This window comes from Phyllostomus discolor, chromosome 5, assembly GCF_004126475.2.
Source record: "Phyllostomus discolor isolate MPI-MPIP mPhyDis1 chromosome 5, mPhyDis1.pri.v3, whole genome shotgun sequence".
Taxonomy (NCBI): domain Eukaryota; kingdom Metazoa; phylum Chordata; class Mammalia; order Chiroptera; family Phyllostomidae; genus Phyllostomus; species Phyllostomus discolor.
The window spans coordinates 40,071,699-40,214,117 of record NC_040907.2 but is presented as its reverse complement, the minus strand read 5'-3'; the positions used below and the strand labels follow the sequence as shown (position 1 = coordinate 40,214,117).

General features: G+C 42.1%; 1 protein-coding gene across 1 annotated transcript; it reads left to right on the top strand.

Moving 5' to 3' along the window:
* Nucleotides 1–48,078: 48,078 nt before the first annotated feature.
* PLPP3 (phospholipid phosphatase 3) lies at nucleotides 48,079–127,690 on the top strand. Its single transcript, XM_028511250.2, has 6 exons — nucleotides 48,079–48,865; nucleotides 87,720–87,877; nucleotides 101,702–101,982; nucleotides 102,394–102,451; nucleotides 113,136–113,312; nucleotides 125,742–127,690. The coding sequence occupies exons 1-6, from the start codon at nucleotides 48,727–48,729 to the stop codon at nucleotides 125,859–125,861; spliced, it is 933 nt and encodes a 310-aa protein (XP_028367051.1). The 5' UTR covers nucleotides 48,079–48,726; the 3' UTR covers nucleotides 125,862–127,690.
* The last annotated feature ends 14,729 nt before the right edge of the window (nucleotides 127,691–142,419 follow it).

Genomic DNA, 142,419 nt, shown 5'->3' with positions numbered 1-142,419 from the left:
GGTTTACACTATGTGCTCTTTAAAGGCTCTTAACTCTGGGGTTCTGATTCTATGAAATTAAGTGTGTTAATACATTTTAAAAAAATATTGATTAATAAACTTTTCACTCTTGAGTTTTAAAATATTGAAATATTTTTAGAAGTTGTATAAAACTAACTATTCCACCAATTAAACATTCCCAGATTTTCTCTCTCTCTCTCTCTCTCTCTCTCAATGTATTGTTCCTTGTTCTAAATATATTCATTCACTAACAAAGATGTATTGAATGCCTGCTGAGTACTAGGCACGAGCTTAGGCACTGGAGATACGTACAGCATGTCCAGGACAATCATGGCAGTTACTATGTCTTGTTTATCACTGATGTTAACATGTGTTGAAGAAAAAAATTTAACATGACACTTGTTAAAGTAGGTAAGGTGTACCTTATGAAGGACTCCTGCAATAGGTATAGCAACTACTGCAATGAAGATTTGCAGTAGTGTGAAAGATCGATCTTAATTCCAAGTCAACAAAGGAAAGGAGAGATTTATAGCCCAGGAGCAGGGTGGGAGGGTCAGTGGGCGGAAAATCAGTGAAAGGATAGGGTAATTCTTTGCTAAACTGACCTAACAGGATCCTTGCTGAAGGCAGGCCAAGTATTAGAATAAGGAATTTTGCTGGATATCAAGAATGATTATTTTGGCTATACCAACTTAGCAGGATACTTGTTAAAACCTGGCCCTTGAAGGCATACCCAAAGATGGACCCCAGCTGGGTTAGCAGAGACTGATAAGAGTAGGTCAAGGAGAGAGTCTTTGTCACATTTTATTGGATGAACCAGACAATAAACAATCGATCAAATATGTAGTTGTCCCCACCTTATCCATGGAGGATATCTTCTAAGACCCCCAATAGATGTCTGAACCCATGGACAGTACCAAACCCTATATATACAATGTTTTTTCCTATGATAAATACATACCAATGATAAAGTTTAATTTTTAATTTAAGCACAGTAAGAGATGAACAATAACTAATAATAAAGTAAAACAATACACTGTAGTAAAAGTTATGTAAATATGATTACTTTCTCTCAAAATATCTGATAACTGACCTGATGCCCTAGATACTAAGTAACTACTGGGTGGACAGGATATACAGCTTGAGTACATAGACAAAAGGATGATTCATGTCTGGGACAAGAAAGGGCAGGAAAATGCAAGATTTCATCAGGCTACTCAGAACGGTGTGCAATTTAAAACTTCCTAATGGTAAATTTCCAGAATATTTCATTTAATATTTTTGAACCATGGTTGACTCACCAGGGTAACTGAAGCCACAGAAAGTGAAACCACTGATAAGGGGGGGACTACTCAATAATATAATGTAATGTTAATAGCAAGTGCTATAAAGAAAAATAAGCAGAACAAGTGGATACAGAGATGAAAATGGGAGGAAGGGTAAAACAGGTGTTTTATATAGGCTATCAAAGAAAGTCTCTCTGAGAATGTAGTAATTGAGACCTGAAATCATGTGAAAGAAGGAGCCATTGAGATATCTGGGGGGAAGAGCATTCCAGAGAGAAGGAAGAGTAAGTGCAAAGCCAGACACAATAACAATAGCATATTGGAGGAATAGCAAGAAAGCCAGCGTGTCCAGAGGGGTGAGTACAAGAATGAGAATGCAGGTAGACTGCCTAGAGCCAGATCATACTGGATAGACTAAATTTAAAACTTTGGGTTTTTTAAATATTGTGATTACATGTTTTTTGGAGGGCTTTTGAACAGGAGGGATGTGATGTGAATTATAAACTCAAAGGATTTGTCTAGATGGCTGAGTGGAGAAGAGTCTTAAGATGATAAGAATAGTAGACCATTTGAGTGCTGATAGTAGCTTATGCTAGAGTAGTAGCAGTAAAGATGGTGAGAGGCATTCAGATTTGGCATATATTTTTATGCTAGTACCAAGAGGATTTGCCAGTGCTTGGATGGGAGGTGTGAGAAGAATCACAAAGGAGGAATCAAAGGCTCAGATTTTTGACCCATACAACTAGATGAACAGGGATGCCATAGGCTGAAATACAAAAGACTTCATGAGAAATAAGTTGGGAGAAAGGGAAGCAGAAGGAGGGACAAAATTCTGCTTGCCTTTGGTAAGTTTGAGATGTTTAATAGAAATTCAAAAGGACATATCAAGTAGGTAGTTGACCACAAAAGTGTGAACTTCAGGGAAGGGGTTCAGACTGAAAATGTAGGTTTTAAAATCATCAGCATATGTATCATGCAACTGAAGATCTCTTAGGAAGTGAGCTTAAACAACAAAAGAAAGAGCTTCTCAGAATGAGATAGCCCAGATTTAGAAATCTGTAAAAAGCAGGGGTGTTAGCAAAATATACTGAAAAGAAATATCTACTAAAGTAGAAGGAAATTTAAAGAAGTATTATCTGATGGAAGGAGACAACTTGGGGTGGGGAACAGACAATACAATATACAGAGGATGTAGTATAGAATTGTACACCTGAAACCCACGTAAGTCTATTAGTCAATGTCACCCCAATAAATTCAATAAAAAATAAAAACAAAATAGAAAGTATCAGTATTTCAAGACACTATTATCAGCCATGTCTATTGCTATCAATAGTGAAGTGAGATGTGAATGAAGAGTTGACCATTGGATTTGATGCCGTAGACCACGGGGGTTAAATTCATTTTTACCAGGGACCACATCAGCCTCATGGTTGCCTTCAAAGGGCCGAATGTAATTGTAGGACTCTATAAATGTAACAACTCCTTGACTAGGGGCAAGGAGCTCAGCACTGCTGCCGAGTAGAAATAAGGTGCTGGGCCGGATAAAACATGGTGGAGGGCCAGATTCGGCCTTGTGTTTGCCACCCGTGGAATGATGGAGATAAAATTTGGAGTGGAGCAGGTTTAGGAGAAAATTACAGTGAAGAAATGGACAAGGTGATTCTGTACAATTCCTTTAAATTTTGCTATGAAAGGGAGCAGAGAAGTTTTTGAGTTTTGCGATGAACGGGGATGTGGGGACGGGGGGCATGTTTTAGGATAAGGAAAAATACAACATGCTTTCATGCTGATGGGAATGGTCTAGTAGAAAAGGACAAAGTGACGGTGTTAGATGGAGGAAATAACCACAGCACGTTTGGCAGTGAATCCTGATTTGACAATCCTTCAGGAAATCCCATACCTGTTTTCAAGGGATTTATTCTCTAATGGAAAACATATACACTTAGATTAATAAATTTCAAAATGGTACAATAAAGTGTTATGAAAACATTGTGGATAGGACAGAAAACTGTGGAGTGGTAAGTTAGAAGGCTCTTGTATTTTACAAGGGGAAAAATGATGAGGACCCAAACCACTGGCAGTTCCAGTATGAAAGAAAGGGAAGGGATACATTTGAGAGCTACATAAGGAAAAAAAATGAGTAGGGTTTAATAACTGCTTATTTATCAAATAGGAGAGAAATGGAGTGATTTTGCATGACTTCCAGATTTCTGGCATGGTAGGGTGGAAGAATCTTTCTTAGCCTATTACTTCCTTCCTTAAAAATGTTCAAAGACTAGCCCTGGCTAGCATGGCTCAGTGGATTGAGCACGGGCTGCGAACCAAAGCATCACAGGTTGGATTCCCAGTCAGAGCACATGCCTGGGTTGTGGGCCAGGCCCCCAGTGGGGGCCACATGAGAAGCAACCACACATTGATGTTTCTCTCTCTCTCTTTCTCCCTCCCTTCCCCTCTCTAAAAATAAATAAATAAAATCTTTAAAAAAAATGTTCAAAGACTTGCTATAGCTGACGTGGCTCAGTGGACTGAGTGTCAGCCTGCAAACCAAAGGGTCACTGGTTTGATTCTCAGTCAGGGCACATGGCTGGGTTGCAGGCCAGGTCCCCAGTGGGGGGGCACATGAGAGGTAACCACACATTGATGTTTCTCTCCCTCTCTCTCTGCACCTTTGTCTAAAAATAAATTTAAAAAACCCTAAAAAATGTTCAAAGACTTTACATTGCCTAAATATTAATGTTTAACATTCTGGAACCCCTAAAATCACTTTTTTTGGCATTACCTTCCTGAGATACTTCCTTGGAACCAATTACTTAGTGTAATCCAATTTGAAAACACTGGTTTACAGAATCATAAAGTCTGCATTCAAGACCCTTTATAATCTGGCCCCTGGTTACCAACCTAATTTCTTGCCTCGTTTTCCTTCCCCAATACTCTAACCATGTCAAATGTATTTCTAGTCTGTGTCTGCACCCAGCTCTGACAGGCTGCTGTACTTTTTTCCCCCATTGTTCTCACTGTCTAGAGCTTCTTTATTCCTTGGTACCTTCAATCACAGTCTGCCAAAAAATCCCCCCATGTTTCAAAATTCACCTCCTCTATGCTGCCCTTCCTTAACTTCCCAGATACATTTGACCATCCCGTCTTTAATAACGCTGTGTGCATTATACTTACTTAAATCCATCATTTTATTTATTTATAGTTCTGGCCCACCATTTGACTATTAATACTTTGGGCAAGCATTGTGAACACAGTAAGTATTTAATACATGTTAGTTGCATGAGTAACAAATAAATGAAATCCCAGTTCAGGCATAATTTTATCTTCATTTAATTATTTTCTCCCAGGCAGCACTAAAGGCTTCTTTCTGTTTATTCCTGTAATGCCCTATATCACTTCTGTTCTAGCACCATAACATTGTATTTGCTTTGGGGCATTGTCCCCGCCCCCCTTTTGTGATATATATATCCCCTGCCTGAAATATTCAAGGGCTTGGATTTTATCCTGTTCATCCTTGTATCCCAAGCACTTAGGTTCTCAATAAATGTTTTAAGCATGTATTGTTTAATAATTAAAGTGCTATCTTACCTTTTAAAGTCTTATATCATGTAATCATGCCCATCTTTTTCCACCTTCGCAATGTATTCCCTAATTACCCTTGGTTACAATTCATCTTTCATTCTGGCATTCTATTAAGCTGTAGCTATTTTGTAATTACCACTTTCTAGGACAGTTATTGATATAGAGTGACTGTAAAAGCCTAAGAATAAGAAAACTTTTATTCTTCATTATATTCCCATACTGTATGATTCTCAACTCTTCTTCTTCTTCTTCTTCTTCTTTTTTTGTGTGTGTGTGCACTGCTATACTTGAGTAATGCACACACCTACCAATTCCAGAGCACTTGGCATAATTCTGCCTTTTCCATTGGCGAGTCATAAAAGCAACACTCGAATTTGATATGACTTATTTTGTCAAAATAAACAATTAATCATCTACTGAATTTATAATATCATTATTAACTTTTTCTAACAACTCTTGCCCCACTGAGCCTTATATATTACAGGCATTCTTTAAATACTTGATGAATGAATAACAGAAGGAAGGAATACTATTTCACTGCCAAGTTCAAAAGGAATTCAGACTTTTGTACAAAATTAGTCAACTCATTTCATTGATTACTATTTAGAGCCAGAAATAATTTATTTCTATAGGTAGAGGAAAATGATATTGTCCTTCACAAACTGAAATCCAGCTAAGATAGTAGTTTTACTTTACAAAAAAAAGTAATAAGTTTCTTTCCCCACCCATGCTAGCTTTGGCAACAAATAGAAGTGTTACAGGAACTAAGTTTCCCTGAGGTGTTATCAAGTTCTGACTTCTCCATTCTCTGTGGAAACAAAGTGACGCATACTCTTTTCCATTTCCCAGGTTCCTCAGCGCTGCTTGTCCATGCAGTGCCATCTGTAGGCACTGTGATCTTCCAAATTTAGGAGGGAGGGGGGGGTTTGGCTTATTTTCTTCTCCCAGTGACAACTACTCTTTAACAATTGAAAAGGTGATTGTGTTCTTTTAGATTATAGGCTCCTTACAAAGCAGAACTTGAAACAAAATTCTCAGGAAAAGGACTGAGCAGCATGTGGACATCACACAAATAGTTATCCCTGCAAACCATAACTGAGTAGCCCGATTCTAGAGCACCGGTCTGGAGGCTTTCATCTACCACTTGGCCAAGTCTTACCTTCTCTGGGAACGTCTTCCACATTCCCAGAGATTGGAGGCAGCTTTTATTTCCCCACTTTGTTTTTCCTCTTTGTGTCATCATCCCTGTGCCCCAGAAAGCTTCTCCTACTGGGAAAGGGAGGAGGGAGAACAAAGCATGTGGGGAGGAAGTCTCCATGCAAATTTGACACCTTGGAGCCCTTGCCAGAATCTGGAAAGTGAGCATGTGGTTGGCATCTCACTATGATCCTGCTCTTACACGCTTTCATTATGGGATCCACCTGCTGTCTCACATAGATTATGTAATAAGTTGTACAGAATTTCAGGCTTACTTGGCTACAGACATAGGTTAGGGAATGACCAAAATTATAATGTGTAATGAAAAATTTATCACAGCATCGTCTATGAGTTAAGCAGGAAAAAAAGTGGGGTGGGGGCAGTTCAAAGCCATCTTCAACTATATTCTTGGAAATGGAGCTTCAGAATTTTCCTCATGAGGAATAAAAAGAAATCACCTTAAATATCTTGCTTTATTTTTTTAAGTTATATTCCAAGTCTCTTGTAATCTATTTCAAATGCTGTTTTGGGGAACAATAAAGAGAAATAAATTAAAGGCACTCTTTTTTTTTATTAACTGATTCTAATCCACTTTTCATAAAACTTGCAACTACTTATATTATAACTCTTTTCAGATTATTATTTGGCTTACTATAAAGTGCAATCATTAGAGAAATTGTTTTGTAAGTCAAATGCTAATTTTTCAGAATGCAATTCAAGCCTCAAGAATTTTTATTGCCTACCACACCAGATACAAAGAAGTATCTCATGAACAATGCCCGAAGCTCTGACCTTCTCAAGGAGAAGACTTGCACCCATGAAACCATGTAGAAACAAATCGCTTCAAAAAATTTTTAATTGATTTTAGAAAGAGAGAAAGAGATATTGATTTTGTTGTTCCACTTATTTATGCATTAATTCATTGCTTCTTTATATGTGCCCTGACTGGATTTTGAACCTGCAACCTTGGTGTATTGGGACAACACTCTCACCAACTGAGCTACCCGACCAGGGCACAAGTTACTTACTTTTTACTGCATGGATTAAAATGGCACTTCATTATATATTTCTGTCACCAACCTCTTAGAAAAGAACTTACTTAATTTTTCTTATTTATTGTTATTGCTTATGACATGAATATCCTCACAAACATAGACTTGTAAAAAAAAAGTACAATTATGTATCCTTTCTACCAGTTTTTTATTCCTTCATTCTAAAATCTAATGGTATTTTTATGATGCCCATGGGGCAAAAGCTAAATTGAATGTTGATTGTTTAATGAAAAAAAAAACCTTTAAGGCAAGGAAAAAAATTGAGACAGAATTAATCAAACCTATTTTAAATAAATCTAAGTCCCAACATTGGCTATGTCCCTTGAATCCAAAACTCAGCTTCAACCCTAATTTATTTCTGGAAAGCCTCTCTGTTGGTTGTATAGACACCTGTTGTTAACTCTCACCAGCTGTTCCTTACTCTGCTTCTTAGTTTGCTGGTTAAGTTTGTTCTACATTATAGATATCTACCCCTGTTTTTCCATTTCTGCTCCAAAGACTAAAAGTCTCAACAATCCCTTGCTTATTCCCACCAGTCCAAATTCAGTCTACAAAATCTGGACACACTCTAACAAACTCCAAGCTTTCACCAGGAAAAGGTTGCCATAGTATCAATTAAACCAGAAATCTACAAGTTTTTTTGTCACACCAACTAACCCTGAAGTTATCAACTAGATTATCAACATTGAAAAGGTATTGCTTTTTCCTCTTCTTCATGAAAGAGGGTGCCATAAACACTTATTATTGAGCTTTATTTAAAAAGTTAAGGCTTTTGAGAGGTATCAGGTGAGGAAATATTTGGATCGATAGTAGAAGGAATGAGCAGCTTTTGTAAATTGGAGAAGTGAATTCTAAGTTTAGTTAAAAGAACATCCTACACCTATTCCCTGTTCAATAAATGAAGCATTTTCGTGGAAATAAGCCGAAGATTTTTATGGACAGCTCCTTACTTTTTCCCATGAATTAGAAACATTTTTTTTCTAATATAAATTAAAAAATAAATTCTTACAAGAATTTGTGTGTTCTCACTCCTTTGCTGTTTGGAGCTCTACATCATAGCTTTATGTCATGAGTTTTAGTGAGTTTGTATCTGATAGAATGCTTAGGATAGAGTCAAGTATCAGAGAAAAACAACTTATCTAATTGTATGGCAAATATTTCTCAGCATTAAGGAAAGAATTTTGAGATTTCAAATGTTAACTCTTTTTAACTACTTTATTTCTGCCATGATATGTCTAAGTTCCTAAATTCAAATATTCTAAATATTAATTACAAATCTAGTATTTCATGAGGCAAGTTGGTTGTGCTGTGTGATTTAGATAATTCATTTAGTCTCTAAACCTTTCCACATTTTAACCTATATTTAAAAAGCTTGACTTCCTGTCTGCATAGGCAGACATGACTTGCCTCTTTGCACAACCACAACAAAATTATAACTAAGGTATGGAACAATCATCACTCATGACTGACAGAGTCGAGTGGAAGTCTGACAACTACAGAATTAAAGAAACCACATCTATCCAGACTGGTAGGAGAGGGTGCAGATGTGGAATGGGCTGGTCCCACAACCACCTGTGGTAGATAAAAATTTGGGAGGGAGATCTCAGGAGCAAGGAGTCCCAGCCCCACACCAGGTTCCCCAGCCCAGGCTGCCAGCACCAGGAAGATAAGTCACCACAACTTCTGGCTGCAAAAACCAGCAGAGATTGAGTTGGTGGAAGAAACTACTGAAGCCCCAAGTAGTTCCTCTTAACGAACCCATACACAGACTCACCTACTCAGACTCACTCCCTCTGGGCTCTAGCAATGGGGTGGCAGTGGCAGTTTGAGGGGCACCAGTAGCATGCAGGAGAGTCTGAGGCATCTGGCATCAAGGCAAACAGAAGCCATTGTCCCTTTTCTTGGTCATTCCCCCACAGAGCCAGCAGACTGGCACTGTATCTAAGATTCCGTCAACCTGGCTGGCACTATTAAACCTGCCTTGGAGATTCCACAGAGACTCTGCTCTACCCAATTTACAGGCCCACCCAAAGTGCTTTTCTATATGAATGGCTTTGGCTCATGCTTCACAGCTTCTTAAATCCTTTCAAACAAGCAGCAGCTGGCCTCAGTGAATCCCAGGCCCAGAACTAGCAGCCTAGAAAAGCCTAGATTGGCTTTTCCTGGGAATCCCCAAGCCCGGCACAAGTAGCAGCCATCTCAGATTGCTTTATAACTCAGGCATGGTGGCACTGGGAAAAACACAGGTGAGGGTTGACCTTGACCTGCACCACCTGGGGAACCCCAGGGGCCAGCATACCCAGTGGATAACTACAGACCACATTGGAGCACCACCATCTTGCCCCTGCACAGCTGATAATCCATGGAGAGCAGAGGTTGGTGGTCAGTGGTCACAGCCAGTTCTTGCAGCTGACTGGCCTGGGTAAATCCCTCCTATTGATCTGCCAGTAGCAACCAAGACTCAACTACAAGAAGAGGGTGTACTCAGCCTACATGAGGGGTGCACTTCAAGTACCCAGCTTGGGTGATAGCAGATGTTGTGCCACTGGATCCTACAGGACACCTACTACATTAGGCCACACTACCAAGACATGGAGTCAAAGCAGCTCTACCTAATACATAGAAACAAACAGAGGGAGGCTGCCAAAAGGAGGAGACAAAGAAACATAACCCAAATGAAAGAACAGATCAAAACTCCAGAAAAGGAGATCAACAAAATGGAGAGAAGCAATCTATCAGATCCAGGGTTCAAAACAGTGATTACAAGGATGCTCAAGGAACTTAGTGAGGATCTCAACAACACAAAAATGATCCAGTCAGAAATGAAGGATATCCTAATTGAAATAAAGAACAATTTACAGGGAAAGAGCAGGAGAGTGGATGAAGCTGAGAAGCAAATCGATGATTTGAAACATAAGGAAACAAAAAACAACCAATCAGAACAAGAAGAAGAAAAGAGAATTTTAAAAAAATGAGGGTAGTATAAGTAGCCTATGAGACAACTTTAAGCAATCCAACATTTGTTCATTGGAGTTCCAGAAGGAGAAGAGAAAGAGCAAGAAATTGGAAATCTATTTGAAAAAATAAATCTATTTGAAAGAAAACATCCTTAATTTGGAGAAGGAAATAGATATGCAAATCCAGGAAGCACAGAGACTCCCTAACAAGATGGACACAAAGAGGCCCACCTCAAGACACATCATAATTAAAATGCTAAAGGTTAAAGATAAAAAGATGGGAGGGTAGATGTGCAAGAATGGGTGAGAGGTGAGGGGATTAAGAAAAACAAATAGGTAATTACAGAATAGCCTCGGGGATGTACAGTACAGTATAGGAAAGGGAGCAGTTGAAGGACTTACACCCATGACACATGCACATGAACAAGGGTGGGGGGACTGCCTGAAGGAGTGAGTGGTGCTGGGTGGAGGGGGGCAGAGGGGGGGAAGTCAGGACAACTATAATGGCATAGCTAACAAAATATAATTTAAAAAAACAAAAAGCCAAGTTCACTTGAACTAAGCAATCATATTCATTTGAGTCCTCAAAAGTTTTGTCATGAATGATTAAGGTCCCATAATAGGAAAAATATATATGTAAAAATTATGTATAAATTTTGTTTCCTTTTGTGCAGCTACATTAAAATAATATTTTCTATTCTTGTCACATAATCTATCTAAAACCAGCTACAGAATTGGAAAGTTGTGGTTTGGGAAAGCAGGAGAAGTTGCACAGATATTATTTCTGGATGACTTGCAAAGATACAATTTTGTATGAACTTTAAAAATATTTCATGACTTCTGTGTGACATTCAAATCATGATAATACACAACTGAGCCAAGTGAGTTTAACAAAAATTGTATAGAAATTGAAGTGTTTATCATATATGTTAAATAGTAATAGAAACCAGTTTGCACTACACTTATTTCCATTTATTTTTTGAGTTATTAACTTTTTCATTGCTTTAGATTGTGGGCTGCTATTTACTATGAAGGCATTATATTATACAATCTATCTGAAGTCTTTTTAACTGTGCTGGTATGCTAATAATCCTCCTGACAGGCTCATAACTACACAATGTGAATCTCTGAAGGTTTTGCCAGTAAGCAAATCACAAAATAAAGTGTGGAAAGAACCTGGTTCAAGAACTGATTTTTATCTATAGTATAAAATGAATAGTGAATACCCTATAGTTATCTCCAAAATATATAAAAACTATTTGCATAGATCTCTCTCTCCCCCTCTCTTACACATACACATAGGCACACATGTGCACAAAGTTTACCTGTGAGAAAACATTTGAGTTATATCAAACCAAGTATGTTCAACTTATTTTATTTAAAATAAAATAACCTCACTGTGGAAAGGAAAAATGAAAGGTCCCAGATAAAGGAAAATACACAAAGGCAAAAATAAAGTTAGTTATCCCATGTTATAAAATAGAAATAACTTCAGGAAAAAGAGAAGCAATAAGAACAACATACAGTAGTCCCTCTTCATCTGTGGGGGATTCATTCCAAGACCCTCAAGGGGCACCTGAAACCACAAATAGCACTGAATCCTATATATATACATGTTTTTTTCCTATACATACATACCAATTATAAAGTTTAGTTTATAAATTATGCCCAGTAAGAGATTAACAATGGTAACTAATAATAAAATAGAACAAATAATTGTAGCAATATACTGTAATAAAAGTCATGTGAATGGCTTTGGGACCATTATTAAATAAAAGCATCACTAGCCATCAGAAAGATGCAAATTAAAAGCACAATGAGATATCTCACATCTGTCAGAATGGCTGTCATCAATAAATCAACAAACAACAAGGGCTGGCGAGGATGTGGAGAAAAGGGAACCCTAGTGCACTGTTGGTGGGAATACAGACTGGTGCGGCCACTGTGGAAAACAGTATTGAATTTCCTCAGAAAACTAAAAATGGAACTGCCTTTTGACCCAGCAATTCCCCTGTTGGGATTATACCTTAAGAACCCTGAATCACCAATTCAAAAGAACCTATGCACCCCAATGTTCATAGCAGCACTATTTACAATAGCCAAGTACTAGAAACAGCCAAATGCCCATCAGAAATGAGAGGATCAAAAAACTGTGGTACATTTACACAATGGAATACTACGCAGCAGAAAGAAAGAACTCCTACTTTTTTGCAACAGCATGGATGGAACTGGAGGATATTATGCTAAGCGAAATAAGCCAATCAGTGAAATACAAATATCATATAATCTCACCTATAAGAGGAATCCAATGAACAAAATGGAACCACAGGGGTGGAAACATGGAACAGGCTGAAAGTGACCAGAGGGGAGGGGGACAATGGTGGAAAGAAGGGGAAGGGACTAGACAAAGAACATGTATGAATGACCCATGGACATGGACAGCAGTGTGGGAATTGACTGTGGGAGCAGGGGCATGGGATGAGCAGAGGAGGGCAAAGGAGGGAAAATTGGGACAACTGTAATAGAATAACAATTTTTAAATGACTAAAAAATTAAACATTAAAAAAAGAAAGCATAGTAATAAGAAACATGTTTGAGACAAGCATGAGTGCTACAAGAGCCCTGAAGAGGGATGGATATGTTTTGCTTTGTGCTTTCTTGAATTTAGTCACTATAGCAAATTTCCTCCTCTCAGCTTTCACTCTGGCTCCCATACAATCAAGTCCTTTGTAAGTACTTGTCCAAAGGAGTACTAAAATTTTAATAAATTTGCAATAATAGTTTAGCATTTAACTCTTTTTGTAACTCAGGGATATACTTGGGTTTTTAGTCTGTAGTCACAGTAGATTGTATTATTTCTCAACTACTTTTTTATTCTCCTATTCCTCCCTCTCACTGCATTCATAAGAGAAGTAGCCATATGACTTGCTTTGGCCAATGAAATGTGAGCAGATGTGACGTGCGCCCATCCTTGCAGAGGTGTTGAATACCTTGCATGGGTGGACTTGGGCTCTGCGTTTCTTCTGGTTTCTGCCAAAAGAAGAGCTTTCCTCAGATAGTCCTACGGTGGAGAAAAAACAAACACATAGAGCTCATCAGAGTTGTAGGCAACTCACAGGCCTGAAAGTATGAAATAAATCTTTATTAGGATGAGCCAATGAAATTTTGGGGTTGTTTGTTACTTCAGCAAAAAAGGATTAACCCAAGAGTCAACCTTGTAAGTACACTTGTGCAAAAACTGTAAGCAATATAAATGAAAGGCAGGATATTTGAAGTGACTTTCAAAACAAACAAGATGCAAACATTATATGCAGATTATGGAATATGCTTCGTTTGTATCATCCTTAATACAATGTCTGCCTTGTGGTACCAAGTGCATGTACAGAATGCCGATATTTAGAAGCCAGGCAATAACCTGCAGGCATGCCTATGTGTCTGTGTGTTTATATTACTAATTAACAGTCATGTGTCTGTCATGACTCCATTTATACTCTAAAGTTTAGAAGGACAGCAACTCATTTTTACAATAAAATTTGTTGGCATTATCTACTTCAATGCAGAAAGTTACATAAGGAAAAAAAGTTCCATCCTAATTAAACAGAGGTTTAGACTTATTAATTACTTCAGTTTTTACTATACACCAATGACCAGAGGAAACAAAACAAAGAAAAGAAACTATGTTCTATGGCAACAATGATATATAACTACACACTCAGATATATAAATAATATATTAAATTATATGTATATAATTACATATATCAATATAAAATAATAATAACACCAAACAGTAATCTCCTCATTTGAACAAGGTTCTAGTTCTAACACGAAGAAAGATTTCCAGTTCAATGTAACACATTGGTGGTAGATCACAAAATTTTTAAATCATCTATGACTAACACTCATCTTTTTATTCTCACTACACAATATTTGCATATCATCATTAAATGGCTATCTCAAAGCCACCTCTGTGTTCTAAAACTAATTACAATGCTGTAGATCCCTATGTGTGAGTAAAAAGATTGTAACCATGTAAAACATAATAATATTATGCCATTTCCAACAGGAGTACTTTTGTATACTCTAAAAACATGCAAGAAAGCATATTTTTATAAATTGAAAATGTTTTAGAAGCCCATGTGGAACATACACTTCCTTCACAAAGACACGTGTTGGCTCATTCCGGGACTATCTGGTATTTTTCATCTAAATGAAAATTATTTTTACAACTGATTTTTGCAGCAGATTTTCACTGTACCCTGCAGATGTATTAATGTGTTTTTATCATGTCAACATATGATTATAAACAAAACCATTTTATGTTAAACTTATGGTGTTTCTCTCATATTTATATTAAGAGGAAGTGAGGACTCATTTGAACCAAAATAAGTATGTGTAATGCTTCTTCCAGGAGGAGATACAATCATCTAAAATATAAGCAAAAGTGTTTTCTCAAACTTCCTTAAATCAGAAACAAGAAAAAAAATATTTGGGCTATACTAGACAGATTCATTTGAATTTCCTTGTCTATTCCAAGAGAACCAACAGCCAAACAAATGAAGCTTGTCATGGTACAACTAGAGACTTACTACTTTTTCATTTTATACAAATAAAACTTCAGCTGGGCCCTTGCTAACGTGGCTCAGTGCTTTGGGCATTGTCCTGTGAACCAAAAGGTCACCGTTTCCATTCCTGATCAGGGCCAATGGCAGGGTTGTGTCCCAGGTCCCTGGTTGGGGGTGTGGGAGAGGCAAATGGTAAATGTTTCTCTTGCATATTAATGTTTCTCCCTCTCTTTCTCCCTCCCTTTCCCTCTCTCTAAAAATAAATAAAATCCTTTTTAAAAAACTGCTGGTGATTGTGTATCAGTCGGTCTGAATTTGTACGTGTAGCAAACAGGTAATGAATTACTTTCTCCAGGTACTGAATAGAAGCATTTATCGTGAATCTACCGTGTACTGAATGTAGGAGACTAGCTATGACAGCTGAAAATAACTTTTTGAAAGGTCATTTTACCCATTCATTCCTTGATTTGTTCCTTTGTCCTTTACTTCACTTAGTTATTCATCTAACAATAAATATTTATTGAGCACTTCCTGTGAAGTTGGCACTGTGTGAAGTTCTGAGAATACAATGGTAAATAAATAAACACAGGGGGAGCTCAAAAGACAATTCCAGATCCTTCTCAAATGCACTCACCCATTTATTCACGTTCATTTCCAAACCACAGTACAATGAGAAGAGTCCAACATGGGTTTAATTTGCACTTAACAGCTGGGTGATCTCTGGCAAGCTCTTTTAAGTTCCCAGAACTTCTGCTTGCATATCTACTATCTACGTCAAACAATGCTAGAGTGGATTGCAGACATAATAGAGAAAAATACCTGACATTTCATTCTCACCTCATCCACACCGGATCTCACCTGTTTCCCGCATGACAGGTCCTAGGCAGACAAAATGGATGGATGCATTTCCTAGCACTGTGCTTAATTGTAGCCAAGAATATAAAAAAATGTTAAATGTGGTCCCTGCCTTCCAGAAAATTAAACTTAAAATAATAATGATTAACACCTAATATATACCAAGCATTGTTCCAAGCACTCTACATGAATGAAATCGCTTTTCTTTACAATATTCTATGAGATAGAAATTATACCTATATCCTGTTTTCTGAGTGAGAAAATGGGGGCACAGAAAAATTAGGTAACTTGGTCACCAGTCACATAGCTAGTGAGCAGCAAAGGAGCCTTCAAACCCAGGCTGCCTGTCTCTGGAATCTAGGTTCTCAACCACTATGTTGTATTGTCACCCAAGGTGAGGCTAATAATACAAGAAAATGGATAGTAACTGCCCTAGGAGTGGTTTAAACAGTTAGGTCAGTGAAGGGAGAGAACTTGGGGACTTTGGGTATAAATTTAATAACATTTCCAGGCCTGGCTGGGTAGCTTATTTGGTTAGAGAGTTGTCCTGATACCCCAAGGTTGCAGGTTTGACCCCCAGTCAGGGCACATACAAGAATCAACCAATGAATGCAAAAATAAGAGGAAAAATAAATCAATATTTCTCTCTCCTACTCTCTTCCTCTTTCTTCCTCTCTCTCTCTCTACAAAATCAATAAAGAAAAATTAAAAAGAAAGAAAAACCAATAAAATTAAGTAACATTTTAGTTGAAAGAAATGTGAATGATGATGAAGAAAGATATGGGGAGCTTCAGGAAGGTTTTATTTTATCTCTGTAGGAAATGATTCTTCTGTATAGCTAATACAAATATACTGTGCTGAAATGTAAACCATTCTATTTAGTGAAGATGGAAAAATTTAAAAATTTTATTGTTTCTGATTTATAAAAGTCATGCACGCTAATCATAGAAACACTAATCCAATACCAAATATAAAAAAAGGACTTTAAATTTCACTCTTAATTTCATCAATTAAAAAATCACTTTAATCTTTATCAGTATTCCCTTTGATTCTGTTTTCTATGTGTATTGTGTTACATGTACTTTTATGTAATAATAGACAATGTACTTACATGCAGTTTTCAGTCCTGCTCTTTTCACTTAATATTTTATCCTGAGCAACAAATATTGTATTTTTTCACTGATGTGCCAACAGTCCCTATTATCCGTCCCTGCACTGCTCTCTTTATAACACTCATCACCATTTACATACTATATTGTTTTACTTTACTTTTTTTTTATTTCCCATTCCTCTCCACCCCCCCACTTCCACAAGAAAGTAATCTTCATGAGTGCAAGAATACGTATATTTATTCTGCTCTCGACTGTGTCCCCAGCGACTATCAGTGTGCCTGGCACACAGTGGGTGCTCTACTTGTTGAATGAATAGTGTCAAAGAGGAAGATAATAACTGCAGCGTACAGGAAGTGCTTAGTCGATCACTCTTACCCTTTACATCAAGCACCCATTTCTACTTTTGGGGGCTAACAGACATAGGTAACAGAAGGGACAATTTCTCATGAATAATTGAATAAGTGGTTGCAACTTGCATGTAGTTGTGTTCTCATAAGGAGTTCTCAACCCTCTCTTCTCCCCAGGCTTTCCTCTTATGCCATCTTTGTCCTGTCTTTTTATTGTGTCTGATGCATTCCCTATAATCCTGTGTTCCTAATTCCACGACTTTCTAAAATTTGGGGTTTGTTTTCATTGAAAGCAATTTGTCATGCACGTATATTTTTTGTTTGAAACTAATTTCACTTTGATTGATGTTTTGTTGGTTTGTTCAGCTAGTCAGATCTTGTAATATGTATCTATACCTTCAATTAAATCAATCAGCTCCCTATATTACCTGGATGTTAGGTGTTCAGGCCTGAACTCCCACCTTCCTGCCTAATTAAAATCTGGGTTATTGGATATGTTTATATTTGATAGTCCCTTCTCTCATTTTTATCAGTAATGTTTGTTTTTTCCTCAACTTTTACATATGTACATAAGAGACATACAACATTTACACTTTTAACTAAACACTATAAAAATTATTAAAATAAGATCATGTATATGGAAGTGCTTGATAAGCTTTCCAACACTGTACAGACATTTTCCCAAGGCAATCACCATGAACTCATGACATCTCAGACTATACCACATGTCACATGCACACATCAGTCTCTGCATGAAAACCCTTCATACACTAGAAGGCCATCATCAAACCCCCATTCTAATTTCTAGGCTGAATAGCATAGTTTGTTTAAAATTTCCTTTTGTACTCTTTCTCACACTGGTAACGATCGTTGTGTTTTGTGACTCTTCTCTGATGTATCATCTATTCTATCTTTGTTACCATTCTTACAAGTGAATCTCACTTTATGAACCACAGCTATGTAAAAATAGAATTTTTTTAATAAATTGTGTCATATGACAAATACACTCAGAGTGCTATCACATTAATTAAAGGTCCTCCATTCAGAAACAGGATTTAGAGAAGGACTTGTATATTGAATACTTACTCATGGCTTATCTGTAAGGTGACCTAGTTCCGCATCTTCTCTAAGCTCTAGTTCCTCATCTGTAAACTAGGGGCTTAACCATCAACTGCTCCTGCAATGGTCCTCAATGGTCAAGGTGCTGGGGCACATTTGAAAATGTCAGTGTTTTCAGTCCTCTGGGGGTAGCAATTGCTATGCAGTAGAGTGAGGTGGGGGGTAGAGACATAAATATCCCGAGCACCTGGGGCAGTACTGCATAACTAGAAACTGTCCTGTCACAAAATGTTGGTAGTGCCACCATTGAGACACAGGCAGAGCCACCCCTTACACATTGCCCTCCAATAAACTTGTGAACACTAGATGGCAGGACAGGAGTGCTTTGTGATCAAGACCAAAAAGTCAGCATTCAAAATCCATGGCTCTCTTCTGCTCTGTTAAAATAACTTAAAAATTTTTTCCTGCATAGTAAGTCCGCCCAAAGCAAATCTCAACTTCTCCTGCTATACAAAAAGCATCTTAAAACCTCTGATCAGCTCACCACTAGTGGGTTAGAAACAGCTGATTGATTTTTCCATTTTTGCCTGTGTTTCTAAAGTTTTTCTTGTCTTTGGTCAAATCAAATAAGCTATATTCCACACTGTAAATTGTATCAGATACATCTTTGGATGTATCGGTCACTCATTCCAGCTGCTGCTGGGCCAGCCAGCTCTGTAAGGGCTCTAAACTCACACAAACCTAAGTTGAAAGCACTTCACCTCTTAACTCCACCTTGCATATCTCTCTTCCCACCCCAGAGCTTCCTACTAGATGTCTGTATTCACCCACGTATTTACAACCTGGAAATTCAGATCATAGCCAATGGATAAAATCTTCTTTTCTACCCCCTTCCTTCCTAAGTGGGCAGTCCTGAGATACAGCACATCCTAATTCTTAAGAGCACAAACTTTCAAATCCAGCAACCATTTGCACTTTGCAACAACTAACATAACTTTCTCAATTTCCTTGCTATGCCCTCCTTGCCCTTCAGTCTTCTTCCCTGGAATTGAACTCTTTAGTAAAATAAAGGCCACAGAAGCCCTCTGCTTCAGGCTCTGTTATGGGAGATCCAGGCTAAGACATAAGTGGAGAATAGAAACCATTTTCTGGTTAATTCAGACCAAACTCTTGTAGAAATCAATTTGGATTAATTCGCAAGACAGGATGGTAAATACAGAAGAACAGGAATATTCTCAGTTGACAAGTAAAATGAGCTGTCAACACTGTCCAACCACCACGTCTTATGAGCTCCCTTTTGCATTCTCTGAGATATCTGTTTCAAAGGCTCTCCAACCTCTTACTTCCTAGCCCCAGCGCTATCACCTTCAACTGGCAACCTCACTTCAAATTTAATTGGGAAAACAGAAACCATCAGATGGGTACTCTTTCATTATCTTATCACTAGATCAACAAACCCATCTCTGCCTGCCCTCACCTCCTCCTTCTTCCCTATTTTACCTAATGAGGTGGCCTTTCTACTGTCAGCCAGTTCCTCTATAAATCTGAGTCCCACCTGGCCATATCAGGGGCTTGCCTCCTCATTTCCCTCTCCTTCGTGCAGCAATAATCTCTCTATTGTATCGATTCCATCAGCATTCAAAATGCCCTCCCATCTGTAAAAGTCCTCTCTTCACTGAGCATTGTCATCCAGCTCTGTTCCCACTTCTGTACTTCCTCTCCCAGACAAACATCTCTAAAGGGAAAGCTGTCTCAACTTTTTTTTTTCTTCTAGTCACTCCTCAGGTCACTTTAAATTGGCTTCCATCTCCACTACTTCACTGAGACTGCACTTATAGAAGTTTCCAATGACTTCTCTGTTGCTCAGTCTAATGATAATTTTTTTATGGCTTCATTTTAACTCAACCTCAAACAGCAATCTATACAAGTAAGCATTTTCTCCTTGATACGTTCTCTTTTCCCTGCTTCCTTTTAACCCTGCTCACATGTTGTGATTTCTTTCCTATATTGGCGTGCTACTTTTCCTCTTCTGGCTATTAGTGTCAGTCCTTAAGACTTGGTCTAGGCCTCTCCCCTCCTCATTACACACTGAGGCATTCTCATATACACCCATGATGTCATTTGCAGATGACTCATACATGTATAACAGGAACCCAGTCCTTTCCTCTGACCTTGATTTCCATCAGGTGCTTACTATCTAACCTTAGAATCTCAACTGCAGCTCAGTGTTAACCTATTCAAAAAAATACCCCAACTCATTGTTTCCATCCTACCTTCCTATTTGCCCAGTCTAGCTGTCTTTCAGTGGTTGGTATCACTGTCCATCAAGACATAGAAGCAGAAACAACATGAAGAGAAACACTTCCTTAACAGTCCATCACTAGGCCCTATTTGTAGAGATTTTAAAAGATCTTAATTAATTTAATTTATATTAAATATTTAAAAAATATTTCTTGAATCTGTCCACTGTGCTACCCCCCTCTGCTGCTAAGGTGCCTCAGTATCTTCTACTTGGAGTACTTCAGTATCTGATCACCCAGCAGCCAGAAGGACTATGCTGGCGCCCTGATCTTGAACTTCCGGTCTCCAAAACTGTGAGAAGTACATTTCAATCCCCCAATCTGATCATGTTACCCTGTTGTTTAAAATCTTTACATGGTCTATATATATATATATATTTTTTTTTTAGAATAAAATAGAAAATTCCTAATCTAGCCCACAAACCTGCATGTTTTGGCCTCAACCTACCTCTCCAGTTTATTTTCTTTCACTCATTATGCTTCTAATTCATTGGATTTCTTTCCATTCTTCCTATGCTTTGTTCATCCTCTTGCCACAGTACCTTAACACACTTTCCCTTTGCTTACAATGCCCTTTCTCTGGTAAATGACTGTCTGGTTCTCAGGTATAAATTTAGGAATTTTTTTTTATACAAGCCTTCCCTGACCTTCCAACCAAGTCAGATCGTCTTATGTACTCTGTCCTATGTACCAAGGCACCAAGAGTTCACAAAGGTTTAAATTAAAGCAGTAGCTTCAGGGATTAAAAGTCAGAACTCAATTTGAAACATCCCTAGAAGGCAAATTATTTTAATTTTGTGTCTACTTTGATGGTGGCAGGGAATAAAAGAAATGTTGAAAGAAATTTCAACTGTCTGTCCTGTTTGATTGGAAAGAGATGGGCTCCTTGAAGGGAGGTAGCAAATTAAAGAGAAGAAATGGGTTTAATGGCAAATTAGTGAATGCCACTTAATATCTAGTAAAATTATGTATTTATTTGTTCTTTGACTTAGCAATTATATACTTCTCAAATTCTATCCTAAAGATAAACTGATAATGTACTCTGAAAGCAACCCTACATCATCAATAGAGGGTTAGAAGAACATTCTATACCCATTCAAATAATAAAATATCAAGCAGATGTAAAAAAGGAAGAAAGATTTCTTTTTATTACTATGGAGTTATTTTTAAGATACAGTGTTAAGTATAAAAAGCAAGAAGGAGAAAGCATGTATAGTATGTTACCATTTATCTAAAAAAGGGAGAGAAGGATTCATATATATATTATATATAAACACACATTTATTAGTATTTGCATGTATTTTTTAAAAAGACAAGCCATACATATTTTGATTGGTTACCAACAAAGGGAGGGCATAGGGCTGCAAATGCAAATCTGACAAAACACCAGAGACTAGGTAACTTATAAACTCTGACAGAAATTTAATTCTCACAGGTCTGGAGACTGGAAGTCCAAGATCAGGGTGCTAGCATGATTGAGTGAGAACCCTATTCTGGGTCCCAGAACTCATGCCATGTCCTCCTTTGGTGAAAAGGACTGTGGAACTCTGTGGGGTCTCTTATGGGAACACTAATCCCATTTGTGAGGACTCTACCCTCATAAGCTAAGAAGCCCTTCTTCCTGACCGAAGCCCCACCTACTAATACTATCACATTGGGCATCAGTATTTTAACATATGAATTGGGGGACACAGCTTTCAGTCTATAACATACATCCACTCTCTGTAGCCATTGGCTTGGGGTTGCCTGAAAGAGTAAGGTCTCAGTTCAAAATCCAGAATGAATCCTGAAGGCCTCGAAAATGGTTGCTGTCTTTGCAACTGTAGCTGGACAGTGAAGCCTCCCTTGCCATGGCTAAGCTGAGTGGTGCACCTCTAAGTGGCTACTTCAGTCCACCTGTGTGCCATGTAGTCCATTTCTGCCTAAGGAGTAGATACTTAGCCACAAGAAGGGTTATTTGAGGATTTCAAATACCTGATTATGCAGTTTACTCATGCCCTTTGGTTCTTGTTATGCTTGACTCCAGAGGTAGCATTTTTATCTTGAGTGCCATGCTGAGTGCATTGCTAATGGGAAATGGGATATTAGTAGCCCATGCATGCAATGGCTTCACAATTACTCAGGCTATGGTTGATCGTGATAAAGTGCCAGCAGAAGCCTGTTCCTTGGAAGCTTAAGCGGCTACTGTGTTTGACCTTTATGGAGTCAGGTTGCCTATAAGGGTATGGTATGGGATGAATTCTTTTGAGATCACTCCACTACTTACAGCAAAATAGATGACAAACTCAGGCCCATTAACTCTCAGCTCCCTTATCCACGGAAGTCTCTTTCTCCTACACTCTGTGCCCAACCACTGGTTGTGGCTTACCTGTGCCCCAGATGGTACTTCCTGCTTGCCCAGCAACTATGGACTAGCTCTGGCCTAAAAAAATCAGAGAATTTTTCACCATCTACTGGACTTCTATACCTTCTGCAATGAGCTCTCAACTCTTGACTATGTTCACCCTTCCCTGATTATTCTCCTCAACCCCAAAGTACATTTATCCCTTATACTTACTTTTTTTAATGGTAGCTGGATAATGTTTTATATTGGATTTCACTTTTTAAACCACAGTGTTATTTCTGTCTCCTGACTGGACCCCAACTGAAAGAGATGGAATCCAGGTTTGGTATTTGGCACAGGCCCAGAAACTAAGCAAACAATCATAAACTTTTATTGAGGCAACTGTTCTCAGTCCCTTGTTTACCCGTTCTTGCTTTGTTTGGATTAGAGATGGAGCAGTACCTCTTTTATTTTTGACTACTTATCTATTTTTCCCCTGGAGACATGGTGTTCCAGCAACCATCTTCACAACTCTGTGGGTCAAGTCCTCTTGGATGGCACATCAATTTTGTTCATTACAATTGTGAACCCTTGGCTTCTTGTGGTTAAGCCATACCACTTGGCCACATCCCCCTTCCTCTCAATAAACCAAGTTCTCCTACTTGGCCTACTGTCAGCCCTGGCTTTTAGAAGAGAGCTACCACCAAACTTCCTAGTGATGCTAATGTCTCTCTCACTGATATACACCTGAAGACCTTAGTCAGTTGTGTGATTTTCGGAACCTTCATGAAATGAAATCCTCTTATGGGTCTTTGAGTCTCACACGGTATGCCTGCTCCAGCATACCCATTGCCTGAGCATTTTGTTTTCTCTGTCCACTGACACGGACACTGGCAAGCAGTGTCTGCTGCACTGTGGATGAGATACGAGACAAATTCACATGGACTGCCAAGTCCTGTGGAGGAAAAGGGATGGCACAGACCCTCTCTCAAGGGAAGAGCACCTCTGAATGCCTCAGCCACCCCCTCAAAAGGAGAGTGCCCTGACCCTTGCCTTGACATGCTTTTATTGGGTTCAGTTTGCACAGGAATAAAGCTCATCAATCATTGTCAGGCAAAAATGATTAAACAATAGATAACATTCAAAGAACTCTGAGGGCTTATTCTGAGTCAGGGTCAGATAGTTAAAGGACCATAAAACTTTGGGGAACGAACTCACTTCCTGCTTGGTCCTTTATTATTTAAATTGAGAGTACTAGCAAAATAGGCTTCACAGGATTTTATGCATTCTTTCTTTGGCCTGATGGCCCTAGGGAACCTGCCCTTTCAAGCACAGGACTGCACCCACCACTGGCATTGTTTCAGGCTTAAGTCATTGTTTCAAGCTTAAGTCAGGCAGGGGAAGTAAGGCAGTCAAGAGATTAGGAGACTTCGTGCAGACAGAATAAGGACTCAGGCTATGTCAAAGCCGAGGGGTGAGGGTCCATCACCCCTTTTCTGTAGCCCCCTAAGTCCTTCCCTGAGGCTCCCTGTGATCATGCCTGTCTTAGATCGTCCCTCCCTTGAGGAATCTTACCAGTCATTGGCTAACTGATCAAGTATTGGGGGCCAGGCAGGGTGAAGTAAAAGGAGCAGAAGCGGTGCTCCTGCCAGGGAGATAAGCTTTGTCTCCTTAGTGGCTTATGGTACAAAGGTCACTCACTCAGCCTTAGCCATGTGGGGGCTACAGCTTCAGAAACCAGGCAGGGCAGTTCCCAACAGTCCACCATATGCCACAGAAATTCAAGGATTTCCACGAAGCTCAGCATACACCATTGGTTTCTTCAGTCAGCCTTGCAGTGAGTTTCCACTGTCCCCTCAGTTTCTTGGGAGGGAGCTAAGTCCAACATCTCAAGCGAGTTCCCCCAAATCAATAAACTCTCTCTTCCTCAATCTTATGTTCCAGCCCCTTTGATAAAATGCTCTCAAAATTCAGTCCCCCTTGACTCCATCTGGAACATGCTGGCTAATTCTCACAGCTCATTTAGAGTACAGACCCTAACCTACCTTACCAGGTCCAAAATGAACCTGGCTGGGTTATGCTGTCGCTCTACACAGCTTTTGACTTGGCAACTCAGACTGAGCTGAATGATGGTGGACAGGTCTCTGGAGTGCTAGCTCTTAGTGAGGAGGGGTAGGCCACCTCTGCAGGCTCCAATAAGTCTGGGGGGGCGGAATTATTTAGGAGAATCTACGCAATTCTCTCCATCCCATGTATCAGGATCCCAAATATTCCCAACCAGGGCTTTCATAGTGGCATAATAGACTGTCTTTATTTGTGTATTCGATGGTCTTTGAAGCTAGGAACTCCATTTAATTCTGACTTTGGTTTTTAGCTTTCTCAGTACAGGAGATAAGGGCATCTTTCTAAGATAGCAGAGGCTCTCTGGCCTTCACAATTAATTTTCTGTTGTTAACCATTTTTAGCTTTTCATTATCCCTCTGCAAGACAGAGGATCTGTAAGATACAACTTAGTAGCAACTAGCCAGTTCCATCATCCTTGTAAGCATTCCTCTCACTCTCATGGTTGGGCCATTACACCTAAGAAGTCATTCCCTTCACTAAAATATTTAAATCACCACCTGAACATTTTAGCAACTGGATCACCACCATGTATCAGAAACAATCTATGCCTCAATTTCCATTGCTATGATTATCTTTTAGCCTGAAGGATTTCTTTTATCACTTCTTGCAGTGCAGGTCTATTGGAAATATACTCATGCAGTTTTTGTGTGAAGGAAACTATATTTAACCTCATTTTTAAGGGATATATTTCCTGAATATATAATTCCAGATTGACTTTCTCCCCCAACTCTTTCAATACTTTAAATATTGTGATACATTTTTATTTTTCTGGCTAGCATATTTTTCTGACAATGTCCCCTCTGTGTAATATGTCTATTTTCCTCTAGGTGTATTTAGATAGTTTTTTAAATATTTTATGTATTTGTTTTTAGAGAGAGGGTAAGGGGAACAAAAAGAGGGGGAGAAACATTGATCAATTGCCTCTTACATAACCCCAACCAGGGACCAAACCCATAAACTAGGCATGTGCCCTGACCGGGAGTAGAACTGGCAACCTTTCAGTTTGCAGGATGACACCCAATCCACAGAGCCACCCCAGCCAGGGGTATATTATTTTTAACACTGGTGTTAAGTAATTTATTATGTTCCTCAGTTTATTGTTTGTGTGCATGCTAGTGTTTATTTCACTTGGTATTTGTTGAATTTCTTGGGTCTGTGGGTTTACAGTTTTCATCAAATTTGGACAATTTTCAGTCATTATTTTCCCTCTCCTCTGGGAATTGAAATACATGTATACTGCATGACTTGGTATTATCCCACAAGTTATTGTAACCATTTATTCTTTTTCAGTTTTTTTCTTCTCTATGTTTCACTTTGGGTATATTTCAGTTTACTACATCTTCAAATTCACTGATCCTTCCTTCTGTACTATCTAATTTGCTAAACCCATTTAGTGATTTTTTTTATTCGGGACACTATTTTTTAACTGTATAACTTCTATCTTATTTTTTAACCTTTGGTTTTCTCTGTATTATGCTTACATTTTTCTTTAAATCCTCGAACTCATTTAGAGTTCCTGCTACATCTGTCATTTGTGGGTCATTAGTATTAACTTATTTTTCTCTTGGTTATGAACCACATTTTCCTTCTTCTCATGTGTAGAAAATTTTCATTGGAAGTTAGACCTGGTGATGTTATGGTGTCAGGTATCAATTCTGACGTCTTTTTAAAAAAAGAGTGGTAAATTAATTTAATACTTTTGAGACTGGATTTTAAATTTTATTAGGGTTGACCCAGAGTAACCCTTATTCTAGAACTAGTTTAGTTCTACTACTTTGGTATGATTTTTTTTCAGGTTTCTACTGTATGCTGTAGATGCTCAATAATGTCTCTTTTCTCTAACTTGTTGGAACTTGAATACCTCCCCAATGTCTTGCGAGTTCTGAGAATTATTCAGCATGCAGTCCTTCATCATTCTTTGTCCAGCCCCATGAAGTTTTACTCTATGTATTTACAGCTTAGTATTCATCAAGTCTCAGTAGGCTTCTATGCAGCTTACTGGAGATGTTTTTCTGTTTAGCTCCCACTGCTCTGGTCCTCTGCTCTGTAAATCCAGCCATCTCAGCTTCCTTGACCTCTGATCTCTTTTTCTTCTCATTTCAGTGAGACTGCTGTGCTATTTATGCTTTCTCCCTGCACCATATTCTGCAGAGGGACTTCAAGAACAAAGATGGACAATCATAGAGATTTTCACTTGTTTCTCTTTTTTTCAGTAATCAGAGCTTTGTTATGCCTATCGGTCAAATCCTGAAAACAATCATTTCACATATTTGTTCATTTTTCTAGTTGTTTTAGGACAGGAGGACATCGATTACAAGTTATTCCATTATGATGAAAGTAAAAATTTTTTATGTTTTTTTTTATAAATGTGAGCACACAGTATACCCAAACACACAGGTGTTATAGTATCCTCTCAAAAAAGCTTTTCCGATAATGTGCTAAATGTTCTATTTTTGGCTATCTCTAAAAGAGAATCCAAAAATAGAAGGGTCAAACTATGTTTCACAAATGGTACTAGGTTGAACAGAGGCAGAGAGGGATTCTAGAACTGTCAAACCTGAGTAAGACTTGCAGGGAGCAGGGGAGAGGAATATACGCTACAGAAAAGAAACAATTTGTCTACCTGGTACTGGCAGAGCCCAACAGTAGACACAGAAAACTGCAGTGGAAAAATACTTGCTATTTTATTGTGAATGGTCCCATCCAGGAGAACAGGAATCTAATGCTAAATGCTTCAACTCTCCAATGACATGTAGGTTACAGATTCTATGGAGCAAACTCACAAGACACTGTGATTTAGGGGTTGGGGGTCAGGCTGGGAGCTGATTAGTCAGGAGTGGGGTGAGGATAATAAATAACTTTTTCAGGTCTTGAGGATAGCTCAGAGGTCTTTTTCAGTGTCCTTTTGTCTAGTTTCACAGAGAAGTAGTCAGGGGTTATTCCACCTTAGGGATGAAGAGCTGAAACATAATTTAGGTCAAGATGCTATGTTTAGCCTGCCAGGGCCACTGTCTTCTGCTGCCCTGGGGGTTGTTGATGATAGCAGGGGAAGGGTTAGGCCTCTGGTAAACATGGCCTGATTCCAGACCTAGGATTTAAAGCCAAATTTAATCAAAGTCATAAGGACCCTCAGTTTCATATATAAGAGGTTATTTAGGAGAGGATAAATAGTAAATATTCTTCTCATGCATGTAATGAATGAAGAAGACCAAAAAATGATGTTTGATAAAATTATGGTATAGCCACTAATTTGCATACTATAGTTTCTTTAAAAATAACGGTTATGAAGACTATATAGCAGTGAGGGGTTGTTTATAATGTGTTAAATGAAAATTAAAAACATAAAGTTGCATTTGTGTACATATTATTACATTTTTAAAAGCCAGACGCATAGACAATGATATTAGGAGGGAATATATAAAAATGTGAAAAGTGATTGTATTAATGTAGTAAGATATGGTTAATGGTTTTTCACTTTTTATGCTCCAAATATTTTGTAATTTGGTGTTATATACATATCACATATGATATGCATATATATCCATATCATATACATATATGCATATATATGATATACATACAGGCAAGTTTTTCCTTTAGTGCCTTGGTTCTCTACTCTGTAAAACAAACATTTTATATTACTTATCTTACTAATTTATTGTGCAAATTAAATGGAATATAATATATTTTAGTATTTAGCAGCGCGATGCCTGAAACATGGGTCAGTGCATCATTTTTTTCTATCAGGACCACTATTGCACTTGTGTGTGACAATTTATTGTGCTGAATTCTGCAGCACTTCTGAGTCCCACACACTATACATATGTATGGGGTTGCATATAGCCACCTCCAAGTCATAGAGACTACCAAAAAAAAATCATCCCATGTTTCCAAATACCTCTGGTTGAAAGTCATATATGTAAAAATTATGGATTGGGGGCACAGGAGTAGACATACTGTTAGCAGCAAATGGCACCAGAATGTTATCGGACCTCAGTACAGCAACCTCAGTACCTGAGTTTGGCAAAGAAAGAATTCAGAGTGAAGAAACTCAAATTGTAATAGAAAGTTTATCTAGAAGGTCACAGAGTTAGGAAAAGTGAGCCAGTGGGACTGAGTGGACCTAGAAGACAAGTTACAGAGGCAAAAGAAGGGCCCTTGGAGCTTAGGAAAAAGAAAGGCAAAGAGAACGTACCTAGGGGAACGAAACAGGAAGGTGCAGCGTGCTCCAGAGACCTCAGGGGAAGATCTCAATAGAAACAGAATAGTCTTTCGCTTTCCAGGTGTGTCCTGTCAGGCCTCTCCTAACTGGTCGGCACCAGTGCGGGGTCTTTCACTGTGCAGGTCCTGATATCAGCCAAGGCGTCAACATTCCTGGATCACTGCTTTTCTGGCCCTGGAGCTGAAACACGGCTGAGCCTAGGTGCTATATCTCTAGGGCTTAATGTTTAAGGGAGTGGTTGTGCAAGGAAGTCCTATGAGACGGTTCTCCGGCCCCCTTGTTCCTCCTCTAAGGGGCCTACCACAGGACTAATTATGTGAAAGATCAGGGGCGTCTAAACTGCATGACCAGTGGTGATATGACAGGTTAGTGATATTACCCGGAGGGAAGGTCCCAGGCTACAATTGTCCTTTGCTAGGCACTGGAGGCTTTCTGTTCTGGAGACCTTCTGTACCTGACGTGTTGTTCCTACTCAGCTCATGTCTGTCTAACTGCCTACTACAACGTAACATAAAGGCTCTTTCTTTACCCTGATTCTTTGTTGGAACATTATTCCTTCACATGCAACCCCCCCCCCCCTTCCAACACTCAAAGCAAAGCAGAAACAGAAACAATGTGCAGTAGAAAGTACATGGGACAAGGGATGAGAAGATCTTGAATCTTGGGTTTTGGGTTTTTTTTTTTCCCCAGCTTTTCTGTTATAAGCAAGCCCCTTAGTCTCTGCAAGATGATGTTTAGTATAAAATGAAATCCAAGCTACAATTCAGAGAGCTTTTGGCTCTAACATTTAGAGATTTTAATGCATTCAAGAAGTAATTTGCCTTGCCTGGCATAGCTCAGTGGATTGAGCGCGGGCCTGGGAACCAACCAATGTGTTGCCAGTTCGATTCCCGGTCAGGGCACATGCCTGGGTCAGGTCCCCAGTGGGGGGTGCACAAGAGGCAACCACACACTGATGTTTCTCTCCCTTTCTTTCTCCTTCCCTTCTCCTCTCTCTAAAAATAAATAAAATTTTGAAAAAAAAGAAAAATAATTCTGCTGAGGTTCCTTCTTTCTGTAGCAAAGATGGATACACAGACCAGTTTCGCAACCTGTAAATTACAGAGGGCAGTGGTTTAGAGTCTATCACCCCGTCTTCTTTTTAGGTGCTGTAATCTACAGGTCAAATTACAAAGCCAAGGAAGAACTGAAAGTCTCCCAGGCTTTTTCAGATTAAACGTTTTATTGGCCTACCAGAGTGTGAGCTCTTAGTCTTGTGTTTTTGTCTTCAGCCGTTTCTGTTTAGATGCCTCTCTTCCTGGTACAGAATACAACACTTGTTTCCTTATTTGTCTGTACATTTTAGAAATGTGCACATTTCACTTAGTTACCAAACCTGAAGTATTAATTAATCCTTCAGAAAAAAATGTAGTTTCTAAGGAGTAGTCCCATTATGTCACTGAATTATAAAAAGTACCATGAGTTGAGCATTTTATTTAACACTTTATGTACAATATTTAGTTAGTCTGCATGGGAACACAGATGTAATTCATTTTACGGATCAGAAAAGTCAAGAAATAGCTTGCCCATGGCCACCCATGCTAGTAAGAGGTGCAGCCTATCTGAATCCACACCATCACAATAAATCAACTGTATCATTTATGTAATTTAAGGAAAACATCTACTTTTCTCCAAAATTAAACATTCAGAAACATACCTATTAAGGGTTAAAAAATTTCCTCAAACATTAGCCCTAATATTTTCTCCCATGTTCCCTCTCCTAAGAGAGTATCTATAGCAAATCCTGCAACCTGAATAACTACCAATTATCCCCAGAGAATGACCTAGAAAAATTGTTCAAGGACATACATAAGATTACCTTGGGATAGTTTTTCTGATCCCCACTCCAAGCCACAGGTTGGGGCATTAGACAAAATACTTTGCCCAGATTCCACTGTAAAATAATGTCTTCTTTATCACTATAGTACAAACTGGTTAAAAAATGGGGAAAATGAGTTTAAATAATATTGTAGAAAAGAAGTCCCATGTTATTTTTTTAGGATAAATAGGTTTATCATTCTTGTAGGACACTGAGGGACAACAAAGGGGTTCCCTTTGTGAAACCCTTTATTCTTGCTACCAAGGCACTCCCTTTAGTATTATTAAACTTTCCTAGTAAAGTCACCAGGATCCCAAGTCCCCAAGTGTCAGCCTTTTCTGCTGGGGTCTTGGATGAAGTTTTCTTCCTGGTGTTACTTCTGCTCCAGGTGTCCCCTGCTGCTTGGGCACCGGCTGGCCTCCTTCCAACGCTGCTGCTTCTGCCTTTACTGGTATCACAGGTCGTGCCTGGGAATGAAAGAATGTCTTCCCCTTCCCGCATTTGCATTTGGCCCACAAAGAGCTTTGTAAATTCTTCCCCATTGGCTGGAATGACACATTTGATAGTGAGTCAATGTCCTACTTGACTCAGTTCCTTTTGTCAAAGGATCATCTTGAACTCCAGTCTGACTCATGTGTCTTAATTCTTTCCTACCAAGCTGATTTTACCCCTTGGTAATTAGGGATGATCTTTACATCCCACCCCGCCCCCCTTTTCATGAGGCTTAACCACAAATACCAGATTCCACACACATCACATTTTAAGTTTACTTCATGGTTTTTCAGGAGCTCTAGGACCCACAATGTGTATCTGTGAGCATCTTGAGGGCAGTTTTTTGTTCTTAGGACTTAATAAGAGTCAATGTTCAATTATATTTATTGAATAAATGGACAATTTGTTGAAACATAGCTAAGTAGGCATAAGAATGTTACCTAAGAAAAGTTGTATAGTGTAACATTTATGCATTTAAAGATACCTATGTAATATATTTGCATATATTTTTAGACATTAAGATTTAGTTATTGAGATATATCATTTTTAACTAAGTGTAACTGTACCTCTGTGTGAAAATACTTCTCATTGGAGAATAGTACCCAGACCTACATTAATAGAACAATGGGAAGCACTTCTGCCAAAGAATTTACCAGCATATCTCCACCTATATCTCTATCTAGTTTGTTATACCTCTTCAGTTTAATGTCTGTTAATATTTGTCTCATAGCTTTTTCTTCATGTTTTTAGTACTAGTAATAATACACACTGACACACACAGTTGAAAAATGTATTATAAATATGTCTTCTAAAACACTCACAGAATTTATTAGGGGTTTGTGCTAAGTCCCCCATTCTTTTTGTAACTGCACGGCTGACTACCCAGACCCTCTGCTGCGCAAGGCTGGGCCCCGGGGGATGCGCCTGAGTGGAAACCCTGGGACTGTGCAGCCACATGTGATGGCCTGGGTGACATAAGTTCGAAAACTTCTTTGAACAGAATTCTGTCCACAAATAAGATATAATTATATAAGGTATGTAAGCATATTACATTTATATATTCATGTTAATAATAAATATAATTTGAAAATCATAGAGCATGTCTCTCAAGTCAAATATCTATAGAATCTTAGCATTAAAGTAGGAGTTTATTGAAGTATTATATTGAAGAATTTTCATCACTGTAACAGTAAAAGTAATGTGATAACAGTATATTTTCTCAGAACTCATTTTTTGAAAGATAATTTTTAACTAAGTCCTTTCAGCCTAGCAACCATCCCCACACTCACTCTCTCACCATATTCCTGTGTGAACCCAGTGTGCGAGATGTGTTCTCACTACCTTGTGGGGACTGAGCTTCGGGAAGAGACGGTAACCTGCCCAGAGTCACACAGCTGTTTGGCAGCAGACTTGGGGTTCAAACTGCTGATTTTATTTGCAATAATATTTTCACTGTGCTACTTAAAAAAAATCAGAAATACCTTTTATGTGCCAGAGAGAATTCCATGACCTCATTCAGAGGTGGGTATAAAATCAAAGGTGGTGTAATGATACTACATAAAGGCTCTGAAGAGCAGAGAAACCACCCGCAGGCATTAGAAGGGTCCTTCTGGAAATTTTTATTTTATTGTAAATTAGATTTTAAAAACATATTTTAGTACAGATAGTTTACTGACTTGCTTATGAATTCAGTACACATTTTGGGGGTGTCTGTTACTGACAGGGCACTGAGCTAAATAAACACTATGAGAACTGTAAAAATTAGTATAACACAGTCACTGGTCTCATGAAATGTATGATCTCCGAGCACACAAACAACTGTAATAGCAAGCAGAACATTGTAAATGCTGCACCAGATGTGTAAATATAGTGTTATGAGACATTAGCATAGAAAAAGGTGAGACAACATAACTTTTATTTTTACCCACATTGAAATAGTATTAGTCTAATAATAATAATAATAATAATAATAAGACCCATTTGTTTGTTTATTTTTTAGAGACCAGAGATTGTTAAGTTCATGGAAGAGAAACAAAGGCATAGAAGTGGCCCTGGAGAGTCAGAAATGTACAGACCAACTTTCTCTTTGCCCAGTGAATTGACAGAAGGAAATTTCTTCCCCAGCAAAGTTCCAAACAAATGATGTTAACTGGCTTTCAATTAATATAAGCAAGTGGAAGGATTTTGGGGGCTCTGTGTATGTGGGAGTGGGGGTAGTGATCTTGACTATCATCTTGTAGAACCCTCCATTCTGAAGTTGAAGAAACTGAGGCACACAAGAGTGACGATACTGCCCAAGATGACAAAACCAGCTGGAAGAGAAACATAACTAATATTCATGTCTCCTGACCCCACATTCTGCTCACTGATTATTGGCAGCATGTACAATACTGTCTCAGGCATACTCAGAGTTAGACTATCTTTATTGGATATTGACAACTATGCCTTATACATAATAGGCATCTACTAATTCTTTCCTGAGTGAATAAAAGATTAAACTGTTGTACAAGTTATTTGGTGTTAGAAGGACAAATAAAATTATATCTATACTATATGTCTATCTGTCTACTTGACACCCTGAATAACTAATAGGTATTTCAAATTTCCCATGTCCAAAACTTAACTGCTGATCTTCCCTCCCAAGACATCTCCAGCCTTTCTCATCTCTATAGATTGCAACTCCATTCTTCTGGTTACACAGACAAAAAACCTGGAAGTCATCTTTCTTGTCTCTCTTTTTCTCCTACCACATATCCATTTTGTCAACAAGTCCTCTTGGTTTTACCTTTAAAATATCTCTGGAATGTGACCTCTCTCACCACCTTCTCAAACATTACCACCTTAAATCAATCCACAACTGTCTCTCTGAACTAGACTCCCTGCTTCTACCTTTGCCTACCCCCAGACTATTCTCAAAACAGCCAGAATATTCTTTCAAAACATAAGTCATCACTCCTCTGACCCTTGCTCTAAAATAGACTTTTACTTTGGGGAGAGGAGTATAAGGTGACTACATGGTAATGGAAAAAATACAATAAAGATCAAATAAAAAAACAGAATTTTATTTCACTCTGAATAAAAGCTAAAGTTTTCTAAAGGGCACAAATGTTTATAGCAGCATTATTCATAATAACAATCCAAATGTCACCAAGTGGATGTGTAATACTTGGTGAGAAAAAAAGTTAAGTATTAGTATGTACTACAATGTGGATTAAGCTTGAAAACATTATTCTAAGTGAAAGAAACCAGTCACAAAAGACAACATATTGCATGACTCCATTTATATGACATGTCAAGAACAAGCAAATCCATAGAGACAGAAAGTAGGTTAGTGACTACCTAGGGCTGGAGGGATTGGAGAAAATAGGGAGTGGCTGCTGATGTGTACAAGTTTATTTTGGAAATGATAAAAATCTTCTAGAATTGATTTTGGTTATGGTTGCTCATCTCGGTGGATGTGTTAAAACCACTTCAAATGAATGTATTTTATGGTATGTGAATCACATCTCTATACAGCTGTTCTTTAAAAATTGAAGATAAAAGAAGAGAGGGAAAGAACATAATAAAAGGAATAATATATGCAAACACCACATATTGGGAAAGAACTTAATGTCTATGAAGAACAGCAGGAAAGCATGTCCCTGAAGTATATGATCAAGGTGAGAAATTAGCTGGAGAGTTAAATAACAACCACATTATGAAGGCTATTTAATTTTATTATAAACCTCAAAATTGTAAAGGGAATTAAGCAGGTACATGACATACACAAATTTCCATTTAAAAAATTCTGGCTGGTCTGTGGAGAATTAAAAGTGGACAAATGTAGAAACAGTAAGTAAAAGGTTATTGCAGTAGATGAAGAAGAAAAGGTGGTTGAATTGAACACAAAAACAAATTAATTTGGGGGGTATACTTTAGAGGGAGAATCAATTAAAGTTGGCCACTGATGGGATGTAGGACGTGAAGGATGGAGTAGATAAGTAGGTGGGGATTCCATTTACTTAGCAGAGACCCCCAAGGGGAAGAGTAGTTTTCGGTGGTGTACTTCTGGATATGCTAAGTTTGAGATGTATTTGAAAACAGCCAAGTAGATACGCACTTGGGTGGTATGATACATAATTTACACTGGGTTCAAATATTGGCTCTGCCATTTACTTGCTATTTGACACTGAGAAAAGTTGTTTTTTCTGATTCTTTCATTCCTCTTTTTAAATATGTTTTATTGATTATACTATCATAGTTGTCTCCCCTTTATTCTCTTCCTGCCTGCACACTCCCTCCTATGCTCATTTCCCATCCCCCTTAGTTCATGTCCATGGATTATACATATAAGTTTTTGGCTTCTCCATTTCCTACACTATTCTTAACCTCCCCCTGTCTATTTTCTACCTACCATTTATGCAACTTATTCCCTGTACCTTTTCCCCTATTCCTCTTCTCCCTTTCCCCACTGATTATCCTCCATGTCATCTCCATTTCTGTGATTCTGTTCCTGTTTGCTTAGTTTGTTTTTGTTTTTGTATAGGTTCGGTTGTTGATAGTTGTATTTGTTGTCATTTTACTGTTCATATTTTTTATCTTATTCTTTTTCTTAGATAAGTCCCTTTAACATTTCATGTAATAAGGGTTTGATGATGATGAACTTCTTCAACTTGACCTTATCTGGGAAGCACTTTATCTGCCCTTCCATTCTAAATGATAGCTTTGCTGGATAGAGTAATCTTGGATGTAGGTCCTTGTCTTTCCAGCCCCTTCTTGCCTGCAAGATTTCTTTTGAGAAATCAGCTGATAGTCCTATGGGAACTCCTTTGTAGGTAGCTCTCCTTTTCTCTTGATGCCTTTAAGATTCTCTACTTATCTTTAATCTTAGGTAATGTAATTATGATGTGCCTTGGTGTGTGCTTCCTTGGGTCCAACTCCTTTGGGACTCTCTGGGCTTCCCGGACTTCCTGGAAGTCTGTTTCCTTTGTCAGATTGGGAAGTTCTCTTTCATTGTTTTTTCAAATAAGTTTTCAATTTCTTGCTCTTCTTCTTCTCTTTCTGGCACCCCTATGATTCAGATGTTGGAACATTTAAAGTTGTCCTGGAGATTCCTAAGCCTCTCCTCATTTTTTTGAATTCTTGTTTCTTCATTCTGTTCCTGTTGAATGTTTACTTCTCTCTTCTATTCCAAATCTTTGTTTTGAGTCTCAGTTTCTTTCCCATTACTGTTAGTTCCCTGTACATTTTCCTTTATTTCACTTTTCATAGCTTTCACTTTTTCCTCTATTTTGCAACCATATTCAACCATTTCTGCGAGCATTCTGATTACCACTGTTTTGAACTGTGCATCTGATAGGCTGGCTATCTCTTCTTTGCTCAGCTGTATTTTTTTCTGGAGTTTTGATCTGTTCTTTCATTTGGGCCCTTTTTTTTCTTTGTCTCTGTGCCTGTTATGTAGTAAGGGGTGGATCCTTAGGTATTTGCCAGGATGGGGCAACCCACGTTGCTGTGTTGTGGCGCTGTATGTGGGGGAGGGGTCAGAGAGGGAACAATGCCGCTTGTTCAGCTCTCTGCCTGCTGATTCTTTCATTTCTTAATGAAGCTAACAATAACTTTTAATAGGCTAATAATAACCTACTGGGTTATTACAGCTTGTTGGTTAAGAGCACAAATGTTGGACGCCAGCTGCCTGATTTGGATCCTGGCTCCACCATGACTACAGTTGTGTGACCTTGGGAAAGTTACTTAACCTCTTTGAATCTCATTTTCTTTAACTACCAAATGAGAATAATGGTAATACCTAAGTCATAGGGTTGTTAAATAGTGTATGCATTAAATAATACATGCAAAGTGCTTTGGGCTTGGCATATAGTAAGCACAATTTAAGTGGTAGCTATTACTATTATCTCACAGGGTTAACATGAAGAGATGACATAATACGAATGAAAGGAAGCAGTGTGTGGTAGACATTCAAAGAATGTTACTGAAGTTTCCTTTCTTATTTTTCCACTTGAACTCTTGTTGATGAAACTTTTAACTTTTATCCAAGTTAGATTAACCTGAGACACTCGCTCAATATGGGAACACCCACGAAACTGCTCAACAGTTTAAGATGGGAGATAAAGGCCAGTTAACATTGCCCAAGGAGAGGACGGTGGAGACAGGGCTGTCTAAGAGGAGAGGGGCAGGCCAAGTTGGGGAGACAATGCAATCAGCAAGTATGGAATTAAGCTTAGACAGTAAAATTCCTGAGAAATGTGAATTTGGTACAGGACTTTGGCTGCTGGGAGATGAAACCCCAGAGTTGCGTCTTTTAGCTGATGAATAACAGTGAAGTAGGCTTCCTCAGGTGAGGACTCTGATTCAGTATCTAAAATTATCAGGAACTCTTCCTGAGACCTTTGTGTGTGTCTTCCCAGACATTCATGCATTCATTCATTTACTCGTTTATTCAACAAATATTTGCTAAGTGCCAGGCATTTCGACTAAAGGGCACAAAAGACAAAACTTATTATTCCAATGGAGGTTTGAAGTCTAGTGAGGAAGACAGGAAAAAACAAGTAAAGCGAGGATGTGTGAAGAAAAATAAAGCCAGGATGTCAGGAGAGATGTGGATGTGGTGAAGAAAGCAAAGGTCTGAAGAACGTTCCAGTGGAGGGGACATTTTGTGCAAAAGCTGTGTCTTCCTGCACCTGTGTTTCTGTATTCCAATTCCTCATCCTCTAATGTTTAAAGGAAAAAAAGTTTCTGTTGAGCTGAAGAAGATAATATACTCAGTAACTCAATATATGAGTTTCCTAGAGCTGCTTTAAGCAATTAGTACAAGCTGGGAGGCTTAAAACAATAAAAATATGTTCTCTCATAGTTCTGGAGGTTGGAAGTCCAAAATCCACAGTCCTGCAGGAGGGCACTCCGTCTGGGGCTTTAGAAGAGAATCCGTTCCTCGCCTATTCTGCCTCCTGGTGGGTGGTACCCCAGGGTTTTTGGCAGCAGCACTGCAGTCTCTGCCTCCGTCTTCATGTGGTCTCCTTTATGTGTGCATGTGGCTTTTCTTCTATCTCTTACTGGGACATTTTTACTACATTCACGTGCCATCTAGGTAATCGAAGATGATCCTGTCCCAAGATCCTTAACAATTATATCTGCAAAGACCCTTTTTCAAAATGAGGTTATATTCACAGTTTTTGGTGCTCAGGACAGAAACATATCTCTTGAGCTTTAGCTGAGTGGCTCAGTAGGTGGGGGCATCCCCATCACTGACACCAAGAAGCTGTGGGTTGGATTCCCAGTCAGGGCACATACCTGGGTTGCAGATTCGATCCCCCACCTGGGCGCGTGTGAGTGGCGACTGATCAGTGTTTCTCTTTCACATCTCTCTCTCTCTCTCCCCGCACCCTCCTCTCTTTCTAAAATCAATACATATTCTCAGATGAGGAGTCAAAAAATAAAGCAATGTATCTTTTCAGGGGTGGTAACTATTTAATTCATTACATTCAGTAAAAGCATTTTACTTCTCCTTTGCCTTTGATATGGAATTTCTCACATTCCCCATATTTTTCTCTCTAAGCTGAAATGTTGTCTTTGAGAAATGGTTTTTTGTTTTTTGTTTTTGGAGGGGGCGTTGTCTATGCAGAACTAAGTGTGGTAGATAGCTAAGAATTATCTGTGGTCGAGATGCTCACATGGCAATAGCCATTAACGTGGGCCAAGAGCAAGGTGCGGCTGGCATTTATTTTGCAGTTGGGACAGTGAACTAGGTTCAGGTTCCAGAATAATTATTAACTTGATTGGCCAAACATCAAATGAATAAATTTAATCAATTTAACAATCTGGAAAATTGAAAAAAATCACCCATTTTCCCCTTTTCTCATTTATACCATGCATAATTGTTTTCTTCCTCATTTATACTTTTGCTACTTTATTATGGCTTAAGCCTTTAATGTGATGTAACATACATGCAGTAAAATGTAAAATCTTTATGTTCACATATTATTTTCATGCCATTATATTTCACATATGTATACACATGTGTAAGCACCACCCAGGTCAAGCACGCAGAAGACTTCCTCTTGCTCATGCCCAGTTAATAATCTGTGCCCCAGAGGTGACCACTATTCTGCATTCTATCATTACAGGTTAATTAATTCTTTTTCTATTTCTTGTAAAGCAATATAGTATGCATTCTGGTGCCAACTTCTTTTTTCAGTGTTATGTCTGAAAGATTCAACTGTGCTCCTCTGTATATATGTAGTTCATTCTTTTTCATTTTTGCATAGTATTCCACCATGTGAGATATCATTTATTTAACCATTCTCCTTTTGATGGGAATTTGTGTTGCTTCTGTTTGTGAGCTATCATGAGTAAAGCAGCTGTACTTGTCCTTTGGTGAACAATGCCCTCACCTTTGTGGGGCATAGCCTGAGAGTGGAATTGTTGGGCCATAGGACATGCATGTGTTTAGCTTTAGAAGGTATTGCCAAAAAAATTTCAATGTAGCTATACCAATTTTTACTCTAGCTGGTCCACATTTCACCAACACTTGATAGTGTCAAGATTTTTAATTTTAGCCATTTAGATAGCTATATAGTAATATTTCATTGTGGTTTTATTTTGCATTTCACTAACAACTAATAATGTTGAGCAGCTTGTCCTATGCTTATTGGCCATTTGTGTATTCTAACATGTGAAATACCTATTCAAGACTCCCTCCTTTGCCCTCTTAAAGTTGTCAAGAGGTTGTCTGTATTTTTCTGATTGATTTGTAGTTCTTTATATATTCTGAATGTAAGTCCTCTTTGTGGATGCATGTATTTTCCTAATCCGACCTAATTGCCTTTTCAGTTTCTTACTTGTGTATTTTAGCCATAAGCAAACATTTTCTGTAAAAGGCCAGATAGTAGGTATTTTAGACTTTGTGGGCCATGTGATCTCTGTTTCAACGACTCGACTCTGCCACTGTGGCACACAGCAGCTGCGGCAGCCCCGTGCTAGATGAACAGGCATATGTGTGTTGCAACAAGACTTTATTTATGCACAAGAACATTTCGTATTTCACTTGCATTTCACATATTGCAGGATATTATTCTTCTTTTGATTTTTTCAACCGTATTAACATGTAAAAACTATATTGAGCTCATGTAGCAGGCTGAATTTAGCCCACAGGCCATAGTTTGTTCCCTGGAATGTATTTTGTAAATATAAATTCTTAATTTTAATGAATTCCAACTTGCATCCCTTCTTTTCATTGATGTTTTCTATTCCTGTATAAGAAATTTTTGCCCCAAGGGCATAACTATGTCCTTGTTTTTTCATTCTAAAAGCTGTATTTTATTGTTCACATTTATAACAATAATCTCTCTGGGATTAAGTTTGTACGTTGTGAAGTAGAAGTTTCACACTTTTGTTTGTGTGTATTCAAATGATCATACACCTGTGACAACTGTATTAAGCCGTTATGACTTATCTGCAAACTTTCCTGACTGCCCTGTGTGGAACTTGGCACTCCCTGCTAGTTGTTCACTCAGCAGTTACCTTTGGGAGGCTTATCATGTACCACGCTAGACACGAAGACCTGTATTTTGTCCGGAGGAGATTACAGTCTTTCCAAGAAAACAATTAAGTCTTTACAGTAAAATGTGATATGTGCCATGATAATATGGCAAGTAATTTGTGTACGTTTTTCTCCTACTAAAAATGACTCATTTGAAGAAAGGGATCACAAACCTTAGTCTGATTATCTCTAGCATGGAGCGTGAATTCTAGTATAGAATAGGTGCTAATGAAATTTGATGAGTGAAGAAATACAAGCATAAATATACAGTAAATATGGATACAGATTATGTATATATATGAATTCAGTGACTAACATACATAAATGTATATATCTATACACACACACACACACCCCTATCCTTCCTCCCAGGCACACACAGCTAAAGTACCATTTGGAAAAACCACTAATCTTTCACTTGTGTACTTTAGACAGAGGATAAAGTTTATTCAGTGTAGATCAGTGATTTCCAACTTTTTTCATCTCACGACACACATAAGCTACTTACTAAAATTCTGCAACACACCAAAAAGTATATTTTTTTGCCAATCTGACCAAAAAATAGGTATAATTTTTGATTCATTCACACTGGATGGCTATTGTTTTGTTGGCTGTTGTCAATTTTTTTATTTGACAGCCTAAGGGGAAAGAGGTCAGGGCTCTGACTAAATAGCTGGGTACTGCCTGTTTTGAAATTTCTTGCAGCACACTGGCTGAAAATCGCTGGTCTAGATAAATGATTAAAGTCTTGGTAACTTTCATTTTATTTTTAAAATATATTTTATTGATTATGCTATTACAGTTGTCCCATCTTCCCCCCTTCATTCCCCTCCACCCTGCACAACCTCTCCCACCCACATGCCCCCCTTTAGTTCATGTCCATGTGTCATAATTTCTTTAGCTTCTACATTTCCCATACTATTCTTACCCTCTCCCTGTCTATTTTCTGCCTACCATCTATGCTACTTATTCTCTGTACCTTTTCCCTCTCTCTCCTCCTCCCACTCCCCTGTTGCTAACCCTCCATGTGATCTCCATTTCTGTGGTTCTGTTCCTGTTCTAGTTGTTTGCTTAGTTTGTTTTTGTTTTAGGTGTGGTCGTTAATGATTGTGAGTTTGCTGTCATTTTACTATACATGTTTTTTATCTTCTTTTTCTTAGATAAGTCCCTTTAACATTTCATATAATAAGGGCTTGGTGATGATGAACTCCTTGAACTTGACCTTATCTGAGAAACACTTTACACTTAGTAGCTACATAATCTCAGACCAGTTACTCAACTTCCCTGTGTCCCAGTAACCTCATTTATAACATGGGAAAGCCTTCCTTGTAGAGTTGTTTAGAATATTAAATGAATTCATACATATAAAATTATTAGAGCCCTAAAGCCTTGATGAAAAGAGGGGCTTCTGCCTGCTCTGTTTATTGCCATATTCCTAGTGTTACCAGACAGGGACTGGGCCCAGAGTGGGTCTGCCTTGGGCCAGCCACTTGTGTGTGGGTTTTTGACTTTTGCAAAAAAGAGTTCACAGCAAGAATCCAGGTGACTTTGTGAGTATGTTTATTAAAGCTGGGGACAGTGAAACAAGGAGGGCCTAGGATAGAAGCAGCAACAGGAGAGAGCCTAGGCGGGGCTACTCTGGCTCTCCAGAAACGTTACAGGAAGAAAAGGAGCTTGGGTGGGGCTATTGTCAGCTCACTGGAGAGTCAGAGAAAAGGGCCCCCAGGTTGCAAGTGTCATGGGGTCCTTCAGAATTTAGGAGATACATGCCTGAGGGGGAAGAAGAGTGGGGAGGGAGAGGTGCAGGCATGCTCCCCCGCCAGGGAGGGAGAGGGAGCTGGGGTCCTTGTCTTGATGGTTTTAAAGGCTGTGAGCTTAGGGGCTGTCTTAGGGAAGGATCCCAATAGAATATTCACCAGCTTTTCCAGGTGTAGCCTTTCAGCAGGGGGTCATTAGCCATCACAGCAGGTCCTGGCTTCATCAGCCTGGTTTTGCTGCTTTTCTGGGCCTTGAGTGAAATACAACCAAGGCCTAGATGTTATCTCTAGGAAAGAAAGGTCAGGGGGGTCTAAACCACCTGAGCAGAGATGTCCCAGGGGAGGAAGGTCACCGTGGGGGCGAGGTTCGGAGTCAGTTTGCCCATTGCTAGGCACCTGGGACTTTTCTCCCTGGTGACCTTCTGTATCTGGCACTAAATTGCTCCACCAGTTTGTTCAGCTTTTGTCTCAGTTTCTCTATTTCACTTGCCAAAGAATTTCCTAGCCTCTTACTGTCCTGCCTCACCAGCTCCTAGACGAGTGCTTGGTACGTACCAGGTGTGAGTAAACATCTATCATAGGAATGAAAAATACCTGGAGGAGGACAATCTTGACAGCTGTTGGCCATTATTATTTCATGTAGGATATAGAAGTTTCAAATTCTTATTCTAACCATTCCCCTACCCTGACTGTGAGCCTTCATTTCGGAAGCCATAGCATTTTTTTACAATGACACAAGGTGGCAGCATTGCTCTCCTTTTGAGTTTTCAGCTCTGCTCTAGGTAGACACCCTCTAGAGAGAACACTGCAACATCTCCACAAGCAAATTCACCAGTCTGGACTCTGTTTTTTAAATGAACAAGATTAACCGTTTGAATTATCATAAGGTTATCTCTTAACTGCCCCAATTTCTAGCTAAAGAAAGGCTAGCAGAAAAGTGAAAATATTCACACAGACAGAAGCTGTTTTACACCGACACCACGGTTTTGTGTTCTTAAACGACCCCTTTGGTAACAAATCACTACTTGGCAAATAATGAGCCCAAATCTTCCCTTTCAGTGACACAAGATGCAACAATATTGTTTCTTTACAAGTCTATGAAAGGAGTCAAAACAAAATAGAACTTCTTTTCCTCTGTTGTTTAAATCCACTTGAGGCTGATTCTGTGGTCCCTCTAAATTACTCTGTGAAACCACTGTTGAGAAGCAGGAATGTCGGAGCACCTTTGAGGGTGAGACCGACCTTGTGGTGTAAAGAAAAGAATCTTGGTTTAGAAATTGAGAGAATTGGAATTCTAGTGGTGCTTTAGGAATCCCCTTACCTCCAACTTTAAACACATCTCTTATCTTTTCAACATTCAGTATCTTTATTTCTAAAACTCGGACAAAAATCTGCCTTACCTACTTGAAATGAATTCAGTGAATGTGAATACCTTTCTAATCTGTAAAGGACTCTAGTTTATTCAGAGTGAACTAATGCAAGAATCATTTCCATTTTACCTAGGGGAAAACCAGTTCTAGCCAGGTACATGGGCTTGCCTCAGTTTTCTCATCTATAAAATAGGCTAATGAGAGCAACCCCACTTACTTCAGTGAGTTGTAAGGATAAAATAAGATAATAGGGCTGAAAGCGCCTTTAAAATGGAAGTGCTCTCACTTGCACAATGTTATTAGTTTAAACAAATGGCTTTTCTTGAGTTTCACAAACGAAAGAAGAAAACAGTATGGAACTAAGTTGTCTAAAGCACAGCATGTCTGATTTACTACCTACAGAAATCTCAGAAAATTGCACATTTAAAAGAAGATGGGAATAGAGATGCTAAATGTGTTGTTGTACTTAGTGAAAGATGAACAAAATTAAATGTTTTGAGTTTTTTGGAGTATGCAGAGTTAGCAGTTGACAAACAATTTTTGAATATGTGTATTTCAATTAGGTGTATTGTGTGCTTCTGCAGCACATATACTAAATTAGGTGTATGGGAAGTAAAGTGTTCATTCAAAATATTAACATTCAACTAACATTTCTCAACTGCTTGTTGTGCACCAGCTATTTTCCAGTGTATTACTTCATTTTTAATGTTTTAGTTCCCAGAAGCAGAGAAAAAAATGTCAGCCCCATTTAAGAGTCAAGGAAACTGAGATTCAGAGAAGTTGCTCATCTTGCCTCAGGTCAAACAGCAGATCTAAAATAGTCAGACCTCAAATCCTCTGCTCCTTCCTGTCTTTTGTCAGAAGTGTTACTGTGGATGCCTCTATTCTGTCCTGTGGGAGCACTCAGGAGAGAGTCCAACAATAGTAGCAAGTCAGCAATGTTTGTTTAGTAAAAACCAGAAGTGGGCCTGGCTGCTGTGCTTCAGTCAGTTGCAGTGCTGTCTGGTGATCGAAAGGTTGCGGGTTCGATTCCCGGTCAGGGCACATACCTAGGTTGCACATTTGATACCCATTCCAAATGACAGTCCCTGGTCTGGGCGTGTATGGGAGGCAACCAACCAATGCTTCTCACTGGCGTCGTTTCTCTCTTTTCCTTCCTCTCTCTCTAAAAGCAATGGGTAAAACAAAACAAAAACAAACAAACAAAAAACCAGAGATGGAATATAAATGGAAAACTAGAGGTTTTAAAGGACCTGGATAAATGGGTACTTAGTAGCCCAGACTCATCTGTTTTTTTAACCATATGTCAATGGCTTGGGAAATTTGGTCTCTGACCTTTGGACTACATGCCTTTATGTAAAGGGGACTCAGTTCTCTCTCTCTCTCAAATATTTCCAGAGCCAATTCATGCCTTTTTGAAAAAATTTAAAAAATGATTAATTATTGAATGTTAGGGGTTAAAAAGAGAGAAATAAAATATGAGGTAACAAGATCTTAGAAATGAGGCCACTTATATCTCTTGGGACGTGTCAGTCATTTGAGAATGATGTGCCGCTGTTGCCGCACATGATAAGTCCATCTTCAGGCATTCATCCCTGCCGTTGCTGTGGTTTTCATACAGGTGAGTTCAGTGATCTGGATGCCACTTTAGGTGTGAATTTTGGTAAGCTATGTTTATCAGGGATTCTAATCATTTAATTACTTCGAAATAACACCATTCTCAACTATCAAGTCAGTTCTGTGGCATTTTACTTGCTAATTAGATTGTTCAATTTTAGGGTTTAAAGCAAATGTTTGTTCACATGTATGTATCTGGTAGGCTGTTTTATTTTTTATCATCTAAAGAATGATATTGACACTATATTTATGACTTATTCACGTCACTTTTAATGAGTCTCTGTAGTGTCCTGTTCTCTTGAAGAATTATCCAAATATACTTGCTTGCATACAACTACATAAATCAATTAACACTATGATCTTTTTGTTATGAAAAAAAATATAGCCCATACACCCTTGTAAATGGAAATGTAAAACTCTCATTTAAACATTCATTGATTTTCCCTTATATTCACCCCTGGAATAACTGATCTTTATCCGTCTTAATGATTAGTTGAGTTTAGTCCAGAGAACCTTAAGAGCAAAATGGGTTCCTAGTGTTCGATCCAGTGCCAGCTAAAATGATAATCTTACCCTGTACTTTTGAAGAGCCCAACAATGATTGCTGAGTTATAATACCATTGAACTATGGCAAAAGTCTGGCTTTTAAAAATGTTTATTCTTGAATTAATAAACGTCATTTCAAAGATAAAAGGAAGGGAGGTAACTAAAATTCAGACAATAGAACAGAGTAGTAGATGGTGGAATATAAGTGACCTTCTGAGGGGCACAGATGCCCAAGGACTTTTTGAACTCCAAGAAGGAAAAGGTCAGAGTAGGGTGCAGTTTCAGGATGACTAGCACTTTTAGGTTGAAATTTCAAAGATAGTTTTGGTGAGTTGGAACTTGAGGATGATTATAATTGTGAAGAGGGTTGGATGGTCAAGGGAGAGACACTGGAATCCCTGAATTCCTTTTAAAATGTCAAGAAAGATGAAATTGGCCTTGCATTGTTTCTGTCATGTTAACATTTCAAGAGAAGGTATTTCTCACTGAAAATCTACCTAAGGAATCTGTTCTGTTAGTTGCCCTGGCTTGTACTTGTTGCTATTCTTTCTTTCTTCTGTGCTGTGTCCCAGCTTCAGCACTGTCTTGGGGATTCATTTACTCTTGCTCCCCCTTACCGTCTGGACTTGAGCTTAATTCAGCAGCCACTCAGCCCTGTGCCAGGTACTGAAGAGATGCTGTGAAGCTGAGAGAGTGGACTAGTCTTTACTAACTATAAAACCTAATCATACTGTGATGTGTGCTACCACACTGTTATAAACAAAGTGTCGAAGGTGAAGTTAATTCTGTCCAGGGGTCAAGAAAGGGCGCAGAGAGAAGGTGGCACTTCAGAGGATGGGCCCTAACAAGAGAGAAGCGTTCTGGAAGCTAGAGAAGGGATGGATTTGCACTGTAGGCAGAGGGAGTAGGAGGGCAAGGGGGAGTGTGAAAAAACTGTTTGAGAAAGGGTCAGTGGCTGATGGTGACTGGATATAGGGTTATGAATCCCATAACAAGTCAGTATAAATGTATTAAAAAGCTACTGGACGCCTAAAAAGAGACATCTGGAAGAAATGTTCACTGTGTGTTTAGCTCCCTGCTAGGCACTAGAACATATAAGGAAGGCCCTTGCCCTGGGAATGTTTACCTGGAAGAAATATTAAGTAACTAAGTTGCACAAAATAATTTGAAAATAATGTGACAGTCTAAGGCAAAATATTAGACTACCCAACAACTCAAGCTAAAGACAACACCTCCAGTGAGTACTCCTGCCCCTGGGCTTCCCCTCCACACCTCCAGAGGGGCCCAGGCAGGCTGAGTCCCACTGAGCTAGCCCAGGGCTTTGAGGGCTTGAGACTCCTTCACTCAGAAACAGGGGTAAATGTCATGAAACCCACATAGAGCACTTCTTGTGTACCTGGCATTTTTCTAGGTGCTTATATGGGTAAACTGATTAAATTTCTATAATTACTCTATTTGGGAGAAAGCATCATCTCCAGTTTACATGTGGGGAAACTGTGGCAAAGACCCACAGCCAGGAATTGAGTCCACGGAGTCTAGCTCCAGAGTCCTGCAGTCTTTTTTTTTCTTTTCTTTTCATGTTACTATTCTCAGAATATAGCACAGTATAGGTGTTGGGTATTAAGATCTTAAAAAAAAAAACCGAAGACAGTTTTCCTTGAGCATTTTCAGGATAATGCGATTCAAATTAAAGACGGGGAAAACAGACTTTAAAACCTCAAATTTGTGAGGAGAAATGCATTTTAGCTACACAGCCTTAACTTGCTGGCCCAAGGCCAGCAAGAATTTTTTTTTTTTTCAAATTTATATATATTTTTCCTTTTGTGACAATCTGATGTTTCTGAACGCTAGGGGCTCCCTGATTCTCTGGCTTGAGAGTAACTTTTTCTTTTAGATTTTTTTTAAAGGGGGTGGGGGAAAATGTGGCCTTAATTATGCTACGTCTTAGGCAGCTTAAGGAAGGGGCTGTGCTTTCTGAATCCCTTCAGAGCCAAGTGAGGAGGGCCCTCTTGTTCCCCCTCTCTCTCTCTTTTTAAAGGACCTCGTGAAATAAAAGTGCAGAAAACAAACCCGAGGCGATCACAACTGCAGCCGCGGCGGCGGCAGCACAGCAACAGGAGGAGGAAAAGTTGGAGTTGGGGCCGGCGCTCCGGAGAGGCTGGGCTGCGCGCAGCTCTCATTCATTAAGTCACCTAGCTGCGGAGGAAGGTGGTGGAGCGCCCGCGCTGCCCACTAGCTCGCTCGAGCTCACAGACTCGCGCCAACCCAGCGCCTCTCGAGCAGCGCAGCTCTGCAAAAGTTTTTGCTCGGGATTTGGCTTTCTTCCCCCTGGACTTTCGAACGATTTGGGGCTGAGAAAGGAAAGAAAACGGAGGCACTCAAGGGGAGCAGAAAACACCACCATCTGCGTTGAGAGCAGGCAGCGAAGCCGCACTCTCGCCTCCGAGCCCCAAACCCGGGCCGACCCGCCAACCCTCCCGAGCAGCCTCGGCCAAGAAGCGACCCCAGCGTCTGGGTGTGTGGCTGCTGTTGCGGGGCGTCTTCGCGGGGCGGGAGGCTCGCGCCGCAGCCAGCGCCATGCAAAACTACAAGTACGACAAGGCGATCGTTCCGGAGAGCAAGAACGGCGGCAGCCCTTCGCTCAACAACAACCCGAGGAAGGGCGGCAGCAAGCGGGCGCTGCTCATCTGCCTCGACCTCTTTTGCCTCTTTATGGGTGAGCCCAGCCCCGCTGTCCCTTGGCCCCTGGGCCCCTCGGCTCTCGGCGCGGGTCCCAGCCCGGCGGGGTGCCTGCGCGCCGGGGTCCGCACTTCCTCGCTGGCGCGGGGCCGCCGGCCGGCCGCGTCTCCGGACGCTGCCGCGCTGTCAGTCCCTGGAGGCCCCCACAGCCTTCTTGGGGAGACTTCGGTCTCCTTTTGGCCCCCTGGCCCGCGCCCTCCCCGATCCCACGGACTTCCCGGCCTGAACATGAACGTTTGGGCGTGCTTAGCCTTTCGCGGGCAACTGTAAACCCACTTCTTAAAAGCCGTCACCGCTTGGAAGCCCAGGCGGAATCCCACGGGAAATGTGGGTTCATCCCTTTAGTTAGGGGAAGTTGGTTGAACCATGATCTAGAGCCAGCGCATAGCTTGTTGCCCTCCATCCAAGTAAAATGGATCTGCTGGAGCGCCGGGCTCCTGCCTGGAGCCGAGCTGCCTTCCCCTGACTGTATGTAAACATCCAACCCCTTCCGCCGTTGCTGCCCCGGCCCGGCCAGATCTGAAAGCTGGCCTTTCCACTTGCTCCTCTCTTCAGCGACCCCCCAGGGCTTTAGAAGGTGCTCTCTAGGGAACTGATGGGTGGTACCCATTCTGTAGTGACTACTTTTTAAGCGCCTACTGTGTGCCAGGGGGTAATTTTAACTAGCTCCCTGACTCGGTGCTGTTCGGGTGAAGAGCCCCATTTCACCGATGAGGAAACTGAGGCACTGGGAAAACAAGCCACAGTCAAGTTTTCGGACCACAATTAATGCACATCAGAAAGTTGAGACGATAATCCACTGTTGTTTATCAAACTAGTTGAGAGGGCTGTGGGAGTAAAAGGAATTGGAGTGGGAGAGTAAGGATTTATGAACTTGGTGCAGGGAGGGAAAAGCTATTGACACGAATCTGCAGAAGTTCCAAGGTTGAAGTCAGCGTAGTTTTTTTTGTTTGTTCGTTTTGTTTTGTTTTTCAAAGCGAATCGTGGTGTAATGGAAAGAGCACAGGACTTGTCATCAGAACCCAGCCCCTCTGCCACTTCTCTGGTGTGCCACCTAACTGCCTTATTGGCCTTAGTTTCCTCATCAGTTGAGTGAGTGGGCTGAACTTGATGCTCTACAAGGCCCCTTCCTGCATTAAGAACTCGGATTTGGTCCAGGAGCTGCTCTGCCAACTCTGCTAACTGAGAAACATCTGTGTTCCCTATTCAGTTCCCTTAAAATAGAACTCCTGCACCGAGACTTAACGTCCCCTTTGAAATGGATTTGTCCAGGCAGATTGTGCAAGCCAGGGATCCCTTGGGCTGGACTCACACTACCTCTGTTTATGACTCTCTGCAGCAGGGTCCTTTGGCTTGCCGACCCATAGTAAATTCTGAGAGTCAAAGAAAGATGGGACTCTAAAGGATTTAAAAATTGTGCTGTGTGCATAGGAGGAAGGTGACTGAAAATTCCATCCCCACCTCTTCTTGGAAATTCAACATTAAGATGCTATGTAAGGAATTGTCACTGGGGGGCCCACCTTCCTGAAAGTGACTGGCTTATTATCATGCACAGTGGGAAGATGAATACTTTCTTTGCCAAACTATTGAATTTTTAAAAGACCCTCTCTGGTTCTGGGGAGAATCAGGAAATGCTAAACATATTGAATCTGTTCACTGTAAACTTGCCTGGAGCTTCCAGTGTTTACTGGTGTGCTGGGTTGGTGGTAGGGTGAGCGAGTGCTTCCTTGCCAGCCGGTGCAGTGTGCCTCCCACTAACCTACTTTGTGATTAGGAAAGCCCAGCTGGCATATGCTTGACAGCCTTTGTGGCCTTATTGCTCTTCTCCAGTCCCAAAAGATGGTGTATTATTATTATTGAACGAGAAAGACTGTGAAGGAATTTGCAAAAAGACACACTATCAGTGATGCATTAGGCAGGGACACAGAAACCCCAAGCTGCTCTGCTGGGCATGGAAAGTGTACGGAAGGTCTATGTTTCACCTGCCCCAACTCTCCCTGCCCCCAGCCCCATCACCCACAGCTAATATTCTAAACCTAGTTATTATGTTTACTCACTGTTGGCCTGTTTAAGTAAGTGATTTTGTTTACCTCTAAAAAGTAATGGTAACAGAACCTTGTATTTTATTACCAGACACACATAGCTATCCATTTAATGTATGTGCCTTGCCATTAAAGCCATGACAACTAAGTCATTTTCAAAGTGACTTATCAGTGCCCCCCCATGCGTAGGCCTAATTACAATACCACTAATTTAATACCTCTAACAACATTAGTGGGAAAACCTGTAAGGCAAATATTTACTTGAGAAATTTATGCAAGAGAACTCTATTTGGCTCCCAAAAGAAAATTAATAACACAACATGTGATTTTAATATTCCACACACCAAAGTCCTGAAAAAAAATTGTTTCTACTTGCTTCACTTTTTGCCTAAGACTGTCAGTATGGTTTAATTTTTATGTAGTTTATTGATCATATGGTCTGGATTACAGGGCACTAATATATTAAAAAGAGAGAAATAGTTTTCTGTTTATTCTCTCATAGGAATATACACCAAGCTTCATCTTCTTGTATCTGGAAAAAATAAAAGCCCATGTGCTGTGCAACTGGAAATATGCAAGCAGTTTAACTTGTTCCATATACCTTTATAGAATGTTAAATCATTGGTGAAAAAAACAGAAGTCCACTCGTTTGAAGGCCAAGAGTCCAGTGTCAGAGAACACCAGTGGGAGTTTACCTTCCAGCGAACAGCTATTTTTACCTTTGCCGACTAATTGTTTTTATAAATACAGTTATGAATCTTTGCATGCTAGTTATTCTGAAATGGGTTTTGTTTTGCTTGCAATTAAGTAATATATACACACCTCCTGTTTTCTGTGCCTTGATTCTGGTGTGTGAGGTTACAGGAGAGCAGCAGAGAGTATTCTCAGGCAAGAAGGAAGGTGCATCTACTACTGTTAGCTTATTTTTAATATGAACTAGTTTATGTACTCTTCACTAACACCCTCATGGAGAGATTATCTCCACTTTATAGGCGAGAAAACCAAGTATCAGAGAAAGGAAGGACATACTGAAGTTGATTTGGGTTGGTGTTGAATTCTCAGTGAGGGACTGGAGTCCATCCCCCTTCCCGTTCCTATCTCAGGAATCTTGAAAGTCAGATTCTCATCAGTAAATCCTGAAACTCAGTTTGCAGAAAATCCTGCTTTTCCACATTTCTTCCTAGTTACCCATTTGCACCTAAGCAGATAGATAAAGGCTGTTCAACTCTGCTGGTTGGTTGTATGGCCTTGTTTGGATTTGGGGCTAGTTCTAGTACTAAGTAATTCCTGGATTTGGAGGCACCTTTTACCCCATGAGACAGTGGTTTCAAAGAAGGAACACAAGGCAACATGTGGCTGTTCCACAATGCAGAGTTTTGGGAAATCCATGTTGAACGTCCATTTCTGTGCCTTGTCTTCCCTCTTCCCTATCCCCCTCCCTAGATATGGATAGAGGTCCTTCTTCCAACCCATACACTTGGCTGGGTTGGCAGTTTAGACAGGTCCAGCTTTTTGCCCTGTGGGCCTTGTTCAAGGTTCTTCATCTTCTGAGTTCAGTTAGCTCATTTACAAATGATAATCAGAAGGGGCACTAACTACATTGCTGTGAGGATCAGAAGAAACATTGGGTATGAAATTTATCTTGTCACCTCTCAAGAGGTGGACAGATGCAAGGGATGAATAATCTGGAGCCCCGGATGAAGTTTTTGTGGTTGTCTTCTTATCCTGTGTCCTACTGGTAGATTAGATCGTGAGGTACATACTCAGTAACGATGTTATAGTGAAGAACACAAACCATTCACTGCACATAGCAGAAAGGCATATTTGCCCAGTAAATTGAGGATGAGTGATTTCCATTCATTGTTCATCTAAACTTTATCAGAATTCTTGAGCCCTAGATTACCATCTAATCCTCTTAGAGAAAGTTCTTTTGATCAGAAAGACTGTTCTTCATTTATTTGGCTTTTGATACCAGGAAGTAAGTTAGCTGAGTACCAGGATGGGATGTTTAAGGAATCGGGTGGTGGTCCGGTTAGTCCGAAGGTCCTGATTCCTGTTCCATTTCCCACCAGAAGGCAAAGTCACTGGGTAGAGAGTCATGAGGCAAGGAGAAAGAGGTTCAAACAGGCAGATGTTGAATTTGGACAGTCAGTACCTTGCTATATAATTTATTTATTCCAAAATGTTTCTGGACATTTCCCAGTTTGCCATTAAATGGTTAAGATGTAATTCTAGCACCAGTGCCATATATGGGATACTTAAAATCATCATCTGTTATTAAACTATTCACTTTTAATAGTGAGAGGGAGTCAGTGTTGTATAGTGAAGAGAGAATGGGCGATTTGGAAGCTCCAGATCCCTGTCCATCCACTGCCACCTTCTAGTTGTGAGGTTGTGGATAAGTAAGCTTTCAATGGATCTCAGTTCTTTTCCCCCATTGGTAAAATGGCTGGTCGGGCGAGATCATGTCTATTATCTAAGGCTGCCATGCAACATTCAGTGACCAATTTCAAGAAAAGAAGAATGACATTCACATGTGTTGACTTTCTCCCTCATGCACACCGTCTATTTAGCTCTTCATTGTACATAACCTCACTGAGTCCTCGCAACGATGAGGAGCCTACAGAAGCACGTTCTGGTCCTGTGCTGCTACTACCTGGCTGTGTGACTTGGTAGAAATTCACTTGACTTTCCTGGGCCTTTGTTTCTTTATCATTGCAACAAAAGGAAAGGACTAGATAATCTTTCAGACCCCTTCTAGCTCTAACAATTTTATTGGTTTGTGCTGGTAGGTATTGTGACGTAGAAACTCAGTAATTACTTCTCTTTTAACAATGTGTTAACATGTTTCACCAAAGAATTGGTGCTGACAATTTGCTTACCTTGGTGATTATTCTGGAGAGATAGTAAGCACTTTTTCTGGAGTTAACCCAATGTACGGAAGAATGGGCTAGACTTCTCCTTGGGGGGATGTGCGCTTTCATCTGCCTGCTGAAATTTATACTAATCACAAGCAAACAAACAAATAAGGCGACCTTCCTGCTTTCTGTTGCTCTGTTATTATGTTCACTAAGTATAGGTTTTTAATAACTCAATAGGTTTTGGTAGCTTAATCTACTATGTGAAGCACAGAATATAGGAACAGATCTTCATTAATCAATTGGTGAACCATCTAGTTGAGCATCCTTCATGGACTGAAATAAAGAAGGGAACTTCTATTCAGTAGGTAGGCCCAGCTGACTCTCCCAGGATAGCTGAAAACCTCTATTTTCTCTTGTCCAGAATGGCTTTTTTTCTTTGCTCCTTTTCCCTTAATTTTCTCATATACTTAATAGATATACCATGGGGGTGTAGCTGCCTTTGGGGGAGACTACTAAAACCAGAGTGGGTGGCCTTTTCCACTATTAGCCCTTTGGATTTCCTGTCCATTTTGGAGTCTTCCTCCCCCCGCTTCCTGCACTGTTGTTCTGGCTGCCAAGCCCCTTGGTCACCCCATGATGCTAACGAGACCATAGGAAGGACTTTTTCCCAGCGTAGGCAGTTATATTTATGGAGAAACTCTACCCTGTGTGCCAGCCAGTTCAATTCAGTACACATTGTTTGAGTAGTCATGATCTATTTTGGGGATGGCCTCTAATTGTCAATATTACACAAATTCACTTAATAAGGAGACCCACTTGGTGTGAAATACAGATTCTCAGACCCCTTCCTGGGACAGGACAATTCAGTAGGCTTTGGGCCAGTGCCTGGGATTTTTGTATTTTATCAAAGCTTCTGGTGATTCTTATCAGGCCATTTGAGAATTACTATGGTGTTTAGTAGCTGATGTTTTAAAGGCAATTGATTTATGCAAAGGGCTTTTTGTCCCTGTACTGAATGCTCTGGCACTTGCCACATTGTTAGATGTCTGTACTTTTTTTTTCATTTGTGGCCAGTGTACCTGTCTTTTTCAGTAAAGACAATCCAGCTTGTTATAGTTCTTCCAAGGGAAAAAAATTACTTCTGGGTGCCACCCTGAGGTCTGCTGTGATTTTTAGTGCAAGGACTTGGGAGTGTTTCCTAATTGTGGAGAGGCTGGGATTTGTTCTTATTCTGGGTTCCAAACTGAGTTCTAGGTAATTGATGTTGGCAGCTAACTGGCCACTTTGTATAAATGAGGTGTTAACGCTATAAATATTTTCTTTTGAGATACTGAAGTTTGTGTGTGAGTAAAAAATGAATGGAATAAATTAGATTCCCCAACAGAGCCTTTAAAAGATCAAAATTAGCTTGGCAAAGTATTGTAGAAATAATACAAGATTTGGATTCATGTACAGATGGACTTGAATCTTGACGTAACGCTAAGATAGGTGTGACCTGGGCAAAAATTATTTAACCTTTTCAGGCTTCAGTTTTCTGATCTGTAAAGGAAATAAACAAACTAGTGACACCCCTGTGTGATGATACTCAGATGACATAGTGGATCTGCAAGCACTTTGAAAAGTTAAAAAGCATGTACAATTAGGTATTATGTTGGTCATGTTATTCATAGTAACAGTGGTAATTTCCTTTCCTTCCCTGTGCCCTCAGTCCCAGTGGTTCTGTGGAATCCTCTTTCATTTTTTGACACCAGTGTTGCCTAAAATATATGAGTAGAAAAAATTGTGAGGAGAATCATAAGCAAAAACCAGGCAGAAGGAACATAAATGTTTCTCATTAGCTGAAGAAGAGCAGTGGCAGGTTTCCTGGTCTGGGAAAGTTACAGTGTAGGAGCCTCAGCTGCCTTTGGTGGCTGTGTCCTCCCCCTTCCCCTCCCCCTTCAGGAAGATGGCCATATCATCTTAAGAGAAAGACAAATGCCCCGCAGGAGAATGGAAGGAGATTTGGACAAATGGTCTCATTTAGCATCAACTCTTCTCTGTCTTTTGTCAGCCCAGGGCAAAACCTAACTAAATAACATTGCTGTGATTGAAAATTATCAAAAATGCTTGTTTATCCAGGGTACTCCACATATTTGTTGAAGAAAGGAGTAACTGTTCTGATGATCATCTTTATTATTCATGCTAACATGTGATATAGATATTAGATCCCTTTTACAGATGAGGCAACTGCAGCCCAGAGAAGTTAGGTAACTCACACAAGGACACCCAGCTCCTAGGCAGTCATCAGAGCTCTTGTCAGCTTAGCTTGCTGCCCACTTTTCAGTGCAATTAATGCAAAGAAGACTCGCTCTTTTCCATTTCATTCCATTTTATTTATTTCAATTGTATTGTCAGAATATGTACAGAAGGTTCTGTAGGACTCAGTAAAGGACACAGATGTGAGTCTTAACTCAAGGATCAGTTTGAATAGTGGACGAGACAGAGTTTTACGTAAATAATTGTGAAATAGCTTAGAGTGTGCTGAATGAGCCTCTCGGTGGACATAATAAAATACCATCAGAACAATTCTTCATTGTCTAGATTCATGGAACTTGAAAGTACCTTAGAGATAGCATTATCAACAATGCCAAGGTCATTTTTTATCTTGGTCACAAAAGCAGGTCTCTTTGAACAGGGGAAGGTTGGAGGTCTGAGGGGTAAAGCACAGGCTTTAGCGTCAGACAGATGGGAGGTTACTTACTGTATAAGCTTAGGCAAGTTACTGGAGGTCGCTGAGGCCTCAGCTATCTCATTTGTAAGATGGGATAATATATGCACGTGAAGTTGTGAGGATATGCCTGGCATAGAGCATGGTGCATGCACACCCCACTCAACAGGTGGTCGCTGCTCTCATCACTGTAACTATGGAGTCCTACTCCGTGGCCTGGATTCATGTGTGGTGAGCCCGAGGCCTGGACTGGTTAGTAATTAATTGTTCAGTTATAGTGAAAGAGCAGGGCCTAGAACCAAGGTCTTGGCTTTCAACCATTTTACTTTTCTGGTGTTTACTTGTCAGTTTGAAATTTGATGCCATGTGTGAGGCAGAGTTCTCCAGAGAGCTTAGGCTTTTCTTTCTCTTGCCTGCATCTATTAAGAGAGGAACAAGACAAACAGGTTTAACTTCTAATCCAGATCAGTTGGTGGTAACTGAGTGAGGCCAGAGATACATGGGACCAATTTGAAGGACTAGACCATTTTTGATATATTACTTTTCTTCAAACAGGTGCATGTTTCAGAAAATGCTTATTACCAAAGACAGCTGCTGACTGATTCGAGCTTAAACAGGCACCATCTTTTTCAAATGATGCATTCAAAGGCGAGAAGAAAGAGAACCCATATTTTCCAAGTTTTGCTTTTTAAAAACTTCTCCACCATCTCTTGAGGTAGAAATTATTCTAATTTGACTGAGGAGGAAACTGAGTCTCAGATTAAATAAGTTTGTCAAGGTCATGCATTAATCGGTGGACATTCAAAAGAAGTCTAGGTCAAGTTCTTGAACATCCTTGTGAAACTATTCTTCCTTTAGATCCTGATTAAATTATAAATTATAATCTGCATTAAAATCCCCAAATTTAAAACAAGCCAAACAAAATAACACACATAAGACCCAGTTGGAAACTTTTGAAAGAAAGTTGATTTCTGTGTGCTTTGAAAGTATACGTTGCAATCAGAGTATTGGTGGTAAGTGTGTTTTTGAGGTTTGTCATAAATGAACTAAATTATATGCCTAGAGAGTTGTGCAGAGAAATGCAAATCAGTGTAAGCGCCTTGTCATAATGAGCAGTATGCTTTGGTTCCTGTTTATGCATCCCTAAAACATGTAATACACGTGATTATATTGACACAAAGCAAGCTGTTCTCATTGATGGTTTCTGTATATCTGGCCCCCAAACTAGTCTGTGGTATCAATCATGTAATTTCTAGAGAGTCCGCTTAGTTAAGTCTATGTTTGTATCTGTCTTTTCAAGTACACATCTTCTGCACGTGTTTCTTGAGCACCTACTAGATCTAGGGGATTCCTTGCCTTCTAAGAATTCCTAGGCTGTTCATGTGTGTGTGCATACACACACACACACTGATGCTGACTTTGTAGTGGTACGGAAGAGGCAAGTTTGGTGACAGTGATGAAATTTGCTTAAGGGCATGGACCTGGAAATACCTTTAGCCATGCAGGGGTAGAGGGTATTGTGGCTAGGGTCACAGCAGGTGCTAAGGCTCTTGGGAAGGGTGAGGAGTGCAAGTATGGTGTGTTTGCACTGAGTGGGGCAATGACGGTCTAGGAGATGGGACTAGAGAAATAGGTTGGAGCCAGATTATAAAAATAAAAGCAGGCTGCAAATGGCAGGCAGCTAGGGAACTTGAACTTTATTTGGGAGGACCAGCAGAGCAAATAAAGTTTTATTTTTGTTTTCGTTTTCCTTTCATTATGGAACATTTCATATAGAAACTAAACACAATCTAGAGCGAGGGGTGGAATTGCTGGGTCATAGGGTTAACTTAATGTTTAACTTTCTGAGGAACTGCCAAACTGTTTTGCCAACGTGGCTGCACCATTTTAGAAATAACACAAGGAAAAATATTAAGAACAAGATATAGAAGTTTTACAGACAACACTTAGACTGACATATTTGTGAAAAAAAGTAAGAGGAGATTAATCTAAGTTGATTCATGTTGATTGCTGGGCTTGAGGGGAGGAAAATTGGAGGTGGAGAGGGGAGACCAGTTGGGAAGCACAGGAGAGTGGTACCTAAGGCATGGACGGGGGAGGAGGATGGGCAAGAGACAGGTAACAGGTAGCTCCTGATCCTCTGGTTGGGAACTTCTGAACTGTGAGGATGCCGCTCCCTCCACTTCAGATGCAGTGTTTATAGAAAACTTACAAAATCCTTATTATAGGATTAGTAAATGCTTATGTTCATAGCCTTATTGGAAAGATGAGGCTGTAAGTTATCTTTCTTTTTTTTGGCTTGGAATTTTTAAACTTCTCAAATGCCCCTTAAAATAAACAGGCCATTAGAAATCTTTTTGGTTTATAGAGACAGTTGTTCTTGGGTAACAATGATATTTAAAAAACAGTTTTATTAAGATATAATTAATCATGCCATACAATTCATCCATATAAAGTGTATAGTTTACTGGCTTTTAGTGTATTCAAAGAGTTGGGCAACCATCACCATTATCAACTTTAGCACATTGTCATCATTATTCCAATAAGAAGCCTGTTCTCATATTAGTCACTCCAGGTCTGCCCTCCTGCCCCTGAGACCCCCCTGCCCTCATCCCAGGGCAGCCACTAATCAACGTTCTGTTTCTATAGATTTGCCTGTCTGGACATTTCATGTGTAAGTGGAATCATATATTGTGGTCTTTTATGACTGGCTTCTTTCACTGAGCATAAATTTTTTAAGGTTTATCCGTCAGGACTACATGTACTTTTATTACCAAGTAATATTCCACTGTGTGCACATAACAGCTCTAATTTATACACTTGTCAGTCAGTGGGTTCCCTGGGCTATTTCCGTTTTTGCTGGGGGGGGCTGTCAGGAACAGTGCTGCTAGAAACGTTCGGTGCAGATGTCTGTGTGGACATGTGTTTCCAGTTCTCTCAGTGTATCTGCTCCGAAGTGGAATGGCTGGATCATATGGTAACTCTATGTTGACCTTTTTGAGGAACTGCCAAGTTATTTTTCATAGTGGCTGTGCCATCTTAGGAACATATTAGGATTAATTAAATATCTATAAGGAAAAAACACAAAAGTTTTACCAAAGACTTTCGGAATTAACATATTCATGAAACCACTATAATGTCGCTTTGTTCTTAGGGGCATGTTTTCACAAAGAAACCGTTTTTAATCAAGTAGTGTCACTGGATTTAAGATGAGCGCGCAGAGAACAATAACGCTGACTGCAAACAGGTGCTGGGTTGTCGGCCAGACCCGCTGGGCTGCTGAGTGACACACTTCCTCAGACCAGGGTGTGACAAGCCGATTCCTGCCTCCACAAAGGACAAAAGCCTTGAATCTTCAGAGCTCCTTGGAGACAGTTAAAAGTCTAAATATTAATATTGAAACCTATATATTACTAGGATCTGCTTTACAAGATTTTTAAAATCATGAACTGGAACTGTAGTTCCTGATAAAGATGATTATTCATACCCCCCCACACACACATAATTATCACCTCAAGAATTAGATTGCCATGTATCTTTTAGACTTGTGTGTTGGATGCTTGGAGGTGTTCAAGAATATAAGGCACAAGTAAGTACAGACCTTTAGGAATTAGTTGGAACATCAAGTTGTCAATGGCACTTACAAGTGCGTGAGAAATTAAACCGCAGATATTACAAGAGGTGAGGAAAAGGCACTCACCTTTATTACTGGGAGCTTTAGATGGTATCTCACTTAATCTTTTCAATAACAGCAGAAGGAAGAGGTCAGTAACCTGGTTTGCAACCCAGGGAGGTAAACGATTTGCCCACATCCACGTGGCTAACACAGTGTTGGGGCTGGTGTGTGGGCTCAGGCCTGACTAACTCATGGCAGTTGCTAATGTTTATCTGGTGCTGGCTTTGTACTTCCCGCCAGCTTAAGCACTGTGCGTCCATTCCCTTATTTAATCCTCCTCATTACTGCTATCTTCCGTTTTACAGAACTCAGGTACAGAGAGGTTAAAAATATCTACCAAAGGCTATGCAACAAGTGAGTTGGGGAGCTGGGGACAGACCGTCTTGTGAGGCCAATCTTAACCACTAGACTCGATTGCTTATGTTTTCTGAAGCCCTGATTTTTCCCAACCCCAGCTGGCTTTCACATTAGCAACACGATGCATTGTCCAAAGTGAGCGAGTCCTGTGATTCTCACCCTGGGTTCTTTGGACCTACAGAGATCCAGTAGGGCAGCCATGAAGCATCATGGTCTTTTCAGCATTTCAAAAATATCTAATGTGTATTGCAGGCTTCCCAGTGATTAACTTGCTCACACTGACTCAGAGGTGAGCCTCTGCCTAGACTACTCAGAGCATCTGCATTTTGCTGGTCGTTTGGATCTAGAATGGCACCTGTCAGCTCTCTCTAGGCTTACCATTCATTTTCATAAACGAGGAGATGGTATTGGCACTTTGTACACTTTGATTAATAAAATCAGAGGAATGATTTTAAACAGTTAATTTGCTAGATAAAGATGCCTTCCGGACATCACAGAGGCTCAAGAAAGAACTGCAAGGGTTCTTTAGTAGTGAAAAGGTGGAACATCCAAGAAGGGACAAGCAGCAATGCATATGTAGAAGAGAAAAGGACCATCAGATGCTGGGGAGGTTCCCTAAAGGGGGGACCCCTAGTTCAAGTACTTGAACTAGGCCTTTGTGCCTATGGGCCTGATCTTCTGTCCTTGTGGCTTGGTGTAACCTTTGGTTCACATTGAGAAATTTTGAGCTTCTCTGCGCATGTCTGTGGATGCTGCAGAAATTTTGAGCTTCTTTGAGCATGTCTGTGGATGCTGCACATTCATTAAATGCAGTAAATAGACCTTCCACCAGTAGCCTCTTCCCCACAAATGACCCACATTGTTGTAAAGTTAGCAACCACTGACAGGAAATGGCAAAAATGTTCCTCAGCCACACAGTAATTTCATTAGACACTTGCCTTTATAGTTGTTTCGGTCAATTCAGCCTATGTAAGTTTCTGAGGATGAATGGCCTAATACACTGTTTCTCATCACTGCATTTGTCTTATTTGTCATCTTGGCTCTAATAGATATTTTGATTAAATAAATGCATAGTGTCTTCTTTGGGTGCATCTGCACATACTGTCAATCATAGGGAGGAACTTCTGGCAGGCTGAGATTTTAAACATGTTTCCAAGTTGTTACCAATTCACTTGAGTCTTCAGTTAGTAGGTTTCTCATGTAAATCTGTTTGAAAAGTGGGGCTCCAATGATATGGCAGGAGGGATGATGGGCTGCACTCACCCCTGTAAACCATTGCTCTGCAAGGTCTGTAGCTCAGCCATTGTGTAGACGCAGAAGTCCTGGGAGCTGCCTGGGAAATTAAAATGTAGTTCTTGGGTCAAAACATTCACAATACAGGGGAAAATCAACCATCTTTTCCTAAAGCCATTGATTAATTATAGCTTTATCTTAAATGGGTTATTTATAGTCGTTCTGGCCTCAGCGGAGGAATTCAAGCGTTTATTATTAATTAATAATCTCTTCCACTGAATAGCTCTACCAAATGATAAATGCATGCATCTAAAATTTGGATGTAAATATCCTTTGTTGCCTCAATTGATTTTTCTCTTCTAGATCTCCTGTTCTCCAGCCCTGAAAAACCAACAAAACAAAACACCAAAACTACCACACCCAAAATATTATTATTTCCAAATATCAGCTGGAAAAAGAACATTTTTGAACCTTGATAGTTAGGCATATTCATGTATCTTATAAAATTGCACAATCCTGAAGGGGAGATACTGCTCTAACTGATTTTCGAGGTGAGGCAGTTGCCTTTTGGAGAGGTTGAGGGGCTTGCTGGGGATCCTGCAACTGGAAAATGGTTGACCGTGTGGGATAAGAACCAACCAACACCTATGTGCTTTCTTCTAGCAACAAAACTAGCATTGGAATTGGCACTGAATACAATTTTCAATAATATGCATATGAACACAGCAAGCAAACCAGAAAGTTTTTAAATGAAATTATCAGGTCTTATTAGGTATTCAACTGTGAGTTGGGGTTGAAAGTCATTTGCTCATTTGAGTATTGCCTGTTTGATTGTAAATTCTTAGAGGACAGAGATTAGACTCAAAACCTCTAGGCTGGAAGGGGGAGGGGCATGAACTTTACAGAATACTTCTCTGGCAGGTGGTAGTGAAAGGGGCTTTACATGCATTGGCAACTTACTCGCATTTCACAACAACCCTAAGGAGGAGGAGGTTGGAGTTCATATCAGTTTTTCATAACCTGGTCCACAGTGCCCATCTCAACTCTTCTGGGGAGGTGGGTGGTGACACACTGGATTAATAATTGAACTAGTTAATCACTAGCAAAGATGGTTTACTGAGATTCCAGGGGAAGTGCTTTGCTAGAATCTGCTTTGAGGCTGGTCACTAGGAGCACTCATCCACTTTTTTTGAAAATATGTCAAAGATAATCTCAGCTCCATTTTGTAGAGCCTTAAAAGGTCAGAGACATGGTAGAGAATACTTTGCCAATTTCATACAGAGATGGAATGACTGTCCTGCACAGGGATAGAACTGCATATTATATTGTTAATTCTTCTCATCAGTCTTCTCCAAAGGACTTAAAAAGCCAAGGAAATGCGACATTTTGCGTGAAGTAGCCTACCCTTTCGTTAAAGGCTCTGTGTATTTCCCAGGCTATTGTGGGGCTGCTATTCAGCTGGGATTTGAATGGCAGTGGTGTGATTAGCATGAAAGCAAGTGTATAAAGTAGGTCTTTTTTCCCCTTTCCTAAAAGAAGTTTTGTGGCATTTCTTTTTCTGACAGAGTTGGCATGAAGCTTTGACAAACACAGACCCATGGAAAAGTTAAATAGGACTTTGAGAAGGCCCATTTTGTACAGGCCCTTCACACTTAGAATGCAGAGCAGCAAAGCAGCTGGCAAGAGACACCTCAGACCATAGGAGTCATAGCAAGGGCTATTCCTCTGCCAGGGACTGGTGATGAATGGGAAATACAAGGCCAATGGGGAACTGTACCTTGGCTCTTGACTGTTCTCTGTTGTCAGGAAAGTACAGATGAGAACATTCCTGTTGTTTGTCTTATTTATCCCTGAGTATTTGTTGAGATAAATACAAAGCACTGAGGGAGAAGATCCAAGAAATACAAGAGGAAGTCCTGCCTTCCAGGAGCAGGTGGAAGGATGAGAAGGTAGACACACCAGCTACGGATGGAGAAAACTTGGCCAGATGTCTTGAGCTGATCATTCAATGAAATTTAAAAAAATAAACATCCAGCTGAGTGCCGAGCCAGGCTCTGTTTCCAGCTTGGCTCCGTTAGCTGGGTGCCCGTTGGCCAGTCACTGGCACTTCAGGTACCTGAGGGTGAGGACCCACTCCCTGCCTGCCTCGCAGAGCTGTTGAGAGCAAAGGGTTTGGGTATCCATGCAGGAAAATGCTTTGAAGCATGATGACTGTAAAGTTGTATTTGTACGTGAATATAATTTTCTTTTATCTTCTGAATCTGAGCTCTCTAATCTAGTTCTATGCCATTTTGAGCTGAGAACATTTATTTACAGCGCCCCCCCACCCAACCCAGGGTGATGGCCTCTCCTCTGTATATCCTTTAGGCAATGAGTGTACAGGAGTCATTTCTCAAACTGCAGTTCTGATCATGTGGGTATAGGTCCTTCTCTTTAGAACAGGACTTTTATGACCCTTGTTAGCTACAAAATCAACTTAAGAGCATATGTGAGACCCTTCAGAGTCTGGCTCTACCAACCCTTTCTATGCCCCCCACCCCCGATTCATTGCCTTGTTTCCAGCCCCTCTACCCCTCTTTCTGCCCTTGTCCCCGACAGCTCTAGTCTGTGGCGAGTCCAGTCACTTTCCTGCCCATGTCACTCTTTTTGCTTAGTGTGTGCTACTCACCTCTCAATACTCAGGTCAAGCTCCACCCACTCTGTGAAGCCTTTCCTGATTTCCTCGGGGCAGAACTCAGTCTGGTTTGGGCTTCCAAGCGCTTTGTGTTGACCTTTCCCATGTGAAACTCTCTGGTTGGTTTCACAGCTTTGTACAGTTCTATCCGAATGCATTATGATTTCCTTGTACATAATGGGTGTTCAAAAACTTTTATTGAAGAAAATGTCAATGAAAAGTTATTTTAGAAAATGCAGACAAGAAGCAAAAAGAAGAATAAACTTTTTGTCGCCTGTACTACTACAACCCTAAGGCAGCCACTGGCACGGTATCTCTTTCTATAAATAGCTGAATCATTATTAAGTATAATTATAAAGCTAAACACCGGGTGTCTAATACGTACCTCCTTCAAGTCCGTGTGATGAAATGGAAAAAACCTTTCCACGCTAGAGTTTGTACTAGCCCATAATGAAGTATTAACTAACCTGGGAGAATTGGGAGTATGTAACTTAAGAGCAGCCAGGTATTTTAAGTTCAATTTTGCCTTCCTATAGTGTTTTGTACTTGGCCAACAGACTGAATTTGTACTAACCATGATGGCTTCTGTTAAAAAATAAAGAGTTGAACTTACCTTAAAAGCCAGGGCTTCTCGATTCTGAGGGCTGAGATCAGAAGACCAAAAGGCCTGATTCAGAAGAGAAGAGAACTAACGGCATTCCTGTGTGTTTTATTCAGTCTCTGCAGAATCCTAGTGGATGCTGGTATATCACTCCAGCTTTACTGATGGTAGAACTGAGGCGCAAAGAGGTTAGGTATTAGGAATTAACCTCAGAACTGTGTATCTGATTCCAAAACTCGGGCTTCCAGACCGTTGAAACAGTCCTCCCACTCTCCCGCCCATCGGGGCACAACCCCCGTACTCATCTTTTCTCGGTTAGTACTCAGCCTCTACTTGATACTCCAGTGATGGTGAGTTTGTTCCTTGGAGGCAGTTCTAAGTGTCCCAAAGGTTATGTTAATATGCAATCTACCTTCCTGTAATTGTAGCCCAGCATCAACTATGTTTGGTTCCATGGTGATAGGTAATTATTAGCATTAATAATAATATTAATCACTTTTTATCATTAAAAGCCCCTGAATAAGTGATAGTAATGTGTCATTTCAACAAACATTCACTGAGTACCTTCAATGTACCTGGTACCTAATGTTGACTCGGATGCTGTCCCAGCCCACTCCCATTTTATAGATGGGAAAGCAGGACTCAGAGAAGCTAACTGTCTTAGAAACTGGGTGAAATCCAGAGGAAACAAAACTCTTACCTTATGCAGACTCAAGTTTAAATCCAGTATGTACCATATTTTAAAATATCCCTTTACATTCTAGATTTGGTTATTCTGCAGATCAGACATTGGCCCATGTGTCAGGAATCTACAAGCCTTTTAAACCTCAATATAACATTCCACAGCACAGTAATACAGCAGTGGGCAAAAGCAGGCTTTCAGTTGTTCATATGGAAAATAATAGAATAATTAATGATAAGAATAAACTGTTGTGTTTTACATACTCACCACTGTAAATCTACTTTTGCCCACCCCTATATGTTCTGACTGTAAAAAATGTTCCAGAAATATGATTGCTTTAAAAGGGAATAACCCTCTCAGCATTCCTCCAACTTCCTGCCAGCCTTATTTTGAGTGCACAGGTACTCTGATTGACATCCACCTTCATCAGTATTGGCCTCATTGTTTCCTAGACCCACCCCACAGGTGTCTGCCTTCTGGCCTTTGATCACGGTTTTTCCCTTCAAAGCACGCTCCCCTTCTGCTCTGCCTGTGGGAAGGGCTATCCATTCTTCCTTCTGGTTTCTGCTCACCCCGCTTCCTCACCTCTCCAGCTTTGGTATGCTGTCACTAGTGTCAGCTCTGACACTAGTTAGTGACCTTAAACAAATCACTTACACTCTCTTGGTCTAACCTTTCTTTCCTAAATAATGGGGCAGAATTAGATGGGTCTTTAAGATCTGCTGAGGTCGGCATGGAAAAATGACTCTGCACCCAGGACAGTGGGAGGCCCCGACTGTGCTGAATTGTTGAGTCCTGTCACAGGGTTGTGACATAAACGGGGACATGAAGATATTTACCAGCATGAGGCTTTCACAATTTTAACTTGGAGTCATAAAGTTTTAAACCTATTTAAGAGGCAGTGTGGCACAATGGAAAGAGGATTTTGTCTTGGTGTCAGATGGTTCTGGGCTCAAATCTGGGCCCCATTGTTAGCTTACCACCTGAGGCAAGGTGGTAACCTCCCTGAACTTCGGTTTCTTCATCTGTAAAATGGGGACGATAATTCCTGTCTTACCAGTTGTCCCAAGATTAGAAGATGCCTGGTAGGGAGCAGGTTCTTCCACATTAAGCTACCCTGTATCCTAAAAATTTTTTTGTTTGGAAACTGTTCTCTGTCGTAGGTAATTAGCAAGCTTTAGAACAAATAGGCATATAAGAGCGTGCTCCCTGGATTTACAGCATGAGTAATATACAGAGTGGGGATTAGATGCAGTCTATCTGATCTTTGAGAAGTAACTCTGGAGCCCTTCCAGAGAATCATATGGCACCTGCGCGACGGAGCTAGCTTTCCATCTGCACTTGCCTCGGGAAGGTGTTTTCCAGTTGGGAGAGAACATGTTCAATATTTGTCTTTAATGCATTCCAGTGTTCTGAGGCAAAACTTGCCAGAGATTGAGCAGAGCATATTAACCAATATCATTTAAAGTTGATTAAAACTATCATCTTAATTAAATACAAGAGAACAAGAAGTTCTCAGTCTTCTGGTAGCAATTAACGACTAAAGAGTCAATTTGAAGTTGTTTTTGCAACTCTTAAAATAATACTCCTTCTCCCCCCTCCCATGAAAAGAGTTTCTTAGCTAGAGACATGCCCTCACATTGAGGTTTTTGAAAGCTGTTAGGACCACAAACCTTCTGGCAAAGCCTTCTGCTGCCAAGGCATTGGAGTTCTCAAAAGCAAGAGGGTTCAAGCTCAGGATACGCTGATTTGGAAAGAGAGGCCAAACAAAGGGCCTTTTGAGGCAGGAAACTGGGCTTTGGCCTCGGCACAGAGCAATGTGGGATTGGAAAAGCGCCCTGGGACTCGCTGAGTTGAAGAGGGACTATGAGATGGATCGATGGAGGAAGTGTGAAGTTTCCCCATACCATGAGAGTTTATGTCTAAACCCTCGAAAGTCAGTTTCAGATGCATTATCTTTCCCGTAAGCTTAGTCAGCATGACTATAAGATGTGGATGTGCAATGTCATGTGTCTTTGAGCACAAGAGGAAAATGGACCATGAAGGCATGCCTAGACATTACCAATCTCGAAAGGATGTCTGACCTGAAGACCGATGCTTTTCTCTCAAGACCCAAAGCAACAACATTTGTGAATTCATTCATTTGCCCACTTAACCAGGCAATAGTTCGTAATCACCCACATATGCTAGGTTGATGCAGCCATGAAGTTAAAAAGATGCAGCTCCTACTCAAGGAGCTCACAGCCTCGTTGACCAACACTTAGAAGATCTGAAGTGAAGGAGACAGTCTTTCCTAGTACCTCTCACCGTGTTTACATACACACGACCCTCTCCCCGCCGCGCGACCCAAACAGATTTTTTGATTTGACTTCCCCAGAAGTGAAGCTTCTGGTCATCTTAAGAGATATTCTAAACAGCAGCAAACTGCCCAACAGAAGGAGCTCAGCAGGGACGGTTCAGTTAGACAAGGTTTATAAACATGGGACAAGACCCAGTGATGTCACTCAAGGAAGATAAAATGATTTAAATTCTGGTGGACTCCATTCTTCATTTTGCCCCGTTATTTTTGTATATTTGAACTTTATCTATTAAGCAAAGATGTTCAAGATGAGAAAAGACCCACTTCCTGTGAACCATGTGGTAAGGTTAGGGTGGGGAGAACAGAGCAATAGGGACAATAGAAGGAAAAGAACCATGGACAAGCAAACTTACGCTGTGAGGACCTGGGTAGACTGAGCCCTGTGACCAGAGAGGCTGAGCAGTGACTTTGGCTCACAAGTGTGGGAAACTGATTTTTCTGGAATAGATGGGGCTCAGAGTATTGAGACAGGAAGGGACATCTCATGCCTTTGTGACGTTAAATGTTTGCTCTATGCCCCAAATGTGCATCAGTCATGTTAGTCCATGCTGTGTGTCTTCCCAGTGTCAAGAATCTAAGTTTATTCAGTCTCTGTCTTATAATGTTATTTATGTGGCAGTCAACTCTATTTTTCCTGCATAGTAGTTTTACAGAAATAAGCTTGATCAGCAAATGCAAACACACTTGAATTCACAGGGGCCCGGGCCTTGCGTCTGCAAACAGCGGCCCTAACGTTAGTCAGATGTCATCATGAGAGGTGCGGATGGCTTTTTCCTCTCTTTGGGTTTGCCCTGCTTGTGCAGTTTCTGACAGCTGGACCTAATCAGAGAAGTTACACTGGCTAATTGATTTATTGAATAAGGACATTTAGAAGATAAGTTTCTGATGTCTAGATACCCTGGCCACACAGGCAACTTTCCTCTTCCTCTTTGAATTAGTGTATTTGTGGGGTAGATTAAAATTCAGAGAAAATACTGTATTTCGATGTATATTTGGAAAAGTATAGATAATGAATATGAGCTTACGAAGAACCCTGACATTGAAATCTGAGGCAGGGACCTCATCTTATTACTTCTATATTCCTGGTGCCTTTCTTGGGGCCTGGTACATATAAATAGTTGAGTGAAAATTGAACAAAATAGAAAAACCTTGGTGTATTGGGAGAACACTTTAACCACCTGGCCAGGGCCTTTTAGCCTTTTTTCTAAAAGTTAAATTTGTGTTTCATTGTTGCTGTCTTAAACTACACTACTGCAAATTTGAGAAAAGGTGAAAGTCACATATAACCCACCACTTAACACAAACACTATTTGAACATATTTCTTTTTAGCATTTTTTCTTTGATTTCCTGTTGGTTACAGGTACATCTACATGTGATTTTCTGTGTTGCTAATAGTTATTTTTATCCTTATTTAACCAAATGCCCCCTAACCATCATTCAGAATTAAGTATCACTTACTCACTTTTGCTCTCCATTGCCCAGTCCCTCAGCGCACAACTCTCTGGGGTAGGTACAATTGCACCCCATTTGCTAGGGCTGCTGTGGCAAAGTGCCACAAACTAGGGGGCTCACACGGTGGAAATGTATTGTCTCCTATCTCTGGAATCTAGAAGTCTGACATTAAGGTGATACAAGGTGGTTCCTTCTGGGGGCTACATGGGAAGGATCTGTTCTAGGCTTCTCTCCTTGGCTTGTGGATGGCTGTCCTCATGTCCACACAGCAGCCTCCCTGAATGCACAGCTCTGCACAACTCTCTCCTTCTTATCAGGTCATCAGTCATGTTGGATAAGGCCCCACCCTAACGACATCATTGGAATTTGATTACCTCTATAAAGAAGGCCCTATCTCCAAATAAAGTCATACTCTGAGGTCCTAGGGTTAGAACTTCAATGTAAGAATTGTTTTGGGAAGGGGGGCAGAATTAGACCCATAATCATCACCACCAACCCCTGCCCCTGCCAAGTGTATGCGAGTAAATTGAGGCCCAAGCCAACTGGTTTGAGATGTGAATTAGGCCTGTGGGGCTCTGACATGGTGTGCTTTCCTCACATCTGGTTTTCTAGCCGTGAATTTAAAATGCCATGAACAAAGAGAAAACATCCTCCTTGACCTGAATTTGATCAGTGTGGGACAGCGTTTAATGATTATTAACTGCTAAATTTAACTGGGTTTGACCAGTTGAAACTTTATAATCATGTTATTTAAAAACAAGGTTAAGTACAACACACTGTGCTTAGTTAAAACTTCCTTATGTTCTAAAGCATTTGCTGAGTCTGTCACATAGAGTATTCCATTCTTATTTGAAAGATCCAAGAAAGACAGGGACATATCATTCCAACCAGCATGAAGCACAAAGACACTCCAGTTATTTCCTTTAGGTGGGAATAATCAAACACCGAAAAGACTGATATTTTAGAAAACTCTACGTACACTGTTGCCCTTGCTTCCTTTAAAGGAAAGGAAGAGCTCCCACATGGAGACGAAGGGCTACCACATAGGCATCTTTCTTCACTCCGATGTATTTTGGAGGGGCGACCGTAAACAGTAGCAACGGCTTCCGTGAACTGAGTGCAGTGTGTGTGGTACTGTATGTCTCAACTTCATGGTAACCACTCAGGGTTGGCTGTACTAGCCCCATTTGACAGACGGCCTAGAGAGGTCACCGCTTGCCCAATGTCACAGGACTAAAAAGAGCAGGTCCCAAGCTCCAAACACAAATTAATTTTTGACTCCAAAGCCTGTGTTTTTTCTGATCATTGGTATTGTCAGTCACCCACACAGCCGGTAACTTTCATAATCCGTATTTAGTCACTCTGTGAAGTAATGGACTTCTTTTTTTTTTTAAACCCTCAACCAAAGACATTCTTTCATTGCTTTTAGAGAGAGAGGAAGGGAGATAGCGAAACACTGATGTGAGAGAAGCATCAGTTGGTTGCCTCCAGCACCGATCAAGACCCAGGATTGTACACACCCAGACCAAGGGTCAAACCTACAAGCTGGGCATGTACCCTGACTGGTAGCCAAACCCTCGACCCTTCTGTTATGAGATGATGCTCCAACCAACTTCGCCACACCAGCCAGGGCAATAATGGATTTTTTGGGGGGCCAAAATAACACTGGCCTCTTCTTACAGGAGACGTACCATTCTGTGTTCATATGGTAACATTTTTGATCCTTTCTCTGTGCCAGGCATTATACAAAGCATTTTCATACACAATATCTTATTCTTCTCACATCCGTGTGAGAGGTTAACTGACTTATTTAAGGTGGAGACAGGATGTAGGGATATCTGCCTCTGAAATCCACGTGCTTGAAGCTACACCACGCTATTCTTTGCCATTGTTCCTCACTTTCCCACAGATGGATTGCTCCCTTTACCTGTCTAGCTCTAATCTACACCTCAGTATGCTCCTCAGTAGTGCTATGTGTTAAGGTGACCTGAGCGAGTCTAAAGAGGGGGACCGGCCGTCAGTTCCAGTGAGGTGTTGGACGCACACAGGGCACCAGCCACAGATGCCCCTGGACAGCAGTAGTGTTTATTCGAGTTGTGCTGTCCAGAACCTGGCACAGCGTCATGCTTGTGAGAGGCCTTAATATATCTCATTCAGGGTTGATTGTCTATAAAATGCAGGAGGCTTCTCCTTGGAAGGTGGTCAGTCATATCTCAGGTAGCAAGGAGCTTGAGTTAAGAAGGTCCTGCGCCCCAGTCCGTCTTCCACATGCCACCAGGGCAGTCCTTCTGGAATGCAGCCTGGCCATGCCGCTGTCTACCCTAGATGTGTTTCACTGAGTCTCTGCTGTGTGCCTAGTACTATGGAGGATAGGTGAAAAATATAGCCCCTGCCAACTGGAAAGTCAGTCTTGTTTGAAAGCCATACTCTCAAAACATACTTTCAGAGCCAATTTGACCTGTGAAGGTACCATTTAGGCTACGTGTTCTTAGGAAGTGCTCTGGACAACTCTGGTTCTTCTAGGTTGCACATCTCCCTGTTGAAGCTCAGTGGTGAACTTGGATGAAGGCTGCAGTAAGATAGCTTCATGCCAGATACGCTTTGGGATATGACCAAGTGATCCAACCTCTTCTCTTTAATAGATAAGGAGGCTCAGCGAGGAAAAAGGACTTAAATCCCAAGAGAGTCCAACCCTGGGTTCCAAGACCCAGCCCAGGGCTTTGTGTGCTACACAGGGGCCTCGACATTTTACTCTCCACCCTGTTTCTGTCTTCAGACTGAGGCGCGTTTTTCTCCTTTATCTCCTGAGAAACCATACGCTTCTCAGGCTTCTTTTCCCCTGCTGAGGTTGGCCTCTGCTGTTCGGGGTCTGAAATCGTTTCTTTTTTGGAGTCAGCCTGGCAAAGATATTAGAAAGGCTAGGTTCACAAGGAGGCAGAAGAGAGGTGGGAGAACTGCAGGGTTGAATTCTTACGGGGTCCCTTTGGAGGCAAGACAAGTTTTACAATCTGGGATATTATTGGCCCCCTAGCCCGGGAGCTCTTGCAGGGCAGAAAACCTGTTTTACTCATCTCAGTATTTCCCATCCCTAACACACAATAGGGGCTCAGTAACCGTTTTGACATTCAGTGTGGTTTAAAATTGTGTTTATTTGGTGTATGCATATATAAATTGCATTTTATGTATATTATACATTGATTTTTTTTTAAGACCTAGAATTAAAACATGAAATTGTTTTTCCTTTTGGAGCAGTGACTACCACATCACCTTGGGATAGAATCATCTCAAAGTCTTGTTAAAAATGAGAATTCTCAGGCCTTTGCCCCAGAAATTCTGATTGGATAATTGAGTGGGTCTGGTCATTGCCTGGATTGCATTTTGTAATAAGTGACCCTGATGATTTTGATGTTTGGCCAAATCTGAGAATCACTGTCCAGACTGTTCAGTTTTCCAACTGTGTTCAATCCCTAGTTTTGCCCCTGAAGACAGACTCGAACATAAGCTCTAGGCTTCAGGCCTGGAACCTTCAGACAAATCAGCGAACAAACAAGCAAACGTGTGCATAGGAATACAGACAGGATATATGTGAAACAAGTGGCCAGTGTACCTGGTGTCAGATTGAGAGGGGCGATGGAGAGAAATGATTTGCAAGCCTAATTAGACCCACTGCTGGTTCTCAAACCTGCAGCTCTAAGCCTCCTGCTAATTGGCAGTCCCTTAATAGATTAGGACTTGGCATGGGGTTTGCATGTTATTATAAACCACACACAGAAAAACCCAGTGGCTGAGGAACTCCTGCCAAACCCAGGCCTGGGTTTTTGTGAGGCTTTTGAAGTGCACTGGTCTTTCAGTATTTTCTATAGTCAGTGTGCTGAAAGGCATCAAACCATTCCTTTGGACGGGATTTGTGAAGGGTGAGTTTGTTGAATAATTAATTCCCCCAAACCCATTCTGTCAGCTTGATGGACAAGCAGGAGCCCCCATGGCAGTTGCGCTTTCTGTGGCACTTGGAGCGTGATAGGAGAGATGATTTCTCACAGATCCTGTCCGATTCTCAGGAATCCGGCCTCTTCCCTTAGTGGGTTTCAGGCGGGTTGGGGGGCGGGTCTGAGGGGGTGGGGAGAGAAGCATTAGAGTGCCTCTGCCAGGTGCTGGGCTGTTGAACTCGCCCTCTCAGGAAATCCTCACAGTAGCCCTCCCAGACTGCGTGGCCTGTTTTGCCAATGAGGACGCTGAGGTCCTGAGAACTCACTCATTCCGGGTCATGCTGCCACAGCCTGGCAGAGGGGGATGGATGTGAACCTAGGTCTGCTAAGTACAAACTGTCACCCAACCAAATCAAACTTGGAAAACCCTTTTTGATTTCTGTGGTTACTCAGTTGATTATATGGGCAGTGAAATAGTTTTTTGCAATTTATATCACTCACAGGAATACCTGTTAGTGTCGTAGGTGATAATAAGTTCAGTAAATGCTCCCGTCCCTCCTCTAACTATGTAATAGGGTCCCCTACTCTGAGATGAGGCTGCCCATACAGAGAGCTACCTTGTGCAGAGGAATGAGAGAGGGGCTGGAGAAAGGGGCTTTGCAAGGGTGCACAAAAGGCCCGTTAGAGGCTCCAAAGGTGCAGCAGTATTCCTCAGGGTTCTGAGCAATTCCAGGGGCCCTGCTCTCCCCTCTTGTCTGCCCATTTAAGTTCCTGTTGGGGATTCTTCCACTTGTTTCCAAGTGCATTTCCACAAAGGGAGAGCTGTAGTGGAGGCCGAGACTTCCATGAAAACCTTTCATTTTTCAGGCAAACATACCAAGCAGCTCTCGTGGCAATACCATGGTGAAGGGTAATAATGTTATTTGGCATTTTGCCCTTTCAAAAAAGTGTGTTGGGGGGAGGCAGTTGGGTGGGTGGGAGGATGGGCAGCGAGAACAGTGGGGGCTTTGTAATTTACTGCAATGGAGAGGTCAGGTGGGCAAGGTCATGATGGGGGGAGAGGTGCAGAGAAGGCCTGAACCCCCCTTGGGCTTCCAGGTCTCCCTCTCCTCCTCAGCCTGATTCACACATTTTGGGCCTTTGTAAAGGGGTAGTTGGGGAGTTTTTATGTTTTTTTATTTGGGAGGACTCTAGACATTCTGTCCCTCTGAGAGAAGCTGGCTCCTAGCTGCTTTGCAAGGATTAAGGTCCTGGCTTCCAGAATCATTGCAGAAACATCCCAGGAACTACCCTTTTCTCTCAACAGCTGAAAAATGCATCACAGAGCTGTGGCTTCCTGGAGAGTTTTGGCAAAAGATCTACCCTCTGGAACAATAGGGTTCCTGTAGCCAACCACCTAAGAGTTTTACTGCAGCGGGTTCTCCCACGAGGATCTGGATGCCCACCTTTTGTTGTCCCCATCCTGCTGGGGGAAGGGGCGGGGCTGCTGAAGCAAAGGAGGATGGCCTCAGGGCACACGGATTTCGGTCTACAGAGCCAGCCAGTTTGAGATGCAACCCTTCTCAGGCCCAGTCGGAGCACCTGCGGACTGAAGTGGGCTGGCCGCACGGAAGTGGGCCAGCCTCACCCAGGGCCACGCCTGCTGGACGGCTCTGAGCCCTCGTTTCTGATCTTCAGTTGGGGCGTGTCCCACCCTGAGCTGGCGCTCTCTACCTGGAAAGGATTACTGGGGGGAATAAATGAGGTCTGGCTATAAAGAACCTAGAAAAGTATCCTGTTTGCAGCTGTAGCTAATGCTAATTCCCACTTGCCTCCAACCCACACCACATTTGTCACTTTTTTGACATAATCAAGAGCTGCCAATCATTAACTTAGTTTGTATCTGAAGGTTTGCAGAGTTGGGGATGTCTTTTGCAGCTGTTCTTTATAAATGACCGTCTTTGAACTCCGGAGGGCTCTACTTCGCCAGTCGACCTTTACAAACTTAAAGTGACATGTTCTTGGTTACCCCAGCCAAGAGAGTGGGCAAATCGATGCCCATCTGCTCTGTGTAGATACCTTCAGTTTTTTTTGTTGTTTGTGTGTTTGTTTGTTTGTTTGTTTGTTTTAGAAAATGCCCTGCCTTCCTTAGATAAAGGTGTAGCCTGGCTGGTGTGGCTCAGTGGTTGAGTGCTGTCCTGCGAATCAAAGAAAGGTCCGCAAGACACCTGGTAACACACCCCTTTCACTTTGTACATAAAGAAACAGAGCCTGAGAGAGCAGCAGTGTGATTATGTGTGTGTGTGTGTGTGTGTGTGTGTGTGCCCATATACACATATATATAAACACTGAGGATTACAACTAATTATCAATTATTGTTGCCTAGTATTTTTCTTAAGGTTACCTTGGCAAAAGAAACAACAATACTCCCAAACTCACCTGTGTTATCTTATTGATATCAGGCATGTCTTCACCGAACCAAAAACTGGGGTTAAAATGATTTTCCTTTCTGGAATATTGGCTGCTGACCCAGTGCAGATCACCTGAGACTATTCCTCAGTAGGAGAGAAGGTGGCTAGTTTGTTAGAACAGCCACACAAAATAGAATGACCCTGATATATTTATTTGGCATATGTTTACTTCATTTATAGTAATCCCAGTAATGATTAAATGATTAAAGCTCCTTTTCCCAATTAAGATATTTCTTCTGGATTGAATAACATTTTTAACTACCAATTTTTTCTTTTTCGCATGTTTTCAGTGTCTGTGTTTTGGGAATCAGATGGGCTCCTTTGAATTGCTTTTCTCCTTTTTTTCTCAGGGTTAAAATTTGGGAAGGGGGTGAAGGTGGAACACAGCCGTTTTGTTAACTTTTGGTGAGGGTGGGAACTTTCCAATTCTGGATTTCTTTTCTTTTAGCATAGCCTTAAATACATTATTGCCATTCAAAGATAGCAAGGAATGTTTGGGGTGTATTCACGGGGCTGGTTGGTGAACTGGTTGGTATTGCATCCCTGCTGGCTGCCAGGTCATGTGCTGATGTCTGTGCTTCTTGAATATTTTAGAAATACCTCTCTGGGTGTTCCTGTCATGTTGCATCATGGGTATTTGTCCCCCGAGTATGCATTCTTTGAGGGCGGAGACCATGTCTTATTAGTTTCTGTAGCCCATAATTCTTCGAGGGAGGAGTTTCCTCATTCAAAGCAGCCTTTTTTCTCCTTCACTTTCTTGCCACCCAGTGCAATGTGTAAAAGTCGGTGGGGCACGGACCAAACCTCAGATGTCTGGGAAAGAAGTTTGACTTGTACTTTAATCAGGTGTTTTGTAATACCATTCACTCCCTGGATACTTCTAAAGTGAAAATGGAGCCTATAAGGACAGCACAGAGAGAGGAAATAAACTACAAATTAAAAAGTGATTAGTGAGTGTTTAAGCAGAAGGTCAAAGGGATTATTTTGGACTTCAAACTTTTCGGCTTTCAGGACTTGTATTCGGTTACAAAATTACATCCCTGAATTATTTGTGCAGGTGGCAGCTGTCATAGTTGAAGAAGGTTTCAGTGTTTTACAAAAGGAACATTGACAGGGCTGGGAATGGGGAGTGTGCTCCTGGGGTGAGGGTTGTCTTATCCGCAGCCCACTGGAACAGCTCCAGCCTTGCTCAGCTTGAGTGACAGTGCTTGTCTGAGCTGACACAGCCATGTCCAGGTTAGTTTAGCCACCTTCTTGAGGAAACCAGTCAAGCTGGTTGATTGGCATCCTGTAAACAGCTGGATGGTAGATTTTTAGGACAGGGAGGGTAGAGAATCACAGTCTTCATACCCTACCCTGTGGTATTTCGTTCTCACAGCTCCTCAGTGGTTATTGACACCCAGTCTTTACAACTGGGGTTTAGAGAAGTTAAGAAGCCTGCAGAAGATTGCATAGATTAGAAGCGGCAGAACTGGTTTTCAAACTCAGGTCTGAGTTGCTTTGTTGAAATGGGTGCTCTTTTACTTAGCTTTCTTTAGGGCAGAGATTCTCCAGAGGGTCACAGCAAATGGGGTAGGGGTGGGCTGATACTGATCCCTTTGGCTCTGGGGCAGCTGGGCAGGGTGGAGTGCTGAATCACTGACCGGTGGCCTCCTCAGCTTACCTGGGGCTGCCCTACAAACTATTTTCTGGTAGTTTCACTACGTGAAAAAGGCCTAGAAACTGACACCTAAGTTCATCCAATTCAACCACCCATCTGAAACTGGGAGCTGGTAAGGTGCCCCATAAATTATTCCTTATGGGAAATGTCACCTCTTCATGAGAATGTGTCATACTGTGTTGCTTTGGGGGATTATGTTAGAAAAACAGGAGTTGATATGTGAGAGAGACGAGAGAGGCGGGGTTCAGAATTCAGAAGGGGAAAAAGGATCCACAAGTCATAGATTGTATTAGGAGTGGAATCAGATGTTCTGATTTTTAGTTTGTATCGTATACATTTATTCAATACACATTTGCTGAGCACCTAATAAGTGCCAGAAATTATTGTCTTTACTGGGGATACAGAGATAAATAAAATATATGGACGCTTTTCTGAACAGACTCACAACTAGCGAAGGAGACATAGGGGAAAGAAATAATTAGAATGCTGGTGTGTGGTGGGTCTCAGTCCTCCCATCTATTAAATGGAGTAAATGACACCTAAGATCTCTTGCAGTTCCAAAACTTCACCAGGGTATTACTGCAGTGTCCCTAACTCCACTTACAGTAAGATTTGCAATACCAACAAAGATCTGATGGGCGTACTTCTTAAGCCATTTCTTATTTGGCATTTACTGTTTAGAATTCATGAGCTTCTATCAGAAGAAGGCTATTTTGTTTTTATTTTAAATAGCTGTTGCCTTAAAAAGAAGAACTCTCGATAACTTTACGCACCACCAGGGGCAGGCTTCTAACTTTGTTCTTTTTATAACTGAGACCTTGGGCAAGTCACTTACCTTCCAAACTCAGTTGCCCCACATCTAAAATGCAAATATTATTAACTGCCTTGCCATGGTGACTTGACACAATCCTTGAATTTATCATTGAAAACAGGGGTTTCAGTCTTAGGTTAAGATTGAGACATAGACATAATATACATAATGGGTACTAGACTTATAGGGGTGATCACTTCGTAAGTTATGTAAATGTCTAATCACTATGTTGTGCTCCTGTAACTAATATAATGTTGTTCATCAACTGTGTAATTGAAAAGTAAAAAAATTAAAAAATTTAATTAGAAAAGAAACACACACACCAAAAAAGACATACAGGTAAACACATGCACATGTCCATTCACATACACATATGTCTGATGTGGCCATTTCTACCACGGAGGACACTATTCAAGAGTTAGTTATTTTTATTTTTATGGGTTCAATGCAAGGACTTCCATATTCTTTACAGCAGGGATAGAAAAGCAAAATGTCTACAGGGCCCAGGCAGTTGAACATAAATGACTGAAGTAGGCCAGGCCCAGGAAAACTCACAGTACAAGCTAAGTAAGAATGGCATCTGACCACAGGCTTTGTGTCGTGGAGTCAGCAGGGAATGTTGGCACCCCGGGGAACTCGGGCCACCACTGTCAACGCTGCCTACACTGCCGCGTGGCATGAGAGCTAGTTGTAGAAGCTGGAAATCTGGATGTTATGCGAGACCTCCCATTACTAAATGTTAACAACTAATTTAAAAAATTTTAAACCCTGGGTGGGCCAAACAGAACATCTCTGCAGGCCAGGTTTGCCATGGGCTGCCAATGTGTGACCTTTGATGTAGAACTTGGACCATGCAGCTTGATGGGTTGCCTTAGAGTGCCAACCAGCATGATGCTGTTCTTTCAGGGCCTCCAATAATGCCTCCACTCTTCATTTTTGGCTCTGCATCTGGCTCTAGTCTTGCCTTTCGACTATCTTGAACTTTGGCCCCCCCAGGTGTCTGATGTCCTGCCAGTCCACATGCTGTTTATTTTACCGCCATGTGAACCTGGTGTTTTGTGTACACCTGGGCAGCATGGCTTGGATGGGGGTGTGCATGCTGACGAACATTTGTTTAACTGTTGGGAAAATAAAAAGAAATATTTCTTTTTCGCTCTTATTATAGCTTCGCCCCCCATTCAGCCTCATGTGATCTTTGAGAATGCATGGCAGGGTTCCTGCTATGCCATTTAGTCTCTGCATCAGGGTGCCAGGTCCTGCTAACCACTGTCAAAGCCCCTTCTGTGTATATAATCCCCAAAAGTCCCAGAAATTATAGGATTTTGTGAGCATGCTTTCCCCTTGGGGTCAGATTGCATTTGGGTAGTGGCTAGCAGGCCCACAGCTACTTTAGTGAGCTTTTGACAGAACTTTGATTGCATCTTGTCACTGCTTAAAAGTTTTCAGTAGTAGCTTTCTGTTGCAAACAGAAGCAAGAATAAATACATATATGGAGCCAGGTGATTACTGGATATTTTAACTGTCTCAGTTAGTCCTCATAATGTTCATTAACTCTCACCCTTAACTCTTACCCTTACAGAGTAAGAGTTTCCTCACACTCTGTATGTTGGAAACTCTTGTGGTAAGTCTTATGGTGCAGTGATGAAAATGAAGTTCAGAATGTAAAGTGACTTGCCTAAGGTCATACAGTAAAGCATGACAGGCCGTAGAAGTGGGAAGTGAAAGCCTGTCTGTCTTCTTGATTCTGAAGTTCATGGGTAAATTGGAAATAAGTAACTCAGCCAGAATGAGTTCCATGGCTAAGTGAATCCTGTGAGAGGAGATGTTTAAGTCTCAAAGGTGAATAGGAGTTTGCCAGTGGTGCTTTAATGCAAATGTGAAAAACATTACTTCACAGAGTTGTTAGGAAGATCAAACATGATTATTTATTTAAGAGCTATGAAACCCTATATTTGTGTGTGATTCTTGCTGTGTCCTCACTCTGCACAGCTATATTGCAAATGAGTCATTTAGGTCATGAGGGAAACTGAGGCAAGAGAGTGACTGGATCTGTATAAAACAATCTCTACATCTAAGGAGGAGCTTGCTGTTTATCCTTGTTCAAGGTCAACATATACTTTTCAGAGCTTTGTAGCTTTCCTAATATCTGCATAGACATAGTTCATATGTACTTAACAAGAAAGGCTAACTGGCCCCATCTCTGAACAAACTTTTGAGTCAGAGTGTCCTATTACATATCCTGGTTATGGCTTTTATCAGCAGAGTGGACAGTGAGGCAAATAATAATCTCTCTGACCCTTGGGTTTTTGGCTACATACTAATTAATTTGGGGGATTATTTTGAGAGTTAAACTAGTGGATATATCCAAAACTCCTGTCACAGAGTAGATACTCACTGAATGTAAATTTACTCACATCCTTATTTAAAAAAGGGATCAAAAGAGAGGAAGGAGGTCTTGGGAAATGACCCAGTTTTACCTGGGGTGTAGGAATCCTAAATTCTGTTGCCTCTGGTAGCTGTGTGTTAGTACAAATGGAATAAAAGAGTCCATTTGTGAAATAAGTAATGGCAACAAAAGATGTCTGGGTCTCTCTCTGTGGAAGGTGTGAACCACAGGCTGCAGGTAGGTTTGTTTTTAGCTCCTGGTGGGTATGGCAACCGTGTAAAAACACAACTTAAAGGGCCACATAAGCCACAGCTGGGGGTATTCAGATAGCTGATATTAATTATTTTAAGGCATAAAATGCTTTCTCTTTAAGCATTTTCAAATAAAAGGCCATCAGAGTTCTTTTTTATACTCACGATTAAACTAAAGACAGGTGTCTCTTTGTCCTGGAACCTGAAGCCTTCCAAGGCTGTGGAACTCAAAAATAGTGCAGGGTCTTGCTCACCATTTTGTCCCTAGCACCTAACATGGTTCCCAGGATTCAGAACCTGTCCATACGTGTTTGTGGAATGGGCTGAACACCTCAGACTTGGGGTCAAGAAGCCCAGGCATCAGGACGAGATTCACTGTTCGTTTCTTCATTTCTACCATGTAGATGCTTTTGGTTCTGACAGTTTTCTTTTTGTGAAGAAAAGGCCTGAACTTTCCAGGGCTGAAGAATTGAGCATTTGTCGAAGGGAACCTCTAGACCCAGAATATTGCGTGCTCACACCAGCCAACAGCAAGTGTTTTTCATGGCAGCTCCTTTCAAAGGTCGGAAACGCCTCCATAGTACACTTAGTTTTGTCTCATTTGGATTGTGTCCAGTCTAAAAATCTGGACAAATATTGTAAACCAAAGAAAGTTTGCACACTTCTAAGACAAGTAGCAATTAATTATTTTAAATAGAAACCCTGTCACTTACAAGCAACATAAATATTTGTATTTTGAACCTCTAAGTAGCAGTTGGGTTGACCATTCTGGCCTTAAGTGATTAAAAAAAATCAGTTGGTCATATTTTAACAGGGAATACATTTATAAAGAAGGGAAGGGTCAGGTCATGGAGTAAGCAAACATGAGCCAAAAGAAAGACAGACCTGGGTTCAAATCCCATGACTAATCGACTCCCTTGGGTCCCTTGGGCAAGTTACAAAACTTTTGGCCTTAGTTTTCTGTTGGGTACAAATGAAAACAGTAGCCTATAACTTTTCATAGTGATGGTAGAGATTAGAATGCATTGATTCTTCATTAGACTCTACATACACTCCTTGAAATCAGAAGCCCAGCATCTTCTATCTGTGTTTCTAACATCCAGTCCAAATTGATGCCATTTGCTAGCTTTGCACTTCAGGTGAGCTGCTTAACCTTTCTGAGCCTCAATTTTTCATTGGTAAAGACAGTAGGACTACGGTGTGGGTAAGATGGATAAATTCCTGTCACAGAGTCCTAATAGCCACCTGCTTTGAGCCACTTACTCTATGCCTGATACTTACACTCATATTTGCGTTTGGTATTATTTTGTGGGCAGGTGTGTGAGTTTTCTGCAGATGTTAGTTTAATTATTACTCTTATAGATTCTGGACTTTGCTTATTTTAAGGTAACTGCTGATCTAAGGAAGCAGAAAGTTGGACAACTCAGGAAAAGGCACTTGAAGGACTTGGGGGATAGAAGACACAGGAAGCTCCTCCCTAATGCTTTGATTTGAATCATGCAAAAGTGCAATGATTTCTCATTCACTCTCTGATCCCCATGCGTTCTTTCCCTCCTCACACCGGGGCTTTCTAAAGAGCACTCTGAGAGCAGGAGACTGTTTAGTTTTGTGCAAATGCGAAGCTGTGGCTGAAGGGAGTAGGGCTCTGGGGCTGGGTCACTTTGGTAACACTTCCCACATGACTTTATCAATGGGTGGGCTGCGAAAACTTATCCTCTGTTTTTTTACACCTCACTCCCAACCACCCAACCTACCCGAGTGTTAGTTTTTCAAAGCCGGAGAAGTTTCAAAGGCCTGAACCCAACACAGGGGCCTTTCTTAATGCTTTGATTTTCTGCCCATTAAGTGTTTGTCAGTGAGTTCGTATTTCACCTCCTCTGCAGCTTTTACACATCTCAAGAGGTCCCTGGAGGTATAGGAAGTTAATTGATCCTTGATTAAAAGAAGGAGAAATACTTGAGTCTGGGTCTAGAATCACCAGATGGTGTGTGTGTGTGCACACTCTTTGGTTCTGCTTTGCAAAAAGCTGGTAATCTACCTTTCATTATAGATACACATCTTAATTCCAGGATATTGGCTTCAGAGTTTCGGCTGAATTGCATCTCAAGCACATGTGGTCCAGGGCGTATGTTCGGTGAACAATAGCCACTGCTGTTGCCTTGACTGTTCCAAACAAACCATTATTTTTCTTCAAAGGCCAGAAGGTTTGCTGATCTTTAGTTAATTTATTGATACTCCTCGGTGCTTCCTTCCCTCCATTTTAAGTGACTCCCTTACTTTAGAAAGCACTAAGAGGCAGATCATTTGAGCCCCATTCAGCTCTACCATGTCCTTGCAGAGTGACTCTGGTATGTCACTTTAATCCCTTTGAACCCTAAGTGGACTTAACATGTTAGTTGTTTTTTTTTTCTATAGAAATAACTTTTTAAAATTTTAAACCAAATGTGTATTGGTTGTAAAACTTTTAGAAAATAATAGCCAACAGGAACAAAAAAACAGTATTTGTGATTTACCTTTTGGAGATGACTACTGATGTGTTAGTTTTCTTTTTCTTTTCTTTTTTTTTTTTTTGGTGGGGGGAGAAAGGAAGAGGAAAAACAGAGAGAGAGAGAGAGAGAGAGAGAGACATTGACTTGTTGTTGTTCATCTTATTTAGGCATTCATTGGTTGATGTTTGTGTGTGTGTGTTTGCCCTGACCGGGTATCGAACCTGCAACCTTGATATATGGGGATAACGCTCTAACCAAATGAGCTACCTGACCAGAGCCCACGTGTGTTAGTTTTTATAACTGTTTCTCCCATTATCCTGTGGGCCACCTGAAGGGTGGGATGTAAAAATTTCTTCATCTCAGTAGCCCCTGTACCTAGAGAACATAGCAGGCAGCCAGGTTTGTCAGACCACAGTGGTCTGTGTGGGGATCCTCAGCACAGCGTGGGCACGTGGTCGTTGTTTAGTAAATGTTCGCTATTATTACTGTTTTTCATGATATTTTTCTTTTTTCTTCCTTTCATTGTTTCCTTATGTATCTCTGCCAGCTCTGTAGCCAAATTATAATTGCATTTTCATAATGGACATCAGTTTTGTTAACTCCCTTAGTGGAATCTCTAACTACACTGAGTTCTTGTGAGTTTACCTAGCCACTAGACCCCAGAAGCCTCTTGCTCTTATAAGGGTCAGTGGAAACCTGCCATCCTCTGTGGGCCCTTTTTAGTGGCCCTAGTAGAGTAGTCTTTTGTGCCCTCGCTATAGTCTACACACACGTCAGCCTACATGTTAGAAATATTTTTAGTGCTCTCGTTCTTGTGTCTTTCTTACAGTATCAGGAGCCTCTTGAGGACAGGTACTATGTTGTGTTCACCTTTAGATTCTCAGTGGCTAACAGTGGAAATTTTCTGGAAATGAAAATGATCAGGGGCTGTAGAGGTTGGTAGTAAAGACGGTGCTGAATTTGGAGGCGGAGATCCCGCTTTGGAAAAGGAAGAGCCTCTTCTCTGTGCCCTGGAGAGGGAAGGCATGGTTTATATCTCTGAGGAGTAGCTGCCCTGTTGGGGAAAATGTTTATGCTTTTCCCATCGACTGAAGGAATCTGAGGTTTCTTTCTTCCTTGAACAAAGTCAATATTTGACTGCCATCACCCCCAATCAGACCACAGTTGGTAGGGGAGACAAAAAAAAAAGCCATTGGGTTTTCTAAATGCTATTTCCATGCCTTTCAAGAAAACAAACAGAACATATTCAGATCCAATTTCTTGTCTGTTTGTGGCCATCATCCACACAATCGGAACTGGAAACCCTCCCCAAGCCTTGAACAAGGAAGGAAGAAAAATGGTTTGGATTGCTCCCAGGTGAAGAGGGCAACGGAACTAACCAGACATTTTCTGTCCTAACCTTCTGTGTGGGACTTTTCCCCCTTCTTCCTTTTAACGTTTAGCGAGTGTCCATACTGTGTGCCAGACTGTGCTCACATTGCAAATGCTGTTGCTTGGTGTCTTCCAACTAAAGCAGCAACACCCTGTATATTGCATATATGTGTCTTCCCCTTCCAGAGTGTAAGCTCGCTGAGGGCAGGGCTTGTTGTCTTTGTATTCCCTGTACTCTGTATACGTAGTAAAAACTCCATAAATATTTGTTGAATGAATGAGTGAATGACTACATTAACATATGACATCATCCCAGCAATCTCAAAGCTAGATTTAATTCTTCCCATTGAACAGATGAGAAGGGACTTTTGGAGATATGAAATAGCTCTCGCAAGTAAAAAGGAGCAGAGTTGAGATCATTAACTCAGTTCTGTCTCACTCCACAGCCCTTTTATATGTGTTTTATTGTCCTTAGAAACATATGTTTTACAGGCCTATCATGTGCACGCTATTAAAAATAGAAGTTGGGGGCCTGAGAGTGTAGCACAAATTTAAGGAACTCGGGGTCTGTTCCCTACCTGAGTTTATTAGCAACATTTTGGCTCCCAGGCACTGCAGAGGCTGCGGCCGGGCACGTACACCAAGCTAAACGATTCTATCACCGTGTGCGGAACTTAAAAGCAGACTATTATTATCATACTACTGGCTTCTCAGCTACTTTTCATAGCCAACTTGGCCACATTTCAAAATGTTCAAGCAGTGGAATGAAGACGGTCCAGTCCCATGTGCTATCTTTCTCTCCCAGCCTCCTAACCCCAAAAGATTAGCTAACTGCTCTTGCCATTTCTAAGCCACACGGCCTTCCTTGCCCCCTTCACTCCATTGCAGAGACGGAGTTTCAAGGGCTAATGGTTATTGCCTTCCAGGGCCCCTCTGTGTTTACTTTGAGAAGGTCAAGCACAATGCTGTGGTGTGTTGCTGTTCTTTCTTTTCAAAGCACCAGTATGAATTTGATAAAGTAAATTGTTGTTCTAGCAGGAAGCAGTTAGGGGGTCACAAAATAAATAGCTGTAGAATTCAAATAAATCCCAAGAATAAAACCAAATAAATCCATGTGCGTATACACAGTGATACATAAATACACTTTTTAGAGAGTGAGCATTTTTATTGCTGCCGGTCTGCACCAAAGTAATTGAAAAATTGTGGAGTTCATGGTACATTTTTTTTAAGAGGCGGTCTGGGCCCTCAAGCAGTTTGATGTGAATTTAATTCTTTTTGAAAAACATGAAAATGGAATTTTATCTTTTCAACAACTGCTTATCTTGGGATTTTTTTAACTAATAAAATTCACTTTTGGGTAAAATTAATTTGCAAAGTAAAATTAGGGATTTAGGCATTTGGGGATGGGCTAAGAGACTGAGTGAGCTCAGTAGTCTTTCTGACTCTGTTTTTTCCACTTAAAAATGAGCGATAGTCATGCTTCAATGATGCTTTCAAATGACTTCTCAAGGTTGTTGAGTCTATGCAAAAATGGATAAAAGTACCTTACACATTAGAGGTGCACATCACTGGTGTCTATTACCATTAACTAGATGTTTTTCCTGGTCTTCCCTAGTCCTAACATTCAGTGGCTCACGTTTTACATTGTAAGGTGGCATTGGGGCTTGGTATTGAACTTGGGTGCTAGGGGAGAAATAGGTCTGTCTAAGAGCCTGAACCAAGATAGTCTCTGTGTACTGTTTTTTATAGGATGGGGTGGGTGGGATGGGGGCAGGAGACAATGAGTCTGGAGAGGGAAGGTTGAAGTCATGCTTTATTTTGTCCCGTGCAATGGGGAACCATGGAAGAGGCTTTTAGCAAGGCAATGTTATGGTCAGGAAGTAAACTGGTGGGTATGTGTAAGAGGCAGTGAAGGCCAGGAGACCGATTTGGAGGCTACTGCAGTGTTCACACAAGAGAAATTGTGATGTTTCACTCTTTATTTCAGGGTTATGAGGGAGTTTTTCCTGGCAGGTGATGGAATCCATTTGCCATGACCTTTAAGAGAATGGCATCTGAGCTGGCCACTGATTAAACCAGCAGCAGCTGCACCAGCAGCTTGGAGCTCTCAGGTGCCCTTGGGCTTTGCTCCAGGTCTGCAGGCATCAGGGCCCGGCTCAGCTCTGCTCAGTCTTCACAATGACTCTGAACAGTAAAAGAACAAGACGGGAGTATGGCACTCATTGAATAGCCACTGTGTATCAGGCACTGGGCTAGCAATTTTATGTGCTTTTTTCCCCTCTTTTAGTCCTCACCACAGCTCATTTGATGTATGGGGAAACTGAGGCCCAGGAAGATAGAGCGAGAATCAGAAGTCACCCTGCTAGGAAATGGTGGACCTGGGATTCTAATTCAAGTTGTCTGACCCCAGGCCTTCACTACACCGTGCAATGTAGCCTTAGGATGACCTTCTCAAAGGGGAAATGGTTAAGACTTAAGAGGAGAATGTACTTGAAGGCATAATGAGACGTCATTAGACTTGGGACTGTGTTGGTAATTACTACAAATTGGGGTTTAATTTTTGGCAGGATGTTGTACAGTAGTGGACAAGCTGCAACCATGGCTCTCCCACTGCCGCCCTCTGTGCTGGTAGACAGGAGGGCCAACGAAAGGAGGAAAAGGGAGGTGTGGTGAGAGCTCCCATTAGGCTGTAGATCACTAAAACGCAGGGAGTTAATATCACTGTCAGGGTTGCTATTTAAGTGTCTTTGCTGTCATCATTCTTTAGCCAACTTGCACTGATGTTTTCCCCTTGTTTTGTTTTGTCTTTTCCTGGCACATGCAATGGTTATGTCTTGACCAGCGGGCCTGCCCTTCCTGATCATTGAGACCAGCACCATCAAGCCTTACCACCGAGGGTTTTACTGCAATGACGACAGCATCAAGTACCCTGTGAAGACTGGTGAGACAATAAATGACGCTGTGCTCTGCGCCGTGGGGATCGTCATCGCCATCCTTGCGGTAAGTGCCCAGACCTCCATGCTCAACCTGTCTGACGTCCCCCGCATCATATTATGGAATATCTGAGTTAGCTGAGACTCGGTAGATCAATTAGAATTTTACTTGATTAGCACTATTTATTTAATGAAGTTAATACTATTATTAAAGGTACTTAAAAATACTTGGCACACACACATACATATATAGCAGGTCCTCAAATGTCATTTCAAATTCAATGTCTTGTCTTTTTTTTTAAGATTTTATTTATTTATTTTTAGATAGAGGGGGAGGGAGGGAAAAAGAGGGAGAGAAACATCAGTGTGTGGTGGCCTGTTGCGTGCCCCACACTGGGGACCTGGCTTGCAACCCAGGCATGTACCCTGACTGGGAGTTGAACCGGTGACCCTTTGGTTCACAGGTCGGCACTCAGTTCACTAAGCTATACCAGCCAGTATGTAAAATTCTATGTCTTTTCATCATAAAGACATTGGTGAGATACCATAGGAACTTAACTCTTGTTTATATCAATTAGCCTATGATAAAATTGGTTTTGTTATACGTCATTTTGCTTAAAGTCGCAGATCCTGTCATATACTGTGTACTGAAATACTTTGTATGCATTATCCTCACAACAACCCAATGAAGTCTAAATATTGTTCTTTTTTCTACCTATTAAGAAACTGAGGTTTACAGAGTAAATGTAATTTGTCCAAGGTCACTTGGTTAATAAGTGGTAGAGTTAGGATTTGAACTTATTTGTTCCTTAGCCCCGAGTCTGAGCTCTGAGCCCCAGAGGAGAGGGGAAATACCTTGTCAGGTATCACAAACATTTTCTGGGTTCTTTCCATATCATCACTGTGCTGCTGTAACAGTGGTAATACCACTGGTATTTAGTTCTCTTAGCCAGTGGCTGTGATATCCAAGTGAAAATAAAATGAGACTTGGAATCTAAAGACTTTGGTTCTAGACCTGGCCCTCCACTGACAAGCTGTGCATCTTTGACACCAAGGATGACCATCTTGCTTCATTGCATTGCATGGAGAAGTAAAAGAGGTCATGAGTGCTGAAATACTTTGCACACACTTAACTGCTAAGCAGGTGACTCATATACAGGTGTAAAGTCCAAACTTATAACCAGGTCTTCCCGTAGAGCACAAAGTTCTCATTGAGAACGAAGAACTGTGCCATGGACTTGGACAAAGTCCACAACTATCTTGAGCAGTGGTGGCCTCGTGGAAACTGGGGTATGGCCTAGCCATACTTGGAAGCTCACCACCGTGTTTTAGATCTATCCATTTGGGGCAGAGGTGGCATTCCAGTCTTAAAACTTGTGAGTCATACAGCATTCACGGCTGTCCATTCCATACCTCCACTATTATTCTAAGTTTGTTCTGTGCTCCTTAACCTCAGCCACGTGGATAAAAGACATAAATAAGCATCATGTTCACCAAGATTCTTGGGTCACCTGTATATTAGCCATATCCTGGAAGTTTATGTTTGGCCTATATTAGCAAGCCAAGAAGAAGAAAGTTATTATTAAGAATACCACATGTGGCCCTGCTGAGTGGCTTGGTTGGTAGGACTGTCTTCCTGTACACCGAAAGGTTGCGGGTTTGATCCCTGGTCAGGGTGTGTATGGGAGGCAACCGATCGATGTTTCTCTCTCACATTAATGTGTTTCTCTGTCTCTTTCTTTCTCTCTCCCTCTCCCTTCTCTATCTCTAAAATCAATAAAAACCTATCCTTGGGTAAGGATTAAAAAAAAACAATAACACTGCATGTGAAGTAAGTGCTATAACCCCCATTATACAAGTGGAAAATCAGAAGGTCAAAGGGGTTAAATGATAAGCTCAAAGTCTACAGCTTTTAAAAGCTGGGATTCAGACCTATGCCTGCCTTCTTCCAAAGCCTTCTTTCCATCTTGCTGGATGCTGATTTTGGAATGCAGGTTGTCAATTCCAAATGAACTGCTCAAGGGGATAGGCAGTTAGCTAATCTTGCCTGCTCTGGATCAAATGTAAGCTGCTGATGGTACAGGAACCACATTTCATAAAGTTTTTCTTTGGACTTCCCCACTCTGGGGGTTGGTTGTAAACTTTGAGACCCCTCTTTGTTTTTTAATAACATCGTAAACCAGGCACACAATCAACAGTTTGAATTTGGGGAGGGGGAAGGGAGTCTATGAGAATTCTTTCCAACCTTTAAAAGAAAAACAGTCCATTTGGCAACTGTAGTAGTTTCTTTAAGGTGGACTAAGGATTTTTGTGTTCAGAAAATGAAGAATTCAAACTCAATTTTACTATTTGCTCCAAATTGACAGTGTGGGTTGAGTTCTTGAGGAAGAATGGCTTTTCCTGGAAATGATATTTGTATTAGAAGGCAAATAATTATGTTAACATCTGAACAGGTGTTTTTGACCTTTGGTGGATCAGTTAATTGAATGCTTTTAGCCGAACCCCCCAACTGCCCCCACCCTGTAACCAGGAAGTGGTAATAAGAATAGCACAGGGATGGGGTTGTTCTGTGCTCTTCTCTTTCCTCACATGCCATCAGCACCAGCTTGCCTAGTGAGATGCTCCCAGACACAACGCAGAGGAAAAAGTCCCCAACTCATAGGGATTTCTGTAAGAATCGGATACTGTCATTCATGAGAATGTACTTGGTAGCAGCAGGCTAGATGAACAACAGGGTGCTAGAGTAGCTTCTTCCAGATCCATGTTTCTTCAAGCAAAACGCCGCTCTTTTCCTGCTTTTGGCAAGGCCGTCCCTCCCATCTTACAGATGCTAGAGTTTCCATGAAAAATCTTACTTGTGACTTGCCTCTCTCCTCATGTCATGTCGATGTTTAAATTGAAATGCTCTCTCACCTCCCAGGTTTCCTTGAAATAGCCATGTGCTGTGGCCTTGGTTATAGGCTAAGCAACAGCTTTGCTTCCTCAGCCCATGCAATATTAGCAAAGTCGGTTTGCATACTGCTTTCCTATAGTTCTGATGAAGACCAGGCAAGTAAAATAATGCAATCTTTTGTCAGGTGCTGCTGTGTGCCATAGAAACCTGTGGACCATGTTCAAGCATTTTATGCTCACAGAAACCCTGAGTGATAGGCATTCTTATGGTTCTTACAGGGGTGTCCAACCTGCAGCCCACGGGCCACATGCAGCTCAAGATGACTATGAATCTGGCTCAACACAAATAGTAAATTTACCTAAAATGTGAGAATTTTTTAGAGATTATGGGTCACAATGTATTTAATGTGTAGCCCAAGACAACGCTTTTTCTTCCACTGTGGACCAGAGACGCTGAAAGGTCACCCCTGGTAGGATGTGGTTAAAGGCACGAGCTCTGACATGTATCTGAGCTCTGCTGCAGAGCTTGCAGCAAGTTGAGCCTCACTGTATCTCTTAAATGGAGATACTATGTCTACTTATTAAAGTTTTCAGAATTAAATGAAGTGAGTTAATGTAGATAAAGTAACTCAGTGTTTGGCACCTACCATACACTCAATAAGTGTTAACTATTTCTATTATGAGTAACCAGATTCAAAAAATGGTGAAGTGACTTAGCCAAGATCCCGTATCTGGTAAAAGTAGAATCAGGAAAAGAACTCCAGCCTCTGGACCCCTATTTCCTTTTATAGTCCACTGAATTAAACTCAGGTCTCATGACTGTCCCTCCTGTTCCTTTGCAAAGAGACCTTTACCCCCTGACACAGTTGTCCTTGCCTTGCAGCTGGAGGTGTGTGTGAGATGTGAGCAAATGGTGAGGTTTCCTGGCCCATTTACCTGCCATTAAGTGCCATAGTCCTCCTGGAAAAAGTCAAAGCAAAGGCCTCAGAGGAAAAGAGAGTCATTCACTTCAGTAGACTCATTTCTGGAAAAGCTATACAGCTTAAATTAAACAACAACAACAACTTCTTTCCCACTTTCCCATTATAGGCAGTCATAGAGCCCAGCTGGCTCCCACCAGAATCTGCTTCTGGTCAGAGGGCCTGAGTGACAGGCAGGGATGGTAGGTGGCACTGAGAGCTGGAAATCCAATCATCCTCCCCTGCCAAATGTCAGGTTTGCTTCAAATAACAAGGGAAGCCTTGACTGATTGGGTGCCCTTGCTTTAGTTTGAGTGTCCCCATAACAAAGGAATGGAATGGTGGTGGTGGAGATTGTCAGAAGTTATAGAGAAAGCAGACGCTCTTCTGTGGCAGGAGATAGGGAAAAATCTAGTCATGTTGACCTCTTTTTCAGATGTACCTCAGGTTCTGGAATTAGCATAATAGGAATTCCTTCCAAATCCACAAAGCAGTGGATTCTCTCCCTGCCTTATAAAGGCTTAATGACTCTAGCAGCAGTGAGATTAGGAGCAAATAGTAAAATATCATCTTCTATCTAGCCTCCTCTCATGTTGCCTGGTGCTGTGCTGTGGAGAGTATTACAGGCAACGATTTGAATTTGGAAAAAATGCTCAGTATTCTTTTTAAATAAACATGGGATCAGTGATTGCTTTGGTCAAGCCCTGAAAGGGGTTTATACAGATTCTTAATATCTAGGAGTTGACACATGGGTGAATCGCCTTCTCTCTCCAGGCATAAAAAGGCTGCTTTTCCTCTTTAATCCCATTGGAACTAGTACTCCGTAATAATATTCTAACTGGAGGAAAAGCTCTGATTCTGGCATCACCTAACTTAGGTTCATATCCCAAATTTTGTACTTATTTATTCTGTTACTTATCCTTCGAACTCGGGCAAAGCCATTGACTCCCTTGGAAAAGAGCTATGCCGTCCTTTTCTGTAAGCTCTTGACTGTAATTCACCAACTCCATGGGCTTGTTTTGGGGGTCAGATCCAGTGACATTATGTGTGTCATCAGTGAGAATCATTCTTTTCATTTTTGCAGTGTCGTGCAGTTTACAAAGTGGCCTTTCTGTGCACATCCTCTCATGGTGCCTGGCAGTCACCAGGGAGGTTGGGAGGTTGGGAGGTTGCTTCTTACAGCTTAGGCAACTGGGTCTCAAGGATAGTAAGTGAGTTTCCCATAACTAATTAGCAGCAGAGTCAAAACAAGAGTCCTCTGAATCTGCCAAGGCTTTAAAAAACAAAAGAAGACAAAACAAAAAGAACGTTACCATGACTGCCTTCTGAAGCCTTCCTACCTTCCACAATTATTTATCAAACATCCACGGTATAGCAGGTGCTGGGGATACAGCTAGTTGGGTGAACCTTATCCCAACTAGCTGCATGTTTTCTCTCATCACTGAACTGCTAGAAGCTGCAAATAGCACCTTCAATACACATTGCCTCGCAGTGTGATTTGTGTCATGGCTTGTCTCCCCAGCTAGATAATAGGTTCCTCGAAGGCACAGACCAGGCCTTTCCCTCTTGCATAGGGTAGGTACTAAATAAACAGGAGATATTTCCTTCTTCAGCTGCCTCTTCCCCACCTTCCAAAAGTCCCCATGACCCTTGGGCCCAGCCCTATCTTTGTGGTGACAGTGCTGAAGTGTCATGTCTACCTACTTGTCTATTTCCTGCCTACCCTGTTTGCAGCATCAGGCTATGGACCAGTCTGATTTGATTATTTATTGCTACTACAAGGCACAGACTTTGGTGATCAATATATGTTTATAAAAATCATAGGAGGCCATACGTTTTCAGCAGAAAATAAAAAAGTATTAGGTCAAAAGATGTCAGAGGATGTCTGGAGCAGAGAAAAGGGTCCTATTTCTTCCCTAAAATCTTTGTGGTCCATGATGCACATGGAACATGCTCTGTACCACACGGAAATTTCTTGCTGGAGAGACATGAAGAAGAGCTGAATACCTCTTAGACTTGTTTGTTCAGGATCAGGCTTCAGTTTGCCTACATCTGGACTTCATTACTTCCTCCCCACCCCCATCTCCCTTTATCTGAGAAAAGCACTGCCAAGAAAACAAGGTTCCCCAAGATTGCCTCCTCATTAAAGGTTAGTCGAGTTTTCAGCTCCGAAAAAAGTGAAGTCTTGCTGGCCCAGCGGTGCCTTAGTGGGGGACCCTGTCCCCCAGTTTACAATCCACTACATCTGTGCAATTACCAAGACCACCAACAGAGAGTGGCCACATTAATCCTTCAACTGTGTCATCCCATGATCACAGGGCTACGGAGTTCTTCTGAGACCCTCTTATCCCTGGAGGGGTGGTGGGAGGGGGCATCTATTTGCGATTTAACAAAACACAGGCATGGAGATTAGGATTTACTGTAATTTGTTCCCTGCCACCCTGCAAGAAGGGAGAGCTGCTGCAATTCTTCCTTTGTTAGGTAGAGCCCTGAATGGTTAATGACTATTTGAAAAATATATCTAATATGAAGTTGACAGTTTTCTTATTTTAAGTGATAATACTTAGAGTCTCAGAAATCTGTTTCTGTGAGTCTGGGTGTATTAGGGGATGGGGTAGAGAGTTGGATAACATTTGCAAGCTATCCAATGGGCCAAAAACTAAGATGCCTTATCTTAAATCCTCTTCAACAGCTGCATGAGATAGGCATTGTTTACCCCATTTACAAGGAGGGAGGGAAGGGACTGAGGCTTACGAGGGTGACGTGACCAGTGTAAGGTTACTCTGCTTACTGAATGGGGCAGCAGGAATTAAAACCCAGGTCTGTCTGGCTTCAAAGCCCAGCTCTCGAACTGACTCTTTTTGAAAGCCGACTCAGTGCTACATGCTACGCAGAGTGCTCTTTATTTAGTGAGCTATTGAAGCTTTTAGATCTTGGGCTTGGAGAGCTCAGTGTATGGAGGACGACAAAACATTGAGATCACTGGCAGGGTGCTGCCTAAGATTGATACTGTGTGACAGAATTTTGTATGAAGTGGTTTGTGCAGAAGGTGATAACCTGCTAAGATGCTTCACAAGATGCTTAGTGAAAGACTTCTCCTGTAACAAGCAAGGGGTGTGATAGGTACCTTGGCCTAGAAGCTGATGTATAAGACACATACTGGCCCTCAGAGCTTATGGTCTAAGAGGGAAGCAGGGCAAGTACAAGACTGACTGTACAGTTAGACCCTTAAGGAGACCAAAGAATTGGCCAGAGAAGAAGAGACTAAGGGCAGTGCAGGGTGGTGGACACCAGAGAAGGGAGCACTTCAAACACAAAACAGGCCAAATGCTATTAATGGTCTGAGAGATACATACAGCACTACAAGTGTTCAGATGATGACCACTGGAGGTTATTTTCATTGGCAAAGCCTTCATCATCATCACTATTCTTTGAGCACTTCACCCATTTGATTAGCACAACAGTCCTTGGGCTGTTGGTACCACAACATCCCTCTATTTACACATAAAGAAACTGAGAGCTCAGTTGTGCAAGACCCTTACGTAAAAGAGCCAAAACTCCAATCTGGTATACTTGTTGGCACTTGAGCTCTACTTTGAAGGATGCTTGGGACTTTCATCAGAGATCCTGACATTCCAGGCAGAGGAGGTTTCTTCAAGGATAGCAGAGACTGAACAATAGAGCTGCTTGGCTGGAGAAATGGAGTGTAAGGGAGAAGACAGATAAGATAAGATTACAGCAAGGTTGTGAAATTCCTTGAATGCTGTAGAGTTTTTCCGGAATTAATAGGCTAGAGATCGATGAAAGTATTTGAAGCTAGTTTGGTCAATTTTGATGAGACCTGAACCACAGTGGGAAGCAAGGGGAAGAGAGAAAAAGGTGGCATGTGAGAGGCCTTGCAGAAGCTGGATGAGTAGCACTGGAGGATGGTGGGATGAGGGAGATGGAGGAGTCTACGACTTCATGCCTTTGAAGGTGTGTGTTTTGTAGCACCTTGACTAGAAATGGAAGAAAGGAAAGTGAGGTTTGGGACAGAAGCTGGAGTGAGTGGAATGGTTAGAGTGCTGTGCTAATAACATGGATTTGATAAGCAGTTGGGAGATTGGATTGAAGATTGCAATAGAGCTGATTGGGGTAAGATGTAAGCTGAAACTAGAGAGGGAGGCAGAGGGAGAGGAGAGAAAGGGAGAAATAGACAGAGCCCCTTGTGGAGGTCATCTTCACAAAAGTGTAATTGAAGCTATCGCAGCAGCTGAGATCACAGCAGACAGCAAGAATATGACATTAGGGAAGATCCACATTTATCTGGTAGAACTCAGCAGAGGAGCCACTGGAAGAAGGAGAAAGGTATTTGAGAAATAGGAAGAAAAGCACTGCGGTGCTGTCTTAAGGAAATAGGAAATTCAGTGTCAGAAAGGAGTAAGAGTTGGGCAGTAGGCAATGCTGGGAAAGAACAGCCAGGAGACTCTCCCATGGATGGGCAGAGCTAGTCATCTAGGAGCCCATGGCTTTGAGTCCTGGACTTTTGAGAAAACAATGAGGTTTCATGCCTCAGACTGCCTTCTCCATAAGACTAGTGGGCACAGGGTGGCCGCTGGTGATTTCAACCCTGGATAGCTCCTGTGGCCTCTGTCTGGCCTCTTTGTTGTCCATATTCTAGTTATTGGAGTTTTGACTTACTCGTAGGGCCAGCCCACCAGTGGCTTTGGACAGATCTGTGTCCTTGTTGCCTTCATAGTATGTGAAGTGCTGATCTGCCAAAGAGGTTGAGGACAACCAAATGAGAGAAGAATCAAAAATGAAATTTTTCCATCCATTATTTGTAGTCACAAACACTGCATTTTCTTGCAGTAGATGGAGCACTGAGCTTCAGAGAAAATACAGCTGCATTTATGTCTTCATCCTTAGAAGCAGGGCCTAGATACATCACGTTTCCTTTCCCTTGGGACTGAGAAATAGAGTGAGAGAAGATATTTGTTGAAGGAATCTCTTCCAGATTGAAAGAGGTTCATTAATCTGCACAGCTGAGGTGGGAAAGAACAACTTGGCGCTCTGTGGCTGGCAGGGACTGGGGGTCCAAGTGCCTGAGGATCACAAGTCCTTACCGGGTGCAACGCTCACCTCACTGGAGACGTAGACCCTGCTGCCTGCTAGGACTTCTAAGAGAAAGCCGGCTTGAAAGCCTTCGGATAGAGCATGAAAACTAGAACGAGCACGTCTGGCTGCAGCAACAGCCCTGCCATGGCCTTATTTCTGATTGAGAGCAGTTCACTGGCCTCTCTGCCCTTCACCATCCTCATTTTTAAGCTGTCCTCAGTAACTTAGTAATTCACAGGCTGGTGTGAGAAGCAAGTAACAGTAGATGTGAAAGTGCTTTGTCAGCTATGAAGTGCTATGCAAAGATTATTATTCAAGCAGATCAGAATACAGGGAAGTTGGTCCTTCAAACTCTGTGGGGGAAGAAGATGAGTGCCGCCTCTCTTTTTAGAGAGCTCGTTGAAACACTGGGCAAAAATCTTACTTTTCTTGAGATAATTTAAAATAGAGTGGAGTGTGAAAAAAAATAACAGTGCAGTATGCCTCTAAGGGCAAGTACAGGGTTTAGACTTCCCTTCCACTTCGTTCCCTTGAAAAAGCCATCTTAGATACAATGGTCCAAGCCCACGCCATCCACACACAGGCTTCCCGGTTCTACCCTGGAGGGGTGTTACTTCTGAACTTTAGCACGGAGTGTTCTCCTCCAAGGAGCTCTTGGAATTGCCTTGGAACAGACATCCTCTACAAGTATTTGTTCATTTTTTCTTTCCCCTTTTCCAATAGAAGAAGAAAATTAACTTTTGGAGGGCTCCTCTGTTGGGTGCTGGGCATTTGACCTTTCACCTTCTTGAGTCCCCTTGGCGATCCTGCCAGGTAGATATTATCAGTCTTCTTTCACAGACAAGGAGACCTAAGCCCAGGCCGGTGAAGTCACTTGCCTACGGTAAGAGACCAGTGTTTTGCTGGCTTGCCAAAGTCAGTGCTTCTTTCAGCACCCTGTGCTCTCTCCTATCCAAAAAGCCCATCCTAATGTTTTTCCACGTTTCCTCTCCAGAACAGTTCCATGTTTGTGCATAGGTGGGTAGCTGAGCTCTTTTTCACCGGAAAAGACAGAAAGAGTGGCTCTCTTACAGTTGGAAACAGCCTCCCCCCAAACTGCAGCCGCTCTCAGGCACGGACTGATCCCTTTCTGTCCCCTCGTAGCTTAATTGCAATGCTTTCCCAGTTTATTAGTTTCCAGATTCTGTGCCAAGGGCTTTAAGAGGCAGGTAGGGGAGAGTTCTCTGCTAGCCTGGCAGCCTTCCACACCCCCACCCCCAGATCTGTTGCTTGCTGTTTCAGAAAGAGATCAACATTGAAGGCATTTTTCTCAGCAGTGAAATGTACATATCACAACCTTGCTGACTGAAGCAGAAATGAGGGCTCCAGGGGCAGGAGGCTTGGGTGGGGGGGGGTGGGGACAGAGCCTTTGTAGGGAGAGAGGGAGGGGCAAGAAGAGCTTATTTTATTACGCAGGAATAAAAACATTGTGAGTAATGAATAAAGTCCGAAAGCAGTAAATCTGGGACTCCAGAGTTAGGTGTGTAACGTGTCAGAAAACAATTTAAGCCTTCGCCTCTTCTGCAGAGGTGAGGTATGCGGGCTGTCATTCACAGCCCGAATTTCATTAAATGGTCTTTTAAGGGTTAGGATTACAAGAAGCCAAGTCCGGCTGGTTCATAATGATGATTTATGGCTGTGTTGTCGACTCCCCGACCCTTCTGTACAGGGGGATAGAGAAAATACATAATTTGTTGCTCATTAACTCCGAGATCTGTCAGGGCTGGCCCAGAAGCCATGTGGTCCTGGAGTCATGTGTCTGCTAAATGGCTTCAGCCTGGCCTGATCCTTGAAAGTATACAATTGTTACACTACAGTGGAAACTATTCTTAATGACAATAGCAATAATGAAATTATCTCAGTGTAGACTGCTATGGATCTTGGAACTTGAGAGTCAGAATATCTCGGCTCTACTCTTAATCCTACAGATAAATGAGTGTCTCACACAGACTCAGTATTACCATCTGCAAAATGGACATGCCTTCTCCAAAGAGGGGCAGATTAAGTGAAACTGTGAAGTGCAAAAGAAATGAGAGTGACTGCTGCCATGATTAACACTGTTGTTAGGAATTTGAGGTATACAATATTCTCTTTCTGCCCCCAAGATCAGAGAAAGCATTTTATTTTATTTTATTTTATTTTATTTATTTTTTTTCTGGAGAAAACATTTTAATTAGCAGTTTTCTGTTTGCAAGACTGGGACACAGAAAACTGAGGTTTTATAATGAAGGGATATTAGAACCCAGAGGAATTTCGAGTTGTAATCAAACCCCATCTCTCTAAGCTGACTGAAGCAGAAGGGTGACTCACCTGCGATTCATTAGGAAATCACGTAAGGGATGCTAATTTGCAGTGGAAACCCATGTGTTCTTTCTCAGCATCAAACAGGAAATCACGCTCAGGCCAAGTCCATTTAGAAACAGTTTCTTAATCTGTGACAGTGGTGTGGTTCAAGGACCTCAGGAGCAATCCAAGGGCAGGGGTTGTACGTGGGGCCTCGGTTCCACTCCTTGCCAGCAGTCATCTCCGAGGAAGTACTTTGCTTTCCTACTGCTTATTACTGTTGCTGGGTTGGGAGGCTAGTGGTGGAGGTGGCACAGGAGGGTTGAGAATACATGTCATTGCAATTATAAGGTGATAAATCATGGAGTCTAGCACCCTCATTTTGCAAATGGAGAGCCTAACTTATTCCAAATTCACTCAGTGAGTTGAGACTTGAACCCTGGCCCCTTGACTCCTAGTTTCGTGTTCTTCCCCCTGCATCTGAAGTCACACGAGCATGACATAAATGAAGAATAAGAAAGAGAGAACGTGGTGGCGGTAATAAACATCTGGAACGTGTTAGCCTGTAAGGTTACGTAGGGTAAAAGTGTAAACAGGTTCAAAAGGGGAATTAGACCATGAATGGTAGGAAAGAATGCTGGGTGGGGACTCAGAGCACCTGGGTCTAATCTGTAGATGTGAGTTAACTTGGACTCAGTTTTTTCTGTAAATAATGGACCCTTTCATTTCTGACTTGCTATGCTTCTCAGATTTTAATCTTTGCAATGTGTTATCAAAGGACCCTTGGTAATGTTGAGAGGATATTTCCAATTTTGCAATAAGGCAGTTGTGAGGACTACTGTCCGGCTCCCTTTCGTTCATTCAGCTGACAGTCTCGGAGCACCTCTTCGGGATCGGGTGTTGGTCCTGCTCACCCAGGGGGTGGCTGAGCCTGGATGCTGGGCAGGACTGGTCTTTTACAGTCTCCCTCTAACATAGGATCACACTCAGTGTGATCTGAGAAGCCAAAGTGTACCACTTAGAATTAGCAAGCACTTTTAAGCTCAGAATCACTGCATGAATTTTAGCAGAGGAAGTAGCTGTTCTCACTATTGCACCTGTTGGCCCTGGGCCCAGCTGGCTCGCCCCGCCTTGTATAGCCATCCTATCCCCAGACTTTGGCACCCTTGAAGACTTGGATCAGACCCCATGCCTTGATGCCTTCCCTCGCTGTGAAAAAATAACAGGAGACTTTGGGAAGGAGTGCCCCCATATATCCGTCTATTGCTTCCCTTGTGGTTGTGAACATGCTCTCTGCTCTCTGAAAGGGCAAGTGTGGCTCATCCTGCCACGTGAGGGAGCGTGAAAGGGTCTTTATGATGAGTGATGAGCTGAACATCACTCTCCCTAGACTGTGGTTGCAACAAGGAAGTGGCCAGGGCTGTGCTGTGGAGTTAAGACAAAGGCAGCAGACTGTGTGGTTTGGTGCATCACCAAAGCAGAATTGGTCCTCTCTTGCATAGGCAGCATAAGGAATCAGCTGACCCCACATTCTTAATATGAAACCAGGCAGCTTCAGTTGAAGTTCTTCCCATCTCTGAGCCTCAACTGTATCTATCATGGTTGTTGTGAGGATTTCACAAAATAAAGTATATGAAAGCAACGTCTGGTATGAATCAGTAATCAGTGGCTCTGGTTTTTTTGTTTGTTTGTTTGTTTGTTAAAAAGTGATAAATGTCCCCTGAACATCAAGGAGGAGACATTGTGGGATGGAGGGTAAGGGTATGAAAATCAAGACTCACTTGCTGTCCTCCAGGATTGAAGGGACAATGCAGGCAGACTTGAGGAAATTCACGAACACTGAAGGGCATTGCAGTAAAAGTTCCCTGCTGTGTAAACCAGCATTCATTTCATCATACCATACTTCTAAAAAGGGAAATGGAAGAATAACTTCCTATGACCCAGTTCACTTATTACATTTAAGCCCACAAAGCTGCAAAGGTGTAGAGCCTCCTTTTGTGGAGAAGGAAACTGAAGCTTGGAGAGGTTAGGTTATTGCTGAAGGACACCAGGTAGGTGGCAGAGTCTGGGTTCAAACCCAGGACTTGGTCTTGGGTATTTGCTCTGTACTACAGAAACCCCCACCGTGGCTCAATGGTGGCACAAGGCTGAGGCCCTTTGTAGGGTTAGATTGTTGTTGGTGACCCTTTACCCTAAAGCCCAGAATCCTCACATTTGCTCAGATCCTCTGACATCCCAACCACCCTTAACTATCCTTGAGTCTTCACCTAATTGTATTTTATACAGCTAAGTTCTTATTTATCTTTTTACTTTCTTAAGATATGTATATGTGTATATATATATAACAATATATTTAATTGTATGTTTTTCTTATTATAAAAGTACTGTATGGCCATGTAGGACTTTCTTGAAAAGGGGAGATAATGACTATGTTAGCACTTTGAGCTTTCCTCCTGTGCGTATTTATATCTTTACATGTCTTAAATAGGAAATTGGGGTTTCCTACATTATAACTTGCAGTTAATACTGAACATTCTCTTATGTTAGTAAGTGTCCTTTACAGCATCAGTTTTGGTGATGTGTCTTGATACTGCCTAATTCCCCTATTGGTTTCCTTTTAGATCATCACAGGGGAGTTCTACCGGATCTATTACCTGAAGGAGAAGTCCCGGTCGACGATTCAGAATCCCTATGTGGCAGCCCTCTACAAGCAAGTGGGCTGCTTCCTCTTTGGCTGTGCCATTAGCCAGTCCTTCACAGACATTGCCAAAGTCTCCATAGGACGCCTGCGTCCTCATTTCTTGAGTGTCTGCAGCCCGGATTTCAGCCTGATCAACTGCTCTGAGGGCTATGTTCAAAATTACAAATGCAGAGGCGATGACAGCAAAGTCCAGGAAGCCAGGTGAGACACCATCTCTCATGACTGTGGACACTCCTTTGCTGCAGGCAGTCCAGTGAGCATGTTCTAAGCACCTACTAGGGGCCAGGCCCAGTGCTGGGCTCTAGGTTTGATGGTTAAGTATGGCAGAGTTCTTGTTCTTGAGGAAATCATAGTCAAATGATTGGGGTAGATACATAAATAAACAATCATTACACAGCATTTGTAAGTCCATGCATTCATTCATTTGTTTATTCATGCATTCACGGGTGCCTGGGAGATTTCAGGCCATTTGTCTCAAGCTCCACAGAAGACATACAAACAAACAAGATAGTGCTGCTCTCAAGGTCACAGTCTAGAGAGGGAAGACAGGCAGACACACATAGCTCAGGAATGTGAATATGGCCCCTTCATGGCCCTCTCTTGCTCTTGCAGGAAGTCCTTCTTCTCTGGCCACGCCTCCTTCTCCATGTATACGATGCTGTATTTGGTGGTAAGTACCTGCCCCTGATTCCAATATCCAGCATCTAGTCCCAGCTTAAATCCCTTCTATATATAAAACCCCCAGATTGGTTAGGGACAGATTTACTGTGAAATCCTTGAAAAAAAAGAGATGAGCTAGAAAAGTTCTATTCTGAGCTCAGCCACTGCCTTAGCAGAAGTTGTTTTACTTGCTAGGATTTTCTCATTTTTCAAATAAAAATAACATATACCATAGCTGCTTGATAAGTATTGTGTATCCATTTTGAAATTATAAAGTGATAAAGACACTTGCATGACATTTTATGGTAATAAGCATTGTTTTCTGCAAATCCATTAACTCAATTGCTGTTACAAGAACCTTATGTCATATGTAATATTGTTTCTGTTGTGGGAAAGGATTACCAATTAAGACTCAGAGACTTCAAATGAACTGCCAAAATTTACAGACACTAAAACTGTCACTCTAATCCAAGCCTTCTGGCCACATTCCTTGTAGTGTTTACACTACAGAGGAGGACCTTGGATCTTGCTGGTCCTCCTCTGTATTCTTCTTATGGAAAGGCTTGAAAACCCATCACCCAACTACATAGAGTGATTTCTGGTTTTACAAAATACTTGTGCATACATGAGCACATATGACCTCATGATAACACAGTGAAGTACAAGCTCCTTATCCCATTGCTGGGATCCAGAGACGCTAAGTGGCATGTCGGAAGTCCTTCAGCTGGTTCTGGAGCCGTGGTCTGAATCCCCATGCTGCCCTTCCCACGGCCGCGTCTGCTCTGACTCCCTGGAGACCTTGGGACTGTGCAGGTGAAGTCCCCGCTCCCCTCCAGCTGCTGCACAGACAGTGGCTGGTCTGTTCCTCTTGGTCAGTTAGTTAACCAGGGTGCCCCTGCCTTTCCCCTCCCCTGAGTGAGGCCCAGGTGCCAGGGCACCTCCTGCTTCTGGCAGCTTTGATGGAGCTCAGAGTGAGAAGTCCCTGAGAAGTCCCTGAGAGGTCAGACATAGCTCAGAGGAGCGTAAGCTGTTTTGATTTTGTCTTCCTTATTTGGGGGAAAAAGAAAACAACATGATTTGGAATTGGAGAAAATGTCAGGGGTTTTTTGTTCTGTTTTGTTTTTCCCCAGTCCTTTCCCAGTTTGGAGGGCTCTGGATACAGAACTAAAAGCGGGCCCCCCATTTATAGAAACATTGAATGTGGATTTTATTTATTTGTGAATAGAACTTTCCTCCATTCTTCATTTTTGTTGTTGTTTTTGTTTTGCTCTTGGAAAGGATAATTTAGCAAAGATATTTAGTTTCCTGTTCCATTTTTACATCTCACCCTAGGCTGGAAGTAATTTTACAGATCTAATTTCACTGTTTTGTAAAGGTGCTTAAAGGAGTAGATATGTGTTCGTTTTTTCCAGATTTCTTCATTTTTTTCCAAGAGAAAAACACTAAATCATTTTGAAACCAACACTGTGCTCTGTGCTCCACCTCTGCGAGAGGCACAGGTGCCGGCGGGCGCCTGGTGCCTGTGTGTGCCAGGCACTGCGTGGAGCTCACACTGTGATGTTCATTCTCCCATTGGGTAAACCCAATGGAACGCATTGTGATTACCCTGCTTTCAGTTTAAAAGGAACCAACCAACTTTAAAAAGTGAAGCAGTAAAAGTTCTACATCTAGAAAGAGGCAGAAAGGGTACTTGAAGGCTAGTCTTTATGATCCTGGCATCATTTTATGGTCTTTCCATTGTATTACAAAACAAAACAAACCTCTGCAGGACAAACTTAAAGAATATAAGCCCTTGATGCTAATTTTAATTCCACATGAAGGCAACCCGCCTTACTTCTGATCTGCTCTAATGGGGGAGACGCTCCCCTCACCGCCCCACCTTCCCACTCCTCAGTCACCTCCTCACCAGCTGTGATTTCAGCAAGTCTCTGTCGGGGTAATGGGTGAGGAGTAGATTTTGATTGAATGTTTATTTGCATCTCTCTGCAGGAGGAAAAATTGTAGTGCTGTTTATATTTCTGGAAGGAAGGAAAAGACGGAGGTGGGAGGGAGGAAGAATGGGAGAGGGGAAAGGGAACGAGAGAGGAGAAGAGCCTCCTTAATCCTTCCTCTCCTAAGCATATTACTACACACACTCACTCTTGCAAACACTGCACACTCTCAGGAACCCTTGTGAACATACACACATTCAACCTTCACGACTCGCAGACACCCACACAACAACATACAAACGCAGGCCCTATTTTCAGATTGAAGGTTATCTTGCCTTTAAACAACCCCTGAAGCTAAGAGTCAAAAAGCAGGGGCCATGCTCTTTGCCAGGATTCTTTTTAGATGATATTACACAGAAGTCCCAGCCTTTGAATGCCCAGTTTGCAAACTTTCTAAAGCAAGTTTGAAGAACACCATTGCTGCCTGTCAGGGCCAGTGGAAAATCCTGCCATCGGTTAGTCAGAGAAGCCTTTAGACCCTCTCCCCAATGCTTTCACATTGGGCTTCAGGAAGTGCTGCAGTTGGGTGCTTTTGTTAGCACAGTCTGTGATGCCCAGCTTCCCTGGGGCCTTGGGGAGCATCACATTTGAACCAGCTGGCTGTAGCATTAACAGCTATTGCCTTTAGAGTCAGGCAGGCCTGGATGCTTCTGGCCATGGCAGTGACTAGCTATGGAACCGTGAGTGGGTTGCTTAGCTTTCAAGTCTCAGTGTACCCATTTATGAAGTGGAGACCATCATTTCTATTTTACATGGTTATTGCCACTTTTCTTCTCAAGATTTTCCCCTTCTATCAAATGAAAGAGTGAAATTAGATGGTGTCTATTTCTATCTAAATCGCAGTGGGTCTCTTTGAAAGAAGTGTGAACTACCTAACTGTTGACGGGAAGCCGCCAGGGAACACTGAGCCCCACATCACCTCAGTGCAGTTCAAAGAGAGCTGCCTGCTGCAGGCGCTGCCTTCCCTGTTCCAGGCCTTCCAACGCCCACTGCCGTCTAGAGCTGCCCGTGGCTCTGAAGGGCATGCCATATTGGGCTTTGACTTGTAAAATGGTTGGCTTGGAAAAACCATGCCCCAAACACCAAATTATCTCTGGGCATGGAAGCGTAAAGGGAAGAAAAAAACCTCAGAGACACAGACAACAGCCTGGTGACTACCAGAGGGAGAGGGGAGTGTGGGGAGGTAGAAGCAGGCAAAGGAATAAATGGTGATGGGAGGAGACTTGACATGGGGTGGTGAACACACAATACAATAAACAGATGATGATTGTACAACTGAAATGTTTTAATTTTATTAACCAATGCCACTCCAATAAATTCCATAAAAATTAACAGAAAGAAAAGAAAAATATCCCATAGCTTATAAGCATAAGCAGCACTTTCTACCCCTGAGCCCTGGCTTAACCCCCAGAGGACCACTGCTGGGTTGGTCCTGCACTTCCACGGTCAGGGACTAAAGGCGACTTGGCTGTCTGGCTAAATACCAACACCTGAGCAGGCACCGATTCATGTAGCATACCTGGTATTTCCTCTGTTGTGCCAGGCAGTCTGTCACCTTCTGTGGCTGCTGAGATAAATCAGACCTGGGCCCTGCCCTCCAGGGACTCACCTATGAATCCCACATTCAGCATCCAGCATGTATTTAGTGGGTGACTGTGACTGTTACACGCCAAGCACCATGCTGAGGGTGGGGATATGGAGATTAGGAAGGCCTGGGCACAGTCCTTGAAGAGTGTGGTTGAGAGAAGCCGGCCGACCATGACAACAGTGTGGTTCACTGGTGCGGGAGGGGCCTGGGGATGTGTAGGTTACCATGGAAGTTCAGAACTGTGGCAGCTAGCCTAAGGGCAGGGTGGCTGAAGTCATGGAAGGCTTCCAGTAGGGGGAAGGTGGGAGGCTTGGAAGGACTCCCTATGTGTAGGTGAGAAGGAGGATGGTGATTTGAGAACTGCAGGTATGCGGTTCAGTAAGCATTGATGGCTGGTAGGAAGCAGGGAGTGGAGGGCGCTTTGAGAGCTGAGGAGAGCTGTGGGATCACAGGCCCAGCTTTTCCTTCTGCAGCTCTGGTCAGGGAGCACGTTCCAGTGGAGGCCTTTTCCTTGGTCCTGCTGTGCTCTCTCAAGGATCCACACTTTGCCCCCTCACCTTCGGAGCAGCCTTCCCTGGCCGCCCTGTTTAAAATGACAGCCCCCTCACAGATACAAAGAGCACACGGGTGGCTGGCAGAGAAAAGAGGGTTTGGGGGACTGGGTGGAAGAGGTAAAGGGATTGAAAAGTATGAATTGGCAGTTACAAAATTGTCATGGGGATGTAAAGTACAGCATAGGAAGTACAGTTAATATTGTGATGACTCTGTATGGTGCCAGATAGGTACTGGAAATATCAGGGCCGGGGGGACACTTTGTAAAGTATGTGATTGTCTAACCACTATGCTGTCTACCTGAAACCAATACAAAATGATATTGAAAGTAAACTGTAATTGAAAAAAAAATAAGAAAAATTACCACCCCCTCCTCCAGTACTCCCTAATTTCCTTTGAAGCCTTATTCTGCCCCCCAATTTCTCACCATCTGACATGCTATATATTCACTTCTTTGTTTATATCTGCCAGAGAAACTGTTAGCTTCTTTCCATTGCATTTAGAATTGTGTTTGTCTCCTCATCGCTGGCTTGGTAGATCACGAGGGGCCTGCATGGTATAAGCCACTAATGACCGTTTTAACTGTGGTGCCCGTGAGAACTGCTAATGTGTCAGAGGGTACGCTGAATATCAAGGAAATGGGGAAATGGCTGTACGCTGACAGCCGTGTTCTGTGGCCTGTGGTTGTTAGTCACGGAGGTTTGGTTCAACATGCTGAGAATCCTGGAACAGTGGGGTCTGGTGCACCCGCGAGGCCTACTCACAGATCCTGGGAGTGTGTGCCAAGACTTTGCAGGAACAAGATTGTTGTTTGCGAGGGAATCCACCATGGTGCCAGATGTTTGTTCTCTTTTTCCTCTCTACTTTATCCTCTTATCCATCCATCTGTCCATCTGTCCACCCATCCATCCATCCATCCATCCTTCCAGTGATAGCGACCTGTAATTAGACCTTGTGTAAACAACTGGGGACATCAAAAGAGCCCCATTTTGTGTGGAAAGCCTGAAAAGCACAGAACTGCAGAGCCGTTGGGTAGGTTCTCTGTCTCAGGATGGGCCAAAGCATTGGAGCAGAAAGGAAAGGGTTGTTAACTCTGCTGTGAGGTGACCTAAGTCAGTTCACAAGCCCTCCTTAGCTTAAGATCAGGTCAGAGATTCTATTCTTACAAAGCTGTGCACTTATATTTCAGACATGGGTGTTATAAAAGTGTGTGACAGGTAAATGAGAGGAGCCTGAAGTTCCGAATGTCCCGTGTAGATTGTCCTTTAGTCCAAGACATCTGCGTAGTCTCCTCTTTTCTCCAAAGACAGAAGTCCAATAAAAAAGGCCCTAATACTTGGTGTGCAAAGCACCAATTACCTGAGGAAGCCAGGTGGGTCTGTGGTTAGAGCTATGGACTTAGGGAGAGGCAAAGCTTATATCATGACTCTTTGTTACCTTGAACAAGTGACACTGCCTCCTTTGGCCTTGTTCTCTTTATCTGCAAAATGGGCACAATGGTGTCCACCTAACGGGTTAATGTGACAACGCAGGCTATGTCATCTGAAGTGCCTAGCACAGTGTCTAACATAGTGCTCAGCAAAATGATAGTTTCTTTTTCTATCCCTGATAATGATAGAGAATGAGGTCTGATTCCCTTTTAAAGGAGGAGGAAAGTCAACTAAAAATTTCTCTTTTGTCCTGTAAGTAGTTGAATGACTTGCCAGAGAGAAATTCCAGGTCTGCGGCACATAGACTAGTCACCAGGCCCTGAACCAGAGCCAAGTGTGGGCCACTGAGGAGATGAGAAAAGGGATAAAGTTTTCCCTGTGGGTGTCAGAGATCTGGACAGACTTCCAGGAAGAAAGCAGGCAGGGACAGAAGGAAGGACAAAAGCCTCCTTTTCACTCTCAGCACAGCTGTCCCCAGAGTGATGGAAATGAAGTGAGAGGACAGTACAGACCTGTTTCACCAGTATGCAAATCATGTAATGAAACTCAAATGACTTAGCAAAAATGGAGTGTTACTCACCCCACATCTAACTCTGCTAGTTCAGACTGGAGGAGCCGGATTGAATCCAGCCAGAGCTTTCTAAGGAGGTTTTGTTGGAATTCCACAAGATCCCAATTTTGGAGCGAGGACCAGGAAGAAGAGAACTCCATTCATGGGGTGTGTTCCCTGTGCTGGGGACTTCAGGCACACATCATGTGGTGGTGGGGCAGGGGTGCTGGCAAGGAGCAGAAGTACCTATCTACTGCAATCTACCTCATATCTACAATCAGCAGTTAACAATGAGAAGAAAAATATCACTACTAAAAAAGGACTTTAAGATTACATTTTTTTTTCGTGAAGGAACTTATTTTATTCATGTCTGTGTCTTTCACAGAGTTTTGAATAGAATAGATGCTCACATCTATTCTTGAATGAACAAATCTCCTTCTATGAGAAAGCAGAAATTCAGAGAAGCAGCGTGACTTGTCCAGGGTCACACAATTGGTATGCAGCAAAGACAAGATTCAAATCTAGTTGCTCTGATTGCAAGTCAAACACTGTCTGCTTTCTGCATTGTCACACTGGTGGGTAGGAAGTACATTCTCCCAGCCCAGCCGGCTTCCCACAGATGGGGAAGTGCAGGCATATGGGACAGGACCTCAGAGCTGCTGACCAGTATGAAAGGTCAGGGTGACTTACTTCTTAGTTTTCTCTCCAGCTCTACTCACCCCATTCCTAACCACTGTTTTCCAGGGTCCTAGGACTTTGATGAAGTCCCTGTAGGAATTTTGATTCTAGGAAAGTCTCCTTGCTGTTTGGTTTAGGACTAGGACATTACATCCTTGTGGTCAGAGGTCTGACTTCCTGTCCTGAATTAGGGGTACCTGCCATTGGGGAGTGACAGTGAATAGGGCCTGTTGACCCACAGAGTGTCCCCAGGCTCAGGTTTCCAAAGGAGCAGGGCACTCCAGAAAGGTCATGATTGTGGGGAGGTCTAGGCCTCTGGCCTGGAATGGCTCCTGCGAACTGGGCCATGAGCCAGCAAAATTAGCAGTTTGATTGGTGTGGGGTGGAGGGAGTTACCAGGTTCTTCAATCAACCTTAAAGCCTTTGTTGCCAGCTAACTTCTCAAATCAGAAGTAGTCACTGGGTAGAAGGTCATTGTGTAATCTTTCTTTAGCAATTTACTTGTTTTGGTGAAATCAAGCACAGTCATTGAGTAAATCTCATTTACCAAGGCAAAGGGGTGGCGTGGATTCACGGAAGAGTGCCTTGCATACCCATCTGATGCTAGGCAGGGTCCTCCTGTGTTGTCTCCTCGGATCCTGGCAACCCCGAGATTGGGGTACTGTTCAACCTGCTTCAGAGATGGCGAGATTTGAGAAATTAAGTGACCACACAGTTAGTGGTAGAGCTGGGACCAGAGTCAGGGCTATCACCCCAAAATTCACTTTACTACCACTGTGCTTCCCCCTGAAGCCCTAGCTGCTGACACCAGAATTAGTCCTGAGATCTCGAGACATTCCTCCATAGATTTGTTAGTTACTGATGAATATGGGGACAGGGGACAAGCTTCCCTCTGCCCACTGTAATTCCGTGTCTCACTGCTTCCCAGAAAGATTCTTTCCCCATGGCTCCGTATTCCTTGCTCATTCATAAGTATTCTCTTCCTGAAGCTATTCTTAAGGCTGGTCTCTCTTCCTCTCAAGTTCCTCCCATTTTTTTTTTTTATTAAACTCCAGCCTTAAGTATCTGAGTCAGTGGAGGGGGAGATGTGTGCCTTGTCCGGTTGGGAAACCCACCCTTCCTCTGCCCCACCCCAATTTCCCAGGCCTGTGACCTTAAGTCTACATGGAAGGGGCAGGGGGAAGTTTTGGAGGATTTCAAACAAGCATTTTTTGAAGACCTGCTGATTTTTCAATTGAAGGAAATTAACAAATCTTGAAGCGACTCTGTCCAAATTGAGAAAAATGGTTAGAGAGTAAGATCATCTGCTGACTGAGCAGTATATGGAGCCAGGCACTTGATCTGTGTTACCACCACTCTGTACTGCAGTCTGTGAGACAGTGATTGCTGGACTTATTTTCTACAGGAGAAAACAGGATCAGTGAGCTTTTCCTGATGACAGCCTGTGCTCCTTCTGTCACCCATCCCACCGCATCCACTGACGAGGCTTGTTAGAGGGAGATCAGCCCATAATGGACACAAGACAAGTGGACAACTCCTTGTTCCCTGAACTTGGTTCCATTGTCCTTAGAACTTATGTTGAGTGGGAGCTACACCCACAGCACCCCTATCCCAACCCTCCAAAGCAAGGGAGCTTTTGACTTATGATGGTAGATTCTGCTATAGGGTCATGTCACCAGAACTGAGGGACTAGCCTTTGACGTGTGGATTATTTTGTATGGTACTGAGTGCCTTGCTTAAAACTATTTAATTTTTCACCATTGCTTACAGCAGCATTTCTCAATTGGGACTCAGCTGGGACTCGACTGGTAAATGTTCTGTAAAAATTATTGTGACAAAAGTAAGGATTTAGTATATTACCAATTTTTTTTGTAAGATCTCTATTATTCCATGTGGTACGGTTTAGGAGAGACTGACCTACTAAATAAAGACCCAGTTCCTTAGTTTGACATCCGATGCCCTTCACGAACAGCCTATGCTTACCGCTAGCCCGTTTCTTCTCATCCACCCTCTTCAGCTGTACCGAGCTACGTGAAGTGCTGTCGGTGGAACTCTGCCTAGAATGCACACCCCTCACTGCTATCCCCTTACCTGCTAGCAAACACCTATGCATCTTTAGAACTCAAGTCAGATATTTCTTTCACTTAGTAATTGACCCTGGGCCCCCAGCTTCTTTCATAGTTCCTGTCAAACCCCTAAGTGTACTTATTTTTGCTTTTATGTATCCACTCCCCCCACTGCTCCCCGACGGTTGTATGATCCATGGGCAGGAATTGTAACTTCTCATTTCTATGTCCTTAGCACATATCATACTGCCTGGTTTGTTTATTTATAACTTAATTTTTATTTTAAAGTTTTTTTTCTCAAAATTTGTACAAGATGTCCATGGGACTCTGATTGAATTTATGTGCCATTTAATGAGTTTATAAGTTAGGTATTCTTACAAATAAAAGTTTCCTAACAAATAAAATTCTAGCCCTCTATTTAAATTATCCTTTATGTCCCTTATTTCATACAGGCTATGTGGTTCTTTGGAAGCAATCACTATTTATTTAATCATCTCTGCTGTTATGCTGATTTTTTCCTCTTTTAGATCTTTAACTGATTATGTTTTATATATGAAGAACCATTGATTTTTATCACTTATTTAGCAGCCAACAATATTAATGCATTCTCTTTATTATGTTTTCATTTGTTATTCTTAAATTTCCAATAATACATTCATATAATTTCATAATAATTATAAAGTTGCCTGCTGCTGTCCAGGCCTGGGTTTTTTAAATAGTCGCCCAAGTGGTGAGGAGTCAGTGCTAGACTCTCTTCCGACACGGACTCCGGAATCTTCCACTCTTCTGTCTCCTCAGGATAGGCCACTGGCACGCTTTTCTTCCTGGCCACCAAAAGGAAAGTGTCCATTTGTCTCAGGAAGGGCAGAGGTCTATCTTTAGGCCATAAGCCCCCTCCCCTTGGCTCTCTTCCCCTTTCTCCTGGTCTTCCCGAGGGCTTTGCTTTGATTTGTAGTCGGAAGTTCCCCGTGTCCCCTTGCCTCTTCCCCCCTCGTTTCCCAAGTTCCCACAGGAACCTGGGAAGGAGGTTGTGTCCAGAGGTTAGAACGGAAACTGCAGCAAGATAACTATGGGGGACAATGCCCAGCTGACGTCATTTCAGCTTTTTTGCTTCAGCCAGAGGTGTTTTTTTTTTTTCTTTCATTTTTCTTCAGGTTACTCTCTGACCCCACCCAGCCCCGTGTCTGTCAACTTCTGTTTGAAAGCTCTTTGGTATTGTCTGGTCAGTTTATGTGTTTCCTTATTTTCTAATTCAAAATCCAGAGTCCCGAGCAGTGACTTAGAAACTTGCCCTTTGATAGAGTTGCTTTCTTCCGAAGCAGAAGCATCTCCTTTGTGACTCACAGGATAACCTCACTCGTCTTTACTTCCATGGCAATCCTAGGAGGCAGGCAGCGTAGGGAATGCATAGCCATCATCTCCGGGAAAACACACAAATGCGTTAAATGTTATCTTTTGTAAAAGGGAAACTTCTAGTAACCCTGGTTACTCTCCTTAATTAGTTTCAATCAAGAAGTAAAGAAAAAGAAACTAAACATTTATTAAGTGTCCAGTACGTGCCAGGTAATGTGTCAAGGCCATTGTCATGTAATCTCATCCTCCACTCTCTCTGAAGCTGACCTCCCTAGAAAACCTCCATTTTTCAAAAATTTTTATTTTTTTAGTACAGGAACCAAGGCTCAAATTTTAAATAACTGGCTTGAGGTCATGTCTAAGTTGAATGCTCTTTTCACATGATGCCAAACCCAAGCTATAAATGTAGCATGTGTCAACCCGGTGTTCTAAGGCTGGTGAATGGTGAGTCACTTAGTATCTCTTCATTTTATCTCCTGCCTCCAGCTGTACCTCCAGGCCCGCTTCACTTGGCGAGGTGCTCGTCTGCTCCGGCCCCTCCTGCAGTTCACCCTGCTCATGATGGCCTTTTACACCGGATTGTCCCGCGTATCTGACCACAAGCACCACCCCAGTGACGTCCTGGCAGGATTTGCGCAAGGAGCCCTGGTCGCCTGCTGCATAGTAAGTAGCATCTTGTCCTCAGTGTGTAAGCAGAGCCCTAGACTGCTGCTTGGAAGACATTTCCAGCTCCGTGACCAAAGCCAGGGAGCTCTCAGTCCCTGTTTGTGCTTGGTGCCTGAACAGTCACCTACTCCAGGACCCCTGCAGTAGAACAAGAGTAATGACTGCGTCTTTCAACCCTGTGTGCTTTCACCCAGCAGGGTCTGTACATCCTCTGCTCCACAAATAAGGGCAGATCTGGGCTTATAAAATCTTGCAGTTGGAAGAGAACTTAGATGCAGCCCGATTCACTTTATCTATGAGGACATTTAGGGTTTGAGAGGAGAAAACTTGCTCCAGGTCACATGCACATCTCCAGAATCATAGTGCTCAAATGCTGCTTTGGCGGACACTTACTATTTAGTAGAACTCAGCTTCTTGGAAAAGTGTCTGTCCCACAGTGACCTGCGGTCAGAAGAGGGAGTTTGGTGAAGGCTAAGGCCTCCCTCAGCCCGAGGGCCTTACCCATCAAGTCACAGAACTCCTGAGAGAATGGCCTTGGGACTGGCCACATTCTGATTTGCTCCAAATGAATGAGCTCCCCTTTTCACATATTGATCCCAGTGAGGATAGGATAAGGTATTCCATCTCTGGGCCTCCATCTCCCTGAGAATCTCTGCTTTTCCTGCCTGCTAAAAGTTTTGAGGGGCATATTCAGCAAACATGAATGAGTACTTATTCTGATATTGTACCTTCCTGGGCCCTTCTCAGGGGAACTCCCCTGAGTCTAGCAGGAACCCCCAGAATGTAGTAATGACTAGATGTGTGAGCACCACACATATAGGTTGTATTGTTGTTAGTATAACCCTTGTTCATACACAATAAGAATCACAGACAATGGGAAATATAGACCATCCCCTGTCCTCTCCTAATTCCTAAGCCTGGCTGCAGTCCCATGTGCCCTTACAGCCACCTCTCTCACTGTCCTCTACGACAGCATTTGTCCATGCTGAAATTGTTGGTGTGTGTCTCCTTTTAGAGTGTGGATTCCTTGGGGGCGAGGACCATATGCCACATATTTGCTATTATCCCTGCCTCACCAAGGCCTCTCAGGGATCCTTGCTCCATGTAAATAAATGCACCGTTAATCGGCAAAAAGCTAGAGTCAGTGAGGTGATGTGTCCTTCCCTGAGAGCACCGCACGGGACATTCTCCTGAAGCAGAGGGATGGCTAAGGCACAGCCCTTGCCCCCCAGGAATGTGAGTCTAGTCGCTCCCACAGTCAGACCACGCGCAGGAGTGACAATACAGCGTGCAGCTGTCCTGGAGACAGGGACAGGGCACTTTGGCAGGCAGCCGAGGGACTGACTCAGTGCAGTGGGCAAGGAGAGGGACGAGGAGTGGGGCAATCAGTGTGGACACCGCAAAGAAGTAGCATCTGAGCTGCTGGCCAGCCTGGCATGTGAGTCCCAACCTCTAGAGGGTTGGCTGTTTTGGTGTCTTTATTCATTGCTTTTTTCCCATCAAGGCCAGAGGGGAGAGAAGTGGGGGGGGCGGGCAGCGGGAGCAAGCCGGTAATGAGAGCAACTGTCACTGACCAGCTTGTTCTCTGATGCTTGGTCCTTTCATATAGAGTGACAGTGGGGGATGGGTGTAAGCACCGACAAAGGGCAGGGTAACCCTTTGCTGACTGTGCCCTTCTCGGCAGGGGGAGGCCCACAAAGCCTGCAGTTGTGTTTTCCTTCTTGGCGCCACTGCCTTAATTAGAGTCTCCTGCACCCCCAATTAAGAAAAAAATTAAAAGACTGGGGATCCTCGGTAGCCTTCCCCTCTTTTTTCTCCTGAGCATTGGCCATGAACAATTAGACAGTGTCCAGGACAGCAGGGGTTTATTTTCAAGAAAGGAAATGATTTTTTATATTGTTTGGCTCTGGCCTACTGTAGCACAGGATAGGAATTTGGTTCTAGCATGTGTAAAGCACCTACTCCATGCTAGCACTGCTCTAGATCCCTTACCCATTGTCTCCTTTGAGGCCCACAAAGCCAGTTTACAGATGAGGTGACCGAGGCTCAGAGATATGACTGAAGTCACCCAAGGTCAGAGCTAGTTGACAGCTGCTCCCAGGTGCTCTCTGACTCCACAGCTTTGCCCTCTGTGCTTGGCAAGGATGGATGGTCACTGGAGCTGAGGTCAGCCAGAGTGAACCTGAGGCACAAACAGCATAGACAGCTGCTTAACGGGGCACACTTTAAGGGTGTCACCGGGCCTTCCCAACCCTGTGGGCTGACCCAGCCATTGCCCCGAGTTTGAAAGCGGGTTTTACATTGCTAAGGTGGTTCGGAAAGGGGTGATAAATGCCTTTCCCCGTCTTTTGCCCCCTTAGCTGTGAACACTTGGGGGCAAGGACTCTATCTTATTTATCATTTTTCTCCAGTGCCTAACACCCAGCCTGGCACTTGGAGCTCATGGTCCTGACTAGCTTGGAATCACAGCACTGAGTGAGCCACTTCATTTAAGCCATCTGAGAGGCCAGGGCAAGAAGCCGTGGCTAGTCAGCAGAAGAGCTTGGGGATGCTCAGCTTGCAGAAAAGAAGGCAATGGGTCCTTTCTCATCATAAGATCTGTCATCCAGGTTTTGATTGGGAGGAAGGCAGAAGCAAAGCTTGGGACTCTGGTTTGAGCAGAGATGGATCTGGGAAACCACAAGGCCATCTGAGGATGCTGTTTGCCCAGGAGAGGGAACTGTGAGGAGGCTGAAGGATTTCTCACACACTTTCTCAGAGTTATGCAGCATAGCTCTCAGCCTAGGCAGACCCCTATTATGCTTGTGTCTTATAGAACTTTCCCCCAAGAATCAAGGTTGTCTGTTCTAGTGAAGTCCCAGAAAAGCCAAGTTCTCTTCTCACCTGTGAATGGGGCTATATTGAATGGATCTTGAAACACAGAGGCATCGCCTGAGGTTAGTTAGGAGGACTAAAAGAGGCAGGCAGTGCAGTAGGTTACAAAGCCACAGCATGGGCTGCCAGGAGACCCAGAGTCCATTTCCCACTCTGCTTGATAGCCTCCTAAGCCAATCTTCAATGAACCCCCATTCACTTAAAGCAGAGTGGGAACTCTGCTTTTCTAGAATAACATTTTCTAACATGTGTTGAAAACTCGGTGTGCCAGCCACCATGTTAAATACTTTACATAGATCATCTTCAGTCCTCCCCGGGCCCTATATTGAACCTTATAGTCACTGAAGAGATAAGAAAACAGGGACTAAGAAGGTTTAAGTTACACGGAGAGGAAGCAGAGAAGCCAGGAGGGGGTTCCACACAGATCCAAGCTGCCTTTAAGGGCCTCATCTCCTGCTCCCCTCCAGGCACACCGAACTCGACAGTGTTCTCCAGCTCCCTGAGCTCACCTGACACCCTTTGATGTAACGCTGCTCCAGTTTCCCCTCATCTCTGATGAAGCCTTCTGTGTTTGTTTTCCTTGTAGCAAATCACCACAAAACTAAGTGATATAAAACAACAGAAATTCATTTTCATGCAGTTCTTGAGTTCAGAATTCCAAACTGTCTCACTGGGCTGAAATCAAGGTGTTGTCAGGGCTCTGTTACTTCTAGAAGCACTAAGGAAAAGCCATTTTCTTGACTTCCAGCTTCTAGAGGCTGCCTGCAGGCTTTGGCTTGTGGTCCCTTCCTCCGTCTTCAAAACTAGCAGCATAGCATCATCAAATCTTCCTTCTATCATCACATCTCCTTCTGTGATTCTGACTCTCCTGCCTCCCTCTTATGAGGACTTTTATGATCACATTGGGCCCACCTGGATAACCCAGGGTAATCGCTCCAATCTCTCCGTATCTCAAGATCTTTAACTTAACCACATTACAAAGTCTATTTTGCCATATCAGGTAACGTATTAGTAGGTTCTGGGGATTAGGACAGGACATCTTCAGGGGCCATTGTTTAGCCTCCCACAACTCCCTCAGTCTTCTCTGAAGACAGAATTGTCTGACTTTCTTCTAGTGCCCCCAGTGCCCCTTGCATGCTTTTCCTGCTATGCTATTCATCCTGGTTCTATCATAATTGTCTGCTCATATATCTGTCTCCCCAGCAAGACTGCGGGTGCCTGAATAGCAGACTCCATGGCTTAACTTTCTGGTCATTCATTCTCAGTGCCTAGAACAGTGGCTGACACACAATAGGCGCTTGATAAGCATTTGTTAAAGAATGAATCATGAATTAGCTTGTGATCTCAGGCAAGACACTTCCCCTCCGAGCTAAATTTCCTCAACTGTGAATTGATCTTGGAGGCCCTACAGCTCTTTGACCTTCCCGCGCAGAGATCCTTAGGCGTGGCTGATTTTGTAATGTCTGGGCTGGACTTGCTTTCTCAGCTGTAACCATGTCCCTGAAAGCCCATGAAGACAACCTCTACTCAGGGATCATGACATGTCTTTAAGCCCCCAGTGCGTACAGTGCATCACGCACAATGATGGCTTAGTCACTGTAGAGTCTAGGCACCAGGCCGTGACAGCCAAGCACTTTTTTTTACAAGGGTCATGTCACAGCAAGCAGATGTGTTTAGACAAAAATCACATGCCAAACAGAAGTAGGTCTGGTTTCCTCCCCACACTGCTCTTCAGTTGAACCCTTTTCAGACAGAGAAGACAATGGCACCCAACACAGACAGAAAACCCACACAGTGTCATGGACTCAATACTAAGACATGGGCACGTAGGGTCATATAGGCCTGTATACTGATTCACACATGCAGGCAGAGGTACACAGGACAAAAGCAGAGAGCCAGCACCCAGAGAGACCCAGAGTCACACAGGCAGATTCAGTCATACCCAGACACACAGACAGACAGGTCAGGGTAAACACAGGCATATACTAACCTTCCCAGTGCCACCCCCCACACCAGCACACACACAGTCACTTCTATCAAGATGTGAACGCTTCAGCTGCACTCACCATGCCCACTCCCTGGAGTAATCCAGGGACTGGGATGAGGGGACAGACATCAGTTCATTTCCTGTCTTGTGACAACTTGCCTATCTGGTCACCTCCTCCTTTGACCCTCTAACAGATGGCAAATTACAGGACCCTGGGAGGGGGTCAGGGCAGGGCCAGGCCGCCATTGCTGTGGGTTCAGTAGAGGAAGCAGCTGCTTGGGAATTTCATAAACACACAGCAGAGCCTTTCCTGGTTTTCCTCTTCCCCCGGGGTGGGGCTCTGCTGGCAGTCGCTCTTTTGTGTGCTGCTGTCTTCCTCCAGGATGCAGGGAAGGGCGAGGGTGCTCTTTGTCTTTGCCCCAGTTCAGAGAAGAGACAAGCGAGAAGGTGAATATGAAGACGAGTCCAGTGGTGACATCTCCCTCAAGAGGAAACTGGGGTCCAGAGAGGGCATGTGTGACATGTGTGGGACACACAGTGGCAGAAAGGAACCAGATCCTGGGGCCCTTGATTCTATCTCAGAGCACTAAAATAATACATTGTAAAACATGCTTGGTCTATGCCATGAATTTGTGAGATCTCGTTCTCTTCCAACCGGAGAGATTATCTATTCCCACTGATTTATTCCACTCTGCCTAGGCACAGGGGAAGTGGATGAAATGACCTCCCAAATCTCTCCTGGCCCTGGAAAAGCTTAGCTTTTTGACAGTCCAGGCCCTCACTCTCAGGTGGACAAGGGTGCCAGGATTGTGGATGCGGGAAAGAGAAGGAAGCTGAGGCAGAGGTAAACGCTGACCCCGCCAGGAGAGGACGACAGTATCTTCGCATCATTCTGCAGTTTGCAGAGTCCTCCCTCCTAAATTCTCCTTTTGCACTCCCCGCTGAGATGGATGGGGTGGACAGTGAGGCAGGGACTCAGGATGTGGAGCTATATTCCTGCCACTTGCTAGTTAGGCAAGTCACTTCCTCTCAGTGGCCTTCTCCCATTCTATGAAGTACAGGTGGTAGTAACCACATGTGATGTTTGGGTTGAGGATTCAGTGAATAAAAAATGTACCATGCTTGGCACATGCAACACATTGATTGAATATGTATTGTGTGTTAAGTACTAGGCTTTGTTTAAAGATATGGCACCCAAAATAGCTGGTCCTTGAAGAGCTTAGAGTGCAGTAGCTATCCAAGGCTTGACCACAATTCATAATAAATACGTTTTACATCATAATCCAATGGAGGCACCCACACAGGACTAAAATATTTCACAAACTAAGACTTACTCTTACTGTGTGTGGTACATTACAGTGTTTTTAATTTAATTTTTTAACATGTGGTGACCACCCAATATATTGATTTTGTAAGTTACCTGATTTAGGACATGTAGTCTGAAAAACACTGATCTAGAGACATGTGAACAAACGTGCGACTGAAGGCACATATACTAGGATGGGACCCTCCCCTGGGGACAGCGGGGGCTCAAGAGGGGATAGTTCATTCTCCTTGAGGCTGTTTGAAGGCTAGAAAAAATTTCTAGAGGAGGTGATGCTTGAAAAACGAGTGGACATTTTCTATGTGACACAGAAGAGAAGGAAGGGCGTTCCATGCTGAAGGATAACAAAGGCTTGGAGATGGACACGTGTGGTATGACTTGTAATCCTAGGAATTCAAAATGATGGAACTGGTGGGATCATGGAGGAGATGGGTTCAGTAAATCGTGGCCTCCCTCACCCTTTCAGCTTCAACATGTACAAGTTCTGGGAGTGGGGGTGCTCGCCTTTGGCCAGCCCCTGTCGTCCTTGGCACCACACTCCTGCTGACTCCTGCTGAATCTAGCACCCCGTTCATAGGGCCGTCAGCCCTCTCGTCCTGCTGACCAGGAACCGTTCTTCCTGGCAGCCCAGGAGTGCCTTTCTGTAGGGTCCTTAGCAGGACGCAGATCCCTACTGTCCTTCAGAATTGCCTTCAGCTTTCTCTCCCCTGCTGCTCCTACTTTTTGTGGGACTAACTTGCTTCTTCATGTCCCTCAGTAGCAAAGAGATCATGAATGATGGTAACTGAGGTAGGATTTGAATACACATCTTTATAACTGTTTTCACATGAATTCTTATATTTCAGCCTTAAAGTAACTATGGAAAGGTATATTTTTAAGTAACATTCGCACAAAATTCACCACAAGATTGATCATCCGATGTCATAAACCTCTTCATTTCCTGTAAATTCAAGCCTAGACGAGAGCGTGACTTAGCCTGGGTCACACAGCCATAGCACTTTTGGGACTAGATCCTGACTCCTCATGTGACACTCTTTCCACCCCATCATGCTTCCTCCTCTCAGCTGCATTAAGAAATCACACAAATTCCCAATGCCAAAGGCTACTGAAAGCACTTTATTTTACTGAGGTAAAAAAGGTACTGATTGCTTTTACTGCTTTCTAAAGCACTAAAATGGGGCTGTCAAAGATGGCTTTTCTTTAGACATTTACTATTCCTCAGGTATGAGGTAAAGCCAGGTCCCAAGAATTTCTCCTGTAAAGAAAGTCATTCCTTAATCTGTACATTGCCTATCCCATTAGAGTAGGATGCCGAAAGGAGATCCCAGGGCCAGCGTGTGGGCCCTGCGGGAGGGGCAGCTGGCATCCCTGGAGTCAGAGAATGCTGACAAGAAGACATCGGTGCTTCTTTCTTTTTGATTGTGCTGACTCATTCTCCAGAATAGTCCCAGAAATTATAGGACATTGACAGCAAGTCCTAACTGTCCTACAGAAAATTCCCATTGGCCGTCAGTCTTCGGGTCCAGTTTAAACCTGGCTTTCGTGTGTCCATTCATATTCTCAGTTGTTCCTGTTTTCTCCTCTCTCCTTTTACTTTCTTTTCATCCTTTCTCTTCTTTCTTCTCTTTCCATACAAGGGGAAGGGAAAAGGAGGGATTTGTGGAGGTAGGTGCTAAACACACAAACCAGTGAAATGGCTCCCATTTATTAACCTTTCACTTGGCACTGGACAACATGCCGCACCTGTGCCTTTGGTTATGTCGTATAATCCTTTGAGCAAGCCTCTGAGGTAGGTAATGGATCCCTCATTTAGGTGTGTTGTGTGTTCCATGGGGAGTGGGAGATGGCGGCCCAGTGGTATAATAGTGATAGTCGTCATTTTCGAGGGGACTCCCTGTGCATTTCTCAGCTCCTCGTCACAGTGAATAGGACCCCTCCAGCCTGCAGCTGCCTTGTTTGTGTGTAGTCTTGCTCTGACAGAAGGTCTCCCTTGTCCTCAGTGCTGGAGCAAAGTGGACCACAGGACAGCCTACCATTGCAACCCAGGAGGAGGGCAGAACCACTTCCCCAACCCAAAATCAGAGGAAGCCAAAATATGAGAAGGCAGAGGAAAGCAGAGCTATAATTTTTTTCCACTAGAGAAGTTACCTAAACTTTAAGAGTTTTGATGGGAACAAGTACAAAGATTTGTAGAGGTGAAAACAGGAGTGGAGAGAAACTTAGCTCTCCCTGCAACACACACACACACCACGTCCACCCACTGCAGTTCTGTCCTCAACATTTCAAAAACGATCCCCTCTTCTTTGTCTATACTGCATGGTTATAGTTGAGGACTCATCCTCTCCCAGATTCTGCAAGTGTCCTGACTGATACCCCTGCCCATGGGTTCTCTGCACCCTTTCTAGCTCCTTCTCTATCTTAGATACCATCACAGTCTTAGTGCAAGGCTTCCCAACACACTGTTCTCCTGATTCAGCCTTGACAATGGCTCCAAAGGCCAATAGGATATGGTCCAAGTTCCTTAACACATCCTAGGAAGCTTCTGAAGATCTGGCTATCTCCTCCACAGCCTCACTGACTGCTTGGCCCCAGCCATGCTGAGCTTCCTGCCACTCCTGAATGTGCTGTACTCACCACTGCACCTCTGCACACACTGCTCCCTTTGCCTAGAACAAAATTCCTGGCACTCACCACCTGGCTACCTCCTACTTATCCTTCAAAGCTAGGCTCAAATATACCTCCTCTGGGGAAAGCCTTCTAAGACCCTCTCTCCTCCCCTTCAGCCTAGGTTAGATGCCCATTCTCTGTGATTCTTTAACACCTGGCTTCCCCATATCATAATCCTTAAAACTCTGCAATTGTAGTGGCCTATTTACCCAGATGTCTCTCACTGCCCTGTGAACTCTTGTAGGGCAAAGGACACTGCCTTGCATATATTTATTTTTATAATCTCAGGACTTTGCACAGAGCTAATGTTCGATAAGTGTCTACTGATTGCATTTTTCAAGAAAACATGCATGTATAAAATGCAAACAAAAGGAGAGATGGAATTGAAATCATGTATTGGGGTAGGTTAACTTAGAAGTTTTCCTGGGGCTTCGGATATAGATTTTGTGTTTGCTGAGGCTATGTATTGTCTGCTGTGTTCTTGCATCAAGGGGGGAAGATCTGTAGGCTGGGACTGGGGCCGGGAGTGGGTGTGTTCCGTAGACCGAAGATAGCTACCTAATTTATACAGACCCTCCCCAGCCTGGGTGCCTGGGTTTTCTTTCTGGGTGGAGATCATCTTCTGCAGGAAATGGAACTGCTCCAAGTCAAGATATTTTCACTCTTATTAGTCCTTTGTGTGTTCTGCTGTCCAAGCATTAGGAAGACTGAGCCCTGTTTGAAGCTTGACAGGATCATGTTTCATGATCCCAAAAAAGTGTTTGTATAACCTCAAGCCATGCTGCAAATGACATATAGCTTCGGGGGTGGGGCTGGGGGTGGGGGGAGGATTCTGCTGGACCTGACTCAACTTTTCATCTTGCCACTGGGCTGTGTGCGTGTGGTGTGTGAGGATGTGGTCTGGAGGTGTTAAATGTGCTGATAGGATCCAAGGCCAGAGTGCTTGCTTTCAGTAGAGAGGAGGTTAGAAATTTAACAACAAACATTTGTTGAGCCCCTGGTGTATGCAAGGCTTAGTGCTGAGTGCTTTAGGTGATATAGGGTGATTAGGTCCGAGGCTCTATTCTCAGGAAGCCTCCCATCTAGGAGTTAAGGCTGATCTCCAAAGTCCTGGAGACATGAGAGGGCATGGCCATCACTAGGTTCAGTGATCACTTTGGTGCCCAGGGAATTACAGAAAGGAGCGCCTTTTATTGAACTATGTACCAGACGTAGGTTTAGGTCTTCTCAAGCACATGTTGCCTCGCACCCTCTGTTATTCCTGTCTTGCAGTTCAGAAATGGAAGCCCTCGTATGCAGTAGATACGTGCTCAGGAAATTAAATTGGGAAAGAAGCCACTAGACTAAGGTGGTGTCAGGGTCTTGGAGGGGGGTATTTATTTGGGGGTGGAGAGACTGCCCCCTGCTCTGTTTGCCCTCGGCAGGTGGGATGGAGGCTGGGGAAAGACCTCTCAAATGACAGTGGTAAAAGCTCATTTGGTAGAATAAGCTCCCGGGTTGGAAGAACTGGAGTCAAAACCCAGCAATGGAGGGATTGATCGAAACCTTCCTCTGGACAAAGTGAAGGAGGGAGAGGAAGGTAATTTCCAGGTAGAAATGAGGACATGGGCTTTGTACCCTGTCAGAGGAGTGCTGAAAAGTTTATTTATCTCAACCCTGGCTGGCATAGCTCAGTGCATTGAGCGCGGGCTGTGAATCAAAGTGTCACAGGTTCGATTCCCAGTCAGGGTACATGCCTGGGTTGCAGGCCATGACCCCCAGCAACCGCACATTGATATTTCTCTCTCTCTTTCTCTCTCCCTTCCCTCTCTAAAAGTAACTAAATAAAATCTTTTTTAAAAAATTTTATTTATCTCCACATTTAACTTCAATCATGTTTGTTAGTATTTCTTCATCGGAGCACGTGAGAACCCCTTCTCCCAGCACTTATAAAGGTTCCTGCACAGGGGAGTCTGGAGCCTCCTGGCAGGGCCCAGTTCAGGCCTTTTCATTCCTGGTTCTCGGGTCTGGCTCTGGCTCGGAGACTGGCCTTCCTGCACTCAGTTCTCACTGCTCATACCTCCCTAGAAAAGACAGGGGTGCAAGGCTGGATTTTTTCCTTTGCAAATGGTACATTCGAGAGCACTCAGGCTATAAATGTATTATAATCTTACATTTCTTGGCTAATATTGCACTTTCTTATAGTGTCATAGGATTAGCTTGGCCTTTGTTTTTACAAAAAAAAACAAAAAACAAAATAGTAATTAAATATTTCAGTAGGTAATATGTAGAAACAATTGATGTGATGCATACAAAATTTGAAAGGGTGTAAAGTGTTTAGTGGTGACCAGTGAGTCAGTCTCTGCTATACTTTGTCTTCTAGCCACCCAGTTCTTCTGGGTTAATCAGCATCACCAGTTTCTTGCTGTGGTTTTTGTAGCACTTTGTTGCTTGTTGCATTACTACAGAAGGGACATTGTGGCAGTTGGTTCAAGAAATGCTCCAGGTCCTTAGTGTGTCCTGTCCCTGGCTGCTAGAGCGTGATGTTGGTGAAGTTTTATTATAAACTTCATTTTCTTGCCTAAAATGTGTCCAGACTGAAGTCACAGTGCCATCATTAATAGCAAGACCATTCCCCTCTGCAGGACAAAGCCTTTTCCCTCCAGAAAACTGTCAGAGGAACTTTGACAGTGTTTTATTCCCTAGTTTGAAACCCAGCCACATGTTTCCTATTAAATTACAGGACTGATAGGTGCCGCTTATTGCTACTTAATGCAGACTCCTGTTGCTAAATGGCCTAAATTGATGTCTGTATTTACTTTGCCATCTAATACAAAGCATAAATTTTTCTTACTCTAGTAACTCGTCAAGTTCTTGAATCTTTTATCAGAAGCTAGTTGAGACAGGAGCCATCCTGAGCCATCTTTACACCCTTGCAAGTGTGTGTTCAGTAAATGTTTCTCAGGGATTCAAGAGAGACTCGGTGAGGTTGCATGCTCAGAAGGAGGAAGGACTTGAAAGACACGATAGGCGAGTTTTCGGTGACCTTTCCTCTGGGTTAGTTGCTGACTCCCTCAGCAACGAGACCCTAGCTTCTTGACCCTTGTCAAATTGTTGATGTCAGGAAAAGTGGTCACAACTGCTTCCTTACTCCAACTCCTGCTGATAGGAATTCATAGTGGCTGCTGTCTTCTGGTTACACCCTACAGCCCTTTGTGAGGCAAGGGAAATTATCATGGATTAATGACAGACCAATTAGAACTTGCTTCCTTTGTTTGGGAACTTATCTTTCACTGCTGCTTGTTTGCCTTGAGAAATAAGGAAGTGGAGGTTGAAGACCTGGAGCACTGGGAACTGGATTCCATTCCTATCATAGCTGTGCAACCTGGGGCATGTCACAGTCCTTCTCTGGGCCTCCGTTTCCCTATCTGTACAGTAGGAGTTGGACTCGATGAGCTCTATGGTCCTTCCCTGTTTAGAGATGTATGATTTGGGATCCTGGGTTCCTAAAGTCCACATTCTTGTCACCTTTGCTTTGTTGGCCCCAAACCCCAAATGTCAGTTTCTGATTTGGATCTCTGATTTGTCCTTCTAGGTTTTCTTCGTGTCCGACCTCTTCAAGACCAAGACACTCTCCCTGCCGCCTCCTATCAGGAAGGAAATCCTCTCACCTGTGGACATTATCGACAGGAACAATCACCACAACATGGTGTAGGCACCGCCCACCTCCTGAGCTGTTTTTGTAAAATGACTGCTGACAGCAAGGTCTTGCTGCTCTCCAATCTCATCAGACAGTAGAATGTAGGGAAAAACTTTTTTACCCGACTGATTTTTAAAAGGAAAAAATTGTCTTACTTTGTGGCCTTCCAAAATAGGTAGTGTTCACCTATGTGGAAACAACAGCAAACTAACACCAAGTGCCGGAACCCTGGATGTGCAATTGGTCTAAGTGTTCATGTTCTAATGAACACGGGCTTGTTCTGGAACAAACACTAAAAGGTTTAGAATAGAGTCTGCCAGTCACCTTTGTGACCTGAGGCATCCCAGGCCTGTGAGAAAAGCTCAAATTAACATTGTAGCACATGATGTCAGAAATAGCACTGAAGCAAGAAAATAGCCATTGGGGACTCCCCTCTAATGTCTCTGTCCACACCACTCTGTCTTCTACTGTGACTTTGGTTCAGGAAGGTTGGTTTTTGGGGGGTTTTTGTTTTTTGTTTTTTGTTTTGTATAAAGAAAGAGCAAATGCTCAGTCAAATGATTAGATCCTGAATCCAGATTCTTAGACCTAAAGCCTATCACTCACTTCTTGGCCCACAGGCCAGCACCACAGTCCCTCACATTAGTGATTAGGAGACTCTTTGTGGATGAGTGAATTTCACAAATAGCACAATTTCAGAAGAAATTGAGGGTACAGGCCCTCATTTGTCTTCTTCTGACAGACCATCCTGTGATGTTGAGGCATCGGTTGCAGGATGCTGATGTTGTACATCAATCACCTGGGCACTTGCACACTCTTAGTCATGGTTAGCTTTGGTTACTGCTTTTTCCCTTGAAATCCTTGCTCTGTGCCTGCCGGGATTTCCTGTGAGGGCCCAGAGACGAGCCAAGGCGTGGCCTGCCACTGGTTGATGGAAAGCAGCCTTCCGCAACAGAGAGAGATGGTGGAGTGAAGGGGCAAGAATGAAAAATGAACCAACCCTTTGGCTACTCAAAGTCAGAATGAGCCAGAGTAGCAGATGGTCTCATGCCTGAGAGGCTGCCCTTCCAGATAACGGAGCTGACGAGGTCTCTGTGGGAGTCGCTCTTGCTAAGCTGTGTAAAGCACTATTGTCTTGGGGTTGATCTCTAGGGCAGTTCTTGGTAGGTTCTGCTGGGCAGAACACATGGGCTAAATCTCCGTAGAGAGTTTTCATCCTCTATCCGTAAGTGTCCTCCCATGTAAGGCCCACTCTAGGCAGTAGACAGGACCCCTTCTACTGAACCTTTGGGAAAAGGAGGAAGGAAGAAATGCTTTCAGATCTTGGATGCAGACCTTTCGAAGGGTTAAATGTAACCACACGGATCAACCACAAGCACATCTTTACCACAGAAGCCGTCCTGTCATTTCAACTTATAGCAAGCTATGATTTTTATATATAAATATTATATAAATAATGTATAAAACATTAAAAGTTAACTATGTAAAATATTATTTCTGAAACAATTTTAGCTATATCCACTATGATTATAAACTGTGTCTCGACCTGTGTTACTTCATTAGCTGCTTAAAAAAGCATTGAGTTAATTTTTTTAATATCAACTAAAATAATGTAGTTCTGTGGTAGACATTGTTTTATAATAAAAGAAATAACTGCAACTAGAGAAAACTGTATAAAAACATTGTCAGTATTTTTGTAAGGTTTCATTTTGTAAAGAGAATAATATTCAAAGACTTTTGTAGAATACAAAGTGAAAACTTGTATCTGCGAAACTATACTTGTATTAAATGTGCTTTTTAAATGAAAGCTCGTAACACGACTAATAAAGGAAGTTGGAAGCCTGGCATGTCTGAAGGATGTTTGCCTTGGATATATGGATAAGGGCAGGCCCGCTGCTGTGAGTGGGCTTGCCCCAACTCAGGGCCCTGCCACCTGACTGCTTCGGGGGGAAATACGGGGGTCCTCATCTGGGTCCAGCTGAAAGCCCATTTGCCAAGTGAGGCTCCAGTTCTGCTCTCATCTCAGTCTCTTCTCCTTTTTTTTTCAATTATAGTCGACATTCCATACTATTTTATATTAGCTTCAGGCGTACAACATAGTGATTAGACACACAATTTACAAAGGGATCCCCCCGATAAGTCTAGTACCCACCTGGCACCATATGTAGTTATTACAAATTATTGATTATATTCCCTATGCTGTATTTTACATCCCTGTGACTGTTTTGTAATTACCAATTGTACTTAATATCTTCCTCTTTTTCACCCAACCCCCGCAACCCTCCTCTTATCCAGCAACTCTATCTGTTCTCCTTACCTATGAGTCTGTTTCTGTTTTGTTTGTTTATTTTGTTCTTTAGATTCCACATGTAAGTGAAATCATACACTCTTTGTCTTTCTCTGTCAGACTTATTTCACTTAGGATAATACCCTTTAGGTCCATCCGTGTGTGCCAAATGCTAAGATTTCATTCTTATTTATTGCCAAGTAATATTCCATTGTATATATGTATACACATCTTTTGTGTACACATCTTTTTTATCCACTCCTATTACTGGTTATTTGGGTTGTTTCCATATCTTGGCTCTGTAAATAACCCTTGCTCTCTCTCTCTTCACCTTCTGGTGACCCTATTATGCAATGGTGTTACACTCAATGTTGTCCCAGAGGTCCCTTAAACTACCCTCATTTTTAAAAATAATAATATTATTTTGCTCTTCTGATTGGGTGTTTTCCGCTACCTTGTTTTCCAAATGTTGATTTGATCCTCTGTTTCATCAAATCTGCTGTTGATTCCTTCTAGTATATTCTTCATTTCTAACTATTTATGGTTTCCATGGCCTTTTTCTATGCTTACTAGCTCTTTGTCAACTTTCTTACTGAATTGATCTATTCTTCCCCTAAGTTCCTTAAACATCCTTATAACCAGTGTTTTGAACTCTATATGTGGTAGATTGTTTGCCTCCATTTCATTTGGTTCTTTTTCTAGAGATTTCTCCTTTTCTTGGAGGCATGCTTCTTTGTCTCTCCAGTTTGGTTGCCTCTCTGTGTTCGTTTTACTCTCCTTTCAGTTCTGATTTATGGAACTTCTTTTGATCTGGTCCATGTGTTAATGGGGAAAGAGAATTGTTATGTTACACTTTATTCAATGGAGGGAGCTATACTTTATGCAGCATTTCTATGTGTTTTTTTCTGGGGGAGGTAGTTCTACCGGAGTTAAGTCAGCTATGTTGTTAGATTTGGAATTTCAACATGGGCTTCCTTTTATAATCCCACAGACTTGCCTATCTGTCTACCACTATTTCTTTGGACGCACCTACCTTTTTCCTTATCCCCTGAAAACCAGCCATGCTGAGCTGCCTGCAATTTTTCTCAACTCACACTTTGCTATTGCATATGTAGCTACTTCTTCCTAGTCATCTTCAAGGTCCAGATCTGCTTCCACCTTCACTGGCAAAACTCTGAGCCCAAAGGTTGGATTGGATGGTGTTGGCCTTCCACTGTCTTCTTGCTCTCTGAATGACTGTATGTTTATCTCAGCTATTGACAGTGAGCTCCTTGAGGGCAATCACAATGTCTTGTCCTTTGTTGTTTCCTTAGAATGGTGCACAGTGGCCAGCACAGAGTGGGTACTCAGTATTTTTTCATTAAATAAGATGCTTAGAGAGTGCATCCTTTAGTTTATGTATGTGGAAGAGTATGTATATGTACACTCTTGTAATTATATGTACAAGTATATATGTGTATTTGCAAATACATAATTGTGTATCTCTGGATATGCATGCAGATTTGTGTGTGTATCCACATAATATGCCTGTATGTTCGTATTTACCCTGCTTCTTCTGAGCGGGTGACACAAACCCTTAGGTAGCATTTGTGGAGATGCTGTGATGTTTGTGGTGACAGTGGAAAGGAGAAATAAAGGATAATTGCCACTTTAGTGACCAAACTGTGGAATATGTGGTCCAAGCAGCTCTCAGAAACTCCCTGTGGAAGGTGCCTGTCATGGGGTGTGGAACCCGTTGTACCTAAGTAAACAGCACACTGCTCTTGGGTTGAAGGTGTTGGGAGGAGGGGGCAGAATGAGTTTTGGCATCAATGAGACAGCCCTGGTGGACAGCCGTGGTTTCTGTGGACCTGATCTCTTAATTCCACTGAAGTTTATATGCCACGTTTTTACTTTTCATTTTCATTTTTATCTATTAAAGCCAGTTCCTGCCTTGTACAGAGAGGCCTCTCTCTGATTAAGCTTTTGCCTTCTATTTCTGTGTTTCCTTTCCCCTAATTACTCAGGCATGTGTGGGCAAACAAACTTTCTATTGGTACTCCCTCTTGACATCGTTCTCTGCTTGATTCATGGGCTGCTGTCTGGGGTCCACCTTTATTGGCAGAGGAGTCCTATGACCATGATGTCACCACTGCTCAGTTGGAGGACCCCAGCAGGAATCAAGACATTAGAGGAAATAAGTGGTGATCCCTCAAGGCAACAAGCTCATAAAGTCGTCATTAGTGACAGCAAAGGAAATTAAGGAAAACCAAGGTCAGAAATTAAGGAAAACCAAGGTCAGGGTTATAAGACTACAACCAGTGTTTGTTTATTCATTCCTCATTCATTCAATGAATATTCACTGAGCTCCAATACTGTGAATTAGACATAGAGCCTGTCCTCAAGGAATTTACAGTCTAACATGGGAGACTGGTAAATGGGCAAACAGAAAGACAAAGGTACGCCCAGCATACTATGAAAACCCAGAGAAGAGGGATCTAGTAACAGATCAAAGGGAAAGCAAATCGTAAACACACCAATGAAGAATATGGGCTTAGAATCAGATACACTGGGTTTAAATCTCCACTCTGCCACTGAGCTACATAAGCCACTCACTAGCAGAGCCTCTTTTTATTGGGCATTGGAAATGGCATACCTATGCAAAATGGTTGTGATGATTAAATGAAGTGAGTTTTTAGCCTACAGTCTGACTCACTGGAAGCACTTAAATCAGAGATATTTTATTTTATGTATATGTTTAATGCTAAAATTTGAAGCAACGACTAGGAGGTGGCTACATTTTAAAAAGGGGGGGATTATGGTGTTCTAGACAAAGAACATGACTGCCCAAAGGTCTAATGTATTTAATGAGCTGAGAATAACATGATAAGATTTGCAATTTTTAAGTTACTCTGAGAAACCTTGGCAAAAGTGTCAAGAGTGTCACTCATACAATCTGATGTAATCATTGTACTTCTAGGAATTTATCATAAGAAAAAATCAGACACATGACAAAAATTTAGGTACAAGAATGCACGTTGAAGGCTGTTTTATAGTAATGAAATTGAAAACAATCTAAATGTTTAATAATTGGAAAATGATTAAATTATGATACACCAAACTGATGTAATATTTGAACACATTGAAATGTATTTGACAATATTTAAATGAGTAGGAAGTCATTCATAATAAAATATCAACCTCCCAAATATTCAAAATTTAAATACAATATTCTAATTTTGGTTTTAAATAAATGGACAGCAAAACTATTGAAAGGAATTGCACCAAAGAAACAAAACGCTATAGTTATCTTTGCATAGTAAGACTATTGGTGATTTCTATTCTCTTTTTAAAGTTTTTCTGTACTTTCTATATCTATAGAATGAATGTGTAGATTTTACAATTTAAAAACATTTAAAAATTACCACTCATAAGCTTTGCACAAAATAGAGGTTCATCTAAGGCAGACAGAAGGAAATGAGACAATTAGTTTATTATTATAATAATCTAGGGGAGAAGTGATAAGGATTTTAGACAAGGCATACCCATACATAGAAGGGATATAGATGCAGAGACAGATTCTAGAAATATAAAGAGGTAGAACTGGGAAGGCATCAAAGCCTATTAGATATGCATGAAAAACAGAGAACAAATCAGTTGGAATGCCCAGGTTTCTGACTTGGGCAATCAGGTGGAGTTCGTACTAGTCTCAGGGAGGGAAAACAGGGAAAGGGCAGTTTGGAGGAGAGAACATAGAGGCAGGGAGTTCTGTTTTGGATATGTTGAACTTCATGTGCTTGTGGGATATTGAGGTAAACACATCCAGTTGAATAGGTATTTGGATAAACAGGCTAGTAATTCATTTATTCATTCATTCAAACAAATATTTATTGAGTATCTACTATGTGCCAGAAAGTACTTTGGTTTTGGACACACGGTAATGTACAAAACAAAATAGAGCTTGTATTTCTGGTTCCGGGCTAGAACCTGTAGCTCAGAATAGACATCTGGCCTGAAGACAGACTTTTAGGAGTCCACCACCTGGATATGGTGACAGTAAAGAAAGCCATGAGAAATGAGTGGGATGCATGGACCGGGGAGGGAGAGTACTGGATTAAGTTCAGACAAACTATTTTTTTTGTTCTATAGCTTAGAGGATTGAACTGCTTTGATAAATGTCTGTAAAGCTCTTAAATATTATCACTTCTGGCTGTATGCAACTCCTGATCTAGCTATCACTTCTGTGAGAGGTGGACAAATCACTGCCTCTCTCTTTACTTCTAAAATACATCTAGTAGGATTTTGACTTGCATCAATATAACTTTTCTGTTTCAGGACCTCTGCACTCTCTGTTCCTCGAATGCCCTTCCCCTATAAGCTTCCTCTGCTTAGCTCCTTTTTGTCTTCCAAATCGCTGCTCTACTAACACTTCTGCAGAGAAGACTTCCCTGAACCTCCAGCAGAAATCAGCATAAGCCCAAGCCCTTGCTACTTTAGCACCCTATTCTAATCACCATCTCATATTTTACTCATTGTTGATTCTCCCACCCTTTGACCAGAATGTGTCATGAGAATACCAATCAAGCTTGTCTTGTTCTTTGTAATAGTCCCATCCCCTAGAACAGAGCCTGGCACAATTAGGCAAGCAGTAAATTTTAAATTATTTTGAATTATTATTATTATTATTTTTAAATATTTTATTTATTTATATTTATTTTTAGAGAGGGAAGGGAGGGAGATAGAGAGATAGAGATAGAGAGAGAGAGAGACATCAATGTACGGTTGCTGGGGGTTATGGCCTGCAACCCAGGAATGTACCCTGGCTGGGAATCGAACCTGGGACACTTTGGTTCCCAGCCCTCGCTCAATCCACTGAGCTACGCCAGTCAGGGCGAATTATTTTGAATAAATAAATAAATAAGGGATTTTTCAGATTTAGGAGTAAACATTAAAAAACAATCACCAAAATTTCTATGTGCCCAATATCTTGTTAAAGTGCTGGTGATTCAGAATAAATCTTATTTGCCAATAGGTACACAATCTTATGAGAGATACAGACACCTGTGCAGTTATTATAAGGGAGTGAATACAGGTGGGGCATAGGTTTGAGTGGGTGTGAGGAAGAGTCTGGAGATGTATTATCTTTGTGGAGGATGAAACTAGGTAGGGTTTATATATATATGCACACATATATATACACACACACATCCATAGAGGTGCTCGTTAAACATTTTTTAATAAACAAAAATCTCATCTCAGTGTGGAATAAAATTTAGAGCTGGTATATACTTACAATGGAATATTACTCAGCCTTAACATGAAGGAAATTCTGACTCATGCTACAACATGGATGAACCTGGAGGACATTATGCTAAATGAAGCAAAAAGACAAATGCTGTATAATTTCAGTTACATGAGGTATGTAGAGTAGCCAAAGTAATAGCAAAAGAAAGCAGAATGGTGGCCACCAGAGCCTGAGGAGGGGAGGAAATGGAAAGTTGTTATTTAATGGATATAGGTTTCACTTTTGCAAGATAACAAAGTTCTGGTGATTGGTTGTACAACAATGTGAATATACTTAACACTTAGTGAACTGTACATTTTTAAATGGTTAAGATTATAATTTTATGTTGTGTGTATTTTACTACATTTAAAATTTTAAAGAACAGTAAAAATCAGAGTAAATGCCTGGTGATTCATCTGTACCTGGATCTGGGTTATTTTGTTATCCTAAGGAGTTAAAGAACCAGAAAAGTCTGGGTTCCTGGTCAGAGTTCCTCCCACCTTCAGATTGGACCTGCTTGGAAGGGGGAGAGGAAACTAAGGCTCAGAGAGATTTTATAACTTGTCCAAGGTCACACTGTCAGTAGGGTCCGTCCTGTGATTAAAACCCAAGTCTTTTGACTTCCGGGCAGCACTCTTCCCATTCCACTGGCCAGGCAGGGGCAGGGTCAGCGTCTTCAGCCACCTTTCCCATCCTGGTCTTGGCGGGGTGGGTACTGTGGGCACAACCATTCCTGCCACAGGAGACAGAAGATGCAGTTCCTTGGTATCTCTGCTTGAATGTGTGAGAGGCACCTCACAACTAGCATGCCCTATACTGAGCTTCTGATTTATTAGCTATGAGATGATATATTCTTTAAAATAATTTTTGATGATAGTTCACTGTGTGGTTTTTGAAATATAGCTTAGATGGAGTTCAAAGAATGAGTCACATTCCTATACTAAAACTCTTTCCCCACATACCTATTTTTGAGAATAAGTTCTCTCAGTGTTGATATCTGTAAATATGAAAAATAGGAATAGAATGATGTTTAACCCTGTGTCACTCCAGCAATAAATATTATATGCCAGTGGATAAATGAACTAATTTAAAAATCCTCATATAGCTCATTATGAGATGAATTTTTAAATAAAATTGTACTTTATATGTTTAAGAATCATTTTTAAAAATATATAATATTTATTTTGATCAAGTGTGTACTGCTGATAATTATAATGATGTCAGTTCAGATGGAATTTTATAATACTTAGAACTATATGGTTACAGGAAACAAAACATTTACATTTCTGTTTATATACATATTCTTGTTAGTGGTATATGATATGACTGATAATCAATAAATGAATTTAAATTATATAATTTGCATTAAAATAAGATTCTGGAGGGAAGGCAAATGGAACAGAAATATGAGTATAAAAGGAACTATACAAAATTTCTGATTGTTAAGAAGAGCTCTTTCATATATTTTTAAGGGAATATAAGTATCAGAATGCTATGATATTTAAATTCAACTAGATACATTTAAAAGAGTGACTTAGCACCCTTATTTCAAACTTTTAGATAATATTCAAAAATTGTCGTAAATTACCTTCTTGCAACTATTTTAGATGTCAGCTTAAAAATGTGTATGAGAGCACAAAATTTTTCAAAAATTTTTTTGGGGTAGGTGAACAAAACAAGTTTGACAGCTGGTGGCACAGACCCTTCGGAATAGCTGCGCTGTAAAGGACGCTGAGAAATGGGTAGGTAGTGGAAGGAAGGTGTGGACCAAGCAAGACTTTTGTTTTTGGTTTGGTTTTAGTTTTGCTCTTGCTTAAAGATGGAAGAAATTACAGAATGTTTGTGTGCTGAGGACAATGGTCTAGTCAAGAGGGGAAAGGTCGTGGTGCAGGCGATGACTGGGGGTTGCTGGGGCCCTGAAAGGTGTGGGCATGGAGTACCAGCGGAGGTGAGGCCTACGAAGGCCAAGACAGAGCCCTTGGCAACTCCTGGAGGGGGTGCAGAGAGGATGGGCCCAGGGCGAGTGCGGATGTAGATGCAGGGGGTGGGGCGGAGGAAGTTCTGGTCTGATTGCTTATATTTCCTCAATAAAATCTAAGCAAGATTCGCAGCTGTGAGAAAGGATGGGGGAGGAGGGTTGAGGCTGACAAGAGAGGAGAATGTAAAATAGATGTCTTTTCTATTTACTGAAGAGAATTTATTCAGTAAATGTAGTAGGTTCTGGGCTTGATATTCAGAATTTATTGAGACCAGTCAGCAAAGCAGTGTGCTGCTCTGGGGGTGCAGGTGAGGGCGGACAGCATAGCTGGATTTAACCAGCTTCAGGTTTGACAGATAAGGAGAATGGCTAGAGCACAGGTGGCAAACACAAAGCCAGGGCGGAATCCACCCCTCCACCTTGTTTTACCCGGCAGGCACCTCGTTTCTACCGCAGCAGCGCCAGCTCTCTCCTAACTATTAAGGAGTAGTTACATTTATACAGTTCTAAAATTACGTTGGCCTTTTGAAGGCAACCATGAGGTTGACGTGGCTCCGGGGTGAAAATGAGTTTGACACCCCTGGTAGAGAGTTGAAAAATATAATGCAGTCTGGACCCGAAGCTGCGGAAGGAGAGAAAGAACGGCATAGGGATGGGATATATGAGTTATTAAATCTCTGTGGGTTAACTGCTGCCTTTGGAGTACTGATTTTTCTTTTAAAAGCATTAGCCATAATAAATATTTTTTTTTCCAAAAGCACATTCTGATTCTTCAATCTTCTCTTCCTTAATAGCCTCTGCTGTCGTTTTCACGGGTGGATTATCTTCTCAGTTTTCGGAAGAAATTAGTCGCGGTTTCTTTCAGCGGTACTTCTGCGGCCCGCTTGGCTCGCTTAGTCAGTTTCCTAGGCAGGAGCGGTTCGATTTGTTTTGGTCGGGGGCTTTCCTCCCGCCTCTGGGGCTCGCTCCTGTCCTATCAGGTTGCTGAAGAGAGAAGGAAACGCTGATTGGAAGTTCCGTATTTGTGGGCGGAGCCTATTGGGCCAGCTGGGTCTCGGCCTGTCCTCCTTAGCTGGAGTTCTTGAGTTCTCTGTACCCTCCTGAGTGTTGGGCGGGTGCGAGTTGGGGGTCCCGGGGCTGAGGGAGGCGGGGCGTTGCCGAGTTCCACAGGCCGATTTGCATCTAATTCCCTTGTTTTCTTTCCCAGCCGGGACGTTTTAGAATGCACGTGCAGCGTGCTTTGGTAGAGGCGCACGTGTTCTGGGACAGTGCGGTGAAGTTAAGTAAAAGGGTTTTGTTTGGCCTTCCCTGTGCCGCCGCCCCCCACCCCAACGGAGACCAACTTGGATAGGAGGGCGGGGCACGCTCCGGCCAAAATGGAGCAGCCCAGGACTTCCAGCCCCTCCTTGTTTGGAAAGGAAGGTGTCCGCAGAGTGGTTGAACCTTAACCCTTGGCGGTGGTAGTTTATCCTTGGGGAGGCCCGGCGGCTGGGAGATTTGGATTTCCAAGCACCTCTGCACAACGGTCTACTGACACTTCATTTCCTTTGTGCCACACCCTGGCATTTCCAGAAAGAAAGGCAAGTTCCAGCCCTTTCCTCTGATTCTCCTATCCCAGCACTGATTCTCCTGTTCCATGCAGTTTCTGCATGGAATCCTCACAACCCTGTGCTGTACATCTCCCTTTTTAAAGACACGGCAGTTGAGGCTTAGAGTGTTGAAGTGACTTACCCAACGTCTAGCTAGTAAGGGACAATTCGGTTTGGCGCCTATCCACCTTCAAAGTCCAGGCACTTTTTATTACACTACCCCCGTCATGCCCTCCAGGGGTACCTGGTTTGCTGGGTGAGGAGAGAAAAAAAGAAACTAATGATAATTAAAGTGGTCAGTGCTGTATCCTAAAGGCAGGGAAAATGCCTATGTTTATTTTTGTTTGTTTGCTTGCTTCTGTGCTATTTAGGGAGGTTATCTCCAGAGGAAGTTAGATTTAACCTGTCATACAGGATGAGCAGGTAGTTCCTTAGGCAGAGATGGATAGCTCAGGCCCAGGGAGCAGAAGGTTCCAAGGGGCAGAGATTCTGGTACCCACAGAATATAAGAACTGGAAGGGCCTTAGGGACCCTCTGTCCCTTTTACAGAGGAAAAAAATAGAGGCCCAGAGAGGGTAAGTAATTATTTCAGATCACAAAAAAGACAGTGACAAAATGGGGCCTGGAACCCAGATGCTCTACCCTGTAATCTGTGGTCTGTTTTCTTTATAACTTAGTAGTCAGACATAATGTAAGAGTTCATAGTTGTTTAGCAAGTGCTAAACAAGTACTTTATATACTTCTGTTTCTTTTAGTCCTTGTGACAACTCCATGAGGTAGACAGTGTTTTACAAAGGAGGAAATTGAAACTAAGAAAAATAATTTACTCAAGATCATATGGCTAGTGGGAGCCTAAAGCACTTACTTTTCCCTACCCTGCTATACTAATGAGTAAATAAGGAAAGAAGGGTGTGACCAAGAAAACCCTTTCAATGTAGAAAGTTTTGTTCTTCTTGTTCAGATGTGGAAACTGGTATGTTCAGTGACTTGCCTAAGGTCATGAAGTGATAATATGATGGGGCCAGCATTGGAGACCCTGCCTGGGTTCTCTCCACTCCACAGAGCACAGCCCCCACCTTGGGTAGAGAAGCAATCACAGCCCTTCTTCTTGTGACTGTCTTTAAAATCTTCCAGGCAGCTCTGCGTTGGCAATGTTGGCCTCTGCTGGCAAAGTAGCTCTACTTCTAGTCCAGTTGTACTATCAAATCTCACTTTTCCAGTGGGGAATTACCTGGGCAAACAGGATGGGGACCTGGGTCTCCCAGCTGCCAGTGTAGTGGTTTTCTGCATTCCTCATCACTTTCTCCTGTGCAGCATGTCATCAGGGGGTCTGGATCACATTATCCCAAAAGACCAAAGCAGGAGATGCTTTTAGCCCTGTGACCATTAGAGAAGCCTCTTGATAAAGCAACTTTGGTTTAGGTTTGCAGGATGAGAATCAAAGGGGCACAACCCCATCAGGAAAGTGGCGCTGGAGGCCTGGGGCCTGCTCAAATTTAGTTAACACCTCTTAAATCTGGGTGAGGAGTGATGAGTAGACGGAATTATGAATTGGGGGTGGAAAATGAGTCTCCCTAAATATTTCTGTTTGCCAGTAACCTTCACTGACCAAGTGAATACAATATGTAAGAGTTCTCAAAATTAGTTAGGTTTAACTGGCTTGTCTTCACTGCTAAGTAGGTGTCCCGGAGGGCTAGGCTTCCAGAGGGATTTTGGAAGGTGGGTTTACACTGTGGAAGGAAGCTCTGGACCTGGGGATTTGAGTCAGCTTTTCCAATTATTAGCTTTGTGACACTGGAAAAGGTAATTCATCTCTGTAGGTCTCAGTCATTCACTCATTCATTCAGTTAGTCATTCAGTAAACATTTGAGTGCAACTCACTTGCAAATTTGCCCTTGTCCACTCAAAAATGTACATTCACTTCTTCCAGACTTGCAACCAGGGGAGCAATGGGCAGTGGCAGCCGGTTCCAGGTATATCCCATGATCCTGTCACCAGGAACCTGCGTCCTGGCCTCTTTCTTTCTCCACTTAAATAAAATTAGCTTTGAACTCACTTGGACCTGGACCTAAATTCTTTCCTGCATGAGTCAAGAGCCTGGAGGTCCTGAACCATGCAGAGCAAGGCTTGCCCTGACTTGAAACAGGTCTGGTGACATAGCCACCTCCTAACATGACTCTAAACCACTAACCCATGGTGTCTTGTGATTTTGCTCTGTATGTAATCTCTAATCTAACCTTCATGCCACTGGGGGGTTGGGTCTTTCAAGGAATGAGCACATACTCCAAATTGGTCAATCCTATAATAAACTACTTGCTTTCTCCACTCGAAAAAAAAATTTCTTGAACCCCTGTTTTGGGCCTGGCTTGCTCTTAATGGATGAGACACTTTTACAGCCTTGAAGGGGAAATAGACAAGAATAGACATTGTGAGTAGATGCTAAACTACTCTAGGATGGACAGAGTCCCCCTAAAGTAATTGATATTAACGGGACCGCTGTTATCCCTTTTGGATTCATGGTGAAAATTTGAAAAAGGCACCTCTTTTTCTGGGCAGATTCAGCCCCATATCAGTATGCACAGCTGGCGAATAGACCCCAAGCAAGTATTTGTGCCTCTGCTTTCCCCCAGACTAGTCATTCTCTCCTAGTAAACAACCTGCATATTGAGACACAGCAGGCCTGTGTGTCAAGATTGGGATGCAAAGGTCTAGTAGAAGGCAAAGGTCACTGAGTCCATTTCAAGCTGAGGAATGAGCATGTACAAAACCTGCAGGCTTGGGAAAAGGACTTCTTTCACTTGGGGACCTGCACTTGGTTCCATGTGACTAGAGTGAGTGATATATTAGGGGAATTGAAGAGGAATGAGACTGGGAAATTTGACAGAGGCTGTTTATTATTCACTCATTAAGCAAATACTTATTCCAAGTTTAGTGCTGTAAACACTAGGGAAATAATAGTGAACAAAACTGATATACGGTAATCCCCTTCTCTTAAGGAATTTACATTCTAGTGAGATCCTGATAGGCCTCCAGTGTCTCTTAAAGTATCCTAAGGGAATGTTGATTTCTGTCCCACCTTCCCTCTAGCATTGTGCAAGATCCCAAAGGAGACAATGTGTGTAAAATACCTTTGGAACCGGGGGCTTCTGGTGGAGTATATGATTGTCTAACCATGATAACAGGAACTCTGATGCTCGCCCTTGCTCTGTTCTCAAGACCCATGCAGACTAGGAAAGAAACCCATTCCTTCTTGGGTTCGCTGAGCAGGCTGGGCTTCCTGGGGCCTGTGTAGGTTCTCACCAGCTCATCCTTAGGCTATGGTACCTGTTGTGGTCAAAGCCTTTTTCTCTTCTGATTGAAATACCAACAAAGACGAGACAGTAACCTAAAATGATCAACAAAATGGAAGCTTGTCTCTGAGATAAAGTGAGCTGAGGGGTTCCAGGAGGACTTGTCAGGTTGTCCCCCAGCTAGAAGCTGTGTGGCCTGATAAACAAATCCGATTCAGGTGAGAGAGGCTAGTTCCTTGGCCTGGGAAACTCACTGTGTTGTTCCTCCCTGTGTGGCTGGTCACTTCCCCTTTCTGAACTAGTTTCTTCCTCTGTTAACCAGAAAGTTGGGTTTACTTAACCTTGAACTACAGAGCCCTTTAAATTCTATGAAACCCTGGTATATAAACCAGATAAAAGCAGAGGTGCTGTAGTGGAGGCAAAGGTTGGGGCCTGGGGTTCTGCTTATTTTGACTCTACCTGGTCCTGCCTCATCATCTCAGGATTTCTGCCACTACTACAGATAGCCCTGGAGTCATAGTGGAATTTAGTTTGAAATGATTAGGTTAGATTTTTTTTTTCTCTAATTGGGCTCCTCTGGCCCCTGGGCTCAGGGTAGGGAAGAAGACAGTTGAAAAATCCTGTGATAATTTTTACAATTTTGTATTTACATTGAAATGATTATCTAATGCTGTCACTATTCAATACAACATGATCTGGATTATCTAGATGACCCTCTCCCCCCCCACCCCACCCTGATTTCCTGGTATGGACATGAGATTTCAGTGGCTCCAGTTGAATTTGTATTTATGACTGTGGTAACACTTCCCAGGCAGTGTGTTTTCAAAATTGGAAAATCTGTAAAATTTTTAAAGGGATGTATTTGTTAGAAGATGGTGGTATAAACAAGATAAGAATTTATTTCCCTGTCATACACAAAGCCCAGGTAGGGGGTCCGGGCTAGAATGATGGCTCCACAAGCAGCAGGGCCCCAGTTCTTTGTGCCATCTTGCTCTGTAGTCTTCAACATGAGCCTTCCACACTGTGATCCAGGATGGCAGCCCCAGGCCCTGCCATCAAGTCTGCATTCCATCCACCAGGAAGAAGGAAAGAGGGAAAGGGCAGAGCCTACCCTTTCTTTTTAAGGGCAAAAAGTTGCACACATCAGTTTTTTTCACATCTCACTGCCTGTATTCTGGTCATATGGCCACATACACCTGCAAAGGAGGCCAAGAAATCTCTTTCACAGGGCAGTCTTGTGATTAACTAAAACTCCTATTACTATGCAGGAGAAGAGAACAGATAAAAGTGGAAATGGAAATGGAAGACCAAATGGAAATGTCTGCCACAGGGGTCTAACCATTTTTCAAGTTTGAGAAACACTAGTTTATACAATTCTTTCTGGGTATGGAATTCTGTGAAGTGATTAGACTCTAAGGACTTCAAACTAGAAGAAAGCTCATGAGTTTAGTTAATCCAGTGTCCTTCATCAAATGATAAAGATATTATGAACCCATTCTACAGATAAGGCAATTGGGAGCCCAGAGAGGTTGGGTGACTTGCCCAGGGTGAACTCAGTAAGTAGCAAAGGGAGAAGTTAACTTTATGTAGATAATCACAGGGGTGGTAGAATTCCCTGGGAGCCTGGAGGGGCTCTTGTCTCTGTTCTTTATAGTCCTACTCTCATGACGCCTTGGTTCTTCAGACTATACGTGAACACTGACGCCATCACTGGGAATGAAGGTAGACTCTGCTCCGGGGATCAGGATATCCTGAAAGGAATATGAGCTTTGGCTGGCTTTCAATCCTGGTTCTGCTTCTTATTACTGAGATGCCTTGGGCGAGGCATATCCTCTTTTGGCTTCAGTTTCCTCAGTTTAAAAAGAAGATAATATCTATCTCATAGGTTTCTTTTTTTCTTCCACCCTTCCTCTGAACTCCCTTCTTCCCTTCCTTCCCCTCCTCTTCATTTTTCTCTTCCCTTCCCCTCCCACCCCCCTTTTCCTCCCCTCCTTTTCCTTCTCCCCTCCTCTACTTTCTATACTCCCCCTCCCACCCTTTTTCTTTCACCCCTGGAGTGGCTAAATGAAGAGAGCTGATATGGAACTCAGTACATAGAAGTGTAACCCAAAGGTAGTTTTCTTCCTCTCTCTTTCTTCTTCTTTTATTTCCTTTCCTTTTATTTCC

What these genes read in the sequence shown, in the direction of transcription:
- PLPP3 (XM_028511250.2), top strand. Translation starts at nt 48,727, where the DNA reads ATGCAAAACTACAAGTACGACAAGGCGATCGTTCCGGAGAGCAAGAAC. An exon ending in AGCAAAGTCCAGGAAGCCAG is followed by an intron (nt 101,983 to 102,393) that starts GTGAGACACCAT and finishes TTGCTCTTGCAG; the next exon opens with GAAGTCCTTCTTCTCTGGCC. An exon ending in CCCTGGTCGCCTGCTGCATA is followed by an intron (nt 113,313 to 125,741) that starts GTAAGTAGCATC and finishes TTGTCCTTCTAG; the next exon opens with GTTTTCTTCGTGTCCGACCT.